The sequence below is a fragment of the Macrotis lagotis genome, chromosome X (assembly GCF_037893015.1).
Source record: "Macrotis lagotis isolate mMagLag1 chromosome X, bilby.v1.9.chrom.fasta, whole genome shotgun sequence".
NCBI classification, from domain to species: domain Eukaryota; kingdom Metazoa; phylum Chordata; class Mammalia; order Peramelemorphia; family Peramelidae; genus Macrotis; species Macrotis lagotis.
The window spans coordinates 176,988,127-177,132,305 of record NC_133666.1 but is presented as its reverse complement, the minus strand read 5'-3'; the positions used below and the strand labels follow the sequence as shown (position 1 = coordinate 177,132,305).

The 144,179-nt window shown below is 33.0% G+C and overlaps 1 pseudogene; it reads right to left on the bottom strand.

Moving 5' to 3' along the window:
- Positions 1-91,530: 91,530 nt before the first annotated feature.
- LOC141497916 (LIM domain kinase 2 pseudogene) lies at positions 91,531-93,336 on the bottom strand (annotated as a pseudogene).
- Positions 93,337-144,179: the final 50,843 nt, after the last annotated feature.

Genomic DNA, 144,179 nt, shown 5'->3' with positions numbered 1-144,179 from the left:
CTTGACTCCTTACTGCTGTGTGACCATGGACAACTCACTTAATCCTGATTGCCTGCATCCAGGGTTATCTACAGTTGTCCTGATTAACATCTGGCCACTGGACCAAGAGGACTCTGGAGAGGAAAATGAGTCTGGTAACTTAGCACAGTGCCCCCTCATTCAAATGCAAGTCATGTATTTGTCACAGCATCACCACTCTGATGTTTTTCAAGAATGAAGGATAAATATCAGTGACAGGATTAGAGTTTACTTACTAGAATTCTCAGAGTCCAACTATGGATTCTTGGATCAAAATGGAAGGCTCTATGCAGTTAGTTTCTAAGGAAAAGAAAATCATTTAAGTTTGACAACAGAAGGTTTCTAAGAGATGAACTAGTCTATCATTGTACAGTTGGGGACTTGCTGAATATACACTTGCTAGCACTCTGCAGTAACAACTATGATGCTATGGTGGTCAATCCAACCTTACCCTGTACATCAGTGGAAATTCTTAGAATTGCTCAATGCTATCTGTACAAGGTAAAAAAAAAAGGGACAGAATGTTATTTTTTTTTATCAAATATCTATACAGAGGGCAATCCTTCCTTTTGTTTTTTACCTCACTCTCTGAGTAAACAAGGGATGATTGAAACAAGGGTCCACTTAGGATTTCCTTCAAGAAATCATCCAGGGGTAGGACATATTTCCCCAGAACTGACAAGATCATACTTCATGAGGTACAACTCCAATAGGATTTGTATTTATGGAGTTATACCTTTACATGAATTTTGTAACATTTGATAAATGAACATTTATTTTGCCCTTCATAACATGTAGCTTCTTTTCTATTAAACCTAAACTGAGACAAGTAGTTGTCATTCTAAATTAATGATTATCTATTCTTATCTATAAATAGAGAAGGGTTTAAACAAAAATTCTATGCACCATTAGAAGAAAAAACCCACACTATTTTACTGAAAAAAACAAAATATTGCCTCAGTCCTTTTAATGATAAGGGATTTACATGATATTAGATAGAACACAGATGTGGAACACTTAAACCTTCACTCTTCAGGGGATAACAACTGACTGTTCCATTTTGCCAAACTATATTGAGCCATTATTAAGTAAGATTTTATGAGCAAAGTGATTGGTTTTTCCCCTCTTGCTCAGAAACCATAGCTGAGTTTTGATTTTTTAAAAATATTCCCTCAATTCCCATGAATATGAATAAGTCACATGTTCCTCCAGGACTCTCACAGGTGGCCTTTCCAAATGAAATAAGGAAAGCACAAATGCCAGCACCTGCCATTTCTTAATAAAGACTGATTGAAATTGCTGTTGCACATGGAAGTCATATTAACAGCTCTGACTGAGGCATCTCATTTCTGCTTATGCTATGCAGGAAGAATATTTCGGACTTGCAAGAAGCCTGCTGATTTCATAAATCATCACATTCTGTCATAATACAAAATTAGAAAACTAACAATATACAGATGACTTTCACCCCTACCAATGTCTCCTCCTTCATTGACAGTTTATCAAGTAATTTTCTAAAATTTAGACATTTAGAGCTGTTTGTGCAAAATTTATATAATAAGAGTATATTAATTTTCTAAGTATATTTTGCATTAGACAAAGTCAAAAGGAATTACTAAGCATGGTTTTATGTGCAAGACACAAGAAAAACAAAAAAGAGGGATTTTTAAAAAGTTTCTTACCTCAAGAAGCTTACATTCCAGTGAAATGATTGAGAAACATATTTCTATGACACATTCCTTCTGCTTTTGAGCTTACTCTTTCTTAATTCTAAAAGAAATGCAAGTCAACTAAATATAAGGAAACTGACAATTAAAACACACCAATGTAGTATATTTAGTCTCTCAATAAGAGTCACTATGTGATAAAGGTAAAGTAGTAATGATATTACTGAGTTGGCCTGGAAATCAGGAAGACATGGATTCAAACTTTGCCTTCAAAACATAATGACTGCATGACTATGAAGAAATTTCTTTCCCTCTATATTGTTTAATAATAATAATAATAATAATAATAATAATAATAATAATCAACAACAGCATTTATATGGAAGTTCTATATTTGCAAAGTAATTTATAGATGTTACTTAATTTGCTTTAGCAATAACAGGATGAATAGTATTATTTCCATTTTATAACTGAGGAAACCAAGATACATAGAGGTTGAATTACTTGCCCAAGGTCATTTAGTTAGTAAATGTTTGAAGAGTAATTTAAATTCAAATATTCCTGACTTGAGGCCCAAGTTTTTACTCATTGTGCCACCTACTCACCTATTAATGAAACTATGGTTAAACAAAGTAAAAAATATTGATGATATGTTAATATTTATATAAATTTAAAATGGACAACTCAAAGTTTAGAAAGTATATAAGAAAGGAATTCATAATAGCAAGTTATACTTAAAAATTATTAATATAATTATACTATAGTATAATAATATATTATATAACAAATATTATATTTATATAAAATAATTAATTGATGAATAATAATAAAACAATTTATTAATATAAATTATATTATATAAAACAGATAAAAGTACAACATTTAAAGTGAGCATTGTAAAAATTTAGATCCTATAAATTGTTTTATTTTGAGAGGGCAATCAGTACTAAGTGACTTGCTCAGAAGCAGCTAGTAAGTTGTCTGAGGTCATATTTGAACTTGGATCCTCCTTACTTAAGTGTCAGTGCTCTCTTCGCTTTACCATGTAAGTATCCCATTATTTATTATTTTCAAGAATAGAGAAATATGGATGCTTATCTCATGGTTTTCATAATGTCTTGATCTAAAACTGATAAGGATAAAAGAAAGAAAGATACATATTTTATCAAAAATATAAATATAAAATTATTAAATGAAGTTTGACAAATAAAGTTTTAAAACATGCAATTGCAATAAAATAGTATGCATACCAAGAATGGAAAAGATGATTATTTCAGTCATATTCTATTCTTACTGACCCCAATTGGGGTTTTCTTGGCAAGATATTGTTGTGTTTTGTCCTTTTCTTTTTCAACCCAAAAATGAGGAAACTAAGGCAAATAAAGTTAAATGACTTGCCCGGGATTATACAGCTAATGTATGAGGCCAGATTTGAACTCAGAAAGATGAGTTTTCCTGATTCTAAGCCAAATTTTCCTGATTGTACCATCTAACTTCCCAAAGATAGTATACTATGAAGAAAAAATAACAAAAATCATATCCATTACATTTTATTATGATATCATTGATGGGATATTAACTGTCAAACTTCATGATTACTCATCTATTGATTCATAGATATAGAAAATTGATAAGTATCATTCTCGTGAAAACACAGAATATGGCATACAATAGCAGGAAAAATAGTTCTCTTAGAGTTGAAGTCTTAGGAAAAATCTCTAAATCCATCTCAGATGCTTACTGTTATTAAAGGAGTATTTCTTAATGATTCTGTCTTATTTTCTTGTTTTTAAAATGTATATAATGTTAATTCAAGAACTCTACAGGGCCCTCTTGAAAATCAGATGAGAATGTCTATACTATCATCATCATCATCACCATCATCATCATCATAATTATTATTATTATTATTATTATTATTATTACTATCAGAAACTTAATATTAAATTGAATTTTTCCTAAATATGATTTTTTTAAGTATCTGAAATCAGAAACTAGTACAATGCAGACTGGAGAAAAATTAGTTTTCCCATGAAATAAAAGAATAAAATAATAAAATCTATTCTTATCTCAATGTCTAACAGCTTTAGAAAAAATAAAATAATAGAGAAAGAATTTTTTTGAAATCATTTTAGCAAAAAAGAGATTGAAACACTTCTTTTGGGGGGCAGCTAGGTGGTACAGTGGTTAGAGCACTGGTCCTGGAGTCAGGAGTACCTGAGTTCAATCCGGCCTCAGACACTTAATATTTACCTAGCTGTGTGGCCTTGGGCAAGCCTATTAAACCCATTGCCTTGAAAAACTAAAAAAAAAAAAAAACACTTCTTTTTGGTATATTTTAACATTTTTAAATAAAAAAAAATATTTAAAAATGCAAAAGGATTAACAATAACTAAAATGGTTAAAATAATATATTAATTTTAATAAAGTGTTAGATTAGAAAACATACTAACAAAAATCAGCAACTTTACATGCAGTAATTTTATAGAAATAAAATGTAAAATAATAAATTGTCAAAATATTATTTTGACTCTATGATGATAATAGAAACAGATTTGATGACAAATTTTGAAGTAAAGAAGAAATATTAAAATAAGTGATGAACTTTTCATTAATCATAACCAGAATTAACCAATCTATTAAATATAATATTATCTAAGTTAATATTATGAAATAAGTAAATATTTAATGGATTCAAATTAAAATAACAATGAAGTACTTTAAAGAATTCCATAAAATAATAGCTAAATTTATATGGGAGAACAAATGTCAAAAATATCAGGGAAATTGTTTTAAAAAGAGAAAGAAAAAGATATGGCATCACAAGATTACAGCATAAAGCTATAATTTTCAGAACTATCTGGAACTATGTGGAAAAATAAAATGGCAGCACCAATGGAAAATACTAGATAATTTAGAATTAAAATGAAAGTCAAACCAGAGACTAATGTTTCATAAATTTAATTATAAAATTCAATAGGAAATAAGAATTTACTAAAATTTCTTTGAAAATAGATAATAATATAACAAAAATTGAAATTAATTTATTTCACACCATTCACAAAGGAAAATTCAAAATTTCTTTATTGTTTTAATAATGTATGTGTGTGTATTCATTTCAATTTTCCCCCATACCTTACAACCTGAATGCTGCTTTTCCAACCTATCTCCATTATTTTGATTGCACTGTCCTGTCTTTTCAATCTCAACCTTTTGGTGATCCAGTTCAACTCTTCATTCTTGTTCACATTCAAACATCTTACCTTCTCTAATCATCAGGTTTGATATTTCTAAACAACATGTCATCATGCTGCATGATATCCATAATTTACTCTCACCAATTCTCTTACTCTTAAAGGAGCTACAATGGGGAAGTCTCTTGATGATTAGGCCTGCTGAAAATTTAAGTTGTATCTCAACTGGACACTCAAATCACTGAGGAAATCCCTCTATATTTCCCTATATTGTTCTCTATCACATTCTTGGCAGTAATTTTTTTCAACTCTCTTCCTACTGAAAGCTTTCCAAATGCACATCCCATCATCCTTTCAATTTATGATGTCACCTCATATTTTTCTGGAAAAAATGAAAACACTAACTGACCTTCTTCCATTCTCCCAGCTCACATTCTTTTAATATTGCCCTCATTATCTCATCTTTCATTCTAATTTCTATAAATATTTGTGTATAAATATGATAAATATGTGACTCTTTTTTGTTGATGCCTCCTTTACATATATTTCTTTTTTATCTCATTTTTTCCTGCAAATTCCCTGATTAACATTCTTTCTCTCTATACCTCCAATGTCTCCTCATGTACTTTTTTCCCTGCTGCCTAAAACTATAGTTTGTTTTCTCCCAGTCATTCCTCACTGACAAAAACAGAAAGTTTACTAAAAATAATTATATTTTCCCTCTCTTTTCATCTAAAATATTGTGAAAAAAACAACCATTTACACTAATTATCTCCACTCTTTTAAACACATTTTTGAGTTGGTGTTCAATCTCATTTTTGATATGAAACCACTCTCTATAAAGTTATCAATGAGCTATTAATTATGAAATATAAAAGGTTTCTTTTATTCCTTATTTTTCTTGAGCTTTCTGCACGATTTATCAACATTTATACCTTTCTCTTCCTAGTATCTTCTTTCATATGATTTTTTAAAAAAATATTTCCTTCTTATGATTCTCCTCTTTACCTTCTGTCTCTCAATATCTTTTACTAGATCTTTCATCTATGGCATGCCCACTATCCGTGAATTTTCCACATGGCTCTTTTCTAGATTTTTTTTCCTTAGCGCAGTATCTCTATGATTTCATCAGTTCCCATATGTTCAATTATAATCTTTATGTTGGTGATGGTCATATGGGTAGAAGTAGTCCTAGTGTCTCTCTGAGATAAAGTCTTGCATCATCCACAACTCATTAGAGGTTTCAAACAAGATACCCTGTAAACATCACAAATCAATGATATTCAAAATATTACTAATTACCTTCTAAAACCAACCCCATTTTAAACTTCACTACTACTGTAAAGGATGTCATCATCCTCCCACTCAACCAAATTCAGATATAAAGTTTATAACTGACTATATGTAAGCCTCTTGTTGCTGCAGATGTTTCTGTACCTGAAAAGACTGAAGCTCTTTCACTTAATTCCAGATGTAGTGGCAAGCAAAAAATTTAGAGGTGAACAATGTCCTTAGATTTGGATGAGACTACTGTGATGTTTAACTGGTACAAATAGGGAGGGAGGAGAGCAGTCAAATCAAACGACTTCTAGTACAACTGGGACATTTGCTATTGCTTGTGAATTGGTTCCCAGGTTGCAGAGAATTGGTGAAAGTTTTATCTCCTATTTCCTACTTCTCATTTATTCATTTACAGAAACTACTTTCCATTTTTATTTCTTTTATAAAATTATCTTCACATTCTAAGCTAATCAAGTGTTCAAAAAATATTTGCAAAGGTTGCATGTGTATGTGTGCTTGGGCATGCATGTGCATGTGTTGAATACATATCTTTGGGAGACTTAAGCAATTAAGAAAGTAATAGAAAGCACTGTAATGAGGGACTATTCACCTTTGTGATACTCCCTGAAAGATGAAAACTCTCTAAATTCTTTTGTAGGGGAGGGTTGATAGATTGGAGTATAACTAAATACTTATTATTGAAAACATATTTTAACTATTAAAAAGATAGGGGGGAAAATTGTAATGTAATTTTGAAACAAAATGGATTTCCTTATTTCCAACTCATAACATATTATTCCACTGGAATAACGAATTATTACAGTTTGAGAAGAACTGATGACCATTGCCTAAGGACATTATTCACCTCTAATTCCAAAAATATGACAATATAGTAAAGCTAACGTCACTTCATTGTCTATTCCAGGGGCTGGGAATCTCTGCCCCTCAAGCTGAATAAGGGCAGTGAAATTGTGATCTGGTGGTCTGGGGGTCTAGTGCTGCCAAGGCAACCATGGGCAGGATTTGAAATTCAATAAATCTAGGAACTTTTAAGGGGAGAATTAATTAAATGCTTGACCAAATATAATGGACTAATTTTTAAGTTTTGGTCCTTGGCTGAAAGAAGCAACCTCTATTCTATTCAGCTTTGATGCCATACTACTCCTGGAAGTCAAAGACTGGTTTTCTGGAAGCTGCCCAGGAGTATATGAGAATAGGCCACCAGATTGCTACTTCACATCATTTACTGTTGAAACTTCAATAGTATCTGATCATCACCAAATGTCTGACTTTCATTTTTGATTAGTGAAAACATTCTTGGCAAATGCTTTACTCTAATCCATCCTGTGCTAGTCCAAGAAATTCACCTCTAGTAGCACAAAGGAATCATTAAGAAGTAGAGGTTAAATTATTGAAACAATGTTTAGTCAAGTTTTTTTAAAGAGGGAAAAAAGTGTTAAAAATGCATAGATAACTTTCCCAATGTATACTATTATATTTAAGTTGTTCATTTTATAATAGTAATACTTTACAATTATTTCTTCTTTGAGAACACAGAAGAAAGGAACCCAGTACAGCATGTTATATTGATATAGGATATTCCCAGATTGGAGATTTCCTCCATTAATACAGATAAAATTCTCTTCTGTAATTTATAGTTTTTGATACTTGTCTGGGGATAAATATGGATAAAACAACTTGCCCATGGTCACTTAATTAATATATTTCAGAAGCAGAATTTAAACCACAGTTTTCATGATGTAAAAGTCACCCACAAGAGCAAACAGCTTCTTATTGCTCTGTTGATTAATTATTCTTAAATCCAGCTGTAAAGAAAGGTGTATTCCATAACATCTCCATATGTGTTCAGGCAGATTACTTTTTGGCTTGAAGCTTTTGTGAGATTATTGCTAATTGAGGTGTGTTGCTTAATAGATAAATTATTTCAAAAGTATAGGTAGCAAGCTGATTTTTATTTAATTTTAGCATGTCATAAAAGGTGATTGTAATGGAAAACTATAGATAATATGAATAATTCACCACAGAACTTGGATCACAGGGATTCATATTAAAAACACATCTTTATAAAACTATATAAGTTTTATTAGGATAACAATTAACATAATTATTCACAATAAAAACAAATAACCCAACATATGACTAGACTAATGAATGGAGAAAATCCTTTGGCAAATATATGTTGTGAACCAGAAAAGTTATAGGAACAAAGGAACATTTTATTTATATATAATCCTAAACTAGAATTATTTGCAGAGATGAACTCCTAGAAGCCTTCCAAAAATAAGGTCAAAGCAAAGATGTACCTTTTCTATATCAAAAATAGTATATGATATAATAGTAGAAATGACATAATGAATAATACAAGAAAAATTAAAGAATAAACAAAATCAAAGAAGGCATAAAATTCTGGAGAAATTAAATACATTTAAAAATTTAGTATGTCTATAAAATAAGAAATAAATAATCAGAAAAATAACATGGAAAAGGATAGCCCATTCAAAATAATTATAAGATTCATAGAATAACTTGAAGTCAATCTACCAAGACATATTCATCATACATAAACATCACACATAAAAATTTAAAATTAACAACTTTAAATAACTAGAGAAATATCATTACTCCTGACTGGACCAAGAAAGAAAAATTGCACCAATGTAAATGAATGACAGTACCTTAATTTACATATTTAATTTTTATACTAAACTAACAAGGAAGCATCTTATAGAGTTAAAGAATTTTAAAAAACATCTTTCTGGATAAAAAAATGAAATGTTTACAGTACCAAGGGAAATAATGGGGGGAGGAGAATGAAGTGGTGGAACCAATAATTCTGCCACAAAAATTTTGTATACTGGTTAAAAAGAAAAAAGAGAATTCAGTGGAACAGATTAAATTAAACAATAATAAAAACCAATGGATATTTTTTAGATTGAAATAATAGCCTTGTGTTCAATAAATGTGAACAAATAGATTTGGAAAAGAATTCCACATTTGGGGAGAATGAAACTAGAATTGTCCCCAATTTATTTTACTATATACCAAAATGAATCTAAAATGTGCAAATTATCTAAATATAAAAGATATGGTCATAAAAATACATGATAATAAGATATATTCCCTTTCCCCACTATGCTGTAAATTGTATAAGGAATTTCATATGAGAGAGAAAATATAAAATTGTAGTAACATGAAATTGAAATAATAATAACCAATTTAGTCTAAGTAGGATGAGAAGTGAAATAATCAATTGAAATATTTGTGAATTTAGAGATATAATTTTTTCCAAAATACTATTAATTCATAAATTTCAGTTTATTGTCTTATTGTTATTATTCTCTTTAATGAAATTAGTGATTGTTCCTAAATTTTGTTTTCTGACCCATTCATTCTTTAAAATTAGATTATTTAGTTTTCAACTTTTTAATTTAAAAAAATTTCCTTGGACATTTATTAAATATTATTTTATTGCATTATACCCTGAAGAGGATGTATTTAATATTTCTGCTTTTCTGTATTTTACTACATGGTTCTTTTGCCCTGATATATGGTTACTATTTGGATTCTTTTTATCCCTATTTAGTTTTCTCCAAAGGTCTAGCACATTTAATTTTTCTAAAAGTCTATTGACCTCTTTTATTTGCTTCTGACTTATTTAATTATTTATTTTTGGCAAAGCAATGGGGTCTCCATGGTTTCAGGGTCGGGACACTATCCACTGTACCACCCAGCTGACCCTTCATCCATTTGTTTGGTTAGATTTATTTACTGCTGAGAAGAGAATGCTGAGTGTTCCTATAGTGTAATTTTACTATTTTGTCCTTTAACTTATTTAAATTCTCCTTTAGAGTCATTTTTATGAGAGAAATGAGTCAAATTTATAAAAAAAAAAGCAATTGCTTTTATTGCTCAGTTGACAAATGCTCAAAGGATATGAAAAGACAATTCTCAGAAAAAGAAATCAAAGTTACTTATAGTCTCATGAAAAACTGCTCTAAATCATTATTCATTCAAGAAATGCAAATTAAAACATCTTTGAGGTACCACCTCACATCTCAGATTGACTAATATGACTGGAAAGGAAAGTGATTGATTTTGGAGGAATTAGTGTGACACTAATGCATTGTTGGTGGAGTTGTGAACTGATCTAATCTTTCTGTAGAGTAATTTGGAATTATGACCAAAGGGCAATTACAATGTGCATACCCTTTGATTCAATAATACCACTACTGGTTCTGATTCCTGAAGAGATCATAAAAATTGTAAAAATTCCACATGGACAATTTTTTTGTAGTTTCAAAGAATTGGAAATTGATGGGATGCCCATCAACTGGGGAATGGCTGCACAAATTGTGGCATATGTATATATGTGATGAAACACTATTGTTCTTTAATAAATAATGGAGGATGAGATTTCAGAAAAGCCTATGTCTCACATGAATTGATGCTGAGTGAAATGAACAGAACCAGAAGAACATTATTATATATACTAGCAACAACATGGGCTTGTTCATTTCATGAACTTTGACTTGTTGGACTTGACCATTTCAACAGTACAATAAGCAAAGACAATTTTAAAAGACTTGCAACGGAAAATATCATTCATATTCAGAGCAGGAACTGGGGAGTCTAAATGAAGACCAAAGCTTATTATTTTCAAATTTTAAAAGTTACTTTATGTATTGTATCATTTTTCTCTCTAATTGTTTTCTGCCTTTTGGATTTGATTCATCTCTCACAACATGACAAATATGGATCTATATTTAGCATAGTTAAAAATGTAGAGCCTCCATCAGATTGTTTTCTAAAAGGGGAAGGGGGAAGAAAGGGAGGAATAAAAATGTAAAACTCAAAACCTTGCAAAAAATCGGTAAAACTACATTGTATGTGGTTGGAAAAATAAAAAAAAAATAAAAAAAATAAAATTAATTCTCCTTTAGAAGTTTGGATGTTTTACCATTTGGTGAATATATATTTAGTATTGATATCACTTTGTTATCTTATAATATCTTTAAGCAAGCATATTGTAGAATTCTGATTTTTAATCCACTTATACTATTATTTTCCATTTTGTGGATTATTTCATCATATTTATAGTCATATATATTACTTACTATGAATTTCCCACAATCCCATATTTTCCCGTTTATTCTTCCATCTACCTGTCTCTCTCTGACTCTATCTCTATATCTGTCTTTCTTTGTCACTGTCTGTCTCTACTTGTCTCTGTTTCTCTCTTTCTCTCTGTATATCTCTCTCTGACTCTTTCTCACACACTGTCTCTTTCTCTCTCTCTTCCTCTCTCTGTCCTGCAACCCTGTCCCTTCTCCACTCTTTGTTACTGTTTTGCTTCTGACCATTGCATTCCCAATTGGTCCTCCTTTCTATTATGCTCCCCCTCCTCTACTTTCCTACAGGCTAAGATAGATTTTGATACCCAGCTGATTGTGGTATTATTCCCTTTTTGAGCCAATTATTATTAAAGTAAGGTTCAAACTATGCTATTTCCTCCCTACCTTTCCCTTCACTGTAATAGGTCTTTTTGTGCTTCTTCATGTGAGAAAACTTACTCCTATCCTACCTCTCCCTTTCTTTCTTCTCCAAGTACAATCCTCTTTAATTATCATCTTATAAACTTATAACCATATACTCTATCAAGGAATTCACCTTATAAATAGCCTTAAAATTATAATGTATTTAAGAGTTAGAAGTATCATTTTCCCAGATAGGGATTTAAACTTTAATATTATAACAAAATGAGATAGTTTCAAATTATTAAGCAGTTAATAATAAAGGTTTCTTTAGCCATAGCAAAGGGAAAATATTCAAGGACAGAAGTGAGGACAAATTGCATTGATCCAAGATGTAAACTTATTCTGTATCAGCCATCATCATTCACCAGTCAAGTTTCAAAATATCCTTGGAGTTCTTGATTACTTTTTACTCAGGTAATGAAGCGATATCAACAGTACATGTCTTTAACCTCCTGAACCACCTTATCAAGAATAATTTCAATAGCTTTTCCGCAACAACTAGACCAACAACATGGGATCAAAAGAAAGACTTAGGGTATTGTTTCTACCATAATCCTAGAGAATACAGTTGAAAATCTGATATATGTTTAAGATGAAAAGACAACTTTCTAGTATCTAGTCTGAAAAAAAGCATAAATAAAAACAAAGAACACTTAAATCTATATTAACTGTCTTTGTGCATGTATTGTGCTTTATAGAGAAATGAAACTACATAGACATGAAATAGAGTACTATCATTCTATAAACAGAGACATTCTAATATAGGAGTATTAAGTGTGGGTATGTTTTCTTGCTGTATTCTATACAAAAGTTTAGTTTAATTTTGAATACCAACCAAAAAAAGGAACAAATAACAATGTTGTTGTCATTGTCATGATGAAGGAATCAAATACTTTTCATTGCATTACAAACCTTTTAGCTTGGACTGCTAAAGACTTTGTTAGTCTCAGCAAAAATTAAATGTAGTGCCTATTCCACAAAGAAAGAAGTCATTAGTTTTGTGTCAAAATGGATTTGAGTTTTCTTAGTTTAGAATATTTCTGGGCAGACATTTATTCATTAGGTTAAACAATTACACAGGAATTCAAGATAAATTAGAGGCAATGTTTTACTAATCTGGGTCTAATCATGTGCCCTATTGACACAGTCTCTTCCCTAAAATGTCTCAGTATTGCCATATATCTGTCATTATTGCTTCAGTACTGTCAGGTCTTTCTCTGTAATCTGAAGTATAGTCTTCCTCTGTCTCATTTCTCTATTTTTATTCTGAACACTTAAGATAATGCCTGGATAATAGCAAATGTTTGATAATAGGGTTTTTATTCATTTGTTATTCATTGATCAATATGACCTGAAATTTTCAAGGTTCATAATAGAAGTGAGATTTGGGCTGGTCCTACAAGCATGGTTGCGTTTTGAAAAGAAAAGAAAAGACAGTTGATATATAGGGAGAAATGTTAGAGAAAGCATCAGAAGTAAAAAAAAAAAACAGTTGTATTCAGGGAATAATGAAGAGTATTATCTGGAACAGAGAGTTCTTGGTATAAAACAGCAGAAAAAGAGATTGGGCCAAACTTTTAATTCCTTAGATGTTTTTGGTTTTGGCACCTCTATGCTTATTTTGTATAGCTATTAATATCCATTTATTCAAATTTTTTTTAAAAAATCTCTTTTTACAAGCTCCTGTAAATTTCTTAACTATGGAACTAACAAACTTACTAGGTTTTAAATTTATTTAAAATAGTTAATTTCACTAGGCTATATTAGTAAATTAGGGAAGCTGGGAAACTTGGAAAATCATACTAAGGGTCACATAATCAGATAATGCTAAAACAGGGAAGGATATCAAAGATCAACTAATATTCAAAGTCTAATATTATATTTTTAATTAATTTTGACTATAAAGTTATCTATCATTAACAAATGAGATTTCAAAATGCAAAAAACAGGATAAGACCATGGCTTAGAAAATATTACATTCATTTGTTTTTTTAAGTATTATTTATAGCTTTATACGAATTTATTCTTTTTCTAAGTATTTTAATGATTCATTGCTATTTTATTTTCATTTTCACCTCTATTTCTTCTTACAATTCCTACCCTCTACTGTCCCTTCACATATACCCTTTAGTATAGTCAAGTGAAAAAAAATCCATACATTATTCTTTTGTGATACTTATCAGATATATCACACATACACTAATTCACAATCTGACTTTCTGAATGTGCAAGCATGATTCATGATCAGTCTTTTAAAATCATGATTGGTCATCAAATTGATTATACTTCTTGGGTTTTAAAGCTATCTTCCTTTATATTTTTAAAAGTCATGTATTTTTCCACATACTTTTTCTCATTTTATCACTTCATGTAAATTTCATATTTTTATTGATTTCATATTTTGATATTGCTTATGATGCAAAAATATTACATTCAAATGCCACAATTTTGCTTCCAATACTTTGCTACAATAATAAATGCATTATTGTTGTGTCAGTACTTAAGAGTTTTCTCAATCTTCTTTTGATCTCTCCAGCATGTCCCTAGCAATGATTAATTATTGTCCTTGTTTTCAAAAAGAACCAAAATGACATCACTATGGTAGAATCACGTTATAGTATGTTTGACTGTAGCTGATCAGATCAATATAAGCTTGAATGCTCTACAACTGGTCAGGTTCAAATAGTACATCTGATCACTACTAGCGGTATCACTGGTTCAAATAGCATCCATTTTTTGGAGACTTCTTGAATATAACTCGAAGTTTGCTTTTTTTAGGAAAAGTTGGATCATAGTTCTTCTAAAAGTATATTAGTATGCCTGGCATTCAATAGCAATTCTAACAATTATTAGGTTACTATTTTAGAAAAAAACATAATTTTACAATTGAAAAGCCCATCAATTTTTCATCCAGTGTTTCCTTGAAGTTTTTTGTGGGGGGAGGGCAGTAACTGAGACATCCAGGTTAACTTTTGTTCAAATAGTTAGCAATTTTTTTCCCTTTATCTGAAATTTAATTGTCTTTTTTTGATAACTTATACACATTATTTCTAGTTTATTTTCTTTCCTTCTCACCCATCCACCCAGAGGACAAACAAATTGATTAGAATTTATCTTCCATATAACATCTCTTCAAATATTTGAAGATAATTATGATTCTGTCAATATTTTTTACCAACACTGGACTAAAACATCCTGGGTCTATTGACCAAACTTATTTGACATGATCTCAAATTTGTTTGTAACTTTCAATTTTAAATACAAATAACCTGCAAAGTGAACTTTGAATTAATCACAATTACAGATCATTCAATATGATTTTTTTTTAATTTAAGAAAAACAAAAATGTTTCAAAGTGTTCAGTTCAGTATTTTGAATGAATTAATATTAGCTTAGTAAATGTTTGCTTTCTTCAATATTAGGTTACGGAAGCTTCAGAAGACACCCTGTGTACTTATAGAGGAACTTCATGTTTGGAGACCTTAGATCAATATTTAATAGGCAGAAATATACCACATTAAACCTTTTTTTTTAAAAAAATAGTTATTTATTTTTCTAATTACATGCAATAGCTGCTTTCAACAGTCAATTTTTTGGACAGATTTTGAGTTTAAATTTTCTCCATCCCTTCCTTCCTTCCCCCCGCAACAGAAAGCAATCTAATATAGGCTGAACACGTATAATCATAGTAAACACAGATCCATATTAATCATGTTGTGAAAGAAGAATAAAATTGAAATGGAAAAATAACTAGGAAAAAAACATAAAACCTAAGACAGCTGTTAAAAATTAAAGAAAGTAAACTTTGGTCTGCATTAAACTCCACAGTACTTTCTCTGGATTTGGATGTTACTTTCAATCACAAGTCTTTTAAAATTGTCTGCTAAAATGAAATGACTATCATAGCTGATGATCAGTGTAGCTGTCAATGTATATAAGGTTCTTCTGGTTCCCCTCACTTCACTCAGCATCAGTTCATGCAAGTCTTTTCTTAAATCCTATTCTTCATGACTTTTTATAGAACAATATTGTTTCAGCACACTCATATACCACAATTTGTTCAGCCATTTCCCAGTTAATGAGTATCAACAATTTCCACTTCCTTGTCACTATGAAATGAGTTACTATAAATACTTCTGTAGTTGTGGGATTTTTATCCTTTCTTATTATATTTTTGAAATACAGATCCAGTAGTAAACCTGCTGGATCAAAGGGTACGCATAATTTCATTGCTCTTTGGGTGTAATTCCAAATTACTCTCCAGAAAATTTGGATCAGTTCACAACTCCACCAACAATGCATTAGTGTCCCAGTTTTCCCACATCCAATATTGATCAATTTCCTTTTTAGCTATATCAGCCAATATGATATACCTAAGCTTTTCAACTAATCCATGAAAACATAATTTTAGGTGAAATGATGTTGAATTAGGTACTTTCATGACAACAATGACTTAAATGGAAAATGCATTTCTCAGTGGACATTAGTCAGCTGTAAAGACTTAAAAAGCAGTTTTTACAGAGACTATACAGTATGTGGGCTATAATACATGGACTTGCTTGTAACTGTTAGCCAATTTCTAAAGATTCATTATATATCATTAGATGACAAGCATCAGATTTGAAGTCAAAATACCTAGAAGAGGAAATGGAATTATGATGATATGATTACTTTAAAGACAAGAAACAAAGAAATAAGAAACATCCTAGATGAAGGATGAATAGAGAATCTCACTCTTCCTTCCCCAGAAGTTCCTTAATATATAGTTTATGATACAACTGAAACTCGAACTCTCAGATGATTTTAGACATTGTTTCCAGAGTTGAATCTAGGTAGGATAAATTAAAGAAATCTCACTGAATGGAGAAATTGAAAAAAATCTCATTAAATTCTCATACAGTCTGTGGAAAGGAAAATTAAGTCGATTAGTGTTGTAGTCTAAAGATGTCTCCCTGACTCCTCAATCAAGTTTTTTTATTCTTTATCTATTTTTCTATTACTTTGTCATTTTTTTTGTTTGAGAAGCAACTAGGAACCACACTTGGACAAACAAAAAAGGGTTGTTTCTTATAAGGGCATGGTACTTCTTTACGAGTTAACTATTTATATAAGATATTTAATATTTTTGGTGAACAAAAGAAAAATTAACTTAGAATGAACACAAAGGTTGAATTAGACTGATCAGAATAAACCTGAGCATCACAAATACAGTAGGAGTAAGAGTAAACAGAGATAGTTGAACCAAGGATTATAATTTTATTTTTACTTGTTTTTATTTACTTCAAAATAATTTCCAAATTTGTTATATCTCATTTCCCAAATTCCATAGAAATAGGTTTTATCAAAATGTTTAGCTAATATAAGTACAATAGAATTGGCAGATGTTACTTCACTATTGCATTCTAAATCTAAAGCAGTATCAATTAATAAGTATCCTTATTTTTCTTTATACCTTCCATAAATCCCTTCCTCACATTGTACCCAGATGAGGATTTCACTTCTTTAATAATAACAACAAATGAGGCTATGAGGTTCTGTACCCCCCCAACCTACATCTCAAAACTCTCAACATCATGTTCTACTCTCTTTATCTTTCCTCTAGTCTTAGATAAAGAATTGGATTTTTTGTGCCATCTTGATCCCCTTGATCCTGTTCTCTCTTGTGCTCTTCAGAAGACTGCCTCCTCAACAATACCCTTTCTCTCTCTTATCTATCTATCTATCTATCTATCTATCTATCTATCTATCTATCCATATATATATATATATATATATATATGTACAGATACATATATATGTATATTATCTTCAAATATTCCCAGATCTCCTCCATGCTTGAACTCTTCATAAATTCTATCAACTCTTCAAACTCTTTTGTGCCTTTCTTAACTAAAGTAAAAGTTTCCAGGACCTATAAGAAGTTATCTATCCTTGCTAAGTCCATTTCATATCAACACACTTATTACTCAGATCTTTGAAATTTGGCAAACTGGCAAATGAAAGTCATCATTCATATGTCTCTGATTCTTTTCACACTGTGAACTACTCTTTTCCATAAATATTCTCTTTTCTTGTTTTTTTTTTTAATAAAATTGTTATGTCCTGGTTTTTCCACTCTGTCTCTGACACTTCTGTTCAATTTTCTTTGTGGGATTTCGTGGAATAAAACCCTTAAGGTTTTCTTCTGGGAAATCTTAACTCTATACACTGACTCTCAAAGATCTGATCAGCTCCCTTAGGTTTAATGATCACTTCTCTAAAGGTAACACTTCTCTCTTTCTCTGAATGCATCCACTTTCAGTCTCTCTCCTAAAATGCAGTCCTACATCATTGACACTAGACATTTCAAAGAAGATTCCCCCTAGACATTTCAAACTCAGAATATTCCAAATAGAAATATTCCCTTTCCTCCTAAAATCCATTCTTAAAAACCTTTATTTTTGTTGAAAGTAATAACATTTTTCTACTTTCCATACCCTTCATAAACTTGACATTGTCTTCTACTTCTCATGCATTCTCATCATATATAGTCAATTAGTTACTCATAGCTCTTTCTTTTTTTCTATTAAGCCACCACTATATTTAGCCCAATATCACCTCTTTCCCAAACTAATCCAGTGGTATATTAACTTGTCTCTCTTCCTCAACTTTCTTCCTATTCGAAACTATATTCTATACAACTATTAAGGTGATTTTACATGGCCTATCCAAGTCACTCCCCTACTCAATGAACACGAGTACTTCCTTGGTGCTTCTAGGATACCATATAAATTGTTTTATTTGGACTTTAGAGCCTTTCACCACATAGAGATGATTTAGTGTTTCAGAGTCATTATATTTACTCTCTTTCCTCTAATATACATTACTGACAGACTGACCTCTCTCTTCCTTATGAAAAGCATCTCCATCCTGATCTTTGTTTTTCCATGAAAGTATTTCAGATTGAAATGTTTTTCCTTCTCATTTCTGTCTCATCAAATTTCTCATTTCCTTACCAACTAAAAAAATTAAATAAAATCGTGCCTATGATATGCCAGGCATTGTGCTAAACAATTGACAAAGAGTAATTCAATTAATTCTCACAAAGGCAGAAAATATTATTATTCCCATTTTACAGTTCAAAGGCAAAGAGAAGTTAGATGATTTACCAAATGCAATAACTGATAAGTTTATGAAGTTGGATTTGACCTAAGATTTTCCCAAGTATAGCCCCACCCTTACATTGGGCTACCTAGCTGCCCTAATTGAAGACATCTTCCCTTATATGAAAATTTTTCTCACTCTCTCAAGTCTCAAAATTTGTCAATGTCTTACCTTTACAACAACTTTGTATCTGACAGCTTTGTATTTATTTTGCATTAATATTGTATGTATTTGCTATTCATATATTTATTCACAAACTTGGAGTGAGATAATAAAAAATAACTTCTTTACGATTTAGTTTTTAATCTACCATATTAGCTGAGTGATTGTTGACTATTGGATTTTAGGCTGAAATAAGTATTTATGTATGTATGTATGCATATGCATATACATACAAGTATATATATATGCTTATTTGTATATATACAAAAGAATATGCAATGTGCATATAGTTGTCATAAAACTACAAATACATGAGTATTCATGTATGTGTATTTATGCATTTATGCATATTTATTAGCATATCAATCTAAAATATATAGACTCATTTCAACAAGTGGGTCAAAAGACTAATATTCAAATATGCAGCTTTTATATTATACAAAAAAGAATATTAGAAGAGAATAATTAAATCAATTTCCTTAAAGTTTCAACTAAAATTCCATTTTGAAGAGACATCATGTCCCAATCCTTCATAATTCTATTATCTTCTCTTTTTTAATTTCCATGTTTTATTAGAATTAGCTTGTTTCAAATATTCAGTTGCATTTTGTCTCTCCTATTAGATTTTGAGATCTTTGTGGGAGGGAATTGTCTTTACCTCTTTTTATTTATCTTGAATACCCACTATCTGGCACATAGTAGATGTTTAATAAATGTTTATTAACTGACTGACAATACCTTCTTTACACAAAAGAGCTCCCAAAGGTAATAGCTACCTTACCAGAACTCTCACCACTCTGACTCATTTTTGAGATATTTATACTTTATTTTATAAAATATATTTGTCATTTCTCTATTGAGTCTTATTCTGTGTTTCTCACAAAGAAAAGCATACAAAAGAAATAAACATTTAATAAGTAGCTATTATCAAGCACCTGTCAAGTACTCTGCTGAGTACTTAGCAAATATTCTTCCACTTCATAGAATGTTTTTGACATATGCTACATTCATTACATATTTGGTTAGTGAATATATGAAATGAAAATATTTGTAGAAATTTAGGGACTAATTAAATATATGTATTCTCTATATATGCATATAAATATGTATTTATATATAAAGCTAAATAATAATTATGTGGAAGAATCATCCAGTGAATTTATCTTTTAAAAATTCTTTTTGGCATGAAATATCAACTCTCAGGTTTTATGTTTGAGCTTTGGTTAGTTAAAATTTCTTTTAAAATATTTCAGAAATACATTTGAAAGGACTAATATGAATATATTAAATGCAATGATACAAGGGAATTTAAAGTACTAAAAACAATGTTCATTCAAGTCTATAGAATGCTAAGTTTCCTTTACATAGAGAATTCCTGTAACTATTCTCAAATGGATGATAAAAAAATATAGGTAGAAAAGCATTTGATTTTTGGTTTTGGTTTTGGTAAAAAAATCTTTTTTTCCAAATCAAATTGTTTCCTTTTCTTATTTTAATTTTTGTTAAAAGAAAAATTTTATTCATTTTGAATTTTACAATTTTTCCCCAATCTTCCTTCCCTTGCCCCACCCCCCCCACCCCTACAGAAAGGCAGTCTGTTTAGTTTTTACATTGTTTCCATGGTATATATTGATCTAAGTTGAATGTGATGATAGAGAAATCATATCCTTAAGGAGGAAAAATAAAGTATAAGAGATAACAAAGTTACATAATGAGATAATGTTTTTATTTTTAAATTAAAGATAATAGTCTTTGATCTCTGCTCGAACTCCACAATTATTTCTCTGGATACAGATAGTGTTCACCATCTCAAATACCTCAGAATTGTGCCTGATTGTTGCACTGATGGAATGAACAAGTCTATTGAGGTTGACTGTCAGTCCCATGTTGCTTTTAGGGTGTACAATATTCTTCTGTTTCTGCTTATCTCACTCAGTATCATCTCATGCAAATCCTTCCAGGCTTCCCTGAATTCCCATCCTTCCTAGCTTCTAATAGAACAATAGTGTTCCATCATATATTTATAGCAAAGTTTGTTAAACCATTCTCCAATTGAAGGACATTCACTTAATTTCCAATTCTTTGACACCACAAACAGGACTGCTATGAATATTTTGTACAAGTGATATTTTAACCCTTTTCCATAATCTGTTCAGGTGTATTGCTGGATCAATTATACCCTTTAGGTGTAATTTCAAGTTGGTCTCCAGAAAGTTTGAATGAGTTCACAGCTCCACCAACAATGTATTAGTGTCCCAAATTTCTCACATCCCTTTCAACATTGATCGTTGTCCTTTCTGGTCATATGGACCAGTCTAAGAGGTGTGAGGTGGTACCTCAGAGATGTTTTAATTTGCATTTCTCTGATAAGTAGTGATTTAGAGCAATTTTTCATATGACTATGGATTGCTTTGTAATTTTGTAAATTGTAATCATCTGTAAATTGCCTTTGCATATCCTTTGACCATTTGTCAATTGAGGAATGGCTTGTGTTTTAAAAAAAAAAAGTTTTATTTATTTCTCTGCACATATAAGAAATGAGTCCTTTGTCAGAAATACTAGTTGTAAAAATTGTTTCTCAATTTACTACATTTCTTTTGATCTTGGTTACAGTGATTTTGCATGTGCAAAAGCTTTTAAATTTAATGTAATCAAAATTGTTGTTTGTTTTTAATTATGTTCACCATCTCTTCATTGGTCCTAAACTGCTTCCCTTTCCATAGATCTGATGGGTAAACTATGCCTTGATCTTCTAGTTTACTTATAATATTATTTTTTATGGCTAAATCCTTTATGCATTTTGATCTTATCTTGATATAGTGCATGAAGTGTTGGTCTAATCCAAGTTTCTTCTGTCCTAACTTCCAATTTTCCCAACAGGTTTTATTGAAGAGTTTTTATTCTGATAGCTGAACTCTTTCAGGTTATCAAATAGCAGATTACTATATTCATTTCCTGCTATTGCACCTAGTCTGTTTCACAGACCCACCAATTTATTTCTTATACAATACCAGACAATTTTGATGACTTGTGCTTTATAATATAATTTTAGATCTGGTCATGCTAAGCTACCATCTTTTGCAGTTTTTTCATTAAATCCCTGGATATTCTTGACTTTTTATTTCCTCCATGTGAATTTACCTATGCTTTTTACTGACTCATTAAAGTAATTTTTGGAATTTTGATTGGTAGGGCACTATTTGCCGAGTTATTTACATCTGATTTTTATTTGTGTGAGAAGTTTTCAAAAGGTTTCTGAATCTGTCTTGGCAGGTAGACTCCCAGGTATTTTATATTGTCTGAAGTTAGTCTGAATGGGATTTCTCTTTCTAACTCTTTCTGCTGCATCTTGCTAGTCAAATTAAGAAATGTTGAAGATTTATGAGGGTTTATTTTATATCCTGCAACTGCTAAAGTTGCTAATTATTTTTAGTAGTCTTTTGGATGATTTTTTGAATTCTCTAGGTTCAAATTGTTTTCTTTGCTGTCCCTTTACTTCTCTTGGCATGGAAGGGGAGGGATTGGATGCAGGAGAAGGCTTAGTTGAAGATCAATTCTGGACAAGCATAGACTGGGAAGGCTGTTCTCAATATGGAGCTATGTGACTGGTTGGCTTCTAAACAAATGGAGAGAGTAAATCATGCCATGGGAATAATCTCGAATATGGTATAAAAAAGAATATGTTTAGATAAATCTGGGGAAATATCTATGTGGGAGATGCTCAATAACCTAACTCACTATCACCTAAAAATAGTAAGAAATGCACTAAGTAGATCAAAATCAGCCCAAAGATGAGGAAAGGACACAAATCCATGGAAATAATCTAAAACAAAGCAGAAATAGAAGGAAGATGAGGAAAATATATTAAAAACAAGACTACTAGTTAAATGAATTAAATTATGTAGTGTAAGGAATATCTTCAAGAAAGTCCAGAAGAAAAGTTAATACTACATCCTTAGAAAAGAGAATGAATTAACACATCTTTCCAGAAAAGAGAATAGAATAGCCAAAACTACTCAAAGAATATTGGGAAATAATAATAAATATTTGAAGTTTTAAAAAATTAAAATTAATATGGGGGGATTTGCAAGACTGTGTGGTTAAGTGACTTGCTCAAGTTCAAAAAACTAGATAATTATTAAACATTTGAGTTGAATTTGAACCCGGGTTCTCCTGACTCCAGGGGCAATTCTCTATCCACTCTGCCCAAATTAGTATTTAAAAAATTAAATCCTAAATGGAAAATCTATAAATGAGAGCAGAAGTTGAAAAACTTTGTAACATGGATTATAAATTGAAAACAATAGTAATTATTGGCTAAAATTTCAATGACAACTAAAAATTTTAGACCAAAATGAAAAAAAGAAATAAAATTGCTAGAACAAATGAAATATTGACAATGAGCAAAAATTTACCTTTAAAACAGTGGTTATATAAATGACCTAAGATCCATTGATCTCCAAGAAAAAGAGGATGCAAAAAATTCTATATACTATATCTCAGAAAATCACAAGAAATTTGACAAGACTTATTTGAAACAGAAGTCAAAGTGCAACTCAATAAAATCTACAGGTCAGTTATGAAAGTAATCTCACACTTAACTCAATAAGACATATGATTGACAAGATCCAGAATATGCAAGTCAAAGATAATATGTAAACAATAACCTAGAGATAAAAAACATAGCAAAGAATTTTATGTTATCATAAAACTTTATCACAAAGAAAATATTTTTTTAAAATATGAAAGTCTAAAAAATTATTTGAATGTAATAATATCTTAAAAATTTAACTGTGTTATGTGAGAAAAGTAAATGGTATTTAATGATTTTGATGTTTTCCAACTATACCTTTTGAGAAAATCTGAATTAAGTAGATATTTTGAAATAAAATGTAATTAATGTGCCTAATAACTTGAAATGGATTGATGATTGTTTGAAAGTGAGAGAAACAATTATTGCTTCTTTATAGTCCTACTTTCTTGTAAGTTTTCCCAGAAAGAAAAACAGAAGAATTGAGTCTTTCTGAGAAAGGAGCAAGGAGAAGGAGGAAGAACTTAATCTTTCTTATAATTAGGAAACTATGTGAATATCATTCATACACAAAGGTAATCCAGTAAGCAGTAAAGTGAAAATAAGAATATTCATCAACTAGAATGATTTGGATAAGACCAAAGAAGAATTTTAAATATTTTACAAATATAATAAAATAATCAGGGGGGCATAGGTGATTCAAAAAAGGGAAGACAATTCCATGAAGATGAGATGTTAAGGGGATTGGTACTAGAAAAAAATGTATAAACAAAGAGAAAATTGCAAGTGATTTTAAAATGGAGAAGCAGGTCAAGACCCAGTGATTTTTGTTTGTGGTAGGACAACAGAGAAAAGGGATGAAACTATGAATGTGTTATTCTTGCTTCACTCCCCCAACCCCCCATAGAAGGAATTCTGTTAGTCTTTACATTTTTTTCATGGTATACATTGATCTCAGTTGAATGTGATGAGAGAGAAATCACATCCTTAAGGAAGAAAAATAAAGTATAAGATACAGCAAAATTACAGATTATGTTTTTCCCCTCTTAAATTGAAGGTAATAGTCTTTGGTCATTGTTCAAAGCCCACAATTCTTTGTCTGGATGCAAATGGTACTCTCCATTGCAGATAGCCCAAAATTGTTCCTGATTGTTACACTGAAGGGCAAGTCCATCAAGATTGATCATCATGAATGGATTATTCGAAGATTCCTTAATAATATAGTGCACATAAATGATGATAACATTTTTAAGGAGGTACATTATCACAAGATTTACTATGAACATGAATCAAGAAATTTTCTCATAAAAATAAAGGAGGCTATCAGTTTAGTTTTTAATTTTCTTTATATAAGGTATAGGTTTAAAATATGCAGATTTTTAAGGAGTTAAAAGGAGAGTTGAAACAGAATTCCTTTGACGTGCCTAAATCCACAAAAGTAAAAGAGAGAACAATAAAATTGATTCAAGATAGAAAAGAATAGAATATATAATTTGTGTAAAGATATTATAGATAAGGATAGAAACTGGATCTGTGATTTATTGATATAAGGAACACCCAGATGAAGAAAGTGAGTCTACAATTCAGCTCATCTTCTCTGTGATATATCATCTTGAGAACTGACAGCAATAAGAGTTTAAGTGATTTGCCACTAGTCACACAGACAATATGTGTCAAGGTGAGGTTTGATCACAGATCTTTTGTATTCTTGGTCAAATCTCTAAACTCTGTTTACTACTCAGTATCTATCTCACATAAATAGCATAGCTATCAGTATTAAATGAATGCATATCAAACAATAGATCAATGAACAAAAAAAATAGCCAAATCAATAAGATGCAAACAGTAAGAAAATAATTATTGCTGATTTCAATATATGTCTTTCAGATTTAGAGAAATACAATAGAAAGATAAATAAGAAAGAAATTCTGGGTATGAACAGTCAGTTTAAAAAAATCACTAGTAGTATAGAATTGATTCATCATTTAATATGAATATTAATGAACATAACTATTTGTTTTATGCTTCATATTGTATCTTTAGAATATTTAGTCATGTGCCAGAGCACAATAAACAAACACAAAAGGTTGAAGAATCAAACACATGCTTTAAAGATCAATAATGTATAGTACAATTTAAACATAATAATTTTAATGTGAAAAAAGATTTGCTATTAATTTAGACTAATTAATATTATGATGATTTGATCAATGAAAAAATAAATAGTAACAATCACTTTGAAGAAAAATACAACTTTGAGGCTCATTGAGATATTGTAAAATTTTGCTTTAATTATTTAAAAATACAAGGGAATTTATGGGATACAACTAATATTACTGTGAATTTTTTTATCTCTGGAAACAAATTAGTTTAAAAAGAGAAAAAAGAAAATTAATTGAATATTCAACTAAAATTACATTAGTGAATTTAATCTATCACAAAGATAGAATTTTTGAAAATCAAGGTAAGATAAATGAATTGAAAGAAAATAAGTTGAATGATTGACATAGTTTTTATTTTAAAAATTTATTAGATTGTTAGTCTTTAAAAAGACAGAAAAATCAACTAACAAAAAACTTTAAAAGGAAGTAAAATTATACCAAATGGCAAGCCAGTAATTACTACTTATTATATGCAATTACATGCCAACAAATCTATACTGTAAATAAATTGTGCACATATGTATGTGTGTATATATATATATGTACACAATATATATATATGTAGTTTTACAAAAATATAATAATATGAACAAGTCTTGTAAACTTTAATCATACCAGGGATAAATTATATCTGAAAGAATTGTAATAATTGCTTGAGAAGAACTTCTTAATGAATTGTCAAAAATTTTAGGAAAGATATGCTGGGGCAGGTAAATAGTTCAATGGATAAAATGCCAGCTCTGGAGTCAGTAGAAACTAAGTTCAAATCTGTCCTCAGACATATAATAATTGCCTAGATATGTGACCTTGGGCAAATCACTTAACCCCATTGATTTCAATAAAAAATTTTAGGAAAAAAAAGGAAAAAAGATATGCTGTATTAAAATGCTTAAATACCTAGGTGGGAAAAATTCTTATGCTTCTATGAGACAAATTATCTACCTTTTAATGGATTATCAGCTCAATATATTTCAAAAAAACAAAAATTCCAATTTAGATTTATATGGCATAAAATTAAATAACATACAAAATGAGGAATTTCATGGTCTTTATTAAATCATGGTACAGCACTATATGTCTAAAGCATTGTGTTATGTTCTGAGGGACACAGTTTAGAAAAGATTTGACTCAGACTGAGAATGCTCAAAGAAAGACAAAAGAGATGAATTAAATTCTTTCTTTATGAAGACTAGTTGAAAAAATACAGTATATTTACTCTAGAGAAGATTTAAGGAGCACATGACTTTCAAGTCATGTTAGGGAGTAAATATTTTCAAATATCTAAAGGGCTTTCATGTGGAAAATCAGATAAACTTGTTCTCTGTCACCTTCAGCAGCTGAGTTAAAAGTGCCAAGAGCTGAATTTAGTTTTGACATAAAGAGGGGGAAAAAACCTTCCTAAAACTTATAACAATTCAAGAGTATATTTAAGTTGATGAATTCCCTTTACCAATAGTATTTAATTAAAGGCTAATGATCACTTTTACAGTCCATGATTTATAGAGGAATTCAACTAGATGTCTACTCTTGTGATTCTGAAATTAGATGAATAAACTATCCATGGTAATAGGTATTACAAATTCAGTTTCATTAATCCATTATCAGTTTTTGAAGATGTGCTATAAAATGCAGCATCAAAATATATATGACTAGGAAATGTCATTAGTTAGGTAAATAGAGATAAAAATTTCAAGTGATACACTGTTAGCTATGTTAGCTTCAGATATATACATACATATTATATATATATATATATATACACACACACACACATACATATAAAATCTATATAAAAATTATGAAATAATATGGACAAGAATCACAAAAAATAAGAAAGAACAGATGACCAATATACACACACATTATTGTACTCACATGATTCAATGTATCAAAATTCCTTTCCTTAAAGAGTTACAAAGCCATGAATGTAAGTGGTTAGCTGTCTACAAATCTCTAAAGTATCCCTTTTTAGACTTTTTGTGTGAATGTCGTGGACCCATTTGACTGTCTGTAAAGTCTGTGGACCCTTTTTCAGAATAATGTTTTAAAATACATAAGTTAAATTACATGCTATAAAAATGGAAACCAATTATCTGGAAATATTAGTACCTTTTAAAAAAAATTCATAACTTTGCCTTCACTGAAATCTTAAGTATCAAGTTAAGAACAACCATACTAAGAGATATTATATTTATTGTTTTGTGTACTATATTGAATCTACCTTTCTGCATTCTGTAAAGAGTAATAAAAATTTTGCCTGTATGCCCTTTCAATTTTCTTCCCATCTTTGGTATATTTTTCAGATTTTCGAACAAAAGGATCTTCCATTCATAAGGCATAAAACTCACCCAAGACCAAAGAGTTTCTTTACATGCCCAAGTTTTATTTACTTTTCTTTTGAGTTGTTGCTCATACTTTTCTTCTGGAAAATGCTTGTGCTTTATTTGTGATTTTTAAATTTTCTCTCATTTCCTCATTTGATATGCTAAATATGAATGGTGAAGTAATCCTTAATGAAAAAGACAAGATCTTCAGTTTATTTTTTGGAATTTTTCTTGGGACATAATTAATCTCTTTGGATAGAACTCAAGTCAGACACATCTTAAATGGAAATCTTTTCTAAAGAAGTTTTTATAATGTTCTTTGATACTATTTGAAAAATATCTGAACAACTTTAGTGCGGGGGTCCAGCCTCTGCAGAGTCCTTGGAACCTGACAGGAGGGATAGAGTTGGCGAAATGAGTTGAGTCAACAAGTGGGTAAAGGCAGGAGCAGGTTGACTGACTGTCAGCTGCTTAGATTTATTTTTATAGTCTCAAAATCATATGAAACAAACAAACTAAAATCATTTCCTTGGTTACAAAAGTATACAATTTTCATCATTATTCATATAGTTCATATGGTTACAAGTTTGATCATCTAGTGGTTACAAGTGTGATTATCAATCATGTAGTTAATTTTCTTGTCCCTGCTCAGACCGTGATGACCTCAACCTGACTGTTGCCTAGTTTGTTGCTGCATAGTAAAGTTATTGATTAAACATAACTTTCCTTATAATAATCTTCTATATAATTTGTTTAATGGAATGCTTCTATGTTTTTGTACCGCATATGTAATGTTTTTCGATATGCTCCCTTGACAACCTATAGTGAGGGTAGTTATGTTTGTCCACCTGTCCATTGACTCCTTTAATAACTAATTTTCCTTTTAGCTCTTGTTGGTAGACTCTACAATTTCTATGACTTTTTGTTCTTTGCCAATAAACTAAGGCTGTTAGAGTTCACATATTGGTTACCTATAACATCTTTATCATATATATTCCTGTGTATGATAAGGGGGGCAAAACTGTTAATTTCCCTGGAATTCTATCTGAGCCATCTTGTATCTGGTTTTCCTGTATATATTCTGACATCTCCCTGGAACTCCCAGTGCTGTATCTTCCAAAGATTTCATAATGTTGAAGCCTTTTGCATGTCTCAGGGAGAGGCAGTCCTGTTAAATTTGGACAGAGTTCACAATCTCTTTTAGTCAAGGAATTTCTCTGAAATCCTTCCTTTATAGTCATTCCACTATTACGATGAGTAAGTTTTGCAATCAATAATAGACCTATAAATATGGGTATACATGGAATCCATATATATATATATATATATATATATATATATATATATATATATATATATATATATATGAAGGAAATGTTGTTCCATCAGGCAGTGCAACTGCCTTGAGTCTTCTTGCTGCGACTGTGTCAAACAGCTTAGAGACCCTGGCTCCCAACACTTTACCTAAGAAAAAAAAAAGATGTAACAATCAAAGAGACATGCTAAATCAGGGTGAAAAGATATTACCTATATGAAAGATGAAATTGATAATGCACAAACATATAAATTTGAAGTCCAAGCTAATTTTATTCTGCTTGGGTAGCTTTCAAATCATGACTGTGATCTGGAAAACAGCAAGCTGACTTTTCTCTACTTTACTGTGCTAAATATCATGCAGAGCAGTAAGCATATCTCGTCACAATTAGCCATGTATGAGGAAGAATTTTCTTTTGAAATTATTTGGTTCAGAAATGTTGTATACTGTCTTTTCTTATTTAAAATGCTAAAGATAATTCTGCTATCATATGAAGCTCTTGACAAAAAAATGACTATTTTGTTTTCCCTCAGAGCACATCATCTCCTTGCTCTTCAAAGTGTTCTATAAATATTCAAATTAACTTCAAAGCATAAGATCTATAAACCTAGAAAGTACTGATAAATAGAAGTCCATATAAAATGCTTTTATATATATATATATATACATATATATATATATATATATATATGTATGAATGTATATCTGTGTATCTATAAGTGTGGCCATCTCTAGAATGGTGGGAGAGAGGAAAAAAAAGAGAAAAAAAGATTATATATCTAAAGGGAATTATATATCTAAAAGGAATAATAAATTGTAAATATAAGATTTGAACTTACATGTGTAATCATCTTTTTTTACCATACTATGTTATAGAAATACTTGTATTAATTACAAATGAAAATGGAAAAGAAAAAGAAATTTAAGACAATGTTTTCAAAATCTATTTGCCTCAAAATTTGCTGGTTCTTTTTCAGTATGATTTTTTTTTCTAATGTGATCTAATTATTGCTGAATGTTAATAAATTTTTTATGCTGCCTAAGAAGATTTAATCAATCTCTTATTTCTATTTTAATTTAAAAAATAATTACAAGAGTAATATAGAAAAAAATGAAGGATATTGAGTTTTTTAATTATATACATAAAACAACAAGATACAGAGATTTAATTTAACTTTTTTATGGTTTGGAAATTTAAAGTTTTCATGATATTTTGTTTTCATGCTGTTTCATAATTTTTAAGAGCCTGATTCTGTCATGCTCAACAACTTGTTCACTGGAGGGAAAAAACATAGAATAATTATAGATAGTACAGAATTCAGAGTTCAAATTCAACCTCTAAATTACCTGCCACATAGCCATGGACAAGTTACAACCTTTTTTTACTTTTAATTATATCTCCCTAAAATTAGGACAATAATAGGTGCACATAATTTTAGAGGATCTCCAATGAGATGAGGAGCTTAAAGCAGATTCTGTAAGCTAATGCCTATCCAAATGTGAGGTATTATTATTGTTCAAGGGTAAAGACACTTTGGGTCAGTAATACTAGTAAGTGTACTATTCATATTGCACACAATGCTCTGGTGTAAAAAAAAAGAGCAAAGAAGAGAAACTAGGGTTCTAGAAGATAACATTGGTTGTTTGGTTGATGAGTTGTATAGATTTGCAGTATTGGTTCCTTTTGATTTTTTTTCCTCAGGTACTAAAATTTTTGTCTGTATATCACTACTAGGTCTATATCCCAAGGAGATCACAAAAGAAGTGTAAAAAACTCACATGTCCAAAAATATTCATAGCTTCTCTTTTTGTGGTATCAAAAATGGAAATTGAGGGTATGTCTATCAATTGGGAAATGACTGAACAAATTGTGATATATGAATGTGAAGAACATTATTTTTTACAAGAAATCATGAAGAATGGGACTTCAGACAAACCTTGAAAGACTTAAATGGACTGATGTTGAGTGAAATGTACAGAACCAGAAGAACATTATACACACTATCAACAACACTAGGTGATGATCAACTATGATAGATTTTTTTCATTTTTACAGTACAATAATCAAATACAATTCTAAAACATGTGTGATGGAAAATATCAACTATATCCAGAGAGGGAATTGCTGAGTTTTAATGCAGACCCAAATTTACGATCTTCAAGTTTTAAAAATTGTCTTGTGTATTATATCATTTTTTTCTTTCTGATTTTTTCTTCCATTTGCATTTGATTCTTCTTTTACTACATGAATAATATGGATTTATGTTAAGCTTATGTAGAGCCTATATTAGATTGGGTTGTTGTCAGGGGGAGGGAGGGAGAGAAGGAAGGGATGGAGAAAAAATGTAAAACTCAAAACCTTGAAAAGAAAGTTGGTAAAAACTGCTTTGCATGAAATTGGAAAAACAAAATATTTTTAAAAAACTTTTTAGAAGATCAATCACAGACATACAAATAAGAAAATTTTTAATAAAATAGGGAAAACAGGGAAGTAAAAATTTAGGCTTTTCATATTGCAAAAGCAATTGTGATCAAAGCGAATCACAGAAGTTACAAGTTTTGATACACAAAAATTTATAAAACACCTTAGATTAAAAGTGCTTATGCATGGAGACAAACATGGAAATATTAACAAACATCCATAAACACGCTTATACATATTTGTATGTTAAATACAAACACACAACATGTATATAAATATATGTAAACACATGTGTGCATGTGCATATGCATGAATATATACTTAAATCAGTGTATGGAAACAAAAACAGGCATCAGAGAATGAATACAAAAGTATATTCCATGACTTTAGGAGTAATGTCTTACGTGCTAAAGCTCAGAAGTAGCTGACACTGGCAAAGGAAGGGAAGATTAAAAAAGAAAGAAAAAATGTTAATTTGTATTGTTTTGTTTTAGCTATAATAGAGGAAAGAAGAGGCTTAAAAGATAGAAACATTTGAAAGGGAATGTGTGCTAATGATAACCGATAACATACAGAAGTGAAATTTGTACTTTGTTTTGTTTCCTCAAACAAAGAGAATGACTTCTAGAGTGGAAAGGACAAAACAGAAATGTCTAATGAGAAGTTGATACCAATATCAATAGAGAGACAGTTAAGAGAGAATGCTTGATGAAGTTTAGTCATCTGGACTGGATAAAGTATATCCTTGGGTACTGAAAGAACTGACAAATGTGATTGCTGAGACACTGCAAACTCAGTAATTTAAAAGTCTGAAGGCATATGCTGTCCTCTTATTCAACAAAAAAGAAAAGAGAATAGATTCTGCAAAGTTTAGGTAACTGAACTTGATTTTAATACGACAAAATTCTAAAAGAATTTTTTTCTTAACATGGGCTCTGTGAGTTTATATTTTTTAAAAAAAGGTTATTGTCTTCAAAACACAATATTATTAAATAATTGATGGCTTTGTTAATTATATGCATTTTATTATGTAAATTAAGAAACAGTTTTTCTGAAAAGAAGAGTAAAACTACAAAAGTTTCCATATCACAAGAAGGGTTGAGTTCTAGAAAATTTAAAAGAATGATATCTAAAAAGAAGTGAAAATGGATCATATCAGACTAATCTTATTTTTTCTTTGGATAATGTTATCTAGATTTTTATAAAATAAGAAAAATATATAAAATCTTTTCACTATGGAGTTATTGAATTTCTATAAATTTGTGAGTCTATATTAGAAAAGAAGGAAATCATAAAGAGTAGATGCTAAAATATTTAGTTGACCTTGAAACTGGCTGAATGTTTGGAGGAAAGGGTTTTTTATAAGATAAATGTTGAGCTACCTTCCGGCTAAAATTCTATGAATATGTGTGTGCGTGTGTGTGTGTGTGTGTGTGTGTGTGTGTGTGTGTGTGTGTGTGTGTGAGAGAGAGAGAGAGAGAGAGAGAGAGAGAGAGAGAGAGAGATTTGAAATTATTCATCCTAAAGTCAAACCAGATTGGTTATAAATATTCAAGTTAGGACTCTAATAATTTATCAGATATAAAATAAGCATAATTACTAGGTGCACTTTTAGGAAGAAACTGAGTCAACTATCATATACATATATATATATATATGAATATATATATATATGAATAATATAAAATGAGTATGAAACTTAAGAATCATATTATTATTAGTCTTAAGGGAAATCAACAATTAGAGAGACTAAATCAAACTGTTAGAGGAACCCCCTTCTCATGACAACATGCCTGAAAAGCCATCTTCAGACTGTTTAAGACCTATATTGAGGGAGCCCCAAAATTACCCAAAACAATTCATTTTACTTTTGGACAGATCTAATTTTAATAATTAAGTGACATAATAGATAGTTGTTGGGTTAGGAGTCTGGAAAAACTGAGTTTAAATGTGACCTCAGATGCTTATTAGCTATGTGGCACTGGACAAGTCTCTTAACCCTATTTGTCTCAGTTTCCTCATTTGTAAAATGAACTGGAAAAGGAAATGACAAACCACTCATGTATCTTTGCCAAGAAAACCCAAAATGGGCTTACAAAGAAAAAGACTGGCCAGCAGCAATTTAAGAAATATTTCCTAACATTTAAGGGTAAATTTATCCCTTATGGATTTCTATTTATTATTTCCAGTTCTGCCATTTGGAATATAGGATCATAAATATAATGTTCTTTCTATTTGGCAAGTGTTCAAATCCATGAAAATAACTATTGTTTTCCACATAGTCTTTCAATCATATTTTTAATTTCTTCATTTTTCCTCTTATATGATGGATTCAAGGCCCTCCATCCTAACTGCTTATTGCTAGACACTTTCAGATTTTTTAATATCCTTCTTAAACAGAGATGTCTGGAACTGAATATGTTATTTGAGAGTCTGATTAAGAAGGAATAGAGTGACTATCACTTGGCTATTTGTTGAAAACATACTTCACAAAATTCAGCCCAAGATGCTGTGACATACATGTGTCTTAATTTCTACATACTGCTGAACAAGTAATTAACTAAAACTCCCAGCAATTTTTTGACCATGAGATAGAATCTGAAAATGTTTGAATTTACATTTAACTTGTCAGTAGTAATTTGGAACATTTTATATGAGCACTGATAGCTTGCAGTTCCTTTGTGAGAATCAGTCATATCCTTTGAGGACATACCATTTGAGAATTAGATTGGGGGTACCTGAACTATATAAGATAAATTTGCTACAAACATTTCTATCCACTCCCAGGTTGACCATTTATCTTCTAATGCTAAATAAATAAATCTTATTTATGATAACTTTTTAAAATTTCAAGTGATCAAAATTATTCATTGTTATCTCCTATAATTCATTTTATCCTGTATTTGGTTCAGACACTAACTTTAGGTATGAATATTTCTCTAATTTCTTTATAAAATAATTTTACATCATATTTTTTTAATTTGAAGCTTTTTGTTGAATTTAAATTGTTTGTTCAAGTTTAGTTTCTCCCAGAATACTTTTGAATTTTCCCCAGCAGTTTGTTCATCAGATTAAAGCCTCACTAGTTAGTTTCCATGAATTTATTAACCACTATGCCATTCTAAGCAATTGTTCCTTAATCTTAGGTAATTGCACTATTCCACTAAGAAAAAGTTCCAATTCAAACCTCTACCAAGTAGGTTAAACAAGCAATCTCTTGAAGAAATCAATACCAAAAATTTTATGAACATTGTTTTATATTTACATTTGTATTATATAACCTAAGTTATGGCACTGCTAGGTTCCTTTAGCATTTTTTCATCATTTCCTCAGACCTTCTTCCTTTTTCTCTTCAAAAAATTTTAATAATTATTCTGTTTTTTTTCTATAATGCATTTCTTTGGTAGGTTGATTGGCATAAGACTAATTTATATAGTATTTGTAATTTATGTAGTCTTTTCATATTAGAATGACTGAAGAATGATGAATTAATTTTTCTCCAGTGATTTATCTTCCTTTATTTGTTTAAAGAGTATGTAAGGGTAAAGTTGCTTGATTAATCTCACACCATTTAAATTAAGTAAGAAGATATCCAATAATAGGGCTTAGATTAATTATAAAAAGTTTTTAAAGGCACTTTGGTGAAATGAAATTTTAAAAGTCTGTGCAATTGCCTGTCATCTTTATCTCCAGTTTCTGTTTAAGAGGATCAAGTTAAGTGAAATCCAGAAACTGGAGTGTGTAACATTCTAGGTAAATTTCTGGAGACAGAAAATGCCTAGGCTTGGGCATAGAGAGGATGTTGTGAAGTTCTTGGCAAAGTTTTTACCCCCTTTTCTGGACAAAATAGAACTTCCTTAGTTTCAAAGGGTTGAGAGAATTTTGGATTTCCATTTCCCAGTGATATCCCAGAGGTATCCCCAGAAAAAGAAATAAAATGAATTTCCAGCAATCAGAAGTTTCCTGTTATCACTATCACATGCTCTCTAAGCCTGAGTCTTCTTTCCCTTGGACTCTCTATGTATTCATTTCGTGGACTTTTAAAGAAAATCTCATGTTTCAATCTTCATGACTCTATTGAGGTTTTCTGGGGAAAGTTACTAGAATGGGTTGCAGTTGCCTTCTAGCTCATTTGACAGATGAGGAAACTGAGACAGGCAATTAAATGACTTGTTCAGGATCATACAGTTAGTAAATATTGAGGAAAGATTTGAATACAAATGATGAATCTTCCAGATTACAGACCTGGCATTTTCTCCCCTGAATCAATTACCAGTACTCTGATTACTAGTGAAAGATGGATAGTGAAAGATGTATAAAGACATTTAAAATTTGTTTCGACTACAAGTGTTGGTAATTGTATTCTAATAATTCCTTTAAGTGATTTGTGAGAACTCTCAAATGTTTTAAACATTTTAAACATTCAATTGATATTTAAATAGAATTTCTTTTCTTTATGCTGTTTTGCATAATATACAGAAAAGATTGTTTATGATAAATTTGCTTTATCTTACTATTTTACTAAAATGATTGTTTCTTTTTTCTCTCAGTTGAATCTATTTAGTTCTCTATATAAACCTTATAGATTGTATGCAAATTATATGCAGATCATATGCAAAAAGTTTTGTTTCTCCTTTGCCTGTCCTTATGACCTTAATTTCTTTTTTATTTTAATCTTTTTTATATAAAACATTTCTAAAATATTTAATTGCAGTGAGGATCAAGAACATTTTGATATGTTATTTTTCTTTGTACAGAATTTTTTCATGTTCAAATAATGAAAGTTACCTTTTTATCTTATGAAATTGCTTCTAATCCTTGTTTAGTTAAGAATATGACTTCTATCCATTAGTTGTGAAAGACACATGATCTATTTTCTTCTCTTTTTTGTAACACAAAGTTAAATATTAAGATTCACATACATTTAGCATGAATTATAGGTGCTTTCCAGTTTTCTGCAAATCAGTAAGAGAGTGTTTTCCTAGGGAATTATGTTTTCCACTTTATCAAACACAGAATTACTCAGTTCCATAATTTTTTTTTATCAATTCTCCCTTTTCCATTCTGTTCCATTGATTTACCTCTCCCTTTTTTGATTAATGGATACACTTATTATAATTGTTGCTTTATAATATAGTTTGAAGTCCAAAAGCTACATTAATTCCCGTTCATTTCTGTGTCTTTTTGCAATTCCCTTTATATACTAGAGCTTTTATTTTTCTAAATGAATTTTGTTATTATTTTATTGAGTTCTATAATATATTCCTTTGACAATTTGATTGGTAGAGTACTAAAATTATAAATTAACTTAGCTATAATTGTCATTTTTCATTACATTGCACTACCAGATATGACAACTGAATATTGCTCCAAGTATTTAAATTGTTCTTTATTTCTTTAAGGAGCACTTTATATTTGCAACAATACAAATCTTATGTGTACTTTGGTAGATTCATCCCCAGATATCCTTTGAATTATGTTACTATTTGGAATGATATTTCTCTTTCTAATAATGCCAGGAGGATTTTCTTATTTTATGTGGTAATGCTGTTGATTTTTAATGGTTTTTTTAGATTGTAACATTATTGAAGTTATTGTACCAGTGGATTTTCTAGATTTATTCATCTTAAAAACATATATAGATATAGATATAAATAACTTTTTCTTATACTGTTGTTGTAAGAGTTTAAAAAAATAAGACTAGATACAGTTAACATCCTTTGGCTAATGACATATTTTTAGAGAAAAAATATATCTATAATGCATATGATGTTTTGATAATTTCTATGACCATAAAAATAGGGATCTGCCTATGCTTCTATGTGATATGGAAGATCTTTTACTTTTTCCTTAAATTAATGAATGTTGTATTTTACTAAAATCTTTTCCCCCATATTTTGAGATGATTTTCTCTTTTGGGGTATTTTGTTTCTTACATGGTTAAATATGTTGACTATTTTCCTGATATTGATCCATTCTGGTAATTGTATCATGAATCTAACTTGTTGATAATTGATGTTTTCTTGGATCAACTCGTATAGTTTGTTTGATGTTATTTTACTTAAATTTTTTGAATAAATAACATTAGACTATAGTTTCATTGTTTTTGTCCTTTGGCATTAGGGTTTATGTATTAGGATTAAGTTTCTATAATAAAAGTAATATAAGCTAAAAAGTATATAGGTAAGGTTATTTACAAATGAATTCATTGGCAACATTGGTTAGTCATTCAGTGAGAGTGTAGTTGTTGTGCCAGTGGCAGAAGAAAAAAGATTATATCTATATACATTCTACCCTTTGAAAGTTAAATACACTGTTAAAATTAATATAGTCAATCACATATTTAATTTAATATAGTTCTCATCATTAACTGGTAGAAAAGTAAATATTTTATAACGCAAATTGATATTCATTTTCATTGATTGAGTATATAGTTATTTTTAATGAATTTGTATTACTTAGAAAGACAGTTTGTAAAATCTCTTCCCATTTTCCACCATTTATTTGTGTTTTCTTATTTTAAATCAAAATATAGGGAAAATATTGACATATAACAAGACTTTAGAAATGTACATTGCTAAAGCAAATATTGACAATCATTGTTCAAATAAAAAAATCAAACCTGTTTATCGATAATTATTATGCTAAATTATTTCATACTCATTTGTAATTTCAAAGTCTAACAGATAATACTCATCATATAAAAAGTTGGAAAGGACTGTATTTTTTATTCTTGTTGATTGTCTTGGAAATATGCAATTGTTTTATAACAAAAACTGCATAATTTATTTGTAATTTTCACAACATAAAAAGAATAAAATTTTATATTTATAATTATTTGATAATGTGAATTTAAATTTGGAATTTTGGGAATTCACAAATAGTACAATTATTATATGAACTAAATGAATATTAAATAATATCATAAATAGTATGTTAATTTACTCTGGGGATTGATAGTATACTCATTGTTGAAAGATTCTGCAGAACAAAATAAAGGTAATAACTACTAATTCTGAGGAAAAGACCATTAATAGCAATCAGGTTTTTTTGTTCTTCAAGCATAAATACATATATTGTCAAAGACTTATCTGCCTCTATTCTTATTTTTTGTTATTTATGTTCCATTTCTATCAAGGTAGTCATTAGTTTTGTAGTTTTCTAATATTGAACAAACCAAATAGTTTTAATATAAGTGCCATCTACTAATAGCATTCAAACTTTATTTGTTTGAAATTATGACTATGTAAATATGTACATAGGTGCATGCTAATATGGATATGCATGTAAACATCTATATATGTATATATTTATATGCATAAACTTATATATGCAAATACATGTGCATATATAAATACATACATAATGCAATTGTAAATCTATTAGAGAGAATATACTTAGGCAAGGGTGACGGACACTCGTGACTTTCCTGTGACTCAGATAGAATGATTTCAAAGAAATACCTCCTTAAAAAGGGGGAGAGGAAGGAGATGTGAGGCTGGAGGAGATTGAATGGGGGTAAAGCTCATTATATTAAGATGTACAAAAGAACTATTGTAATAGAGAGGAAGAAGGTAGGAGGTGAGAACCACCTGAATCTTCCTCTCATCAGAGTTGGCTTAAAGTTGACTTACACATACTCAGTTAAGTTAAGAAACTTATCTAACCTTTCAAGTATTAAGAGGAAAATGTGGAGGGGATGGGGAGGTAGAGAAAAAGGGGGAACTAACTGAAGGGAGGGAAGGAAGAAGGGGGAAAAGAGAAAGGAGAAAGCAAGGGGAGGGAGTGTTGATATAGGAAGGCAAACACACTGAATAGGGGAGTATTCAGAAACAAAATACTGGGGAATATGGATAGAGGTAAAAGAGGGGAAAATACAAATAGAAGGAAGGTAACCTGGAGGGCAATAAAGAACACCCACTTAAAATGTAAGCAAATTAAAACACCTCTGAGGTATCACTCTACTCCTCTCAGGCTGGCCAATATGGCCAGAAAGGAAAATGATCAATGTTGGAAGGGATGTGGGAAATCTTGGTCACTAATATATTGTTGGTGGATCTATGAACTCACCCAACCTTTCTGGAAAGTAATTTGGAATTATACCCAAAAGACAACAAAAATGTGCATATCCTTTGATCCAGCAATACCACTGCTGTGTCTGTACCCTGAAGAGATTAAGAAAAAATCTTAAAACATCACCTGTACAAAAATGTTCACAGTATCTCTCTTTGTGGTGGGAAAGAAAAGGAAACTGAGGGAATGCCCACTAATTGGGGAATGGCTTAACAAACTATGGTATATGTAGGTGATGAAACACTATTGTTCTATTAGAAACCAGGAGGAATGGGAATTCAGGGAATACTGGAAGGATTTGAGTGAACTGATGCTTAGTGAGATGAGCAGAACCAGAAGAACATTGTACATCCTAACAACAACATGGGAGTGATAAACTTAATGGACTTGCTCATACCAACAGGGCATCAATCAGATGCAATTTTGGGATGTCTGCAATGGAGAATGCTATCTTTATTCTGAGAAAGAATTGTGGAGTTTGAACAAAGACCAAAGACTTACTACATACCTTTAATTTAATTTTTTTTAATTGTCTTATTATGTAAGTCTGCTATATTTCATACTATATGTTTTATCTTTAAGGATATGATTTCTCTCTCATCACATTCAACTTAGATCAAGGCATACTATGGAAATGATGTAAAGACTAACAAGCTGCCTTCTGTGGGGGTGGGGGAGGGAAGCAAGATTGGGGCAAAATTGTAAAACTGAAAATAAATTAAATACTATTTTAAATTTTTTTAAAAAATTAAGTTAATAGCAGAGAGGATTAAAAAAACAGAATCCTACAATATGATGCTTACCAGAAACTCATCTGAAGCAGAAATATACATATATAGAAAAGATAAAGAGTTGGAGCAAAATATATTTTGGTTCAGTTGAAGTGAAAAAGGCAGGGGTCACAATCCTTATCTCAGACAAAGCAGCCACAAAAATAGATATCCTTAAAAGAGATTAGGAAAGAAATCATATCCTTCTAAAAGGAACCATAGATGATAATGTAATTTCAATGCTAAATATGTATGTACCCAATGGTATAGCATCCAAATTCTTAGAGGAGAAGTTGAAAGAGCTTTAGGAAGACATAGATAGCAAAAATTCTACTAGTGGGAGACAAACGTCCAGCTTTCAGATTTAGATAATCAAATCATAAAATAATGAATAAGGAAATTGAGGAGGTAAATAGATTATAAGAAAACCTAGATATGATAGACTTATGGGGGAAATTGAAAGGATATAGAAAGGAATATACTTTGTTTTCCTGTAGAACATGGCACTCACCCCAAAACTCACCATGTACTAAGTCATAAAATCTAATGATCAATTACAGAAAGGCAGAAACAGTTAATACATCTTTCTCAGATCATAATGCAATAAAAATTATATGCAATACTGGGCCAGGGATATATAAACCCTCTGGATTATTTGGAAACTAAATAACCTCATTTTAAAGAATGAGTGGGTCAAGCAGCAAATTACAGAAGGAATTATTTCATTCTGGATTATGACAATAATGAAGCAACATACCACAACCTATGGGTTAAACTCAAGGTAACTGTCAGGGGAAACATTTTATCTTTAAATGATTACATGGCTAAATTAGAGATAAAGGAAATCAATAAACTAAATATGAAATTAAAGATTAAAGAAAGAACAAATTAAAAAACCTCAATTAAATACCAAACTAGAAATTCTAAAAATTAAAGGAGAAATAAATAAAACTGAAAGCAAGAAAACTATTGAACTAATAAATCAAACCAAGAGTTGGTTTTATGAAAAAAAAACCAATAAAATTTGATATATCTCTGGTCAATTTGTTTAAAAAAAAGGAAGAAAACCAAATTGCTAGTATCATAAATGGAAAATTGAACTCATTACCAATGTGGAGGAAATTAAAGTAATAATTCAGAATTATTTGGCCCAATTCTAAGTCAATAAATGTGACAATCTAAGTGAAATGGATGTATATTTACAAAAAATATATATAATTTCCTCAGATTAAATGAAGAGGAAATTAAAAACCTAAATTATCCTATTTCAGAAAAAGAAATTTAACAAGTCATTATTGAACTCCCTAAAAAAAAGTCTCCAGGACCAGGTGCATTTACCAGTGAATTCTATCAAACATTTAAAGAACAATTGGTTCCAATTCTACATAAATTGTTTTGAAAAATGGGTGAAGACAGAACTCTGACTAACTGTTTCTATGACACCAATATGGTGCTGATACCTAAACCAGAAAGAATTAAAACAGAGAAAGAAAATTATAGACCTATCTCCCTGATGAATACAGATGCAAAAATCTTTTTTTAGGTTTTTTTTTTGCAAGGCAAATGTGGTTAAGTGGCTTGCCCAAGGCCACACAGCTAGGTAATTATTAAGTGTCTGAGACCGGATTTGAACCCAGGTACTCCTGACCCCAAGGCCAGTGCTTTATCCACTATGCCACCAAGCCACCCTAGATGCAAAAAATCTTAAATAAAATCTTAGGAAAATGATTACAAGTTATCACTAGGATAATACATTATGATCTAGTAGGATTTATCCCAGAAATGCAAGGTTGGTTCAATATTAGTAAAACTGTCAGTATATTTAATTATATCAATAATAAAGCTATCAGAAATCATATGATTATATCAATAGATGCTATAAAAGCTTTTGACAAAATACAGCACCCATTCCAACTGCAAACACTAGAGAGTGTAGGAATCAATGGATTGATCCTTAGAATAATAAGCAGTATCTATCTGAAACCACCAAAAAGCATTACATGCAAGGAAATGGGCTAGAAACTTTCCCAATAAGACCAGGGATGGAACTAGAATGGCCATTATCACCACTGCTATTCAATATTGTATTAGAAATGTTAGCTTAAGCAATAAAAGAAGAAAAAGAAATTGAAGGAATTAGAATGGGGAGGGAAGAAACAAAACTCTCACTCTTTGCAGATAACATGATGGTATACCTAGAGAATCTAAAAAAATCATCCAAAAACCTACTAGAAGTAATTAGCAACTTTAGCAAAGTAGTAGGATATAAAATAAACCCTTATAAATCCTCAACATTTCTATTTATGACTAGCAAGATATAGCAGAGAGAGCTAGAAAGTGAAATCTCATTCAAAGTAACCTCAGACAATATAAAATACCTAGGAGTTTACCTGCCAAGGCAGGCTCAGAAACATTTCTAGAAAACAATTACAAAACACTTCTCACACAAATAAAATCAGATTTAAATAACTGGACAAAACTCCTCATGGTTAGGTCAAGCTAACATAATAAAAATGACAATTCTACCAAAACTAAACTATGTGTTGACTACCCTACCAATCAAAATTTCATAAAGTTACTTTAATGAGTTGGAAAAGAATTATAAGGAAATTCATTTGGGTAATAAAAAGTCAAGAATTTCCAGAGATTCAATTGTTAAAAAGTACCAAAAAAGTACAAAAGCTTTACCAGTTCCAAAATTTTGTTATAAAGTCATCAAAACTGTCTGGTATTGCCTAAAAAATTGAGTGATAGATCTGTGGAATAGATTAGATGCAATGGCAGGAAATGATTACAGTAATCTGCCATTTGATAAACCCAAAGAGTCCAGCTTCTGGGATAAAATCTCTCTCTTTGACAAAAATTGTTGGGAAAATTAAAGGTATGGTAGAAACTTGGATTATACCAACATTTCACCCCCTATCCAAGATAAGATCACAAAGGGTGCAGCATTTAGGCATAAAAAGCAATATTATAAACAGTCTATAAGATCAAGGAGTAGTATACCTGTCAGATCTATGGAAAGGGAATTAGTTTATGATCAAGGAAAAGATGGAGAACATCATTAAAAACAAACTAGATAATTTCGATTACATTAAATTAAAAACTTTTGTACAGTAAAACCACTGTAACTAAGATCAAAAGAAATGTAGTAAATTGGGAAACAATTTTTAGAACTCATACTTCTGACAAAGTTCCCATTTCTAACATATACAGAGAACTGAGTTAAATTTTCAAAACAAAAATGCCATTCCTCAATTGGAAAAATGGTTAAAGAATATACAAAGGCAATTTACAGATTAGGAAAGCAAAGCAGTTCATAGTCATATGAAAAATTGCTCTTAATCTCAACTTATTAGAGAAATGTAAATTAAAGCATCTCAGACTGGCCAATATGACAAGAAAGGACAATGGTCAATGTTGGAAGGGATGCGGGAAATCTGGGATACTTGGTGGAGTTGTGAACCCATCCAAAATTTCTGGAGAGCAATTAGGAATTATTCCCAAAGGGCAACGGCAATGTATATACTCTTTCATGTAGCAATACCACTCCTGGATCTATACCCTGAAGAAATTATGAAAAAGGATAAAAACATCACTTCTACAAAAATATTCAGAGCAGCCCTTGTTTGTGGTGGCAAATAATTGGCAAATAAGTAAATATCCTTCAATTTGGGAATAACTTAACAAACTGTGGTATATGTATGTCATGGAATGTTATTGTTCTCTTAGAAACCAGAAGGGATGGCAATTCAGGGACGCATGGAAGGATTTGCATGAACTGACACAGAGCGAGATGAGCAGAACCAGAAAAACATTGTACACCCTAACAGCAACATGGGGGTGATGATCAACCTTGATGGACTTGCTCATCTCATCAGTGCTACAATCAGGGACAATTTGGGGCTATCTGTGATGGAGAATATCATCTGTATCCAGAGAAAGAATTGTGGAGTTTGAACAAAGTCCAGAGTCTATTACTTCAATTTAGCGGGAAAATCCATTATATTATTACATAATTTTGCTATCTCTTATACTTTATTTTTCTTCCTTAAGTATGTGATTTCTCTCACATTCAACTTTGATCAATGTATACCATGAAAACAATGTAAAGATGAACAGACTGCCTTCTGTGGGGATGGGGTGGGAGGAGGGAAGAAAGAATCTGGGAAAAATTGTAAAACTCAGTATAAATAAAATCTTTCTTTTAAAAAAAAAGTTTGCTGTTGAGTACAGTCCCCCACCTTCCACCCAAGTAAGCAGAGTCAAATTTTAATATTAAGTTCATCAACAAGAAATAGACTGGAAAAAATAGACAAGCAATAAATAGAACAGAATCATAAAAATGTACCATAGTGAAGATGAAGATCTACACACAGAGAAGATCGCTGTGTCAGAAAAGTCATAAAGTATCAAAATAAAAAAATAAATGGATGAAAATATCTATAAAAGCATGGTAAAGGAAAAATTGGAAAAGGAAATTTTAAAAAGCTATTAAATTATTAAAATACTAGTTAATAGTTAAATAATAGTTTAATAAAAGAGGGAAAAGAGCAACCCAGTCACCTAAAAGAGATCCCCACCCCAAAAATTTCCAGTGAACAATTATAGTTAAGCTCCAGAGCAATTAGTTCAAAGAGAGAAAACATTAAAAGCAACCAGAAAGAAATCATTCTGAGCAATAGTCAGGATTAACAAGATTTACCAGCTAGAACATTTAAGCAACAGAGGGTATGAACTATGATATTCCCAAAATCAAAGTAGCTACACTTGTGATCAAGGATAACTTGCCCAGCAAAACTGAATATAATCCTTCATGGAGAAAAATAGATATTTAATGAAATAGAGAATTTTCAAGTATGCCTGATGTAAAGAGAAAAAATGAATAGAATATTTGACATTCAAAGTTAATAGTCAATATTCAAGATGAATGAAAAGGAAACCATGAAAGAAATCAGAGGAGACTCAATGAAAATAAACTGTTTACACATGGGAAGAATTCTTAAGAAGTTTATCAACTACCTAAACTAGGAAGAGTCAAAACAGAAAAAGAAGATTATAGACCTATCTCCCTAATGAATATAGATGCAAAACACTTTTTTTTAATTTTATTTACTTATTTATTTATTTGTTTATTTATTTTATTTTTAGCAAATTCTCCTATTCTTTGGTCTTATAGCAATAACACAGCAGAATCACTTGCTCTCTGGTAGTATTCTTTCACATGTAGACAATAATAAAAGACTAAGAGACATTCTGCATGATAAATATTGCCCTTTTCCCCATAGTGTATACATAGGATTACAAAGAAAATCTGGCATTTTAAAATTAACAAATTGCCCTATAAAACTCTAAAAATATCTAATAATTTATTTCCATCTTGAAATGGTTTAATTAGTAGAAATTTGAATCCATTTGTCCATGTAAACAGAATCCTAGAGGACTTTCTACTTACAAGTAAATAAATCTTTCATGTTTACCACCTTTCTAAAAGTCTAAGTATGTGTAAATTGACTTTATGCCAAGTCGGATGAGAAGAAGATTCAGGTGTTTCTCATTTCCTCCCTTTTTCCCCTCTGTTACCATAGGTATTTTGTACCTCTTAATGTAATGAGATTTACCCCATTCAATCCCCTCACTCCTCCTGTCTCCTTCCTGTCCCCCTTTTTAAGGAGGCAGTGTTTTTAAAAATCATTCTATCTGAGTCATAGAAAATTCTGAGTATCCATCACTTCTAGCTAAGTACATTCTATTTAATAGAGTTAAAATTCTTGAGAGATATTAGGGTCTTTTTCCCAAGTGGGCTTAAAGCCAGTTACATCCCATTAGATAGCAGCCTCATGGATAGGTCATGAATGTCCATCACTTCTGGCTAGGTATATTCTCTCTGTTAGAGTTACAATTTTCAAGATTTATGAGAATCTTTTCCCCCATGCTGGGATATAGCTGATTTCAACTTGTTGGATAGCAGGTTTTTTTCTTTTATTTTACCACCACCCCCCCTTTTTTTTTCACTTTTTTTCATGTGTGTCTCCTGAACCTCCTGTTTGATATTTATTTAGCTCTGCTCTTTTCATCAGGAATTTTTCAAATTCTTCCATTTCATTAAATGTCCATGTTTTTCCCATGGAAGAGAAGGTTCAGCTTTGCAGGAAAGTGGATTCTTGGCTGCATTCCAAGCTCCCTTGCTCTTCTAAATATCTCGTTCCAGGCCCTTCGATCCCTTAATGTTGATGCAGTTAGTCCTGTGTAATATTTATTGTGGCTCCTTGGTATTTAAATTGTTTCTTTCTGGCTGCTTGTAGGGTTTTCTGTTTTATATGATAGTCCTGGAATTTGGCCACAACATTCCTTGGTGTTTTCATTTTAGGACCTTTTTCTGGAGGGGATCGATGTATTCTTTCAATAAATACTTTGCCCTCTGGTTCCATGATATCAGGGCAATTTTCCATCACTAGATCCTGTAATATTAAGTCTAGGCTTTTTTTTCCCTTCAATGTTTTCAGGAAGTCCAGTAATTTTCAGGTTGCCCATTCTTGACCTATTCTCGAGGTCAGTGGTTTTGCTGATGAGGTATTTTACATTTTCTTCTATTTTTTCTAGTTTTTGATTTTGTTTGACAAGCTCTTGCTGTCTCATGAAGTCATTAGTTTCTGCAAACTCCATTCTTTTCTTTTTAGGGAAAAGTTTTCTTCATTAACCTTTTACAATTCCTTTTCCAATTGGTCAATTCTACTTTTGAAAAGCTTTCCATTTGACCAATTGAGGTTTTGAGAGAATTATTTTCTTTTTTGCATTTGCTCAATTGAGGATCTGAGAGATTTATTCTCATTTTGTATTTGTCCAATTGTATTTTCTAAGGATTTGTTCTCTTGTTGCAAGGTATTAATCTTCTCTTGGGTTTCTTTTGCCAAATTTTCCAAATGATTTTTAAATTCTTTCCTTATTTCTTCAAGGAAGTCTTTCTGTGCTGGAGACCAAATCATATTCTCCTCAGAGGCTCTAGGTCTCTCTGAGTTAGGGTCTTTTCCTTCCAAGAATTTTTCTATGGATCCACCTTTCTGCTGACCCTTCTTCATTTTGCTAAGACCTTGAGTTGGGGAGGGACTGGTTCACAGGGGTTTGGTTTTGGGATTGCAAGAGGCTTTACTTACTGAGTGCAATTTCTCTGGCTGGCCAGTAGGAGGTGGTGGTGGCTCTCTTGTGTGTCTGGGACATTGATTGAGGCCTTCTCCCTTAGCTTGAAGGGAGGTGTTGGAGCTATTTAATTCTTTTGCCTTCATTCAATGGTGGGCTTTACCCTGGGGTGAAGTCATACTTCTTCCTATTGTTAACTGGGCTAGTTCTTATGCTCACACACCTGTGCCCGAGGCAGAAGTAGTCTGCAATTGTTTGTTCTGGGAAGGGGCCTCAGCTGCAATAGAGGTGTGGACTCAGTTCCTCATACCTGAGGAGCCCAGGGATGGTGTCCACAGCTCTCCTGCACTGAAACTCTCCCCCCAGCCCTGTCGGCAACCTCCTGAGGTTCAGCATGCATTTGCTCCCTAGTTGACTCAAGCCCTGCCCCCCATCTAGCCCCACTGCTGATCCAGCAGGACCATCTCTTAGGCCCTCAGACATCCTGGCTCCAATTCAGCTGCTAATCTTGCTGATCCAGGGCTGATCTGCCCTCTGTGCTCAGACTTGCCCGCCTGAACTCACCCAAAGCTGCAGAAGACAAATCCTGAGGTAGGTGTTCTTTCTCCTGGCTTTCCTTTCTGGGTTTTGTGGGTCAGATTTCTGTTAAGAGTTTTGTTTCATATCATAGATGGGGAAAGATCAGGAGACTTTATAACTGTGCCTGTCTTCTCTCCGCCATCTTAGCCCCATGCAAAACTCTTAAATAAAATCTTAGCAAACCAACTACAGCAAGTTATCACTAGAGATAAAATACTCTAACCAAGCTGGATTTATCTCCTGAATGCAGGTTGATTCAATATCAGGAAAACTGTTAGTATAGCTAATTATACCAATAACAAACATAATAGAAATCATGTGATTGTTTCAATAGATGCTGAAACAAAATACAGCACCCATTCCTCCTAAAAGTGTTAGAGAATGTAGGAATAAATGGATTTTTCCTTAGAATGATAAGCAGTATCTATCTGAAACTATCAACAAGCATTATATGCAATGTGTATATACTAGAGACACTCCCAATAAGATCAGGGGTGAAACAAGTTTGCCCATTATCATCACTACTATTCACTGTTGTATTAGAAATGTTAGCTTCATCAGTAAGAGAAAAAGAAATTGAAGGAATTAGAATTGGGAAGAAAGAGACAAAACTCTCACTCTTTGCAGATGACATGATGGTATACCTAGAGAATCCTAAAAAAAAAAAACTCTAAAAATTACTGGAAACAATTAACAACTTTAGCAAAGTTGGAAGATACAAAATAAATTCACATAAATGCTCAACAGCTCTATATACTACTAGAAATATACAGCAGCAAGAGCTAGAAAGAGAAATCCCATTTAAAGTAACTTCAGACAATATAAAATTCTTGGGAGTTCACCGGCCAAGGCAGAATCAGAAACTTTATGAAAACAACTATAAAACACTTCTCACACAAACAAAAAAATTAACTGGACAAATATCACTTGCTCATGTGTAGGCCGAGCTAATATAATAAAAATGACAATTCTACCTAAATTAAAATACTTACTTAGTGCCTTACCAATCAAACTTTCAAAAAATTACTTTAAGGAGCTAGAAAAATGTAAGTAAATTCTTATGGAGAAATAAAAGTCAAGAATATCCAGGGATTTAATGAAAACATAGCAAAAGAAACTGCTTGGGCCTTACCAGATCTAAAATTATATTTTAAAGCATCAGTCATCAGAACTGTCTGGTATTGGCTAAGAAACAGAGTGGTGAATCAGCAGAATATATTAGGTGCAAAAGAGACTGAAAGAAATGATTGTAGTGATCTGCCATTTGATAAACCCACAGAGTTCAGCTTCTGGGATAAAAAATTCTCTTTGATAAGAATTGTTGGGAAAATTAAAAGTATGGCAGAAACTTGAATTAGACCAACATCTCACCCCCATGGCAAGATAAGATCAAAAAGAGTGTCGTATTTAGACATAAAAGACAACATTATAAGCAAACTAGGATATCAAGGAATAGTTTACCTGTCAGATATATGGAAATGGAAGCAGTTTATGACAAAGGAAGACATGAAGAACATCTTTAAAAGCAAACTAGATAATTTTGAGTACATTAAATTAAAAAGCTTCTGCACGACAAAACCACTATAACCAAGATCAAAAGAAATGTAGCAAGTTGGGAAACAATTTTTACAACTAATATTTCTGAGAAAGGACTCATTTCTAAAATATATAAAGAACTGAATCAAATTCATTTGAAAAACAAGCAAACCACTCCCCCATTGATGAATGGTCAAAGAATACGTAGAGGCAATTTACAGATGAGGAAATCAAAATGACCCATAGTCATATGAAAAATTGCTCTAAATCATCACTTATTAAAGAAATGTAAATTAAAACATCTCTGAGATACCCAGATTGGCCAATGTGACCAGAAAGGACAATGAACAATGTTGGAAGGGATGTGATACATCTGGGACACTAATACATTGTTGATAGAGCTGTAAACTCATCCAACCTTTCTGGAGAGCAATTTGGAATTACACCATTGATCAGCAATACCAATACTGGATCTATTTTCTGAAGAGATCATGAAAAAGGGTAAAAACATCACTTGTACAAAAGCATTCATAGCGGCTCTATTTTTGGTGGCAAAGAATTGGAAATTGAATGAATGTCCATCAATTGGTAAATGAGAACAAATTGTGGTATATATGTACAATATGGAACATTATTGTTCTCTTAGAAACCAGAAGGGCTAGGAATTCAGAGAAGCCTGAAAAGACTTGCATGATCTGAAGCTGAGTGAGAAGAGCAGAACCAGAAGAACACTGTAAACCATAACAGCAACATGGGGATGATGATCAACCTTAATGGACTTGCTTATTTCATCAGTGCAACAATCAGGGACAATTTTTGGGTATCTGTGATGCAGAATACCATCTGTATCCAAAGAAAGTATTGTGGAGTTTAAAGAAAGATCAAAGACTATTACCTTCAATTAACAATGTCATATGTATTTTGTAATTTTGCTATGTCTTTTATTTTTTCTTTTATGTTATGATTTTTCTTTCAACACATTCAATTTTGATCAATGTATAGCATAGAAACAATGTAAAGACTCTCAGACTGCCTTCTGTGGGGGGAAGCAAGGTTGGGAGAAAAATTATAAAATTCAAAAAAATTTAAAAATCTTTATAAAAATAAGTTTATCATTATTGGAGCAGTTAAAAGGAATCTGCATAAAAAAGGCACAGGTATGAGTCATTGCATTGTAATAATCTCAAAAGCAATTGGAGAGATAAGAAAAAGTGATGCACTCAGAGAAGAGACAAGTGGGGGGTAGAATGGGGAAAATTTTATCAAATAAAAATGCACACATGGAGGAGTTTTAACATGGAGGGTAAAATGATGAGGAACAGGAAATGTTTCAACCACATTCTCATTTGAACTGATTCAAAGAGGGAGGTAGTAGTCAAAAGCAAAAAGAAATAAAGGCTAAATAGAGAGAAAGATAATCAGAAGAAAATGAGACAAAAGGAAATATAAAATTGTTCAATTTAACTATAAATCTGAATGAGAATGTGAATTCATCCACAAAATGGGAATAAATAGTGGAATGTATTAGAAAGCACGCTTGATTTCAAGCATGCTTGAAACAGAAAAAATATATAGTTAATATAAAAGAGTGGAGCAGAATCTATTATGTTTCAGATAAAGTTAAAAAGACAATATTAGTCAAATTTCCAGAGCAGAGTCAAGATGGCAGCAAGAAGCTAGTATTCTCCCTGAGTATTTCCCTATATGCCATTAAATGATAAAGAACAAAAGACAGGATGGAAACAAGTTTTCAACCACAGACATCATGGAGCATCTTTAGTGAAGGTCTCTCTCTTGCAGAGAAGTAAGGGCCAACTAGGCCAGTGAGTGGGAAAGCCAGCAGGTGACTTTTAGCTACAGTGCAGTCCAGGCTTGCAGTTTGATAACAGCACAGATCCCAGCAGCTAGATAACAAGGCAACAGGGAGGTTCCCAATCCCAAACAAAATCTGAACCCTGGGAATACTGGGGAAAAATAAAAGCCTGAGTTGGGAACAAACCATTGCATAACTAGAGCCTGGATACAAAGGAGAAAACAAACTTCTACACAGGCAATGCCAGGGCTGCCTAGACAACATCTGGTCCAGCAATAAGGCAGGCATCAGACCCCAACCTCAGCACCAAAAGCTTGGATCTATAGTCCCTTTAGCCCAGGAGCAGATTTCAAATAATCAAAATGAACAAAAAAAATGAAAAAAGCACTAACCATGGAAAGCAACTATGCAGATGGAGAAAACAATACTGTCACCTCATTAGAAGAAAGCAATGAAACCCCACTGAGACCCCAGGATAAAAACTCTAAGACTATCATATCCAAATTCCAGAATCCCCAAGTAATGGATAAAATACTTCAAGAAACCAAAAAGAAACTATTTAAATACAAAGGAAACACAATCAGAATTGCACAGGACTTTTCAGCTTCAACATTAAATAACCAGAGGATCTGAAATATGATATTTCTAAGGGAAAAGGACCTTAGATTACAACCAAGAATCCACTACTCTGCAAAATTCAGCATTTTCTGTCAGGGGAAAAAGGTGGATCTTCAAAGAAATAGAAGACTTTCAAAATTTCCTGATAAAAAGACCAGAACTGACCCAATAATTCAATCTCCAAATACAAGACTCAAGAGGTAAATAAAAAGGTAAATGGAAGAGGAAAAAAAATAAATGTGCTAGTCAAAAACATTAAATTGTATACAACCCTCCAAGTGACGATAACACTTGTAAATCTTGAGAATTTTATTTCTCTTAGGCTAGTTAAAGGGTTGAATATTGTTGAAGAATTTTTACTTAGGTTCTTTGGTTATAATTGGTTCTTGTCCATCTATTGAAGTGAAGTACAATATTAATATTTGTGTAATCCCTGTATAAAAGGGGTCCTTGACACTTTTTTCTGGGCCCCTGAGAAACTCCATAGAAATATAACTTTGACTAGGCGCTTTTGGGTCTGAGAATATTCTGACCAGACCCTCTGAGGTCATGAGATATACCAAAAATTTGTCTGAGATTCACAAAGCAGTCTTGGTAACCTAATCATTTTTCTGTATCTGTAAAATTCTTGCTTCCTCCCAAGACTGCCTCCCCTCCCCCAGATGCAACAGGTAGGATTTATACCAGGTAGGCAGGGATAGTTCAATATTAGGAAAACACTCAACATATTTGAACATATAAATAACAAAAGAAACAAAAATATTGAAAAAGTCATTTACAAAATTATGACATCCATTCCACTTAAAAATATTAGGGATGGGGAGGCTAGGTGCCACAGTGGATACAGCACTTGCCCTGGAGTCAGGAGTCCCTCAGTTCAAATCAGGCCTCAGACACTTAATGATTATTTAGCTGTGTGGCCTTGGGCAATCCACTTAACTCCATTTGCCTTGCAAAAACCTAAAAAAAAACCACTTGGGAGCATAGGAATAAATGAAGTTTGCCTTAAAATAATAAGATATATCTTTATAAAATTATAAGCAAATACTATATGTAATGGTGATAAACTAGGGGCACTTCCAATAAGATCAAAGGTGAAGCAAAGATGACCATTATCACCATTACTATTCAACATAGTATTAGCTTTAGCAATAAGAGAAGGTTAAAAACTAAAGGAATTAGAATTGGCAATGAAGAAGCAAAGCTTTCACTCTTACCAGATGATATGGTGGTATACTTAAAGTAGCTGAGAAAGTCATCTAAAAATTTACTTGGAATAATTAACAAATTCAGCAATCTTTCAGGATATAAAAATAAACATGCATAAATTGTCAGGATTTCTATACATGAACAACAAAACTAAGAACAACAGATAGAAAGAAAAATGTCATTTAAAGTAACTACAGACACTTGTGAATCTGCCTCCCAAGACAAACCCAGAAACCATAAGAACACAATCACTTTTCACACAGATAAAGTCAGATCAAAACAATTGGGAAAATGTCAATTGCTCGTGCTTAGGTTAAGCTAAGAATTGGAAATTGAGGGGATACCTATCTATAGGGAATGGATAAAAAAGCTATGGTATATGAATGTTATGGGGTACTGTTATTGCATAAGAAACCATGAATGATCAGACTCTAAAGAAGCATAGAATGAATTACAGGAACAGATGCTGAGTGATGGAATCAGAACCAAGAGAATATTGTACACTTTAATAATGTGTTAATGTTGTGAGATGATCAACTATGATGGATGCAGCTCTTCTTAGCAGCTCAGTGATCAAGGACAATCTTGAAAGACCTGCTGTGAAAACAACAAAATAGTGAGTTTATCAGCCTTAATTATTGCATCTCCTCTCAGCAGTTCAGAGAGTTTGCACAAGCCTACAAAACCTGCATTCACAGGATGAAAAACAAAACAAAATGAAACACAGAAAAATCTATGGAATCTGAATGAACTCTAACTTTCTTTTTAAAATTTCTCTTATCATTTTCCCTATCTTATGGTTTTATTTCTTTTCCCTTAGTCCTAATTTCTCATACAGAAAATGGCTAATCTCTAAATATATTAAACATCAATGTATGTGCAATGTTCACCTCACTGCCATTGAGGGGAGGGAAGTGGGAAGGGAGGATGGAAGGAAATTACTTAACTTATACATATACATGTGGATGGATGCTGAAAAAATTTTATAATATGTAATTGGAAAAATGAAATAAAATAAAATATCAGTTATGATGGGTTTTTAAGTGAAGTCTAACAATCATTTGAGGAGGGAAACTTCAGGCCAGGATGGCAGAGAGAAGAAAGGCCCAGTGCTAGTCTCCTGATCTTCCCTCATATATAATATGAAACAAACCTCTTAATAGAAATCCAATTTACAAAACCCAGAAAGAAAAACTGGGAAAAGAAAATCTACCTCATCATACTACTTATCAATCAATCAAGAAATCAATCAATCAGTCTTTGAACTTTGATACTTTGAGCTTATCAAGCAACAATTAACCATCTACCTTTGACTAATTGTACTGATATTTTGATTTATAGTACTATCAAGTCAGATAAAAGGAGTATGATTTGACAAAAGGAATGGATGTATAAGACAGAGTTGAAATAATAAAAACATAAAAATAAGGAGAAGGTTAGGCATTAGTGGATAAATAGCATCAGGAGAAGAGGCACAATGACTTAACTATACTAGACAGAAAAAAGGGACAGTGTGAACAAAGAGTAAATCCTTTCCACAGATTTGTCCTATGGAATCCTGTGTGAGCCAGGCTCAGAGGGAGGTCTCTGAAGGAAGCACAGGACAGGGTCAGAGCCTGAGAGCTTGACTAGCATGATCAGCGGGGTAGACTACAGCCTGGAAGCCTAAAAGTCTGATTGGGCACAGGGGCATAGGCCAGCCAGGGAGTAGAGGCATTGTTTGTGGCACTTATATTCTGGAGCTTGCCTGCATAGCTGGAGGGTGAGTTCCAGTGCTGGAGAGCTATAGCTATACCTTCATTTTAGCCCCCCAATTACAGCCCACCTCTGCCCCAAGCTAAGAGCACAAGACCTCCCTCACCTGTGAATAGGGAGAGCAATTACCTTGCCATAGGGCAAAACCCACCATTAAACAAAGATAAAAGTACTCAGCAGCTTCATCCACACCTTCCAGGCTAAGGGAAAGGGCCTCAAATTAAGGTCACAGATACTCCAGAGAAAGCAACCAACATCGCCTACTGGCCAGCCCACTTGGAGTTACTAAACCCAGTGAGTAAAGCCTCTAGGGATCTCAACACTAAACCTCTATGAACCAGTCCCTCACCAACATAATGTCTTAGGAAAATGAAGAAAGACAGAGAAAATCAGGGTCCATAGAAAAATTCCTAGAAGGAAAAGACCCTAACTCAGAGAGACCTAGAACCTCTGAGGAGAATATGTTCTGGTCTCCAGCACAGAAAGACTTCCTTGAAGAAATGAGGATGGAGTTTAAAAATCAAATGGCACCTGCCCTGGAGTCAGGAGTACCTGTGTTCAAATCCAGCTTCAGAAACTTAATAATTACCGAGCTGTGTGGCCATGGGCAAGTCATTAAACCCCATTACTTTGCAAAAAAAATCAATGAGAAAATTTGGGAGAAAATTAATGCCTACAACGAGAAAACAAATCAATGGATAATAAATTGGTCAAATGAAAAAAGAAAATAATACTCTCAAAACCTCAATTGGTCAAATGGAAAAGTCTTTCAAAAAAGAATTGATCAATTGGAAAAGGAGTTGCAAAAGGTAAATGAAGAAAATTATTCTCAAAAAAAAAAGAATGGAGTCTGTGTAAACTAATGATTTCATGAGACAGCAAGAGTCTGTTAAACAAAACCAAAAAAAAATTGAAAAAAATAGTAGAAAATGTAAAATACCTCATCAGCAAAACCACTGACCTCGAGAACTGATTGAGAAGGGACAGCATGAGAATTAGAGGCCTTCCTGAAAACACTGAAGAGAAAAAAAATGCCTGGACTTAATATGACAGGATTTAGTGATGGAAAATGGCCCTGATCTCATGGAACCTGAGGGTAAAATCATTTTTGAAAGAATACATCAATTCCCTCCAGAAAGAGATCCTAAAATGAAAACATCAAGGAATGTTGTGGCCAAAATCCCAGAACTATGAGATAAAAGAGAAAATCTTGCAAGAAGCCAGAAAGAAAAAAATTAGATACCAAGGAGCCACAGTAAGTATTACACAGGACCTGGCTGCATCAACATTAAGGGAGTGAAGGGTCTGGAATGAGATATTCTGAAGGGGAAGGGAACTTGGAATGCAGCCCAGAAAAATTGAGTCTTCTCTTCCAGGGGAAAAGATGGACATTTAACAAAATGGAAGACTTCCAACATTTCTGGATGAAAAGACCAGAGCTTAAAAGAAAATTTGAACATCAAACAGGAGGCTCAAAAGACACATGACAAGGTAAAAAAAAAGGGTAAAGGGAAAAAACTGCTATCTAAAAACCATTTAAGGAACAATTATTTCTAATTTTATATAAACTCTTTGAAAAATAGATAAAGTGGGTAGCTAGGTGATACTATGATAGAGCTCTGGCCTAGAGCTAGAAGGAAATGAATTCAAATCTGGTTTAATACTCTAATTATCTGCATGAAATGGTTGTCACTTAACTTCTGTTTGCCTCAGTTTCTTCATCTGTGAAATGAGCTGGAGAAGGAAAAGTCATACTACTCTTTGCCAAGAAAAAAACCCCAAAGTGGTCACAAAGAGTCAAACAAAACTGCCAAGGAAAAAATTCACAGATATCACAGAGTCAGACAAAACTTTGAACCAAAAGCATGCTACCAAATTCCTTTTTTGATGAAAAATGTTTTTCATACCTAAGCCTATGATAATAAAAACAAAGAAGAAAAAAATTCCCCCTAATGAATAATGATGAAAAAAAAACGTAATTAAGGGATTGATTACAACAGTATCTCACAACACTATGACCAAGTAGAATTTATATCAGGAATGCAGGAAAGTCCAATATAAAAATAAATAAGCAAAATTGATCATATCAGTAACAAAAACAAGAAAAATCAGATGTCTATCTCATTGGATGCAGAAAAGTCTTTTGACAAAATATGATAACCATTACTGTTAAAAACAGTAAAAACAAGAATACGTTGAATTTTTTCTTACAATAATAGGTAGTACCTATCTAAAGCCATCATCAAGAGTTATCTGTAATGGAGATAACCTAGAAGTCTTCTCCAATGAAAAGAAATGTATATTTTGTAAAGTGCTTTAAGGTTCTCAAGGTCATTTACATATGCTATTTCAGTACATCTTCATCTATGTAATAAGTCCTGTTATTATCGTCATTTTACCAATGAAAAACTGAAACTTAAAGATGTCAAGAGATTTTCCCTTGGATATACAGCAAATAAAATTCTGAAGCAATATTTGAAGTCAGGTTTTCCAGATTCAAAATAAATTATTACAGGTATTGTACCACTTAGATATCAGTTATCATTCTAAGTCTGTAAGTTACAGAATAGTGCTTACATACATTAGTATAGGAATTTTTTACATGGAACTTACTGATACCAATGAAATCACAAGTCCAGTCCTTGAAGGCAATCCAAATTCTTTCCTATAATATCCCACTAAACTTTTGTTAAGGATCAGATCATTATAAAAAATTGCATACACACACACACACACACACACACACACACACAACTACATATATAGCTTCTAAAAGGTCTTTTGTTCCAGTGCCTAAGTGGGCTGATGATTATTAGGAAGTGAAAGAATACTCAAATTTAAGAGAAAATTAAATGCTTTCTTTTGTGTTTAGTAGTTTACAGTTGATTGTTTACTCTTTCGTTTTATTCACTGTTCAAGTGTCACTCCTTTTTTGACTAGGCTTCACCGTAGAGAGTTTAAAGAATGAACTCTTTTTAAGCAACTCCTGAAAAATGAAAAGACCCTGAATGAGTGGAGTTGAGACCACAGTCCATCATGGCTGCAATGCTGCCTTCTTCTCTCCCTATCATCCTTAGTACATCCAGATAGATTAAAAAGAAAGCACTTAAGGAATGCACAATAGAGGCCAAGTTGTTTACAAAATGGAGAGGTACACTGTGTGAGAACCAAACAAGCCTTAATATCCACTAAAAGTAAAGAACAATGAATGCTTTAAAAAAGTATATACATAGTTACACAAACACATACACATAAGATTTCCCTAGTCAATGGAAAATATTAAATACAAGACGATGGAACTTTTGATATCCTTTTAGGATGATAATGAATACTTTTAAGGTATTCTTTAATCACCATAAGAAAAAAATTTCATCAGATCGTCTTATAAGCCCAAAAAGAAAAGAAAAGACTATTATTCAGGCTAGTACCATATAATTGTGAGCCCAGTTCTACCATATAGGATAGGGAAAATGAATCTTCTGGAGCAGCACATATTAGCTGCCAGAGCACCCATTTATGCTTTGTCTCATATCATTTGATCCTACAGACATATGACGGTAACCCTCAATGGGCAATCCATTAAGCATTTATCAAGTTTCTATTATGTACAAGACATTCTGCTAGTTACTGAAGAAACAAAAATGAAAAATTACATCACCTTTGTCTTTAGATAAGAAACATTCTAATGTTGAGTGGGAGGATAAGATTATTATAAAAGTATGTGTGATACAAGTATTGAATTTCACCCATACCACACAAAATCAAAACTTGCTCTTGTATTATTATAGTTTGGAAGAGGCTGATACCTTGTATTCTATTGCAACCTAGAGGTTTGGGCTCCTAATATCATAGTTCATGAACCTTCAGTAGTGGGGTTTCCCATTAACAGAGAGCATGAAGACAGTTAATTCATAGCAAATTCTTTGAATGTGATGGCAAAATAGTTAGAAAATATTGCCTCCATATAACTATGGTATATTTTCCCACAAATACATACAGCATCCATAGAAGAAGTTGAAACAAATTTCAGGTATAATAATAATAATAATGAGTCACATATTTGAGAAACATATGTGAACAAGGCAGCTTACAACTGACTCCCTAAAGACCCAAAGCCCTTTCTCTCCTGTGGAATTCTACTAAAACTCTTTTCTAGGGAATACCATCATGGCCTACTGGGAAGATCACTCAATATAGTCCCCAGAGTATGAGCTTCAAGGTATATCAACTTTTAAGAAGTGATAACTGTTTTTTTTTTACTCCTCCCCTAAGGGCAATACTCTCCCAGACTCAGGTGACTCTCGTTTTGATTCATATATTCTAGAGCATATGGCTGTCCTCTCTTACTTGTTCTCAAGCAAATGACAACTGTTTTTCTTCTCCTTTCCCAAGGGCCATGCTCCCTAGTTTCTCCCAGACTCCAATGACTGTCTCTCTGTATTCATACCTGCTAGAATCTATGTCTGTCCTTTCTTTTTATTATATAAATATTTTATTTGTTTTCCAATTACCTACAATGATAGTTTCTATCAACCCATTTTTTTAAGTTTTTGAGTTTTATAATTTTTTCCTCCCTCCCTACACTCCCCTTCTCCCTGACAGAAAGCAATCTGATATAGGTTTTACATACTTGCATCTATTATAAGCATAAATTGAAATTTAATGTTTTGTGAGAGAAAAATCAGATACAAAAGGAAGAAAGAAAATTTTAGCAACAATAAAATTACACAATACATAAGAAAACTTTTAAAAAATGAAGATAATAAGCTTTTGTCTTCATATGAACTCCACAGTTCTTTCTGTGGATACAGATGGTATTATCCACCACAAACTCCCTAAAATTGTCCCTGTCCATCAAGGTTGATCATTATCCCAAGTTGTTGTTAAGGTGTATTATGTTCTTCTGATTCTGCTCATCTCACTCAGCATCAATTCATGCAAGGCTTTTCAGGTATTTCTGAAATCCCATCCCTCATGATTTCTTATAGAACAACAGTGTTCCATCTCATACATCTACCGCAATTTGTTTGACCATTCCCCAAATGATGGGCATCCCCTCAATTTCCAATTCTTTGCCACTACAAAAAGAGCTGTTATGAATATTTTTGAACACTTGGTATTTTTATCCTTTTTCATAGTCTCTTATAGAGACCTAGTAGAGGTATTACTGGGTCCAAGGTAATGAACAGTTTTATTGCCCTTTAGGCATAATTCCAAATTGTTCTCCAGAAAGGTTGGATCAGTTCACAGCTCCACCAACAATGAATTAGTGTCCCAGATTTCCCACAACCCCTCCAACATTGATCATTGTTCTTTCTGGTTATCATGGACACTTTGAGATGTGCCAGGTGGTACCATAGAGATGCTTTAATTTGCCTTTCTCTAATCAATAATAATTTAGAGCAATGATCAATAGCTTTGGGTTTTTTTTTGTCTGAGAATTACCTTGCATATTGGGGAATGACTTGGTTTTGTTTTCTTTTTATATAAATTTGGTTCAGTTCTCCATATATTTTAGAAATGAAGGGGCAGCTAGGTGGCAAAGTGGATAGAGCACTGGCCCTGGAGTCAGGAGTACCTGAGTTCAAATCTGGCCTCAGACACTTAATAATTACCTAGCTGTGTGGTTTTGGGAAAGCCACTTAACCCCATTTGCCTGGCAAAAAAAACATGCACACACAAAAAGAATTGAGTCCTTTGTCAGAAACACTAGGTATAAAAATTGTTTCCCAATTTACTACATTTCTTTTGATCTTGGCTACAGTGGTTTTATTTGTGCAAAAACCTTTTAATTTAATGTAATCAAAATTATCCGATTTGATTTTTATAATGTTCTCTATCTCTTCCTTGGTAATAAAATGTTCCCCTTTCAACAGATCTGACAGGTTCTCCTAATTTGCTTATAATATTGTCTTTTATGTCAAAATCCTGCACCCATTTTGGCTTTATCTTGTCATAGGGAATAAGATGTTGATCCGATCCTAGTTTCTGCCATACTATCTTCCAGGTTTCCTGGCAGTTTTTATCAGAGTGAGTTCTTCTATGCCCAAAGGGCAGCAAAAATGTGCATACCCTTTGACTCAGCAATACGACTACTGGGTCTATACCCTGAAGAGATGATGAAAAAAGTGTAAAAACATCACTTATACAAAAATATTCATAGCAGCCCTGTTTGTGGTGGAAAAGAATTGGAAATAAAATAAATGATCTTCAATTGAGGAATGGTTTAGCAAATTGTGGTATATGTATGCCATGGAACAGTATTGTTCTATTAGAAACCAGGAGAGATGGGAATTCAGGGAAGCCTGGAGGGATTTGAATGAACTGATGCTGAGTGAGATGAGCAGAATCAGAAAAACACTGTACACCCTAACAGCAACATGGGGGCGATTATCAACCTTGATGAACTTGATCATTCCATCAGTACAACAATCAGAGACAATTTGGGGTTGTCTGCAATGGGAGAATACCATCTGTATCCAAAGGAAGAACTGTGGAGTTTGAGCAAAGACCAAGGACTATTACCTTTAATTTAGAAAAAAAACTGGTATCTTATTGTCTGATATTGCCATCTCTTATACTTTATATTTCTTCCTTAAGGATTTGATTTCTCTCTCATCACATTCCATTTGGATCCATGTATACTAGGGAAACAATGTAAAGACTGACAAATCCCCTTCTGAGGGGTGGAGGGGAAGGAAGTAAGATTAGGGGGAAAATTGTAAAACACAAAATAAATAAAACCTTGAAAAAAAAGAAAAAAAGTTTTTATTTTAATGCTTCCCAAACTGAATATTTTCAAGTGTCAAAATGTAGTTATGACAGTGTGCTTTCACTAATTTTTTTAATTTAATTTTGTTTCCCTTTGGCCAAGTCACTTCTCTCTGGGTCTCATTTCCTTCATCAATAAAAACAAAAGTTTAGATTAAAAAATAAAGAGTGAGTTCTGATCCCAAATGCTGAACTATTTGAGTTTTTCAAACAACAATAATTTCTTGCTGTCTCTTTTGTACCTAATATATTACAATGAGTCACCACTCTTAGCCAATACCAGACCATTTTTTTAACTGACACTTTATAATATAATTTTAAATTTGGAATGGCTAGGCTCCCTTCTTTTGCATTTTTTCATTATTTCCCTTGATATTCTTAACTTTTTGCTTTTTTACATATGAATTTATTATTTTTCTTGCTCACTAAAGTAATTTTTTGGAAGTTTGATTGATATGGCCCTAAATAAGTAGTTTAATTTAGGTAGAATTGCTATTTTTACTATATTAGCTCAGCCTACCCATAAGCAGTTGATATTTGCCCAGTTATTTAGATCTGATTTTATTTGTATAGAAAGTGTTTTATAGCTGTTTTCATAGAGTTTATGTGTCTCCCTTGGTAGGTAGACTCCCAAGTATTTCATGATGTCTGAAGTTATTTTAAATGGATTTCTCTTTCTATCTCTTGCTGCTGTATCATATTAATAATATATAGAAAATGTTGAGGATTTATGTGTGTTTATTTTCTATCCTGTGTATGACTGTCTTTTCTTACTTGTTCTCAAACTCTCTGGAAGTTATACTTCAAATGTTAGATGAACAATCTCCTTATGGGCAAGTAGATATGCTATTAGATGCCATGAATATAGTGGAACAAAGACAAGAGTCATTCCTCCTTCCAAAAGAAACTGCCTTCTTTTGGAGGATAGGTTCTTTCTCCATTACTGCCTCTTGTGTTGGACTGACTTTGGAATTGACCTTTGGGCCATCCTTTAAGAATAACTTGGAAATGTGACCATCTTTCATCAATCAAAGGGATTGCCCTTTCTTATCCAGAGAAAGTTGTTCAGATTTTGCAAAGAGAATATCAGGTGTTAACACTTTGCTAGTACTTTAACACCTTTTTCTGGCATGATTGTAACTGAGCTGGGACTGGCAGAAAGAAATCAAATACTTTCCCCCTTATGCAAGATTTAAAGAAATAAAGAGGTTGAGTGGATGCAGTAAAAACGTTACAAGGGAATTTATGGATGTTAATAGTTTTATTTGGGAGAGATTCAGAAGTAGAGAACAAATGAGTCTGGTCTCAGAGGAAAAAAGGAAAACCAACATGTGGAGATATTGACAGAATGTATATTAGATTGTAAATGTAGATAAGAGTGAAATCAAGGAGTAGTTAGCTCTCCAAAAGAGATAAATTAAAAGGAAAGGTGAAAAAAGATACAGTGAAGGCTTAAGTTTCTAGATTCAGAATTAGAATTAACCTTAGAAGTTATCTAGTGTGATCACTTCATTTTTGCATATAAGGAAACTGAAATTCAGATTGGGAAGTGAAGCTGTCCAAAGTCACATATATTAAAGCTGCTAAAATACCAGACTAAGCAATTTATATTTTTTCCTATCAACCCAGGATATTGTAATAGCCTTTACAGTCTTCCTACCTCTAATTTATCCTTTCTAAAACTGATGATGAAGCATTTAGAAGATTAGTGGGCCAATTAGAGCACTAGAACTGAGTTCAAATGGAAGCACAGTAAGTTCCTACTTCATCAAATCACTTAATCTCTCTGTGACTCCATTTCTTCAAATGCAGAGTGGAGAATAATATTAACACCTACCTCAAAGGGTTATTGGGAAAATCAAATCATATAATTTGTTTAAAAATTACTTTATATAGTACCTAGCATAATAGGGGCTATATAAACGTTTTTCCTCTCCATCTCCATTCTATCCCATTATTCATATAACTATTAAAATATTTATAAAAGATAAGTGTAACTATAATTATATCCCTGATCAGCAAATTCTAGCAGATCACAATTGCCTCTAGCATCAAATGCAAACTCCTCTGTTTGGCATTTTATGTCTTAACAATCTGTATAATCAGAGTCTACAAACTATTCTATGGATTATTATGAATTTGTCTTCTGCAGGCATTTTCAGTCAAATGAAACAAAAATGAAGAAATTTCATTTCTCTTCTCTGTACATTTACACACTATTTATCCCTAGTGAGAACTAAGGAAAAGCAAAAATGGTATTCTAAATTTTTACATGCCTTTTGTAGGAATTATGTCTCAATTTCCCAGCTCCCTTCACTTAGCAGAAGACATTGGACAGAAGAAATGAAAGTATTTTGAGTTCCAGATAGAACCATGGCTAAAATTTTGGCTCTTGGGGCAAGCTTCAAAAACTCTCTTCATCCCAAGCAACAGAAAATATGCCTCCTAATCCCCTGAAAATAAATTCTTGTCAAACATTGGAAAGAGAGCTCTTTTCCTACCTTTCATCCCAAATCAGATCTTCACCCTCAATGTTTCTATCCTTCAGTTCTTGATTAGTATATCACTCCAACACTGGCTACATTACCCTCCCTTCTTAATGCTTACCAGTAAATGATCAGCTTAATTATAAACTCTCTTCTTCTCTAAAGAGTCTTATTCCTGATTGCTGATATAGTCCTGCCAAGTCTCAGTGTTTTGATTACTATCATCATCTATTCCTTTCACTCCTATTTATGTTCTGCTGAATGAAGTAAGAGAAAGTCATGAAATTGTGCTGACTGAGCCTACTACAAATATGTGTTATATAATCTCAACTGGACTCTTAGTGGAACAGAGAAATCCTTTTATAGCTCCCCAAATGATTCATTATCCTACTTACTACAGCAAATTTTCCCAACTATTTAAATCTGTCCTCAAATCTTCAATAGAATCCCCCTGCCCCAACCCTCTCAGCTCATAATCTTGCCCTATATTTAAAATAAAATAATTGAAGCTCTTTACTTATGATTCCTTCCTCCTCATTTTGCATCAGTCAGATGCCTTCTACCACTTTGGGACTTTATATTTATAAGTTTTAGACAGTATATAGTTATGGTTCATATTTATTATAATATATTTACTATATCTCCTAATCTATCCTTTTGGATTTTTATTTTAATTATATTATTTTGTGTCAAATTTATAATATACAATCAAACAAATTTTGTTTCCTATACTATTATTCTGTTTCTGAAATAGTCAAAAAAACCTTATATGTCCTTCATAATTGGCAAATGCACATTACTTCATTTTCTAATGTTGCTGATATTGTTGGTTTTGCAGATGTTACTGTTGTTATCAAACCTATTATCCAAATGGAATTTATTTTAATGTAGTGTAAGTTATGGGTACAATTTTCACTTAATTATTCCTAATTTCCCCCCAATAAATTTATTAAGCAATAATTGCTTTTCCATGTGTTTATTTTTTGTAGTTTTATCAGAGACTCATCTCTGTTTATATATATATTTATATATCTTGTTTAGACATCTGCCATATCAATTACCTTGAATTAATCAATATCTCTTTATTTTTCCCAGTATGATAGTTTTTGTGATGACTGCTTTGAGTTTTACAGTACAAACTATCTTAGTCATTCTTCTGTTTATGCTTGATACTCTTGCCTGTCTTTCTGCCTATATTTCAAGATGGATTTTTGATTTTTTAATTTATATGTTATTATATATTTAACATAACATATTACATGTATTACATAATATACAAAGGTAATTTGGTGACTATTTTACATTTTACTCTATTACTCTGATCCTTCTTTGCTCATTGAATATTACTTTGGCTATTTAAGAAATGTTTTCTTTTCAAATATTGTATTTTTATAGATGTTTACATATATATATATGTATATATATATATATATGCTCATGTTGGCTAATTCCACTCTATTTCATGATTTTTGTTCTTAATGCAAATGATATTCCTTTTTTAAAATTGTTTTATTGATCTTTTTTGCAAGTGAATCTTATATTGTAGGTATATTTTATTGCATGAATTCCCAAATGACCATATGTGTAGCCTACTTGTTGTTGACTGCATACTATGTCTTAAAGATGTATTTACTAAAACTTCATCACTAAGATATGAATTCTGTGTAATGACCAACATTAATCTTAACAATAACAACAGCAATAATAGCTTATATATAACACTTTCAAATTTACAATATATTGTATTAACTCATTTCATCCTCACAAAAGTCCTATGACATAGATATTTATCATTGCTATTTTATAAATGAGGAAACTGAAGAAGAGGTGAAGTGAATTAAATGCCCATTGTCACATAACTAGTAAGTCACTGAGGCCATATTTAATTCAGTTCTTTCATACTCTAGATGTAATGCTCTATGCACTGGGCCACCCTAGTGCCATTAGTGATGAATTTGCATTGATTCTACTACTATTCCATTTTTTAAAAACACTTTTCTGAATAACAACATAAATTTATATATGCCTCTCCACATGAATATTGGACCAAATTAATAGGTCTATGTAGAGAAAAAAATCACACAACTCTAGTCTAATTAGCAGGGTGTTACACACAAAAAAATATTAATTTTTGATAAGTTTTGGTTAGATGGCTTGCTGAGAAATCATGCTGAAGTCAAACTCTCCTAGAAGAGAAATCATCTGATGTCAAGTTTAAGAAAAATAAATAAATAAGATAAGTAGAAAAGACTAAAAAAAAGTAAGATATAGGAACAAACAAACCTTGCCAACTAATGTTTGACAAATTCAAGAACACAAACTAATAGAGAATTTTCAAATTTAATTTTTTTTCTTAAATTAGAAAGAAAAAAAGATTCTGATCATTACCATCTACTATGTACAACAAGAAATCAAGAATCTGAATCTAAAAGGCCTCTAAATTTTTAGCAGATGGCCATAAATAATTTTTGGGGAAATGGAAGGTAAAAATCCTTACCATGAATGAGGAATAATTTGAAATAAGACTTGGGCAGATGTAAGAGATTTAGAAGAAAAGATAAGAATGTGGAAAAATGTTTAATTAAATATACTGGACAAAAATATGAAATAACAAATATATTATAAATAAGTACAAAATCAATGTAACAGGCATCACCAAACAGAAAAATGGTTAAAATATATGAAGTTTACAAAACAAAAACAAACTATCAATGACCACTTGCATAAAAAAAATCACTCACTATTTTGGAAGTAAAATAAAACTAATGCCAAGTTTTTCACCCATCACCTTAGCTAAGAATGGGAAGATCTTTTTTTTTTAATTTTATTTTTAATTTATGCAATAAACTGGAATAAAACAAGAATAACAGTACAATAAAAAGATGATTACATCCAAAGCTAAAATGCATAACTTGTTTTTCCTTTCAAATATTCAATGCAATTATCATATACATTTCTTTTTTCCTTCACTACCTTCTCCCCTCCCCCCACCCATGATCACAATTAGACAGAAATAGGTATACATACATATAAATATATACAATTATTCTATATATATTATTACACACATTTATATATCTGTTCTTTCACTAGGAGGTCATACCACAAAGATGATTATTGGTAACAATAAAATAAGCAATTAAATATACTTATGGTGGTATTATATATAATACTAAAAAAAACTGGAAACAAATGCCTGTTGTATTCCAAAACAATATATTGTTTTTTTTAATTTGCCAAATTTATCGAGATTGGTTCATCCCCTTCTTTTAGAGTTAAAAGCACATTCTATACTTTCCTGAGAAGAGAAGCAAAGAGCTTGACCATTTTCTCCCCTTCACTGAATGAGAGATTTGATTTTCCATTTCTGCTAATCTATCCAGCCAAAGGCTTTGAGGAAAAGTCTAGTTATGCTCACTTTCCAATGATCCAGTGGAACTCCTCAAGAGAAATTCAGCAGTATTGACTTTACATTTAATGCAAGGTAATTCAACTAGTATTAATTATATGCCAATTAAAAATAATGTATTATCCTATTCACTAGTATGCAAAGATTAAAAAAATGTCTCAAGTAGTTAAGGTTATAAGGGAAGTAGAAGAGGAAAAGATAAAATATGTCTGTAGATATTTAAATATAAAATGAAGGGAATTATAAGCATTTTCATTCAAGATTTGTTTTAAACTCCTCAACCATCTTCTGCTTCCTTTCTTTTCAAGTTGCCATCATTTTTGAGGTATATTCTCTATAGATCACATGGAAGTGATAATAGTGTTGAATAATATGTTAGAGCATGAGAATAAGTCACAGAAGGGATTTTTCTTTCATTGTCTTCTCATCTCTTTCTTTTCCTTTCACAATGTAAACATGCTTCAGAATATAGCATTATTCTGGCCTCTGTGACTGAGACAATGCAAGTATTAACTGCTAATAACCACTTTATTCCTTCTGGAATTGATGTTAAAAAAATCATAAATCTTTCTTTTTCTTTTTTGTTAAATATATCAAATTATATGGGGTGGAGGGGTGAGGAAAGGAAAGAACACAAAAGAAGAAAAATGCTTAGAAGTAACATTTGTTTATTTTCAGTTTCACTTTATTTAATATTTTTACCCTCATGTAGGTCTCTGGAAGGCAGCATACAGGTCAGTCAATTAAATCAAGAGAAAACATTTTCCATGCATTTTACAATTTAACAGAAGAAATTCAACTATATTTTATAGCCTCATTACTGAAAGGTGAAGTAGGAAAAGAGGAAAAGAATCTTGTCATGCTATAAAATAGATAGATAGACTTTGACTCTTAGAAAGCAAAAATACATAATTTTGACATTAATGAAGGAAAGTTTGACTTATAGATAATTTACTAGTTCTTTTTTTTCTGTCAGCCAGATTGCCTTTTTCAGAAAAAAACCCTAGGGTAATTACCACTTATCCTATACTTTGCATTAATTCTACTCTCAACTGAGCATTGCCATTCTTTTCATCCCTGTTGTTGTCCTCCATGTGAATCCTTGTCATCTCACTCAGGAGGAGAGATTCCAAATGTGGAATCATATCAAAATTAATGTGACAAAAGAAATTATACAAAATTTACCTTTCATTGTTTTCAAAGAGAAACTGCTGGTTTTGCCTGGTTGTCCATGATTAGATTTGACAGAGAGACAAGGCCTGTCATTAGTGTAAGTGCTTTATGAGAGCGAATGAATCCCATCCTCCTCCACATTTGCCTCCCTTTTCCCCCCTCCCCTCAAAAAAAAACCTTAAAATTGGGCAAAGAACTGAAATTTCAGTGGGTTCTGCTATAAAAGGTTTGTGAGACTCCCTAGAGGTTGATGTAATCTCACTCTGAGGGAAGTGAATCTTCTGGAAGTCTTTCTGATCTTACAAAATCAGAGGTATAAGGGCAATTTATTTACTTCCTGGAGGGACGTTTGTCAATGTATAATGACAAGCTACACAGCAGTTCACCAATTCCATTCAGTATGAATGCTACAAACCCTTCCCTGTGTCCAAAACAGATTAATCTAAATTAAAGGCAGCAGAGACAGTGACAAGCTCAGCTGTCAATTCAAAAGAAGAGAAAGAGGGAACAAGGGAAACTCCTTATCCTCAAAAGACAAGGGATAAAACTTGAACAGGTGGCAGCCCTATAAGGAAGCTCCTAGTAAAGAAGAATACACAAATGAAAGCTGAGGAACAAGTATTTTTCAGTGACTCCATGACTGCAATTACATAATTTACCTGTAGGGTGGCTAGTTCGCATAGTGGTTAGAGCACCAGCCCTGAAGTCAGGATACCTGAGTTCAAATGTGGCCTCAGCCACTTAGTAATTACCTAGCTGTGTGGCCTTGGGTAAGCCACTTAACCCCATTGCCTTACAAAAATCTAAAATCGCAATAATTTGCCTGTGCTTTTCAAAAGTTTTATCATAATTTGGGGGATCAGGGAGTAGGTGGAGATGTTTCTCAATGCTACATTAAATTTTTATTTTGCTGAACTCATGGTATAGAAATGAATATTTTTGAATACAAGTGAATTCTCAAAGGGTTTGCCAACAGTACACATCTGAGAACAACTATGAAACTGAAAAGACTTTCAGTACAGGTTTTGATCAATAGCAGGGCATTGTAATCTACTCAGCACCAGCCCAAGCTCAATTTAGAAGGGTTCATAAGCAAATAAACTGCCACCGGGTGATGATTTGAAGGTTGAGGTTCTTATATGTTTTTTTAATAATTTTAACCACATCAACTCAGGAAGATTATCTAGTAAGTTGTGTGTCTTATATCAGTTTCATTTTTGTCTTTGCATTACTAATAGTTTTGCATATAACAGTCATTTAATAAGCACCTGTCCTCCAGTACTGAGTTTCAAGGAACATCTATATAGATGAAATCATGTATTGATTTTAATTTGAAGTTATTATGTCTGATCTTTTTGTTCCTTTCACTCCTTCATTTGTATAATGTTTCTTCCTAAATATATGTTCCACCTCCCAAGTAGAATGTAAATTTCTCAAGAATAAGAAAAACTGCATTTTTAAAACTTGCATCCCCATCATTCAACCCAAAGCCTTCCATATTATGGGTTTTAATAAATGCTTCTTGTATTGAATTGATTCTGTCCAATTATACAAATTTGACTCAGGGAATTGGAAAGGAAGAAGAAAGTTATTTGTAGAGACCTTTGAAGACCAGCCTGAAAATTTTATAAATTTTTTTCTCAAGACAATAGAGAACCACAAAATATTTTTTGAGTAAAGAAGGGAAAAATTAGAAATTTTTCTTTTTGAAATGGTATAGAGGAGAAACTGGGGTGTGTTGCATATTGACAGAAGGATGACCAATTTTGAAGTTATTATGGTAGATCAAGGAAAAGTGACAAGGGCCCTTTTCCTGATTTGTTTTTATGTGAATGGAAATAAGAAATAGATGATAAAAATATTATAGAAATATAATTAACAATATTCATAATTTGAATGTATTTGATTACTGGAAAATTAGGTTCAATTCCTGCTTTGAATCTGAGTGACCAGAAGTATGGAGATAGCCTCATTCAAAACTGGGAATTTGGGAAGTGTTATATTAAGGGGTTTCTGGAGGGAAATATTAGTTCAATTTAGATATATTAAGTTTGAGGCATTTATAAAATATCTATTTAGAGAATTTCCAGAATGTAGTTGGTAATATAAGACTCACTGGGGCTAGTGAAACATAATGATTAATTTAATGACTGCTACAAAGAAATTATATTTAAGTTATTCTTTTGTTAGATTTCACCAGTCAAAAAGTAATAAGTAATTTTCATTATGAAATATTTATTGCTTCAAAAACCATTCTACAGTATATAGCCATGGGACCCTAAAAGAAACAAGACTTAAGGAGCTTTAAAGGAAAAATCATTACATTGTTCCACAGCATACTCTGACAAATAAATATATTAGTCATAACCCCTGTCTTCCTGATTTGTGTGCATGTCTGTGTGCAGTAAATTTTAAAAGATTCATCAAGAGTTCAGGATAATTAATCACTTTATTAATAATGCTAGCATATTATTACTAAAAAGAGGGTCATTTGACTATCTCTCTTAACCAAAACTCATCATAGAATCAACTTATCAGTTATGTGCTTTTAGAAGAGTAGTTGTTTCTGAGCATGGTAATCAAATCTGATTAGTATAAATACTATAAAGACAGGTAGATCTATTCTAATAAGGATCTGGCAATGTGGCTATGATCATATCTTTTACCTCCAAATCACTCGCAGAATTGGACAATTTCATCAAAGAATTTATCATTATCCATAGTGGGAGCGTAGAACACATTGGGTAGACACTCACTTAGACGAGATGGTCTGGGTGAGGTAAATTTTTGTTCTACAAAGGTTAACATTTGAACAAAGAAATAGGAAGCTCAAAAACCTAAATCTCTCCCCATAACTGTTATTAATAACCATCTCTCTCTCTCTCTCTCTCTCTCTCTCTCTCTCTCTCTCTCTCTCTCTCTCTGCATGTGTATGTGTGTGTGTGTGTGTGTGTGTGTGTGTGTGTGTGTGTGTGTGTGTGAGAAAGAGAGAGAGAGAGATGAGCAATGGGAACTCTGTCACTTGATTATGCCTTTTATTTTTTCTTTTTGAATAGATGAGATAAATGTTCTATTTCAACAAAGAGAGACCCCCTAGGTCATATAGTTTGTGGATGAAATGTTAGAGTTCAAATCCTTCTTCAGATACTTTTAGTTTCATATCCCTGAAGAAATCACAATTTGTCTGTCTCAATTTACTAATCAATAAAATAGAAGTATAAAAATAAGACCACCATCCCAGGGTTATGAGAATAAAATAAAATAACCTTTATTAAACACTGCAAAAACATAGAGTCTATTAAATACTAATCATTATTATCATCAATACCCCCAATTCAAATAGCCAGCATCTTAAAACTATTCATTTCTTGTTCCCAAAATTCCATTTTTAATTAAAAGAAAAAATAATAAATCAAGCTCATATTAAATGCTTGCCATTGCTTCAAGCTAGCATTTCATCATCTGCTTTGTCTACTTCCTTTCACATATAAATTCCTAGAAAAAGTTGTCTGTTCTGTTAAAGTTTAGCAACCTGGTTTGAAATTTGTTTTCTGACCTCAACACTCAATGGAAATTACTATATTTAAAGGAACTGGTGATTTCTCAAGTGACAAATCTTACATCTTTTACTTAATACTCTTTAACTTCTTTATAGCACTTGGTGGAATTGACCACTCTATCCTGGATAGTCTTTCCTTTCTTACTTTTTGTAAAACAGTTTTGTTTTGGTTCCTATTCTATCAAATAACTTCTCAATTTCCTTTATTACTTTATCATCCATATCCTTACTCCTCTATTTATCCTTTCTCTTCTCTTTCTTTTTCTTTTCTAGTCTTTCCCTGCCTTTTCTCCTTCCTGTCTCTATCTTTCTGCCTTTTTTTCTGTCTCTGTCTGTCTCTCTATCTTTCTCTCTGTGTCTCTGTCATCTCTCTTTGCCTCTCTCTCTCTTTTTTTGGCAACTTTCTTCTCTCTCTCTCTCTCTCTCTCTCTCTCTCTCTCTCTCTCTCTCTCTCTCTCTGTATCTCTCTCTCTCTCTCTCTCTCTCTCTCTCTCTCTCTGTTTCAGGATTAACATATCCATGAATAGATTATCACCATATCTATATACTTAGTCACTCTTCTGAACTAGAGATAGATATAACCACTTCTGAACATTTTGAACTGGACGTTCTGTAGCAATTTGAATCTCAACATGTCCAAAATATAACTTATTAAATTATTTTACAAAATCCATTTATGTTCAGATTTTCAGCTTTTTTTGTTCAAAGCACTCCCAATCTTTCCAGTCAACCTTGGAATCATCCTCTCTTCCTCATTATCATCCACTTCCTTTTTCAAACAATTGACAAATTTTTTTTTGATTTTACACAATCAGGAATCCAACAACTAGTTATTAAACACCTCACTGTTCCAGGCACTGGACTTCTAGGTGCTAATGATACCATTTCTTACATCTTTACCTTTCTCTTTACTCACATAGCTACAACTCTACTTTGGAGTCTCATTTCCTAATTTGCTTGGCAGAAAGATATTTAGAAGCCTTTACAAACTTACTTATAGATATTTAACCAAAGTGGCCTTCATGGTCTCCCTCATATTTGATTTTCTGTTTCTATGACCTTGAATATACTATCTGCCCTCCATGGTTAAACACTTCCTCCTTTTAGCATGTCTTGTTGCTAAACTTCCCAGGTAGAGTTAAGATGGCAGAGGAGAGGAAGCAACCAAGTTCTCAACATTCCCATTCAAAGACTTTAAAAAGTAACACTTCAAACTGAATTTTGGAGTGGCAGAGTCAACAAATATCAAGGTGAGAATTTTTTTCCAGTTTAAGGCAGCTTAGAATACAAAAGGAGAGTTCTGTGACAATGGTTATTTACCGAAAGTTCATATGGTAGCCAAACCAGTAACTTGGACATGGCAGCAGGAGCAGCTGCTTCGGGAGCTCCCAAGTTACAGAAAATAAGGGGATTCTTAAAACTGCATGGTGTCTTTCATAAAACTTCATGGTATCCCTAGAACTAGCTCTAAAGCAACAGTCAAATAGTCTGAAGCTTAGGATAGTGCCTTCACTTCTACCCCAGAGCACAAAGACTAACTTTAAATTTAAATTCCGTAAAGAGTTTGGGGAAATGGTCAAAAAAGATCCTAGATATACTATGTCCAGTTTCTATAAACTATTGCTATTAATATACTATTGCTAGTTGTGCGGCCTTGGGCAAGCCACTTAACCCCATTTGCCTTGGGAAAAAACCTAATAAAAAATATGCTATTGCTACTATGTTCAGCAAGCATTATCTGTTCAAGGTCACAATTAATCTGCTATAGAGAAAGAAAATTTCAAGGCAAAGACTGAGGGAAAAAAGTAAAACATGTTCTTTCTTCAAATTAAATGGAGCTAAACTTTAGACTCTACAGCAGGACTTCTTTTTTTGTCTTCTTTGTTATGGGGGAGGTGGGGGTTTGCAATAGAATTATGTGACTTACCCAAAGTTATAAAACTAGTAAAATCAAATAGGTTTGAAACCAGATTTGAAATCATGTCTTCTTGACTCCTGGTCTGGTGCTCTATCCACTGTGCCATCTAAAGGAGGGCTCCTTAGTCCTGGGTCAGTGAAATGTTTATAAATTTTTAGTAATTGTATTTCGATATAATTAGTTTCCTTTGCAATCATATGTATTTTATTTGATGTAATTTAAAACATGATTTTGCGAAACTCCATGATTCATAAAAACCTTTACAACTTCTGCTCTGAACATTTATGACTTTTGTATCAGACTCCCTCATGTCAAGAAGGGTCTGATTATACTCAATTGAATTTTGTCACCCTTATGATCTCTACCAAGGAAATGTGAGATAATGTATGCATCATATCCCCATACCTCTTCCAAGAATACTGAGACTGATATTCCATTTCCAGGCACTCAGCTCATAATAGTTCACAATAAAGTTTTATTAGAAGGGCAGAGAAACCATTAGACTCAAAGATACATAAATCTTCAGGACTATACCATTTAAATCAGAAAGCATGGAGAACTAATGAAGGCCTTGTGGGATCTTGACTTTGTTATTCAAGGAGGAGAGTTTTTGTTATTGACATTTTTCTCTCCCATTTTAAAAATTTGTATTGTTCAGGACAACCTTCTTAAAATTACTTATGTCCATTTTCCGGAACTTTCTTTCTACCCTCATATTTCCTTAGATCTTAATATCATCGAAGCATTTTTAAGAAAGGAAAAGGGCAACATATTTTCCCTGCAGAAAGAAAAAATGGGAAAAAATTTAATTATGATAAACTAGTCTAAGGGACAGAGTGAAAGGATTCGGGTAGCATGAAGCCACACTAGGATCACACAAGATTTACCAAATAAGTTAAAGGAGCAGAATACTTGAAATGTAATATTCTGAAAGACAAAAGAACTAAGAAAACTAATTAAAAAATAATTAACCAGAAAAACAGTGTAATTCTTGTGGAGAGGAAATGTATATTTAATGAACTAGAGAAACTTCAAGCACTTCTGCTGAAAAGACCAGTGATGAATAGAAAATTTTATTTTTAAATATAAGACTCAAGATAGTATAAACAGTTAAACATAAAAGAGAAATCATAAAGGATTCAAAAAACTTAACTTTTTATGTATCTATATTGAAAGATAGTATTTAAAATTTAATCATTATTAAATAAATTATAAGGGTTCTATATAAACAGGAGTTAGATAATTATATTGGGATGATGTCACTCTCTAAAATTTGATAGATGAGAGAGAGAGAGAGATGCCCTGGGAAAAGGATGAAGGGAAAGGAAAGTGGGGGGATCATAAATAAGCAAGATTTTTAAGAAATAACTTTTTAAAATGGAAGGTGAAATGGTGAGAAAGAGCAGGCAATGTTTGAATCTCTCTCTCTCTCTCTCTCTCTCTCTCTCTCTGATCTGAATTGGTTCAAGGGAAGACAAAATATATATGTGTGTGTATATATATATATATATATATATATATACACACATATATATGCACACATATTTGAGTGTGTATGTATGTATGTATGCATGTATAGTATGTATATCTGAATGTATGTATCCACACACAATTGGATATAGAAATCTATCTTACCCAACAGGGAAGTAAGAAGTAGGAGTGGAGAGGGAGAGCAGAAAGGAGGGGAATAATAAAAGCAAAGCCGCTGTAGGAAGCAAAACATATTTTTTAGGAGGGAGCAGTTAAAAGAGAGAAAAATAAAAAGAAGAAAATAGGATAGAGAGAAGTACAAGTTAAAAAAATGTGAGTGTAAATGGGATGAATTCACCTATAAAATGGAAGGAACAATAGAATGGATTAGAAACTTGATTCCAAATATATGTTCTTTGGAAGAACAGAGAGAGAGACATAAAGAAGCAAAATGAGAAAATAGAGCAGGCTCTATTCTGCTTCATTTGAAATGGAAACAAGCATGATTTAAGAATAAGTAAAAATAAACCTGATATAAAAGATAAATAGGGAATGCATATCTTGCTAAGAGAATTCCAAAGAAATTAAATGAGTTATGAGGAAACAATAAAACCATACAAATCAAGAACCTCAGTTTTCTCTGCTCAGAATTAGAGAAACCTAGCCATGAAATAAATCAGAAAGAAATTATTAAAGAGATGAATAGCATTTTTAAAAATCTTAGAAATTTAGACTTGTGAAGAAAATAAAAAAATAACAAAAACTGATAAAGTATTAGGGTATAAAAACCTTGCAAACAAATGTATAAATATCAAAGTTACCATTTTCAGACCACAAAGTAATAAAAACTCTGTTCTATAAAGGGATATGAAAAGAGATTAAAATTAATAGGAAACTAAATAATCAAATCTAAGAATAATTGAAAGAATAAATATTTTTAAAAATCTATAATGTCTTTTAAGATAGTGACAAGGATGAAACAATATACCAAAATTTGTGGAATGAAATTCAAGCAGAATATAGGAAAATTTTTTACATCTTTACATTTACATAAATTACATAAATAAATAAAAGAAAAGAAAAAGGAAGGAAAATAGTAGAACAATGAATTGGGCATAAAACTAAAAAAGCTAAAAATAAGAACAAATAAAAAAATTCCCCCCAAAAGCAACAAAATAGACATCTTGAAAATCAAATGAGAAATTAATGAAAGTGAAAATTTGTAAAAAATTAAAATAAGAAATAAAACAAGAATTTGGTTTTATGAATAAAGTAAAATAGATATATTAGCAAATTTGATTTAAAAAAGAAGAAAACCAAATTATCAGTATCAAAAGTGAATGGGTGGAATTTATGACCAAGCAAGAAATAGAGTACCTTATAAATTGCAGAATGCATGATTTTTGATTCTATTAAATTAAAATTTTTTTACTAATAAAACAAATGCGACCAAAATTAGAATGAAAAACAGAAATTTTCACAGCTAGGGATTCTGAAAATGTCTCATTTCTAAAATATATAGAGAATTACATCAGATTTATAAGGTTACAAGCCATTCTACAAATCAATTCCACATGATCAATGTTAAAGAGGTTTTGAGTGGATTGGAACATTAATGTATTGTTGGTGGTGTTGTGAACTGATCCAACCATTCTGGACAGCAATATGTAACTATGCCCAAAGAGCAATAAAAATATCCTTTGACCCAGTAATACTGATATTAGGTCTATAGCCAGAAGAAAGAAAAACATGTTCTAAAATATTCATAATAGCTCTTTTTGTAGTGGCAAAGAGCTGTAAATTGAGGGCATGTCGATCAATTGGGGAACAACCGAAAAAGTTATGTTATATGAATGTTATGGAGTGCTATTGTTCTATAAGAAACTCTGAAGGGTAGGACTCTAGAGAATCATGGAATAAATTATTGGAGGTGATCCTGAGCAAAAGGAGTAGAACCAAGAGAATATCGTACACATTAACAAAATCTTTGTGAGTTCTTCAACCCTGATGGATGCAGCTCCTCTCAGCAGTCTAAAGAGCTAAGACAACCCTAGGAAACCTGTTATGGACAATTCTTTACCCATCCAGAGAAGGAAAAACAAAACAAAACAAACAATAGCAACAGATAAACTACAGAATCTGAAAGAATACACAGTCACATTTTAAAATTTTTTCTTATGTTTTTCTTTTCTATCTCATGGTTTTCTTTCTTTTCCTTTAATCCTAATTCCTCATACTGAAAATGATTAATCTGTAAATATGCTAAATGCAAATGTGTATGTCCAATATTTACCAGACTGTTTCCTGCTGAGTGAAAAATGATGGGAAGGGAGGGTGAAAGGAAATTATATAATTTAAAAATATGCATATACATGTAGATTAATGTTGAAAAACTTTCATAACATGTAATTGGAAAAGTAAAATATCAATTGGAAATAAAAAAGTGAATTGGTGAATATGTCAACAATGAAAATTAATTCAAGGGAATTGTTAATTATTTTGTCCAATTAATTCTAGAAGAACCGGCAATCTATACTAAAGAAAGGTCAATATGACAACATAATTTAATCATAAAGGTTGATATCAAAAACAAAATGGGGGAAAGGATAATTTTATCTGTCATATCTGTGGATCTGAGAAGATTTTAGTAAAAGGGATAATTTTGGTTACATACAATTATAAAAGGGGTTGCACAAGCAAAGCAAATGCAGTCAAAATTAGAATGCAAATAAGAAACTTTTAGAAATAGTTTCTTTGTGGGGTGGATAGGTGGTGTAGTGGATAAAGCACCAGCCTTGGAGTCAGGAGTACCTGGGTTCAAATCTGGTCTTAGACAGTTAAAAATTACTTAGCTATGTGGCCTTGGGCAAGCCACTTAACCCCATTTGCCTTGCAAAAACCTAAAAACAAAAATAGTTTCTTTGACAAAATGCTAATTTCCCACATATATGGGGAATTGAGCCAAATGTGTACATGTGTATATTTCTAGCTATTTATCCATATATGTGTGTGTATAAATATGTATATATGTATATATAAATATATATATATATATATATATTATATATATATATAATCATTCACCAATTAATAAATGTCATAAGATATGAACAGGAAATTTTCAGAATAATAAATCAAAGCAATTAATGATGACATAAAAATATTCTAAATCTTTATTGATTAGAGAAATGCAAATTTAAAAAGAAAACTATGTGCTACCACCTCACACCTATCCGATTGGATAATACGACACAAAAGAAATGATAAATGTTAGAGGTTCATAGAAAAATTGGCCAACTACTGCAGTTTGTGGAGTTGTAAACTAATCCGAACATACTAGAGAATTTTTTGGAACTGTGATCAAAAGAGTATAATAGTGCATATAACCTTTGATCCAATAATATCAGTACAAGATCTCTAGACCAAAGAGATAAAGAGAAATAGAACTTATATGTAATAAATTATGCCTTATGGCTCTATTTGTGATCATAAATAATAGAAAATTAAGTCATGTCATTATGGTTTGGCTGTAATACTATTGGATTATAAGAGGCTATGAGAACGATGGTTTCAGAAATACTTGGGGATACTTCTATGAATCTACTGCAAAATGAAGTAAGCAAACACAATAGAAATCTACACACATTTACTGCAATATCGCAATGACCATCAGCTGTGAAATATAGCTACCTTGATCGAGATAATAATTCAAGCCTGCATCAGAAATAGGTTATCTTCTGAAGGCCTATATCCAAAGATCTGTTTCAAGGAGCCCAAGTCAGATGAGAAAGTCTATACAATGCAAGAACTAAGGAGAATCAGAGTTCAGAGTCTGATACAGAATCTGATGCAAACTCTCTATAAAGTTTTTTTAAATGTATGATATTTCAAATAAATTTCATTTCTTTCATATTTTTGATATTAATCAACACATATTGAGCATTTCTCTATAACTTAATTGTATCTAGTTGCTTGGTATACTGATATATGCATAAATAAATATTTACTAAACCTATGGAAAATAAATATAAGGTAATATTTTAGAGGACTGAGAGGAAGACAATAATAATCAAGTAGATTGTGAAAAGTCTCATGTAAAATATCACCAGTTCATTAACAGGGCTTGAATTTTAAAAGAATTAATTTTTTAAAATTATTCATTCATTTAATGATTGGGTTTTATTTAAAAATTCATTTAATAAATTTGCATTTTTCTGGTCTGACTTGGATTCAGATTTAGGCTTCAGAAGATACCTTACTACTGATTCAGTCTAGTTTTTTATTTAAATTTATACTCATCAATGCAGATAATTCTTTTCTCTCTCTAGAAGAGAACTGCTTTTTTTCCCAGCATTTTTAATTGCACCCAAATTATGTGTCTTCTTTGTGAAGGACACATCATCCCACACGGTTTATAGCACTGCACAGGACTGTTTAATATTGGGAGTTATGATACTAAATTACTCCAAAATGTCATTATATTTGGTATATTGTAATTTAAAGTAGATTAGACATGTTGGAAAGATTTTAAAAATAGTAGTTATGTTTTTTAATTCTTCTAATATTGAATTATCAGAAAATTTAACCCACCAAAATGCCCCATTCCCCAAGAAAAGTAGTTAACTATTATTTGGTCTCAATAATAATTATTATTTTATTGTTATATCTTTTTATTATTTTTTATTTTTATTTATTATTATTTATATTATTTATATTTATATATATTATTTATATTATTTTTTATTTATTTTATTTATTTTTATTTATTTTATTATTATATCTTTTTATTGTTTATATGACTAAACTATAAGAGTAGATAGTCTGCCACTAGGTGAAGGTTACTTTTATATTTCCAGGCAATTCATTTTTTTCCCTAAACAGGGGAAGGTTAGAGTGAAAATTGGATTAATTATTTTTTTAGCTCCACATGCCCCAATGCAGAAGCAAATTTTTCCCCAGCTTAAGGAATTTCAGTCTAGTGTTGTCCATCTTAATATATGTGAACTTGTGAAAAAAACATCAAATATCTATTGTTGACATATTTTACATCACAGAATCCTGGCTCTGAGACCTTCAAGCTGTATGACCATGATCACTTATATCAAGCACTTTACTTTCCTTAAATTTCAAATGTGTACACATACACACACACACACACACACACCTTATTCAAGTTGCTTCACATAATTTATAAGAAAAGTGTATTAAACTGAGAGGGAAAGAACTTTATTATATTTTATTACCTCTCATTTAGTTTCCCAAAAAGATACTTTGAGAAAAGAATTGTTTACAAAAGTGATGCTTTGTCGTCCTTATTCATTTTCTTCCTATGGATAGGTATGAATGCTGAATTAGCTATCAAATTCAGTTTTAATAATTAAAGTAAAGCAAACTATTTTTCTATTCATGAACAAAATTCAAGATAAATAAATGTATATTTTTTTATTTTTAACTCTGTGAGTCTACATTAATTTATGCTTCTTTGCATCTAGCATAGATTTGATATAGTAGCCTGCTCATTTCATTAAATATTTCCATTATTTCATTATTTTCCAGAAGTTAGGGAGTAATTGAAATGGAGAATTGATGTGAATCACACATACACACACACACACACACACACACACACACACACACATCCACTTTTAATAGCAGTTGCCCTTTTAAATGAGTGAATTTTTGGATAAATTAACTACCACATCCTAAAGGAAAGAAGCAAGTCTCTCATGCAAAACCTACTTAACTTTAAAAGTTTATTGGAGGTTATTCTTTGCACTCAAAAGTCTAGAAATGGATTAGGTCTTCATCAGTTATATGGGTGGTACAAAAGTCTTTAATTTCCTATTATTTGGTATGGCAAAGTGGGTATTAGCCCTCCAAATAACTAGAGGAGCTCTATAACATATGAGATTAAGTAGGCAAAAGTGATTTACTATCAGTTATCTGGGTGGAGCAGATATTTGTTTTGAGGAATGTAGGGTAGGGAATGAGGCAGGCTTAGCACACCCAGAGTCAGGAAAGCCTGAACTCATATTCAGCCTCCTACAATTATTAACTTACTGACCCTGGTTAAGTCCCTTAATATTTTTGCCTAGAAAATCTTTTGGTCAGCTTAGGCATACCATGGTCCATGAGATCACCAAGAGTGGAACACAATGATTGAATGAACCATAAGAGGAGGGTTGGCCAATCCCATTAAATTCTTGGGTATTGGAATTCTCTCTAGGTCCAAGTTCAAGAGTAGGTGGTACAGAGGATAGAGCACTGGTCTTGAAGTCAGAGGAGGAGAATTCAAATCCAGTCTCAGACACTTAACACTTACTACCTGTGTGACCTTGATCAAGTCACTTAACCCTGATTATCTCACATTCAGGACCATCTCCATTCATCCTGCTCCATATCAGGCCACTGACCACAGATGACTCTCCAGGAGAAAGTGAGGCTGTTGACTTAGCACAGCCCCCCCTGCCCGTTCACTCATATCAATTCAAGTGGCATCACCTCTCTGATGTCATGGTCTTCTTTGAAAATGAAGGACACAGCCAAGATGGTGGAAAGAAGACAGGCACAGTTCTAAGTCTCTTCATCTTTCCCCATATATGATATGAAACAAACCTCTTGACAGAAATTTGACCCACAAAAACCCAGAAAGAAAAGCCAGGAGAAAGAACATCTACCTCAGGATTTGTCTTCCACAGCCATAGGTGAGTTCAGGTGGGTGAGTCCCAGCGCAGGGGGTACATCAGCCCCAGATCAGCCAGATTAGCAGCTGAATTGGAGCCCAGGAGCCTGCAGGCCCCAGAGACCTGCTGGATCAGCGGTGGGGCTAGACCACAGGGGCTTCAGTCAACTAAGGAGCAGAGGCACTGGTGTTGGCACTGACCCTCTGGATTTCCGACAGGGCTGGGGGGAGAGTTCTGGTGCAGGAGAACTGCGGACACCATCCCTGGGCTCCTCTGGTCTGAGAAAATCTGAGTACACATCTCCATTGAGGCTGAGGCCTCTTCCCAGAACAAATACAATTACATACTACTTCAGTCTCAGGCACAGGTATGTGAGCAGAAAAACCAGCACAGCTGGCAATAGGGAAAGGGTTAACCTCACCGCAGGGTAGAGCTCACCATAATTGAAAACAAAAGGATTCAATAGCTTCAACTACTCCCTTCAAGCTAAAGGAGAATGCCTCACTCAAGGTCACAGACACACAAGAGAAAGCAACCAGCACCTCCAACTGGCCAGCCAGAGAAATTGCACTCAGTGAGTAAAGCCTAACCCCTGTGAACCAGCCACTCCAACACCCAAGGTCTTAGCAAAATGAAGAAAGGTCAGCAGAAAGGTGGATGCATAGAAAAATTCTTGGAAGTACAAGATCCTAACTCAGAAAGACCTAGAACCTCTGAGGAGAATATTATCTGGTCTCCAGCATAGAAAGAATTACTTGAAGAAATAAGGAAGGAGTTTAAAAATCAACTGGAAAATTTGAGAGAGACAATTACTACCTTGCAACCAGAAAACAAATCATTAGAAAATACAATGGGACAAATATAAAGTGAGAATAAATCTCTCAGATACTCAGTTGGACAAATACAAAATGAGAATAAATCTCTCAGATCATCAATTGGGCAAATGCAAAAAGAAAATAATTCTCTCAAAACCTCAGTTGGTCAAATGGAAAGCTCTTTCAAAATTAGAATTGATCAATTGGAAAAGGAATTGCAAAAGGTTAATGAAGAAAATTATTCCCTAAAAAAAAGAATGGAGTCTGCAGAAACTAATGATTTCATGAGACAGCAAGAACCTGTTTAAAAAAACAACAGAAAAATAGAAGAAAATGTAAAATACCTCATCATCAAAACCACTGACCTTGAGAATAGGACAAGGAGGGGCAACCTGAGAATTATTGGACTCCCTGCAAACATTGAAGAGGAAGAAAAGCCTGGGCTTAATATCAGGGATCTGATATCAGGGAACCCAAGGGCAAAATAGTTATTTAAAGAATACATCAATCCCCTCCAGAAAGAGATCCTAAAATGAAAACACCAAGAAACTGTGTGGCCAAATTCCAGAACTATCAGATAAAAAAGAAAATCCTGCAAGCACCAAGAAAGAAACAATTTAAATATCAAGGAGCCACAGTAAGGATTATGCAGGACCTGGCTACCTCAACATTAAGGGATCAAAGGGCTTGGAACAAGATATATGGAAGTGCAATGGATCTTAGAATGCAGCCAAGAATCTACTATCCTGCAAAGCTGAGCCTTCTCTTCCAGGGAAAAAGATGGAAATGTGATGAAATGGAAGAATTCCAAAATTTTCTGATGAAAAGATCAGAGCTACATAGAAAATTTGGACATCAAACAGGAGGTTCAAGAGACACATAAAAAAGTAAAAAAAAAAATGGGGGGTGGTAAAAGAAAAAAAACTGCCATCCAATAACTTGAAACTGGTTGTATCCCAACATGGGGGAAAAGATTCTCATAATTCTTGAGAATTATATATGTGTGTGTGTGTGTGTGTGTGTGTGTGTGTGTGTAATAACTCTTAAGAATTTTAACTCTATTAGATAGAATGTACTTAGCTAGAAGTGATGGATACTCAGAATTTTCTATGACTCAGATAGAATGATTTAAAAAAACACTACTTCCTTAAAAAGAGGGACAGGAAGGAGACAGGAGGAGTGAGGGGATTGAATGGGGTTAATTGCATTATACTAAGAGGTACAAAATACCTATGATAATAGAGGGGAAGAAGGGAGGAGATGAGAAAGACCTGAATCTTCTTCTCATCAGACTTGACTTAAAGTCAACTTACACACATAGTCAGTCTAAAAAACATCTAACCTTTCATGTATTAAAAAGGGAAAAGGGGAGGGGGTGGAGAAAGGAAGGGGCATGGGGGAAAAGGGGAAGTAACAAAAGGAAGGGAAGGGAAAAAGGGAAAGGGGAAAGAAAGAGGAGGAGGTGAGACAGGAGGGCAAACACACTGAAGGGGGTGGTATTCAGAAACAAAATACTGGGGAATACAGATAAGTGGGGGAAGAGGGAAAATACAAACAGAGGGAAGATAGAATGGAGGGCAATAAAGAATTAGTAATCATAACTTAGAATGTGAATGGGATGAACTCTCTATTAAAACATAAATGAATAGCACAGTGGATTAAAAACCAGAATCCTACAATGTGCTGCTTACAAGAAACTCATTTGAAGCAGAGAGATAGATATAGAGTAAAGGTAAAATGTTGGAGCAAAATATATTTTGCTTCAGCTGAAGTGAAAAAAAGCAGGGGGAACAATCCTTATCTCAGATAAACCAGCTGCAAAAATAGTTAGCATTAAAAGAGATAAGGAAGGAAACTTTATCCTCCTAAAAGGTACCATAGACAATAAAGTTAGTTCAATACTGAATATATATATATATATATATATATATATATATATATATATATATATATATATATTATATATATATATATATATATATATATATATATGTATATATATGCACACAATGGGATAGCATCCAAATTATTACAGGAGAAGCTTAAAGAAATACAGGAAGACATAGACAGTAAACTCTATTAGTGGGAGATGTCAACCTCCTGCTCTCAGATCTAGGTAAATAGAATCATAAAATAAACAAGAAAGAAGTTAATGAGGTAAATAGATTTAGAAAAACTAGATATGGCACACTTATGTAGGAAATTGAATGGGAATAGAAAGGAATTTACCTTTTTCCTAAATGAAAAAGGTGAACTCACCACCCATGAGGAGGAAATTAAAGAAATAATTTGAAATTATTTTTCCCAACTCTATGCCAATAAATTTCATAATCTAAGTGAAATGGATGATTTTTTAAAAAAAATATAAGTTGCCTAGATTAAATGAAGAGGATATTAAATACCTAAACAAAACTATCTCAGAAAAAGAAATTCAACAAGCAATTATTGAATTCCCTAAGAAAAAATCTCCAGGGCCTGATGGATTCACAAGAGAATTCTACCAATCATTTAAGGAACAATTGGTTCCAATTCTATATAATCTCTTCTGAAAAATAGGGAAAGATGGAACTCTGCCTAACTCTTTCTATGAAACCAATACGGTGCTGATACCTAAACCAGGAAGACTTAAAACAGAGAAAGAAAATTATAGACCTATCTCCCTAATGAATATAGATGCTAAAATCTTAAATAAAATCTTAGCAAAACGATTACAAGTTATCACTGGGATAATACATTATGATCAAGTGGGATTTATCTCAGGAATTCAGGGTTGGTTCAATATTAGGAAAACTGTTAGTATACTCAATTATATCAACAACAAACCTATCAGAAATTATATGATCATATCAATAGATGCTTAAAAAGCTTTTGACAAAATGCAACTCCCATTCCTATTTAAAGCACTAGAGAGTGTAGGAATAAATGGATTGTTTCTTACAATAATGAGCAGTATCTATCTGAAACCATCAACAAGCATTATATTCAATGGGGAGCGAGGCTAGAGTCATTCCCAATAAGATCGGGGGTGAAACAAGGCTGCCCATTATCATCACTACTACTCAATATTTTATTAGAAAAGTTAGCTTCAGCAATTAGAGAAGAAAAAGAAACTGAAGGAATTAGAATTGGAAAGGAAGAGACAAAACTCTCACTCTTTGCAGATAACATGGTGATCTACCTAGAGAATCCCAAGAAATCATTCAAAAAACTTTTGGAAACAAATATCAAATTTAGCAAAGTTGCAGGTTATAAAATAAACCCTCAGAAATCCTCAACTTTTCTATGTAGTCTAGCAAGATACAGCAGGAAGAGCTAGAAAGAGAAATCCAATTCAAAGTAACTAGACAATATGAAATATCTGGGAGTCTATTTACCAAGACAGACTCAGAAACTGTTTAAAAGAATTATAAAACACTTCTCACACAAATTAAATAAGATTTAAATAACTGGGCATATATCAACTGTTCATGGATAGGTCAAGCTGATATAATAAAAATCACAATTCTCCTGAAACTAAACTACCTGTTTAGTGCCCTACCAATCAAAATACCAAAAAAATTACTTTAATGAGTTAGAAAAAGTTGTAAGTAAATTCATATGGAGAAATTAAAAAGTCAAGAATTTTCAGGAATTTAATGAAAAAAAGTGCAAAAGAAGTTGGCTTAGCCCTACCTGATCTAAAATTATATTATAAAGCATCATTCATCAAAACTTTTTTGGTACTGGCTAAATAACAGAGTGGTAGACCAGTGGATTAAACTAGGTGCATTAGCAGGAAATGATTATAGTAATCTGCTGTTTGATAAACCCAAAGAGTCCACCTTTTGGGATAAAAACTCTCTCTTTGATAAAAACTGCTGGGAAAATTGGAAGTTAGTATGGAAGAAACTTAGATTAGACTAACACCTCACACTCTACCAAGATAAGATGTAAATGGTTACAGGATTTGGACATAAAAAACAATACTATAAGCAAATTAGAAGATCAAGGAATAGTTTACTTGTCAGATCTATGGAAATGGGAGCAGGTTATGACTAAGGAAGAGATGGAAAACATCACCAAAAACGAACTAGGTGATTTCAATTACATTAAATTAAAAATCTTTTGCACAGATAAAACCACTGTAACCAAGATCAAAAGAAACGTAGCAAATTGGAAAACAATCTTTACAACTAATGATTCTGACAAAGGACTCATTTCTAAAATATACAGAGAACTGAATCATATTTTTTAAAACAAAAAGCCATTCCCCAGTTGATAAATGGTCAAAGGATATGCAAAGGCAATTTACAGATGAGGAGATCAAAGCAATCCACAGCCATATGAAAAATTACTCTAAATCATTAATAATTAGATAAATGCAAATTAAAGCTTCTCTGAGGTATCACCTCACACCTCTCAGACTGGCCAGTATGATCAGAAAGAATAATTATCATTATTGGAAGGGTTGTGGGAAATCTGGGACACTATTGCACTGTTGGTGGAGCTGTGAACTCATCCACCCTTCCTGGAGAGAAATTTGGAACTACACCCAAAGGGCAACAAAAATGAGCATACCCTTTGACCCAGCAAGACCACTACTGGGGCTATACCCTGAAGAGATGATGAAAAAGGGTAAAAACATCACTTGTACAAAAATATTCCTAACAACCCTGTTTGTGGTTGAAAAGAACTGGAAATCAAGTAAATGTCCTTCAGTTGGGGAATGGCTTAGCAAACTGTGGTATATGTATATCATGGAACACTATTGTTCTATTAGAAACCAAAAGGGATGGGAATTTAGATAAACCTGGAGGGATTTGCATGAACTGATGCTGAGTGAGGTGAGCAGACTCAAAAAAACACTGTACACCCTAACAGCAACATGGGGGTGATGTTCAACTTTGATGGACTTGCTCATTCCATCAGTGCAAAATCTGAGACAATTTTAAGAGCTGTGGAGTTTGAACAAAGTTCGAGTACTATTCCCTTTAATTTAGAAAAAAACAGATATCTTATTGTCTGATCTTGTTATCTCTAAGACTTTTTGTTTCTGCCTTAAGGATACAATTTCTCTTTCATCACACTCAATTTAAATCAGTGTACAACACAGAAGCAAAGTAAAGACTGACAGATTGCTTTCCCTGGGGGGGAGGGAAGTAAGATGGGGAGGGATAGTAAAATTGAAATGAAATCTTTAATTAAAAAAAGAAATTGAGGGACAATATTATTAGGTCTAGGTTCAATGCCTAATGCTCACTAAGAGTCTGAAAGTTAAAATAATCAGTACATTTCTTTTTTATTCATTTTATATACTCTCCATAAAAGCAGCAGAAAGAGAGAGAAAAGAAAACAAAAGAAAAAAAAGAAAAGGAAAGGAAAGGAAAGGAAAGGAAAGGAAAGGAAAGGAAAGGAAAGGAAAGGAAAGGAAAGGAAAGGAAAGGAAAGGAAAGGAAAGGAAAGGAAAGGAAAGGAAAGGAAAGGAAAGGAAAGGAAAGGAAAGGAAAGGAAAGGAAAGGAAAGGAAAAAAGAAAAAAAGCAAAGCAAAGCAAAAGGCAAAAGGCAAGGCAAGAGAAGGCAAGGCAAAATAAAAATATAATTTATGAAACTGAACCTCGGCAAGAGACTTCAGCCAGCAAAATTAAAAGTAGTTAGCACAGAGATTTGCAAGGTTCTCAAGAACATAACGACAAAGTCCTAAAATCTACTCTAATATTGTTGTAGACCAAAATGGTCCACAAAATTGTTCTTGATCCATCAATCCTATTGAAGGTAAAATTAAAATGTCCTAAAATTCTCATCAGACTTTCTGTTCTTAATGAGGCAATGTGTTTGTGTGTGTGTGTGTGTGTGTGTGTGTGTGTGTGTGTGTGTGTGTGTGTGGTGATTTTAACTTCTGTATACTATTTCCCATTTAGACCATGAGTTTATTTCATATTTACACAATTGGAATGGGAGAATTTGACTTTGTCTACTAATTTGAAACCACTTCCATTTTTTCTTTTTTACTTAACATTTAAGCAACCCCAACAAGGGACAGTTAATAGTCATTCCAAATTTGTCTTTGATCCTGTGACTAGACTTTTTTTAAAAATCCTGCTTGAATATTTTTATGGGAAACAATTTCTATTAGATTTAATACAACAGGGGTGGCTAGGTGGTGCAGTGGATAAAGCACCAGCCCTGGAATCAGGAGTACCTAGGTTCAAATCTGGTCTCAGACACTTAATAATTCCCTAGTTGTGTGGCCTTGGGCAAGGCACTTAATCCCCATTTGCCTTACAAAAACTTAAAAAAAAGATGTAATACAACACTTTGAAGTAGTCAGATGGGAAGAATCAAACAAATAACTCAGTTACTATCATTTTGATCTATAATAATTTTTGGTAGCATGAGATGAAGAATATGGGAGAAGAAATTGCTTTTACTCTTTTTTTCATATTTTTTGTGTGACTTTGTTTCTCTTTCAGTATCTATGACATGTCTACTTTCTGCCAAACACCTATAAGAAGTATAAAATTGATTACTTATCTAGGAATTATTTTGACACATGGTTGGAATCAAACTAATAGGAATGATTTAAAAAGTTTATATACATCTTCAGTCATCACTTATAGACTTCTCTTAGGTGACAACTTCCATGAGTTTCACCTTAATAAAGAATTCAATTAAACATGGTGCTAATCTCTAGAGTTTATCATAATAAAGGACAAATATTAACCTATAGAGTTTGGTCTCAAGAAAGAACAAACAGGATTAGACTAACATACACTTTTTTTTTGATCCACAGCCCAAATCATTTTAATATTGGTTCCATCAGCTACATTTATTGCTTCATTGATTGCCTGGCTGGGTGCCCCTCTTTCCACATTTGCAGGTTGTTGCCCTCTCAGTTCAGAGCTCCCCGGGGGGCCCACCCCTGCCCGCCATCAAGGAGTCCCTAGAGGTCTATGGTCAATCTACCCAGCTCACTAGGGGGAAAAAAAAGTAAACTGGAGTCCCGAGGTGACACCATTTCCCCAATTCATCATCAGACCAATAATCACTATTTCACATATCTCTGTCAACAGACCCAACAACCCAGGAATATTAACAGCATCCCTTCCCCCCCTCACAACTCAGTGACCCCAGCGCTGGTTCCCTGTCATGTATGGTGGCGGCTGGGGCCACGTTGGAGGAGGCTGGTCCAGCTGTCCAGCTGCATTCCTTAGAGGGAGCCGGCCAGGGAAAGAGCCTGGGAGTCTGAGAGGGTGGGAAGGCTCCTTCTCCGAGATCCCCTCCTCTAGTTCCCTCGGCGCCCACCCATCATGCCCAGTAACAGCAATGTCCACCCCGGTATCGCCTTGGGTTTTCCCATTCTTAAGGCCATATCTGCCAGTAGTTGGCATCAACCTTGCTACCATTATAAAGGACTTTCTAAGTTTCCTACTGCAGACCTGCCTTGAAGAAAGGGGCAGCAAACATGAGAGGTTCCCAGGGGGAGGCCTGACCTTCTCTCCAAAGCCTGAGACCCCCCTCACCCCTGGTCGTTCGAACAAGGCTTAGAAACTCTCGGACCCTGCCAGAAGACTTATGCCCATGGGGCCATAAAGTAACAGAGATGAGTCCTTCTTACAATCAGGGAAAATTCCCTGGAGGGGAGGGGCAGACAAGGCAGCACCACAGGGAGCCACACTTTGCTCCCACAATCTGCCACCTTCCACGAGGAGGCCCCAGGGATCTCTTCCCTGGCTGGGGTTGGGAACCCCTCGAGGAGGCGGCGGTTTCTTGGTTCCTGGAGCACGGTCCCAGCCAGTCCCGAAGTCCCAGCTTCTCCCCAGCCAGGGTCAGAGGCAGCTCTTCACAGCTTGCGGTCGAGGATCGAGTGTGAAGATGGGGCAGGGGCACCCTGTGTGCCCCAGAGATGTATCTCCTGAGCAGTAGTGTTGGTCACACTTTCCTCCTGAGGACGTAGCAGAAAAAGGCTTCTCCCCCACTCCAAGGGAGCCACGGATCCACAGGAGGCTCAGCCTGGCCAAAGTGGGAGGGGTCCCTGCTCCAGAAAGGGGCAGCTGCACCTGGGAATGCCCTGCAGGCGTCTGGGACCTTAGGAAAGGGAGTCTCAGCTCAGCCCGTACTGCACGCTCACATCATGGTCTAGCTCCTCCAGTTCTGAGGGCAGGGGGATCCCCAGCTCTCCCAGGTAGAGGGAAAGTGCTTCAAAGGAATCTTCCAGTTTTGAGAATGGGGGTCTGCTTTCAGTCTCCAGTTTGCAGCAGATGGCGGCTAGGGGAAAGAAAGCTGGGAGACAGTCCGTGGGTACAAACTTCTCCCCAAAAAAGCTTCACGTTGAGGCCAAAGTCCAGTGTGCGAGGGAGACAGTCAGGGTCAGCATACACCTGCCCGATGATCTCACAGAGAACGATTCCAAAGGAGAAGACATCCACAGTCTCATCATAGCTCTTTCCATTGAACATCTCGGGGGCCATCCAGTAGGGGTTCCCCACCACGGTATAGCGTTTTTTGCGGTCACTCTTGTGCAGGGTGCGCTTCTTGGTGGAAGCTTTCTCTGATGAGGGCTTCTTCCTCTCCTCCACAATAAGCCTTGAGAGGCCAAAATCTGCCACTACAACAGTCTTGTTCAGCTTGATGAGACAGTTGTGGGAGTTCAGGTCTCAGTGAATGATGCACATGGAGTGGAGATAGGCCATCCCTGAGGCGATTCCTTTGGCGAAGCTGACCTTCTGTTGCCAGGGAAATGGGTCCTCTGTTAAGAAAGTGTTTTGGGTCTCCTCATCGCACCGAATTAACTCCTTCATGACCATGACCTTGCCAGTAGCCTTGTGAGTCACCTTGAAGGCCTGTCCAAAGACACCCTTGCCCAGGACCTCTCCGTGGGTCAGGTCACAGGGCCGGAAGATCTGCTGAGAATAGCTACTGGAGCTGCGCAGGGACTCGGAGCGGCTGATGTCGCGGCTGAGCAACAAGGGCTCCTTTGGGGAGCAGGGGCCCGGGGACTTGGAAATGCTGTTACTGCGCCTGAGAGATCGCCTCCTCAGTGTCCCATACAGGTTCTCCTTAATATCCAGAGTGTTCCTGGTGTGATGGGGCCTGATGGCTTTCATGTTGGGGGAAAGCCGGGTGTCTAAGCGTAGGTGATCCAGGCGCTGGGAAACAGGGTCATGCTCAATCAAGAGCTGAAGGGTCTGGCTGGTCTTGCCAATCATGTACTCCACCTCTTCTACCCGCAGGGTGCGGACAGGGGCCCCATTGATTTCCAGAATCCGATCCCCAGGGTGGATGGCATTTCAGATGTTGGGACTGATGTACAGTCGGCTGACTTCATTCACATGTACAGTGGTGGCATAGTCGGAGCAGGCACTTTTGATGGACACAGAGAAGCCTCTCTTGCCTTTGGTGGTGGCTGGCATGGAGATGAGCATGATGGAATAAGGCAGCTGATCATGGGCAGACTCCGTGGACAGTCTCTCAAACATGGGCGTAAGCACCACCTCATTGTGGCACTTCCCACAGTAGAGAGTGGCATGCTGGACCAGGGCGTAGGCATCTCCATCCTCAATGATGACCTTGCAGCTCATGCAGGAGAAGCACTCTTTGTGATACTTGTATTCCCCAGCTACCATGACTGGCTCCGTCATGAGCAGCAAGCAGCCATGGCAGAATTCCCCAAACTTCCCCCAGTAATCCTTATGGCAATAAAGCTTCCCATCCTTTTCATAGTACCAGTTGGTAAGAGGATCTTGACACTCGGAACATCGAAAGGGACCCCTGGAAGTGAAGTAGGTCGGGACGGACCAGTATGCGCCCATGGCCAAGCCCTGGCTCGGCAGGCGCGGGGGGCGTCCGGTCCGGAGAAGCTACATGGCAGGGCCCGCCCCTCCCTCACCTCTGCCTCCGGAGCTGGTGGAGGGCAGGGGCTCCAAGCCACCAGGGGAGCACCCTCGTGGGCCGGAGGGCATTCTCTTCTAGGCAGAGGCTGGCTGTCAAATTTCTCCAAGCTTGTAGATTACACATTACCAGGCCCAAAATGGAGTTCAGGGATGCGGGTGGGGGGAGCAGGGATGATATTCAAATAATTGCACTTGTATAATATAAGGATTTGAAAAAGGTGCTTCTGTGTTTCTCCAACAAGGGAGTAACCCTCAACTCAGTATATACTTTATGCTTGGGACAAGGAAGTTTAATATTAAACATTCCATTAGGTTAAGAGTGCCCTGTCCCCAGCTCAGAATCTTTGTGCCTTAGTTATGCTAAAGATCCTGCTTGTATGAGAATCTTCCCATTCCAGAAAGGTTCCATTCAATGACCATTGATACAATGGGGAGATTTACATTTGTTATTAAATAGAGAAAAGCAGATTTCCACATAAGTTACATCTAGTCATTCCTCTCTGTTCTTTAGTCAGATTTGTGGATTTTCTTTGTAACTATTCTGAGTCTTAGAAATTCCAGGTGGAAAGAAATAGATTCCAGAATCTCAGTGATGGAAGAGAACTCAAAGATCAACTAGTCTAATACACATATGAAAAAGAATCCTCTATGCAAGTTAATAGTCATCTAGCTTCTATTTGAAGACTTATAAGGAAATATAGTTCATTCCATTGGGGAGTTAATGACCAAAGAGGATCTGGTAGTGCTCCTGTTGCTAGAGACAGAAATTTTGAAGAAGCTACAATGGATTTCTACTTTATATATTATTTGTAATAAGAATGTGTTATATTTAGTAGATAAAGTCAGCATTGCTGACCTATTCTCAATAGGATGTGAATGTCAAGAAAATTTTTCCCTCGGAGGGATTTCAGAAGAACCAGGAATTATTTATATGAATTAATGCTAAGTGAAGTGGGCAGAACCAGGAGAACATTGAGGATATAACAGTAACACTGAAAGATGATCAGCTACAATAGACTTAGCTCTTCTCAGCAACACAGTGACCAAAGACAGTTCCAAAAGACTTCTGGCAGTAAATGTCATCTACATGCAGATAAAGAACTATGAATTCTGAATGCAGATCAAATCATGCTGTTTTCATTTTTTAAATTTGTTTTTTTTGTGTCTCATTTTGTTCTTATCCTTCTTTGACAACATGATTAATATGGAAATATGTTTAACATTATTGTACATGTATAACTCATATCTGATTATCTTGGCAAGGGGGAAGGGGGTGAGTAAAATGTGGAACTCAAAATTATACAGAAGTTGAATATCAAAAACTTTACATGCATTTGGAAGAAAACAAAATTATATATGTGTGTGTGTGTGTGTGTGTGTGTGTGTGTGTGTGTGTGTGTGTGTGTATATCCCTGTGAGTATTGACTTGGAGTCCATTCACATATATGTTACCAGCCTAATTTCCCTGGAGGTAGAAAAAATGTTTTAAAATTAACTGTGTGAATCCTGGTAGCTTTTCTCTTGGGCAGAGAAAAGACTGAGACTGAGAAAGATTGACAATATTACAAGCTATGAATCGGGGTGGATTTCTATTATAAGGAGAGGTTTGGGAATTTTGTTGGTTTTCTTTGCTATATTTCAGCAACAAATGAGAGTTCAGTTTAGAAAAGTAGCAAGCTGAAAGGCTTGATAGGAACAGATAGAGTGAAAAATAAATAAAGAGTCCAAGATTAAATTAAAGAATACAAACACAGATTCAGATAAAGAAAAATGTAGAAAAAAACAACAATAAAAATAACAACAACAACAACAACAAAAGAAAAATGTAGACCATGACATGGACCATAGACACAGAAGTTTGAAGTAGGAGGTAGAGACATTGGGGGTTGGGGGGGGTAAAGGAGGGAGGAAGAAGGGAGAGGAGAGAGAGAGAGAGAGAGAGAGAGAGAGAGAGAGAGAGAGAGAGAGTACTTAAAACACTTTTGATAAATGCAAAAGTATTCTGAGCAATAATGGACAATCTCTGCTCATGAGCAAATAATTCTGAGTGGAAATAACATGAATATGCCTGCACTATTGGCTGTTGCCACTCTTTTAAATCAGTGAAAGATTGCAAACATTTCAAACCCCTCATTCTTTACTCAGGTTAGTAGTTTATAGGAATTCTTATGCAATTTCTCTCTTTCTTTAAGCTATTTCTAATTCCTAATTCATTTCATGTAAAAATATGATCAATCATAATGACCTTGTGATTTGTGCCTGTATAATAGTTGCATACTAGGAGGATTAAAATGAAGCAAGACAATAAATAACTTGTGATTAAAATACAGAGATTGAATGAACCTCCTTTGTCAGATTGTCTGGGGTAGCAGGGAAAAATATGTTTTCCCCCACCTACTTCTAGCCAGGAGATTAGCTGAATATGAAAATATTATGATGTTAGTCATATTAATAACCCTCATGAACTCCTAAATATAAAAAAAAATGGGTAGATCAGAGATTTCAGGACTGTTTTGATCTTATACAATAATGAATGAGTAATCAAGATTCAGGTAGAAGGACAGGCATTTTGGTAAAATCTGACCTTTGGAAAAAGGGGTAGAGTAGAGACCTGGACAAAGGAAGGACACATCTTTGGGGTTACCAAGTGGAAAGAAGCAATGTAGTCTGGGGAAACAGGTCATACCCTATGTCAAACCCTAGAAATCCCAAAGAGTAAGATGTTGCTCTTTTGTCTTCACAATCAAATCCAGCTCCATAAAACCTGGATGGAGGGAGTAGGGGATGGGGTTGAGGAGGTGATGTGCAACTTGTTTGTATCTGTCTAGACTAATTAGTACATGTGAGTTACAATTGGTCAAATTTTTGAAATCTCGTTTAGATATTTCCACCCCTATTAAAAATTTTTATTGGTTTCAAGACAACTTTGCATTTATTCCTCTTCTGTTTCTATTATCCTTCAATGAAAATTGACCAAGCTGAAGAACTGTGAAGTTCTAGCTAAAAATTATTATTATAAACATCAAACCCTAGGAAAGTTTGCAGATCTCAAATGTTTTGGGATGTGGTAAGTCAAGAATACTTCCATCTCCTCTAATTCTACGTTAATTCCTTGCTTGATATCTTTGACTCATTCTTGATAGGAATTGTATAAAACTGGCAATTAACAATTGAAATCCTTAGGACATTTTCCCACTTTCATCAATCTTTCCTTAGAGGCTTCCCTTAGACTATCAAAGTATGCCAAAAGTTTCAGATAATTTGTGTCTCCAACTACATTTTCCTTATTATTCATTGGAAAGGGGTTAGTGGTCCTAAAATGGCAAGGGACATGTGCTCAAACTGCTAAAACTGAACTGAGAAGGTAAGATCAAAGCAGTCTTGTCCTTGTCTTCCTACATGTTCACAATCACTGCTTAAATTCAGTTACAGAACCACTGGTTACCTAATGAAAATTCTCAAATGTAATAAACATTTTTTTATTTAGTATGATGTCTACTTCATTGTGTTCCCATTTTGTTGTTGTTGGAGGATCTTTCAATTCTTTGGCAGCATATGGTAGAAGGATGTATAAGGCATATGAGCAGTTGGAATCAATGATAATTTCATTAATCAAGAGAATTTGTATATGATCTCTAAATTCATTCATCATAGATGAGAATTTTCATAGTTTTTTTTCTGGAGTGATCAATACTTGCTGAGCTGGGTTTTTGAGTTGCTCCTCAGGTATATTCCACATTCCACTCAGTGAAGAGAACAAGCTGACCTCTTGCTAAAATTTTGCAACAGCATTCTTCTCATTCTTTTGTTACCGAGCAAAATGCAAAATCAGATTATTCTGGGTTCATTTCAAAAATTGAAGAATCAGTGCTCTTGCAATGTTAATTGCAATCACTTGATTCTGTCCTCCTGAATACCTTTTCACAGGTCACATAGATAATCAACAAACCAATTGAAATAGAAGGGATTTCCCCATGCTTGTTTACAGAAGTGAGAGGACAATGGGTACAAAATATTGCATATAATGGCATTTAGATTTTTGTTTAGTTTTGCTAGAAAAAAAATTCTTCTTTCAATTATTATAAGAAATTGGTCTCTGAGAAGAAGATGGTAGAGGGATACACTAGAAAATATAGATAACATAGAAACAAAGGTTGTCATTAAAAATTTTAAAGGGATTCTTTCAATAAGAACTTTAGTGTGGTATTCCAGAAACTATTTATGAAGAAACCATTCAGTTTCCAGATTTAACTAAGTACCTTTGATGTCAAAAATATGTCCATAAACTAATAGAATTTATTGTTATAACATAGTAATGAACATTCCAAAGATAACACAAGGACAATAAATGTCATATTCAATACTTAAAACTGGAGATTTCTACTGGGTTGACATATCATAGAAACTTATAAAATAAGTCAGAGTTGAAGGGAGAAAAATAGGAATGTTTCCCAAACTTTACCATGTAACTTTCCTGGGAAAACAAAAAAATTCAGTCTTTCTACAACGTTCATCAGTTCCTTGGTGAAAACTTGGTGATTAAATATTTATACCTGTTCATCTGACTATTGATTAACTCCTTTTAATGATTAAAAATAAAAGGTATCTTTTGCTCTTCTTCATCACATCAACCCCCATATCTAATTTTTTTCTGAGGGCCTATTAATTACATCTACAACATCTCTCTCATCTGTTTCCTTTTCATTACTGACAGAGTTTCTATTCAAGAACAGGGTCTCATCACCTCTCTTGCCTGGACTATTTCAATAATCTCATTTATTAATATACATATATGTGAATATGGGTACATGTATATATTATATGCCTATTTGTGGTGAATTATCTGGATTGTACTATATTATAATATGAATTTTCTCATATTGTACTATGTCAAACTATGTCATATTTTATTATATAATTACATAGATATATATATGTATATATATATATATATGTATATATACATATATACATATATATATATATATATATACATATATATATATAATATATTCACCCCTGTGGAAATTTCTTGCAGGTAGGAACAACTTATAATGTTTTTCTTCGTATAACTATTATTAACTAATGTTGTTATTATTTGAACTATTGTTTTGTCTCCTACATAGTAAATACTTAATAACTCTTGAATGGATTAGGTTGAATTTTTCTAGGCAGTCATGAAAAACACTCTCTATACTGATATGGTGTTGCATTCCACTCTGGGCAGCGAGGCCTCAGCCTGAATTTACACAGCTCTTCGGGGAGCTAGCAGACATGACCTGCATGTTCAATAATGAGTCAGCCAGTGAGAGATAAGCAAGGAGTTTATTGCAGGTAAATGCTACATCTCTGACTCACATAGTTGAGTAAGGGTATATATAAGCCTAGTCCCCCTGTATCAGGATTCCTCATCTCCGGGCACTGTGAAAGTGTAAGGGGCATTCCACAAAAGGTGAGTATCCTGGAATATGTAGAATCTTCAACAAGATAAGGATGAAATGCAGAGATATAAGAACCAAAACTCCTTCCTGAGACACTTAAACAGGATGAGGATGAAAGGCAGAGGGATAAGGACTAAAGCTCCTTCCTGAGAATATTCAACAAGATAAGGATGAAAGGCAGGAGAACAAAGAGAGAGAAGGGCCAGAGCTCCTTCCTGAGTTCAGAGGACTCTGGTATGGACATTCCTGTTGTCCCAGGTCTCAATGACTCTCAGGATGAACTCCTCATGGCCACATGCTCTGTTTATTAACCCCTTACAATTCCTATTCCTTGTTTAAGTGCAAAGCGTCCTATAGATTCCCAGAAAAGGGTTGTCTTGGAGGATCAACAGAAACATCAGTCAAAACCTATCTTATGCATGAGATAAGGACTTGCATCACAAGGGGCACACACAAGCAAAATAATAAAAGTCCAATACCAAACAATATATAAGGTAACAATACATGCAACAGACTACCAGATTGAATATGAAAGAACTGAATTAGCTTATCTGAAACCTGATTAGGTTTCAGATAAGAATTAGAATCTGCTGCCTGGTCAATATAATCAGCTATTTGGGCTAATTTTGACAATTCTAATGTAATATTTTCCATACTCAATCCATGTAGCTGGGCTCTAATAACATTCCATTCTACTTGAGATTCATTATATTGCACTTTGGTCAAACAATATTGATTATATCTATGATCACATTGTAACCTTTGTTTTTGTAATTCCAAATATTGTACTTCTTCTCTCAAAAACATAGTGGTTTTCTGCAATTGATATAATGCTTTATAAAATTGCTCATCTACCTGAAGTTGGTGTTTAACTCCCACTGAAACATTCTGCATTAATTCTTGTAAGCCCCGTGCTTCAATTATTTGATTTTGAGTATTAGATATTGACATAGCAAGGGCTGTAGAGGCCACAATGGCTTCTACCAGTAATGTAATGCCCAAAATAACACAAGAAATACATCTTTCTGAATGAGTTTGAATTGACCTCATATGATCATCCAAAAGGCTGAATATAAGATCACTCTTAGTCCTAAACCAATCATTTGCTTTAACTATCATGAAGGCATAATGAGGTCTAATCACAATAAATATGCAACTCCCAATAGAGAGATGCGGTCCCAAACACATTATGACTACACAGTTTATACAAGTTATATTATATACATCTGGAGAATAATTGGTCAAGGTCAGTGAGGAATTTTTTATCTGTAGCTACAAAGAAAGCATATCCTTTTCGTATACATACTCGGCCCATTATGGAGATGTTATTAGCAATGTTATTGGCTTTATCTAGACCAGATAATTCTGGAATACCCTGTACTGTTGGCCTTCCTACTGCCACAATTACTTTTTCAATCCTTTTCACTAATTTTCCTGCCTTATGGTAATATTGTTGTCTTGGATATTCTCCAGCTCATCTATCTATTAAATCCCTAGTAGTATTGTGACATGATACAAGGTACTCTGCATCATTATGAAAATTTAATGGTACCTTAACACACTGATGTGTATGACAAGTAGTATAGGGCATGAAACCTGAGTACTTAGCTAGTAGAGTGAGATTGTGTGGTAAGACATTGTTACAAAAGGGATGGGCCTTATTGTGCAAATATTTCTTTGTTTTGTTTATAGGAATATCAATTCCTTCAAAACTCCATGTGTATAAATGATATCTTCTAGTGTTAATCTGTATAGTGTCTTTTTGTTGTTTAACAAACAAATCTCCCAACACCATATATCCATCACCAACTTGGGCGCACCATGGCACCAGTCCATGTATTTCTGTAGTAACATTCCATCATTCACCAGTCCAAATGCCTCCGGACTTCTTTTGTATACATAATGGGAGGCCTTTCATTAGTCCCATGAAAACAAATCCTTTGGTGCTCTTTATTAAAGCCTTCTTGAGAGTTGTCCCTTCAAACCCTCCTTCTTCATACATTCGAAATAGATTACCATACAACTGAAAAGAAAGCATATCATCTGTCCATGATAAAGCTTTCAACCAGGGTAGAGAAGGCATGAACCCCCAATGATGTTCAGCATTAGCTTTCTCAACAGTTATTTGTAAAAGGAGAAACGTTTTCAAGAGTGCCAACATTCTTTTCTTTTTATAGTGATTCTTTCTCCCCCGTTTTCCTCTTCTTCGTGTCCTCTTGTTCTTCTTGTTCCTCCACTGTTCTGATTCTTTTAGTGGGAATCCACTGGTCCCCTGCATCTGTGGAAACACAAACATACCCTGGACCCCATATTGATACAAGAAAAGGGCCTGACCATTTATTGTTCAGATCTTTTATTGATTCAGACCTTTTTTTGATTGTTTATTGAATTGTCTCTTATGTATCTAGATCATAGCGTCCTTTTTATGGTCACATGTCTCATAGCTATTGTCAAATTTCAAAAATTGAAGGTAATTGTATGTATACACAGCGTTATCCAGGTAACCCTGGCATAGAGGACCTCTTCCCCTTTCATGTTTAGCAAGGATTGCTTTCAGTGTACGATTAGTCCTCTCCACTATGGCCTGTCCAGTGGGGTTGTATGGAATATCCATGATATGTATCACACCCAACTCCCTTAGCCATTCATGAAAAGATCGGGAAGTATAAGCCAGTCTGTTATCAGTTTTTATCTCACAAGGGAGGCCCGATATGGCAAAACAATGAAACAGATGGTTTTTCACATGTCACAATTGTTCACCATGTTGAACTGTGGCCATTAAGAACCTAGAAAACATATCAATGGTCATATGGATATTGACACCAGACATATGAGTGATAACCATTTGCCATATTTCATTAGGGGCTAAACCTCTTGGATTAACACCAGTCAAGGCAGAAGGTGTAAAGAGAATACATAGAGTACATCTTTTTACTATACGACGAGCTTGTTCCCTAGTAATGCCATATAAACGGACTAAAGAATGGGAAGACATATGAAATTTAGAGTGTGCTTGTTCAGCTACTTGAACCAAACAAATGAGTGAAGGAGACAATGCAATATCCACTAATTTATTCCCTTCAAATAATGGACCAATTCCATCTGTATGAGATCTAACATGCATAATGTACAATGGATTGGACTGAGTCCTAACTATATTTTGCAACTGGTTTAACAGACTTCCTATGGAAGATTTGTGATCTATCAAAATGGACTGTTCTATTTTTTTGTACTATATTCACAGTATAAGCACTATCAGATATAACATTGATGGGTTCTGTGTACCTTCTTATAGGCTCAATTATAGCAAATAATTCATTCTTTTGTGTACTATTATAGAGAATTGTTAATACAATCATATCATTGTCTTTTTCATGATAAATAGCAGCCCTGTGATCTTTCATGGCATCAGTGAAAACATTGTTCCCTCTGACTGGGTGTATTCTAACAACTCTTCTTGGAGTCGTGCCCCATTCTTCATATAACTTCTGTACAAGAAGGGGTGATTGGGTATTTTTAAATTCTCCCCATTGAGACAATATTGCCCAATAAAAATCATTTTGACACAATTCTTCTATTTGAATCATAGTGTATGGGATGAAGAACAAAGGCTTGATCCCAAATATCATAGCTGTCCTTTTTGCTGCTTCTAATAGTGCTCTTCCTACCTTTTCCCATATGTTTTTTAGTGTTCGATCTTCCCTGGGGCCATATACCCATTCCAATATTTTTATATCCTGATGTATAGCTGTATAGGGAAATTTGCATTGGATTAGAGTAATAGCAATTGACTGCTTATCATTTACCCTGTATGTTTTTTTCTGAGGCACATAAAATTATTATATCTTCACAGGCTCTTCTAGCTTCTTCCATCCATTCCCTAAAAGAAATTAAATTAGAATCCCCTCTCAATATGTCACATAAGGGTCTCATTAAAGATGAAGTAATAGGAGTCTGTGCCCTTATCTATTGTATGGACCCCACCAGTTTCTGAAAATCATTCAATGTTTTTGTTTTACTATAGTCAATTTGTACAGTTTTTTGTGATATATAATGATCAGAAACTGTAAATCCTAAATACGAATACGGAATCTGAGTCTGTACCTTATTCTTTGCTATAGTTAATCCAAATTTTTCCAATTCATGAACAATACAGTCACTTAACATTTTTAATTTTTCTTGACTTTTGTGCGCAACTAAAATACCATCCATATAATGGCATATTAAGCCTCAGGCCATTTTTGCCTAGGCTTTTTCAAAGCTTGATCCACATACCATTGACATAAAGTAGGACTAATAGCCATGCCCTGAGGAAGAAATTTCCATTGATATCTCTGCATTGGTGCTTTGAAATTAATTTGTGGTACAGAAAATGCAAATCTTTCTTTGTCTTGTTCATGTAATGGAATGCTATAAAAACAGTCTTGTATATCAATAATACAAATCAGGTAACTTTCTGGAATAGCATTAGGTGATGGTAAACCTGGCTGTAAGGCTCCTAAAGGATGCATAACAGCATTAACTCCTCTTAAGTCTGTCAACATTCTCCATTTCTCTGACTTTTTCTTTATTACAAAAACCAGAGAGTTCCATGGGGAAAAAGTAGGCTCAATGTGTCCCAATGCCAATTGCTCTTTTACCAGGTTTTGTAATGCAAGAAGCTTTTCATGAGTCAGGGGCCATTGTTCCTTCCATATAGGTTTGTCATTAATCCATCTCAAAAGTGGACAGGTTAAGTTACAGCTTCTTGCAACAACAATGGCCCCTGATAAAAACACTCATTGGTTAATCTTAAATGCCAATGTTTCAAAATGTCTCTGCCCCATAAATTCATTGTCAATCCTGGTACTATCAATGGTTGAAATGTTCCCTTCTTATTTTCCATATTCCATTCTATCCATTCAGCAGTTTGTAAAGCTGATTGCATACCTCCTATACCCACCACTTGTGCACCAGCAGATTCTGTGGGCCACCCTTTTGGCCATAGATCTAAAGCTATTACCGTCTGGTCAGCTCCCATGTCTAACAAACCTCGACAAGGTTTCCCATTCAATTTGATCATTAACATTGGATATCCCAATGTAATGTCCTGCACTAAGCCTACCCTTGTTTGTTCTGTTTATTCACAGATAGGTACTGCAATAGCTAAAGGTAATGTATTAGTAATAAAGGCAGGAACATCATGAGGATTAGTAAGGACAAGATAAGTAGCTCCTTTTGGTAAAATAATTGGATGAATAATACAAGTGACATATTCTATGGAAGATAAAATCAAAGCAGTGAAGGGGAGGGGAGCTATTGGTATATTAGCTGTGATAAACAGAGTAATTTGTACCTTGTCTATGCTGTATAAGGGTTGAATGTCTCTTTCTGTGCCGTGAGATGTCTGTATTTGCTCTCCAGTGTCTGTACTAGATAGGTCTGAGATACATATTGGGTAGGGGCCTGGGAGGGGCCCCTCACCCTGTTTCCCTGCTTCTTATTGGAACGACACTGTTTGGCATAATGTCCATGTTTTCCACATTTAAAACAAGTAATCATGGGTTTGTTTCCTTTCTTGCAATCCTTTTTTTAGGTGCCCTAATCCTCCACACCCATGACATCTCTTAACTTCTTGTTGTTTGGAAGTCATAGCTCCTGCGAACAATTCAGCCCTATATGCCTCTGAACACACCCTTTCACATCTATTCAACATTTCTTCTATCCCTGCCAATGATGACGATCTAAGCATAGCCTTTTTGCAATCATGATTAGCATTTTCCCTCAGCATAAGTTTTAAAATAGTTTCGGCTCCTCCAACAGCCCCCATACACCTGGCCACTGCTTCATGCATTCGAGCAACAAAAACAGGGAATAACTCTTTTGGACCTTGCTTAATTTGTGCCAATGTTTTTTTTTTTTGTCTCCTTGTTCCGAAATTAATTTGCCCCATGCCCTTTTTGCACAATCAGAAATTAGCACATATTCAGCAGGACCATAATTTAACTGTGCCTCTGTTGTTTTATACTGTCCTGGTCCAGCCAAAGAAGCAAAAGCTTGTGCTATACCTTCCGGACTGTTTCCAAATCTTACAGCTTCTTGTGTAGCATTTTCCTCAAATTCTGCCTTCCATACAACTGCTTGTCCCACTGTTAAGCAAGCTCTAGCTATAGGTTTACAATCATTAGGGCATAATATGAAGGTTTGAGCTAATTGATCCAACTGAGCCAATACGAAAGGAGCCATAGGACCATATTGGGCCACTGCAGCCTTTAAATCCTTAATATGCTTCCATAGTATGGGTGTATGAGATCTCCTAACTTGCCCCTGGACATTAGGATCAGGGGGCTTCAGTGACTGGATACACATTCCATCCTGTCACATCTTCTCCTTTTTCCAAACCTAAACTTAAAGCTTTTTCTAATGCTGATTCAGGTTTATCTTTGTCTTTTGTTGTGTTTTGTAAGTGCCCTGTATTTCCAGTTTCCTTAGTGGTCCTAGGGACTCACAGATAATAATCTGGACAGGATAGATAACAGGGTGTTAAAGGGGGAGGAGGAGGTGGAAGCCAACAATCCTCCCCCTTTTCCAATGCCACAGCTTTATTTTCGATTCGACTTTCTACAGCAAACTGCCATTTCAGCTGCTCAGACACACTGAAGGCATTCTTTACTATGGAAAAGATACTAAAATCTAATTCTTTTAAGTATGAAGGACATTCTTGTTCATATGCTGTCATCTGCTCCCCTATTACCTGCCATTTTTCTTTTGTTATTTCTATATTCTGGACCCATGGTGATATAGTCTGTATTTTTTCAATGAATGTTCATAAATCTTTTAGTTGTATAGTAATCCCTCGTTTCTTAATGACGTTGTATAACTGTCTGGCCCAAATTTCACTTTCCTCTGGCTTAACCATGGGAACCATATTCCCTATCTTCCCCACCTACTCAAGTAGCAAAGGTACTTTCACTATCTTCTTGTCTTACCAACAAGGTGCAGTTCTCTTTCCTGCCCTTACCTTTAGTCCCTGTTCTGAGGCCACTTCTGTTGCATTCCACTCTGGGCAGCCAGGCCTCAGCCTGAATTTACACAGCTCTTCAGGGTGTAGTGGGACATGACCCACATGTTCAATAATGAAAGTCATCCAGTGAGAGCTAAGCAAGGGGTTTATTGCAGGTAAATGCTGCATCTCTCACTCATATAGTTGAGTAAGGGTATATATAAGCCTAGTCCCCCTGTATCAGCATTCCTCATCTCCAGGCACTGTGAAAGTGTAAAGGGCATGCCATTAAAGGTGTGTATCCTGGAATATGTAGAATCTTCAACAAGATAAGGATGAAAGGCAGAGAGATAAGGATTAAAGCTCCTTCCTGAGAATATTCAACAAGATAAGGATGAAAGGCAGGAGAAAAAAGAGAGAGAAGGGCCAGAGCTCCTTCCTGAGTTCAGAGGACTCTGGTATGGACATTCCTGTTGTCCCAGGTCTCAATGACTCTCAGGATGAACTACTCATGGCCACATGCTCTGTCTAAGGGGTTACCCTTACAATATGGAAAATCAGCTAGAAATCATCAGGAAAATCCCTGAGGAATGTTGTACAGAGTTACATTAGAAAGAACCCTACATTAGGAGGAAACAGGAGATGTAATTTCATCTCTAACTGTAAGTTTTTAACTCATTGGGTCCCAGCTTTCTAATCTAGAAAAATGAAAGACTTGGATCAAATTTAGGATTCCTAGAGATATTCAAAACTTTAATATTCTAAAATTTTATATGATTTGAGGGGAAAGGGAGGTTGGTTTTTTTGCTTATTGTTCGTTTGGTTTTGAGGATGGTGAGGATTATGTACTTTTCTCCATAGTGCAGAATGATTAAGCAGTGCCCAGGAATATATCTTTGCTAAAATTAGAAATGAAAAATATAATTCAGATTTTTTTTTCCTCTTCCCCCTTACTTACATTCAGGTGTTTGTAAATAGATTAGTTTGGAGCAAGGGAAAGGATTTAATTTAATCAAAATAGGGGTGGCTAGGTGGCACAGTGGATAAAGGCCCAGCCCTGGAGTCAGGAGTACCTGGGTTCAAATCCGGTCTCAAACACTTAATAATTACCTAGCCGTGTAGCCTTGGGCAAGCCATTTTAAATCCATTTGCCTTGCAAAAAAAAAAAACTAAAAAAATTTAATCAAAATGGATATTTGGAAAAGGAATAGTTAGTAAAAAGTTATTGTGTTTAACTGACCAAAATAACTATACATTTGACATAAATCAAAAGTAGAAGGAATGTCAGTACCTTTAAGTTCATCAAGTACTTGAACAAAATATCATCTATATCATTGGCAGATGATCATCTGCCTTTTTATTGAAAAAGATTCACTGAAAAATGCTAATTCCAAAGGCAGGTAATTTCACTTTGAGATTAGTCTAATTGTTAGGAAATATTCCTTTCCAATGAAATTTAAGTTTACTTCTTTGCAACTTCTATCCATTTTTTAGATTGAATCCTCCTGCTTTGCCAATACTGATAGTACAGTACCAAATCATAAACCTTATCTGACTACTGACTATCATGTTCTATTTCTGTCAAAGGTTAGGCTGTCTTTAGGCAAGTCTGATGAACCCCTATTCACAGGAGTTCATCATATTGGTGCCAGACTTATGGCAATAGTCAATCAGTTTTAGCTCTATTGCAGTTCAGAACTCTGTGGCTCAAACTATTTTACAATCTCAGTCATCCCAGGAGCAGAAATTATAGGCATATGCTACTGTACCCATGACAATATGACAGTCTTCCAAACATGAGGACAGCTGACATCCTAATTCTTCTCTTCTCCAAGATAACCATCCTCATTTTCTTCAACAAATTCTCAGATGGAATGATCTCAAAGTTCTTCACCATTCTGCTTATCTTTTTCTGATATTTTTCCACTGTTTCAATGTCCTTCATAACAAGTACTGTCCTTAACTAAATATATGCGGCAGATATGGTCTTTCCAGGGCAGATTTGGGCCATCAGTTCCCAAGTTCTTGACATCATAGCTCATTTAATGTAGTCTAAGATCACATTAGCTTTGGGGGTACTATTGATTCCAATTGAGCCTGTATTTGCTAAAATTTGTATATATTTTCTTTAATCTATATTTTGATTTTTATTTAGAAAACTGACTTGAGTCTATTTTTTAACATGTAAATCTATTGAAATTTTGTTTCGTTGTTTATTTCAATTTTGTGACTTGTCATTTTTTCCTTTATTCTTTCAAAGTATTAAATTGTCAATCCTAGTTTTCTGTATTTTATCTATTTGATAATCACTGAAACATTAAAAACTGGAAAATTTTGATGTTAGGATGATGTATTCACAGAAAAGGACATTAAAGGGCAGTCCTCATTTTACAGAAAAGAAAACAGAAAGGTTAAGTTACTTGTCCATAACTATCAAACAACCAATAAGAATTTGCAAGGCATTTACTATAATGTAAGCAATGTATTTAGGGGACATGAAGATTAAATTGAAACAAGAAGATTAAATTGAAGCAATCTTAAAAAAAAAGCAAGTGATTTGGGTGTTCAGCAAAGGCTATAGTCACACAGTCCTTATTAAGTGATTTATTTAAACATTTCAATGCTATTCAATAAATAATTTTAGCACCTTCTATGTTTCATGCACTATGCTATACTGAACTATGAGAATAAAAAAGAGAGAAAAGAATTCTTTTCTATTTACATTAAATAATTCAATTTTAAAAAATTTGCCCTTGAGTTATGCCATTGCTTAGAAGAATGATAGAAATGGAAAGAAATTAGGAAATCTAGACTCTGGTTATGATTCTACTATTAACAATTTGAGAAATATTGAGCAAAACATTTATTCTGTCCTGGGTCTCAGTGTCTTTTTCCCAAAAGGGAAAAGGTGGAAAATTTTCCAGATGTGCTAACTAATTCCTTCAATTATCTGAAAAAGATACAGAGTTTTAGCAGGCAACTAATTCAGGACAGTTAATTTAAAAAATGATGAAATCTTGTAATTAATTAATAATTCAATCCAGTTCAAAAGGTACCTTCTATGAATCTATGGTCCAATTAGTTCTGGAGTGTTATGTCCATTTTTAGGCAATACATTTTATAAAATCATATTGGTAATTGGAAAACCAAGAACTTTCAAGATGGCCCAAGTTGGTGAAAGGCCTAAAAATCATGTCACTTTCTGAAGAAGTGAAGATGTAGGGATGACATCAGAGCTGCCTTCAGATCTTTGAATTGCTCTTCTGTGGAAGAAGGATTAGACATGAGAGAAAATATGGCATAATGGAAGAAACACAATGGATTTGCAGTTAATTAGATTCAGATGCTGGTTTTCCCCGACTACTACCGAAGTGACCTTGGACAAATTATTTTGCACTTCAATTCTTGTACTAGAAAAGCTCTAAGTTAAATTTTGGTTCTAAATCTCTGATAATTTGTATGTAACAATATTGAATAGACCTATAAAGCACCATCCCAAGAATCATGCTCAGAATTTCCTTTCCTAATTCTAGTGAACATTTGTGGATATTTTTGTGCCTACATCTAGCTATGTGGTTACCCAAGTCTAAATGTATTCTTTTAGAAAGATGAGCTGAGTAGTCTCATGGCTTATCCCTCAACCTATTACAGCATCGGGAGATTGGGGTACTGAGACAATAAGAAGAAACATCTTCCAGTTCAGTCTATTGACTTTGACTTTCTTTTGGGGTAACATAGTGCTCTCTTCTTGGGCACAAGAAAGGGTAAAGAATGAACAATATTCTTTTACCTATTGATATTCACATGAAAAGAATCGATTCCATTAATTAAACTTGTTCCTCCAAGGTTTTTCCTTTTTATGTTTCATTTTCTGTGTAATAAATCACACATTATTCCCAGGCTATAAATATTAAGACTTGGAGGGAGTCTTATAAATTTGAACTTTTTTTTTGGAAACTATACATCTTATTCATTTGAAGCTGGCTCATGAAAGGGGAAGCTTTTGTACTTAAGAGAATGGATATGAGGTTTGGTCTACTATTTGTTTCTTGAGATATTTACTGGGAGTTGATTGAAATATTCAGAACTAAGATAAAATATAAAATGCTTGATTAGCAATGTTACCATTTGCGTTACAATGTAATGAATTTTAAGCATCAACCTTCTAGCAGATTACAACAGTAGTTAAAAGTAAAATTGCTGAATATGATGAGGACATTAATATTTCCTTTGTTTATAGGAATCAATTACCCATCTAATGTCTATTCATATTGTGCAGAGTACCTTTATATTCTCTCTGTTTTAGAGAGATCCTACATGTGAGTCCTAAACAAAATGATGCCTGAGGCACTCAATGAACAAAAAAACTATGAGAAAAAGAGCTCATTAGAGTTTAGAATCTCCAGAGATGAACCCAGAACAACCATATGCCTAGATGTAGAATAGGGAAGACAATGAAATAAATAATACACACAGACACGGGGCTGACCCAGCAACAGTTCATTAATCTTAGATATGTTATGTTGTTCTGTGTTATGGTTTGCTATGCTATATTACTGAATCTGATTTTCTTAAAGGGCAAATCAGGAGCAATAGTACATTGAAAGTAGTTCTAGAGTTGATTTCAAAGTTCAATTTTAGTTTTATCAGTTATTACCTGTGTGATCTTCAGGAAGTCACTTAATGTTTCTGAATCTCAGTTTCCTTTTTATAGGAGACATAAAAATAACTTGGAATTGATTATCTCCAAGGTCTCTTTCATCTTCACAGATATAGTTCTATTATTATTTGTATATATATATATATTAGATTTAATTATCATATACATATAAATTTTCTGTTAAAATATTTATTTTGCTAAACATTTTCCAATTACAAGTTAAAAAAAATTACATCCTTTTTAAAAAATTAAGTTTCCCTCTCTTTCTCTACCTTCCCTTACCCCTTAAAGAAGACAAAGATGTCAATTATACATGAAAAGTCATACAACACATATTTCCATATTAGCCTTGTAGCAAAATAAAAACATAAACAAAAGAAAAGAAAAAAATGTATGCTGCATTCTGTACCAAGAGTTCATCAGCACTTTCTCAAATGGTGAATAGTATTTTTCTTGGATCATTGTCTTCATCAGATGAGTTAAGTCTTTACAACTCATCATTTGTACAATATTGCTGCTACTATGATCATTGTTCTGCTGATTCTACTCTCCTTGTTTTGCATCAATTTATATTTCTTCCCTATTGTTTCTGAAATTATCCCCTTTGTAATGGCTTATAGCACAAAAATATTCTAACATAATCATAGACCACAACTTGTTCAACCATTCCCCAAATGATGACTATCTCCTTGCTTTCCAATTATTTGCCAGAATAAGAAGAATTCGTTAAAAATGTAAATTTTTTAGATATAAAAGGGACAAACTTTATAAGATTAATAGCAGAATGGGTTGGCTGAGAAGATAATATTTTCTCTCCTTCTTGAGGGATTCAATTCAGCTGAATTAAAAAATTAAGATATCTTTATGTGCAAATATTTGAAGACCTTGAAGTGAAAGAAATATGGCACTAGTTGAAAATATTTTTAAAAGAATTTCTATATATGAAAAGATAGGACTATGTCCTTCCAACTCTGGTATGCTGCTAGTTTAAGTCCTCTAAAATTATAAGATTCTAATCAACAGAGTTGACCGCCTATTTCATGGTTCTATAGAAACAGCATAGGCAGCCTATTAAAATTATAATTTTCTTTCCATTTTCACTTTTCCATCATTTCCAAAGGAAGATATTACAGGTCTGAAATAAATGACAAAGGAGCAAGGCATATGAATGACTATGAATAGTATCATCATTCCATAGTGTCAATGAATAGATGTATGCTCTAGTCTGGTTTATTTAAATATTCTTGTTAAGATCATGTTGCCATAGTCTTCTAAAACTCTTCATCACATCAAATAAAAATCCTATCATTAGCAATTTTATAAAGGAACAATTTTTTTGTAGTAATAGATTATTCCAAATTGTTGTATTTCTCCTTCCCCATATTTCATCCTTCTCTGGGTGTAAATTCCAGTCACTAGTTATTACTCTGGCAATTTTGGAACAGGTTGTTTTGCATCTGTACAAGAGGTGATGATGAGTTTTCTTGAGTTTGTTTATATCATTTATATTCAGAATATCAATCACCTGCTGTTATTCTATGTTATGGTTCTCTATAATCCAAATGGCAAGTAATATTTTAGTGGAAGTTATAAATATATTTTGTAACAGTAATATTTAAAAAGTAGAAGGCACTTAAAGCTTGTTTTAATTGTTTGTGAGCAAAGAAGATACAGACAGAAAATGTTTTATTGTCTATGGGTATAATTTTATTCTTTCTCAAAAGGATTGAAATGAGAAAACCTTAAAATGTTTCAAATCTAATACTATATCTGAAGATTGAACTGTGAAAAAATAATAAATAAATTATGTTTGTTACAAAGGGAATAGCTTTACCTCTTCATCTTCAGAATAATTACTTTGTGTTTTGCATTGTGATGATGTGAAGTAGACCATAAAATATTCTCATTGGGTGTTACTTTCAAAATTGGTTCGTAAAATGTACTTGACACCCTGCTTTGCACATTGAAGTATTTCAGAACTACTGAAAACATCTACTGAATATATTCAAGGTATAATTGACATTTTTGGAAGCTCCTTAAAATGGAATTAGATATGAAAAAGAAGAGGTGGGGGAGAGCTGCTTATAAGAAAATAAACCCCTTTTCTCATACTCTTAAAGGGATTGTAGGTTTTTCCTGTGTACAAATTGGGTGCACTATTTATCTTTTTGACAGTTACCTCAAATGAAACTGGTAAATATATATATATATATATATATATATATATATATATATATATATATATATATATATATATATATATATGAAGATATGAAGATAGAGTTCATTTTATTTATGAGAGAAAGGAAATGCTTTTTCTTCAGGACTGATATTTCTAGCACATGTAGATCCTATATCCACTGGTTCTGAATCAGTCAGGAGGGGGCTGCTAACTTTGTCTGTTATCTTGAAACTTCAACCTAGATTCAAAAGGGCTTGAAGGAAAAAGGAAGGAAATTGTGTGAGCATGTCCAATTGGACCCTATCTCAATGATTGACCAACAATTCAGTCACATTCATGTGTCAGTGAAATGTAATGATTATACTTGGGAAATATATCTGAGCATTTTTTTCCTTTCCATTGTCTATAAGCACATCTCCACCTACCTTTCAGATTTGCTTCAGTAATGCCTTCATTCAAATATAGCTTACCATAAGTTTAACTAGATAAAAGTACAGATGAATAGATATATTAATTTAGGTATATATAATAAAATATATTTGTATATGTGTTTTTCAGTCATTTGAAACTTTCTGTTTGTTGAACTGAAATCAACTTGCATTTTTAAGCTATTTAATTTAAGAAATATTTCTTGAATTTTTTAAATTTAACACCTGATTTCCTCAAAAATGCTAGAATTTGGGGGTGGCTAGGTGGCACAGTGAATAGAGCACCGGTCTTGGAGTCAGGAGTACCTGGGTTCAAATCCGACCTCAGACACTTAATAATTACCTAGCTGTGTGGCCTTGGGCAAGTCACTTAACCCCATTGCCTTGAAAAAAATTTAAAAAAATGCTAGAAGTTTACTGTCTAATTTTGAAAATCCTGTTTCTTTATGTTTTCTTTTTCCTATATTTGTTTTTTAGTCTTCAGTGAACAATTCTCTTAGTCACTTTCAATCCAATGCATTCATAATGATGATAAATATGAAAGTTTATTAATTAATGTTGCTAACAGTATCATATACCTGCTAAACCTATGTGCCTCTGCTTATTGGATTCTTACTTTAATTATATAGCTGCCTTATATTCCATTTGTTGGAGTATATTGACCTTACATCTGGAACAAGGAAGTAGTGCTTGCTATACAGAACTTATTTTATGGGATTGACAGTTTTACATGATATCTTTGTAAATATTGATCTGGTCATGGACCTAATAGGAAACAGATTTTACTGGTCCTACATGACTGCATATTTCACTAGAAATGTGACTGAAAAGCACCAAAGTTTGATGCTAACTTAAAAAATATATAAGCATTAACAAATCTCAAGGACTTAGTTACTTTGACTTTCAATGAAGACAAAGGTCATGACTTCCATTTCAAAAGATAGGCACAAGTCTATCAAACCAGAAACCAGAAATATTTTACAAATGCTAAAGCACACAGAACAGTATGCATTCCCTGTCAGGATTCATTCTGATTAAGGCAGGCACTTTGAAAGCACAATACTTCATGAAATGATAGCTTGATGGTGTGTGAAAAGAAGGTAAGGATTAGAAGATAAATATTCCAAAATAGATTCTAGAGAAGCATGGAATGACTTATATGAACTGTTGTTGAGCAAAGGGAGCAGAACCAGGAGAACATTGTACACATTAACAATAGCATTGTGATTGATCAACCTTGATGGAGAAACTCTCAGAAGTTCAAAGAGCTAGCACAACCTAGGAGACTGTCTATGGACAATGCTATCCACATTCAAAGGAAGTAAAACAAATCAAAACAAAAGAAATCAAACCCCTAAAACACCTTCAGAATCTAAATGAACACTTAATTCACTTTTTAAAATTTTTTCTTAGGGTTTACTTTCCTATCTCATGGTTTTCTCTCTTTTTCCTAATTCCTCATACTGAAAATGACTAATCTGTAAACATGTTAAGCACAAATGTGTATGAACAGTATTCACCTGATTGTTTGCTGTTGAGGGGAGGGGGTCGGAAGGGAGGGTAGAAGGAAATTATGCAACTTTAAAATATACAATGTTTGTGGATGATTATTGAAAAAATTTTATTAACATGTAATTGGAAAGATAAAATATCAATAAAAAAGAAAACCATTCCATACCTACTGTGAAGAAATTAGACAAGTTTCATATTTACAAATTAATTCCAATCCAATGGAGCCTCTCCAAAGAAAATTCATTGAAACAATGTATTGAAGTTAGTTGGATAGTTAATTGAACACCCTGAAGAGCAGGTAAACATTTATGGACACCTACCTCTATAGACTTTAAAGCATTGATTCCTAATTTAATTCCATGGACAAAGACAGAGGAGAAGGAAAGAAGGAAGGAAAGAGTGAAGGGAGAAATAAATTGTATCCCAATATATTTGGTTTCTTTTTTTAATCTTATGTATTTTATTTTATAATTTAAAAACACTTTTTTGAAAAGGGATTCCTAGGATTAGCCAAAGATCTCTAAGACACACACAAAAGGTTTTTAAAGACTACCTTAGGTGTATAATGGTGTCTAGACCAAACACTTGCTCAAAAAAAGAAACTTTAAGTGAAAAAAAATTCCCAAACCTAGTTCTGAGAAGGAAACTAAAACTGAGAAGCAACATCTCTCCTAATCAAAATTTCAGTTATAAAGACTCTAAAGATTAGAGGGTATAGAAAGAACACACAGAGTACATAATATTGATAGCCAACCTAAATCTGCTACAAATTCAGACTAAGAACTGACCATAAAACTGCTGTTCTGATGAGAACTATGAGCCTAAACCACCAACTACCCTAAGCTATAGGGACAAACAAGGTAATAGGTCAAAAGGTAGAGAGGTTTATTTGAACTGGTACCAGACAAATTTATATTATGAAACTGGAGAAATGATTACACATACAACCTGATGATAATGCTATTGTTTAATCATGTAACATACAGTATATGCCTTTTATGTTACTATATTAAGTGATATATATATTTATTAAATAATATTAATTAATATCACACACACACATATATATATATATCTAATGTATGCATACATGTGTATGTGTTTTATTTTTTTGAGACATATCAATTATTGAATTACTGAGTCATGTTGCTGTCTTACCTTGGAGTTAATGTCTATTTGATAATGTGCCTATGCTTCATTGTTCAATATGCATGCTGTCATTTTCTAAGTTCAGTCTTCAAATTTCTAGCTTATTTTCTGTAATGCATGTTTACTTAAGTCCTATGGATATGCATGTATTGTTGTAAGATGTATTACTTGTTGTTTTTTCACTTGAGCAGTTAGGTAGTACAATGGATAAAGTGTTGAGTCTGGAGTCAGGAATATTTGAGTTCAAACCATTCTCAGACACTTATAGTGCTATAACCCTGGGAAATTCACTGAATTTCTGTTTGCCTCAGCGTCTTCATCTGTAAAATGGGAATAGCAATAGTATTTATCCCCCATGGTTGTTACAAGATTCAAATGGAATAATAAATGTGAAGTGCTTAGCACAAGACATGAATGTTGCAATGTTAGTTTTTATCATCATCATCATGACCATCATCAATCATTCTTCTCTTCCTCCTCAGTTTCTGTGGATAAACAAATATTTCTATCATAGTTTCATATAATTTATCCTGCATGTAGTTTAAAAAAGTCATTATGGAAGCAAATGTGAAATGATGCTGTGCACTATACTCTGCCTATTAGATGCTCTGTTGAGGTGTATATGCTAAGAATGGCATCTAGAGATGATTACCAAGGGATATATATATATATAGATTAATTTTTTAGTTGCAGATATTTACTTTGCTACTTGTTCAGTGTACTAGATGTGAAATCTAATATACCTGATTTTTCTGAGAACTACAAAATATTCTAGTCCTGGGCAAAACTGCAACCAAACCATTTTGAGTTCCTTTATTTTGTTTTGGTTTTTGTTTTTAGATTTTTGCAAGGCAAATGGGGTTAAGAGGCTTGCCCAAGGCCATACAGCTAGGTATTTATTAAGTGTCTGAGGCCAGATTTGAACTCAGGTATTCCTGACTCCAGGGCCTGTGCTCCATCCACGGTGCCACCTAGCTGCCCCTTGAGTTCCTTTGAATAGAGAAAGGGAAGACTAGGACAGAGATACTTTTGGCAACTATATTTCTCTCTAATCTTTAATAGGCTCTATTTTTTCTTAAAGATATATGATTTAGACAAGGGTATACTACTAGTTTGAACCAGCTTACAAGAGTCAATTATTGAGTTTTCAGTGTGAGCATTTATAAGTAGGTCAGAGTGAAAGCTATAAACCAGAGCTTGATTTATAGATTTATTGATTTCTAAATTTAAGAAAATTATAGATAAAATGTTAATAATGCAAATTAATGAAGCAATGAGATTGTTCAGTGAATAGATCTCTGAGTCTGAGGTCAGGAACATCTGAGTTCAAATGTTTCCCCAAGTACTCACTAACCATGTGACCTTGGGCAAGTCACTGGACCCATTTGTCATAATCCACTGTAGAAGTAAACACCAAGGGGTGGATAGGTGGTGCAGTAGATGGAGCACTGGTCCTGGAGTCAGGAGTACCTGAGTTCAAATCTGGCCTCAGACATTTAATAATTACCTAGTTGTGTGGTCTTGGACAAGCCACTTAATTCCATTTGCCTTGCAAAAAAAAAGAAAGAAATGTCAAATCATTCCATTATTCTTTGCCAACAATATAGTATATGGGATCACAAAAAGCCAGATACAGCTAAATGACTCAACAACAAAAATAATACTGATTATTCTTAAAATTGCATTTTCTGTACATTTTTTATCAAAATGTTAGTTGTGAAACATAACCAGCACACTTCTAAATCCAGAGTTCTTTTTGTACTACCTTGTCTCTTAAGGTGACTGATTGACGGAGGGAAAAAGTAGGCAAGAGATGAAAAAACAAAGAAGGAAGAAAAAGACTGATTTAACAGATGAGCAGAGAATGATGTAGGTTGGGAGCCAATGCCATATAACATGGGGATTCTATACAGTAAAATTCTGTCATTACAGGTTGAACTTAATATCATCAAAACTGGCCATAGTTCTACAGCTTTGGATGACAGTTATCAAAAACAATGCAATCCACTTCCCATTATCCAATTCTTCATTTGAGGCCAATACAATTTGAGCACAAAGGGCTGTGAAATTTAGAATGCATGAATTGTGGGGTTTATAATGCAGCAAAACACACTGTATCATCACTAATTTTTCAGATGTTTATCCAGTGTTCCCCAGTGACAGAGACAGACATTGGGAATCCAGAGAAAGAATTCCAGAACCTACCACTAATCATCTGAATTTCAGGAATGAGAGTGATGAGCCTGCCTTGATTTTTTTTCTCCTCTTTTTTTCCTTAGTGTTTTTTTTTCTTGAGAGGAGAATATGCAATAATTCCTGATTACTCTCTTGTTCATAAAGGGAGAATTGGATAAAAGGAAAGTGGATCACATTGCTTTTAACTAATCTCATAGGAAACTGTGGTCAATTTTTAAACTTGCATTCATAAAACCAAAATGTTTGCAGTATTTCCTTAAGACATGTGTCAATTTATTAAAATTTATATGATACTTTTATTTGAAAACTATCAATAAAATTAAGGTCTGAGAAAGGATAAAATCCTGTTGATGAAATCAATAAATTATTGGCATTTATTTCTAAATAATCCTAATTAACAGAATTAAATTTCTTGTAGGGATTAAAGAAGTCAAACATTAAGAAAAAATAACAATTTATTTATCAGAACTCTATAATGCTAGCACATATGAATCAAAATGAATTCAGTTTATTAAACTAATCACATGGGCTTTCACTTTGGCCATGAAGATACCTGATATGTTCAAAGCGATCATATCATAGGCCTCTAACTGGGTTATAAATACCAAAAACTTCAATGCTTTTTTATGTTGCCCTCTAAGTGATCATGATGATGTTTCTTCACCTGGAAAATTAGGCATGGTACAGTGTTGCTTTGTGGGATTCTAAACCTCACATTTCATGCATTCTAAATTTCACAGCCCTTTGAGCTCAAATTAAAGGAGAAAAATCTTGTTTTGTGTATAGATTTTTGCCATAAATTCTAGGCTATCAAATACTCCTATAAGGAAACCAGAATTATCTTAAAAATCAAAGCATAAGCTATAAACAGAAAACAAAAAAGGGAGAAAATTTTATGGTTTAGCAAATAAAAATGCAGTCATAGTTTCATACACATTAAATTGGGTGCAATCATCTGGGGGACTTGTAAAAACTAGCTAGCGTCCAAGCCATAATTCATTCATGAATTCAGAAAAACACAATAGGAAATAAAAGTGTCTACTTTAAACTATCCCTGTCACTCCCTGCAGAATTCTCCTAATATAGATGCAAGTGCCTTTAATTCAGCTTTATGAATACAATGGGGAAGAATTTTTAATCACTTGTCTAGGAGTTGAAAATAAGCACCTTTTCTGAATAGTCATTTTGAAGCCTTTGACTATATTACACTAGGAATACAGATTGACTGAAACATGTTTTAAAAGTCCAATATTTGAGATTTATCTGATTATATTAAGTAAGCCTGCTTCCTTTTCAAAAGCTGAATGATTTTGCAGCTTGAAATCTACTCTTCACCTGTTTAGACCAATAATTGATATTCCATTTATTGTATCCTATAGGGGGCAGGAAGGAGGTTTTTGGTCTATTAGAATTTTCTTAATAAGGGATTATTTTCTTGGCTATTATTAGTGGATTTGAAGACATACTGGTGCAATTTCAGAAAGTGACAATTAGCAATTTCTACTATTGTATCCTTATTTCAATCGACATTTGTTTTTATAAATTTTATTTTAATTTATAAATGTGATTCAATAATAGAAGTGCTTCAGTTGTCATTGCTGTCCATAAAGTGACTATTCCAGAAAAGACAATAAAACTCTATATGTTAGTAAGAATATTGGGATACTCAGAAATGTCAGAGATGCTGAGGAGCCAGTTATTTCCAATTCATTTTAAATCTCTTTCTAACAAAATTTAGACTTTTCCTCTCTGTTTTTAATCACCAAAGACTTCTATTTGAATTGTTGACATCTGAAAGCTTGGCTGCAGGGCATTTATGAACTCTTTAATGACATTTCTTTTGGCATAAAAAATAAAAGTGTTTAAACAAAAAACAGCATTCTCCCCCCCCTCCATTAATTGTATTAAATTGGGATTCATGTGGTATGAGTCAGACAAGAATTGTGTTATGAGTTTGTGCAAACAGTGTTCCCTCTGAAAAATAAGAGAGATGATCAGAATTTATTCAGCATCATTAACTAAAATTCTGACCTATTTTTAATGTTAATCAGATGCATAAACTTAATATGTTAATCAAATATCACATAGAAAAATTTATCATAGAAGACAGAATATAAAAAATTGAGTAGTAATCACACTTCATTATTTTTAGTGTAATACAAACTTAATACAAATGAAGGCTATGAAAGGAGCTTCATTCCAATCTAAACTATAAAACTATTAAAGAACATTTGAAATATAAAAATGTAAGGGATCAAAACTTTGAAAGATTTTGTTTTAGAGGTAAATTAAGTCTTTTACTGAAAAAAATACTTCATTGAAAAATTTTATAGGACTTTCCAAAAGACAATCAATCACTTCTAAGCATAACTTAATGCCTCATAGTTTGAATTTTGTGGGTTTTTTTAAATTGCAGTAATACCTATAGTTTCAAGTTTTTAATTTATTCTCTAATATATATATATATATATATATATATACATATATATATATATGTATGTATGTATGTAGGAGAACATACTTGTTATTAACCAAAATTTGGTTTCCCCCCACCTCTTTCAAGAACTGAGTAAAGCTAATCAAAGATTTGATGGAACTAGAAAGACTAATTAAATGGTATCATATTATAGATCCTGAGGGAATTAAAGTGGTATTCTGTTAAACAGTCATTTTATAAAAATATTTGTTGAAATATAAAGGTAAAAAAAAAGATCCCCTCAGGATCTATAATCTCCTTCTCAGTAGAAAGGTTTAGTGTCTGGACCTGTTTTTTAACTGGTAAAGTGAACTAATTGAGAAGCAAGGTCAGCACCTAGTGGTCCCAGTGAGTTGCCTAGTTTAACATTGAAAAGCAAAGTGACCATGGTTGACTAAGATTCATTGTCAGTATGTCTCCCAGGCATAACTTCAGTCTGGGTTTTCCTGGCTGCAAAGTTAACTCTCCACTTAGTATAAGGAAAAAGGAAAGATAACTTTAGAGTCAGACATAATCCCTGAACCCATACAATTTAAAATCTAAGAAAGAGTAGATGAAATATAAATATTTCTGTATATATGTAATATATATGTGTGTAAAATAGAAATCATTATGATTGAAGTATATAGAATTTTATAATTGTTTAGATAAAGTTTGAGGTCTATGTGAAGGAAAGTTAATTTTTGATCGATGATATCTAGTTCATTACTCTTAGATACTTTCCCTTAGGCATTTTCTCTTAATTCCTCTAATCCTCAAAAATTATTGCCATTATCACCAATATGTTAATCTATCACTATTTTCACAGAAGTAGATATATCCATATTCCTCATCAAAGTTAATATTGAGCTTGAGGGTTTGATTATATTACTTATTTTTCTACAAAGACTTTCTTTTAAAAATAATTCATTCTCATGAATCTTCAGTTGAGATCTTCCTCATAAATGACCTCTTTCCTCTATCTACGTTCAAATTCCCTTTACCTTCCATTAAAAATATTTTAATATGTTTTTGTCAGTTAATATTAGCCTTCACTACCCACTCCACTGAGAACATAAGATAAATAAAGCCTATCACAAACATGTATAGTCAGTCAATAAAAGCAAATTTTCACTTAGGAGACATATTAAAAAAATGCATTCTGAGTTCTTCACCTGCCTATCAGGAGGAGGGCATTATGCTCCCTCATTAATCTTTGAGAATCCTTATTAGTCATCACACTAAAAGGAGCAAAATAGTATTTCATTATGTTTATATATTATCATTTGTTGATCTAATTCTCAATTTATGAGCAGTCCCTCAGATTTACATTGTCACCTCAACATTATGATTTGTTATACTTAGGACTAATCTCTTCTCTTAACCTATCCTTCTTCTAATTCCTTCTTCCCTTTCCTTCCAGTTAAATGAAATATGTCTATACTCAATTCTTTGCCTGTATTTGTGTTCTTCCTCTAATTTGTCCAGTTGAATGTGGGGTTCAAGTGTCAGGCACCCCCCTTCCTTATTTGTATAGATATCTCCTTTTATATACTAAATATTTGAGATTATTTCCCCCTAATTTTCCTTTCCCTTCTCTCTGTTATCCCCATAATGTACTTCTTTCCCCCTCTTTTCCTACTATTTTCTTGAAATAATTTAAACAGAACACAATCACTCCCAGACCTTGTCTAATTAAACTACCTCAGGGAGTCCTTTTGATGTCAAAGTTCAAAGTGCGCACATGCATCATCTCCTCTTATTTGAATGTAAATAGTTTATTCTTGTTTAGTCCCTTATCATTGTTCATTCATGTTTACCTTTTTATGCTTCTGTGTTTGAACTTCAAAGTTTCTCTGCAGCGCTGGTCTTTTCATCAGGAATGCTTGGAAGTCCTCTATTTCATTAAAGATTCATTTTTCCACTAGTACAATACTCAATTTTGATGGCTATGTTTTCCTTGGCTATGAGCCCATATTCTTTACCTTCTGGAATATTTTTTTAGTTCTTCATTACTATATTGTATTGACTTCTAAATTATATGTTATTCTGAATGAGCTAGTAGTACTTTGCATCTGCTTGCAATACTTTTAATTTTGTCTGTTTATGGCAACAAAATAGCTCATTTTAGCATAAATATTATTTTTATTTGTTTGTCTATTATTTCAGACTATTTCCTGACTTTAGTCTTGGTATTAGGGCTTGGCTCTGCAGTACTTCTGTAGGAAAGGTCCAGATTAATTCTGTTGTGATTTCTTGAGGTATTAAATATTCAAGGACAGGTTGAAGATTTGCAAGTTTTCAATGTTCCCAAAGGGGTTGAGGTAGGACAAAGGAGGATCTCTAAGTTCCTGACCTGAGTTTGGGTCTGGGATAGGTTTGATTACTTCTGGATTCTGACCATCTACCAGCTAGAAAGCAGATTTATTTCAGATTGGCATAACTGTAGGCTCCCTATTGGTCTGGGTTTGCTGCTGTGATTATTCCTCTAAAGGTTAGGCTAGGTAGAGGAACCCAGTAGATGGTTTTGTGCGTGAGGTCTGACTCGCACTGTTATTGCTGATACTGTTGACTTCTAATTTCCTCCATTCTCAGTCCCCTACACAAACCTTCCCCACTCTCTGAACAGGTATTCTTTTCATGCCCCAAGAACTGGTCAATGGGTGACAAAGTTATCGGTCCATAACCGGCATTCCAATGAAAGAGTGAAGGTGTTCTAGTATAGTCTGGGACTGACTTGTGTGCTAGTGCTTAGTCTCTCCCTGAACACTTGACTCCAATGTTGTCAGAACTCTGTTTTTCGGTGCCAAACTGGACCTGACAAAGGAATCAATGTAACTTTTTCTGGAGTTTTCCATTAAGATTTGTAGAACTATTAGGAGAAGTTTGGACTGCCCCTTTCTTTTACCTTTCTTCCCCATTCAACTACCATTTTATCTTTCTATTTCCCATCATTGTGAACTTTCTGAAAACTTATACATTAATACTCTGAGAAGTATATAAGGGGTATGCAGGTGTTCTTAAACAAATCTAATGTAGATGTTCTTAATATTCAATATGTATACTTGTATTTTTTTTTTAAATTGAAAACAGAATTTCAATATAATTGGTTTTGTTATTCTAATTATTTTATTTTATGTATTTTAAAAACATAATTTTGAGAATAAGTCTCAGAATTCACAGACGTCACAAGAAATCTAAGGCATGAGAAAAAGTTAAAAGCACCCTGTTCTAAAGCATCAAAAAACATTCTTTGGTTTTGTCACAATGTTTTTAAGTAAAGTTTAGTTTTTATTTTAAAAATAAAAATATAGTTCTTTTAGTATATAAAATATAAAATAAAAATATAGTTATTTTTAGATTTATAAATAAAGCTAATATCTTTCAAACTAAAAGAGTAGTTTACTGTGGGATCATAGAATACAGGGTTAAGTCTCTTTTCCGATGCTTTCACTTTTGTGAACTTGTTAAAACAACCTCCCTGGACCTTGATAAAGTTTTACTAGATCACAGGTATCACATATACAACCTAACTCCTACATGCAGCCCAAGCTAGAATAAAATGTAATTGAAACCATCTAATAAAATGAATAAAAATATAAAATAAAACACAGATAATTCATTTTAAGGAAATATGCAGTACACATGGATCACTCTATATGGCCATTTCAATTTGAGTTTAATAGTACTAGACTGGATGTTGTCAGTATTTGAAAACATCATCTTAGAAAATTCATTAAACAAAACACCTCAAGGAAATGCTTTACATATACATACACATACACTTGCTTTCTCACTATCCACTATCTCCTAAACCCTTTGCAATCTGAATTTTGTTCATACCAATGGTCTTGGAAAGTGCTCTCCTCCTATTTGTCAAATCAAAAATTTTATTTCAGTTATTAATCTTCTCAATATACATACTTACAGATTTTGATATCATCTGTCCATCTTACTAAATATTTGTTGTTCTTGAATTTCCAAAACATCATCCTCTCCTAATTTTACTCCACCTTACTAAATGCAGTAGCATTTCTTTCATGCTTTCTTTATTTTCTTCCAAATTCCATAAAGATGCTTGCTAATGTTTGGCACATTTAAATAATATACACATATGTAGATGTGTGCCTGTATGCACATATAATCATGTGAATGAAACATATATAAACATGTTTGTATATACTGTATATATGTACACATATGAATCCATATGCTTGCCTATATATAGGAGTGTATATATAAACTATGTTTATATACATGTATATATTAAATTATAAATGATTATAAATGCTTGATTAATCTGAATAATTATCTGCATTTTAGGTAAAAATATTAAAATTTTTTAACTTCACAACATTTTGATCTAAGTATTTATAAATTAATGACTAAAATATTCAAACTGCATAATAAATTTAAGCCCTAAGACATCTACCTCTTTACCCTCAGAATGATGCAAACCAAAGATTAAAAGTTTCTTGAACAAGAAAAGTTTATAATAGGTAAAAGTATAATTTGGAGTTAACATACCAAAATCGACCTTTCTCAATTACTTCTATTGATAATACACACACACACACACACACACACACACACACACACACACACACACATATATATGAGAGAGAGAGAGATTAAGAGATGAGACAGAGACATAGTAACAAAAGCAGAGAGAGAGAGACAGAGAGAGAGGCAGAGAGAAGAGGACAGTGACTTTAGCTATTTAACCTCAATGTACTTTATTTTATTTATTTATTTTCATCCATATGTACATGTATATTTTTAAGTTAGAAAATTTCTTTCCACCCTCCTTTCTCACCCCCCTCCCCTCAGCAGTGAATAGTCATGTTAGCATTGTACATACATATTTTTGATAAACATGGTTAACATGGTTACAGATTACTTTCAATATGAGGAATGAGAATTAAGGGAAAGAGATACATAAGAGACAATTTTTATAAAGTGTTCAGCAGATTCTGAAAGGTTGGATAATTTGTGTGTGTGTGTGTGTGTGTGTGTGTGTGTGTGTGTGTGTGTGTGTTTTGTTTTGATTTTTTTTCCTCTGGATGGCAATGATATTGATCATAGCCGGTCTAATACAGTTGTCCAAATTCTCTGAAGTGCTGAAAGGAGTTACTTTAATCAAGGTTGCTCATCTCACAATGTAGTTGTTAATGTGTATATTGTTCTCTTGGTTCTTCTCCCTTTGCTCAACATCAGATCAAGTAAATCATTCCATGATTCTCTACAGTCAGACCATTTATGGTTTCTCATAGAACAATAATATTCCATAGTATTCATGAGTATTCATGTACCATAATTTGTTTAACCATTTCTCAATTGATGTGCATCCCCTCAATTTCCAGTTCTTTGCCAATAAAAGAAGAACTGCAATGAATATTTTGGAATATGTAGGACTTTTCCCTTTTCTTTAAAATTTTTTCTGGATATAGGCCTAGAATTTGAATTGAAGGAGAAAAGAGTAAGAACAGTTTTATTGCTCTTTGAGTATAGTTCCATATTGCTCTTCAGAAAGGTTGGATCCATTCACAATTTCACCAGCAATGTATCACTATCCAAATCCTCCCACAACTTCTCCAACATTGATCATTTTCTGACCTGATAGGTATGAGGTAATACCTCATTATTATTTTAATTTGCATTTTTCTAATCAATAATGATTTGGGGCATTTTATATGATTATATAAAGCTTTAATTTCTTCATCTGAAAACTGTCTGTTCCTGTCCTTTGATCATTTATCAATTGGAGAATGACTTGTAACTTTATAAATTTGATGTAAGCCTCTACATATTTTAGAAATTACATTTTTATCAGAACTCCAGTTGTGAAGACCATTTCCCAACTTTCTGCTTTCCTTTTAATCTTGGAAGTATTCAAAAACTTATAATTTTAATGTAGTCAGAAATCATTCATTCTGCAGTTTATAATGTACTCTAATTCTTCTGTAGTCATAAATTTATCCCCTTTCTATAGATCTGATAGATGGAGTATTTTCTGGTCTATTAATTTATCTATGGTGTCACGCTTTGTGTCTAAATCCTATACCCATTTTGACCTTATTTTGCAATAGAGCCTAGTTTTTGTTATTTTCCAGTTTTCCCAACAATTTTAGTCAAATAAGTCAAATAGTCCCAGAAGTTAATCTCCTTGGGTTTGTCAAATAGTAGATTGCTGTAGTCACTTGCTGGGGTTTCTTGTGAACCTCTTCTAATCCACTGATCTATTTACTCTATTTCTTAACCAATAAAAGGCAGTTTTGATAACCGTTGCTTTATAGTATAGTTTTAGAACTGGTAGAGCTAGGCCACCTTCCTTTACAATTTTTTCACCAATTCCCTTGCTATTCTTGACCTTTTGTTGCTCCAGATGAATTTTGTTACTATTATTTTCTAACTCAGTAAAGCAATTATTTAGTAGTTTGATTGGTTTGGCACTGAATAAGTAATTTAATTAGAATAGAATTGTCATTTGATTTTATTAACTCGACTTAACCATGAGAACTTCACATTTTCCCAAATATTTAGAACTGACTTTATTTGAGTGAGAAGTACTTTATAATTGTGTTCATACAGTTTCTGGGTTTCTCTTGGGAGTTAGATTCCCAAGTATTTAATGTTGTCTACAGTTATTTTAAATGGAATTTCTCTTTCTATGTCTTGCTTGCTCTTCAGCTATGCTGTTTATATGGGGAAAATGCTGATTATTTATACGAATTTATTTTATATCTCCTACTTTGCTGAATTTTTTAATTCTTTCAAAGAGATTTTTGGGTGATTTTTCTCAGGTTCTCTAAGTATAGCATCATATCAATTGCAAAGAGTGAAAACTTTGCTTCCTCATTGCCAATTCTGTTTCTATCAATTTCTTTTTATTTTCTTATTGCTATTGCTAGCATTCTAATACAATATTGAATAGTAATAGTGATAATGAACAACCTTGTTTCACCCCTGAATTTATTGGAAAAGCTCTGAATTTATTCCCATTAAATATAATATTTGCTGATGGTTTTAGAAAGAAAACTCCATTTGTTCCTAAACTTTCTAATATTTTAATAGAAATGGATGTTGGATTTTATCAAAAGCTTTTTCTACATCTATTGAGATAATCATATGATTTCTGTTGGTTTTACTATTGATACGTTTAATTGTGTTGAATGTTTTCCTAGTGTTGAACCATTCCTGCCTGACTAGTATAAATCCAACTTGATCATGATGTGTTATCCAGCTAATAACAGGCTATAGTCTCATTACTAAAATTTTATTTAAGATTGCTGCATCAATATTGATTCAGGAGATTGATCTATAATTTTCTTTGTTTTGGTTATTCCTGGTTTAGGTATCAGCATTATGTTGGTGTCATAAAAGGAGTGTGGCAGAACTGCTTCATCTCCTATTTTGTAAAATAGTTTATGCAGTATAGCAATTAGTTGTTCCTTAAATGTTTGGTAGAATTCATTTGTAAATCCATCTGGATCTGGAAACTTTTTCTTAGGGAGTTTATTGATGGTTTCTTCAATTTCTTTTTCTTAAAGGTGGTTATTTAAGTAATTTACTTCCTCTTTTGGCAGTCTGGGCAATTTGTATTTTTGGAAAAATTCATCCATTTCACTCAAATTGTCCAATTTATTGTCATACTGTTCAGCAAAGTAGCTCCAAATAATCTCTTTTGATTTTCTCCTTATTGGTGGTTAGTTCACACTTTTCATTTTTGATACTGATAATCTGGTTATCTTCTTTCTTTTTCTTAATCAGATTAACCGGAAGTTGTCTATTTTATTGGCTTTTATGTAAAACCAACTCTTAGTTTTGTTTATGAAATCAATGGTTTTCTTGCTTTCCATTTATTAATCTCTTCCTAGATTTTCAGAATTTCTATTTGATATTTAATTGAAGATATTTAATTTGTTCTTTTTCTTCAGTAGAGAGATAAGACCCAGGTATACCGATATTCCTTAAGTACATTCACTTTAAGTATATTTGACTATTTAATTATCCTAAGAGATGTAAAGTTCTAAAGAATTAAGTGTTATATCTTTCCTGTTAGGGTTCTATATAATTTGTTTTGTTTTGTTTTATTCTTCCCTTTTCATTTACCTTTTTATGCAACTCTTAAGCCATGTATTTGGTCATTGTATTCTCTGTTCAGTTCTGGTCTTTGTGTCAGGAAATTCTGGAAGTCCTCTATTTTATTGTATATACATATTTTTCCCTGACAATATATCCTGCTTGTAATCCCAGGTCCTTTGATCTCCAATATATGTTGTTCCAAGTCTTCCTATCCTTTCACATGGAGGCTGATAGGTCCTATGCGAGTATGTTTGTGTTTCCTTTGTATTTGAATTGTTTTCTTTTTTCTGCCTGTAATATTCTCTCCTTTATGTGAGAGTTCTAGAATTTGACCATAACAGTCTTTGGAGTTTTCATCCTGGGGTCTCTTTCTGGGGGGGTTCTTTCAATGGTTATATTGTTTTATTGTTCCAGTAGATTTAGACAGTTTTCCCTTATAATTTCCTGCATGATGTTTTCCAGGTTCTTTTTTTGTTGTTGTTCTAGGCTTTCTGGGAGTCTCATGATTAGTAGATTGTCTTTCTGGATCTATTTTCCAGGTCATTCATTTTCCCTAAAAGGTACTTTACATTTTCTTCAATTTTTTTCAGCTGTTTTATTTTGTTTGATGGAATCTTACAGTCTTTTTGTTTCATTGGTATCTATTTCTTCAATTCTAATTTTTAGTGTTTTATTTTCTGCAGTTTGCGTCTGTGTTTCCTTTTCCAGTTGGATGTTTTTGCTTTGAATGGAGTTGACATCTTTGAGAAATTTTTCATAATTTTCCTGCATGACTTTCATTTTATTTTTCTATTTTTCTTCTTCCTTTCTTCTTTGGTTTTTAAATATTTTTTTAAGCTCTTCAATGTTCTTTTGTATTTGAGTCCAATTTATAGGCTGTTTTGCTGCTTCCCCATGAGGGATTTTTCACTAGTTTCTTCTTCAGACATGGCAATGTTTTCATCTTTTTCTATAAAGTAGCTTTCTTTAATGAGCACTCTTTTAGCCTTTTTGCTCATATTTGTTATTTTAGCTCTGCTCCTGGAGTATAGGGAGTATACATCCAAGTTGGGATTTTTTTTAGGGTTAGAGTCTGATCCCTGACTTGTGTTGGCCAAGATGCTGCCTAGACATTTCAGACCTTGTCTTTGCAGAGTTTTGTTTCCTCCTTTATGTCCAGGTTCTGATTTAGCAGTTGTTTGTTCATGACCCAGTCCTATCTTTTACCCTGGTGTTACCAGGGTTCAGACTTTGTTTCGGGTTGGGATCCTCCCTGATAGCTTGCTATCAAGCTGCCAGATCCTCTGCTGTTCTTTAGCTATTGAGACCTGAATTGCATTGTGGCTAAAAGCCTCCAGCTGGCTTTCCTTGCTCTCCCCCACACACACACTTTACTTCCCTTTTTCTCCTAAAGAGACAGACCTTCACTGAAAATCCTCCAGTTGAAAATCCTCCAGTTGAAAACATCTTTGAATCTTTTCTTTTTCTTGGTGGGATCTGTAGTTTGAATATAAGGGTAGAGTCTTCATTTATCTCTGTTAAGAAAAAGCTCTGGAAGCATGTTAGTTTCATACTGCCATCTTGGCTCTTCCCCAGAAGAATCCCTCAATGCACTTTAAAGGAAGGTATTAGCATTTTTCTCTCCCTACTTCCCAAAGGGAAAAATCTGGAAAAGATTTTAAGCTAGAGAAAATATAGCTACTCAAATATTTGTAGCAACTCTTTTTAAGGGGATACTAAACAACTAGGAAAAGACTGAAAAGTTATGGTATATGAATGTAATGGAATACTATTGTGCCATAAGAAATGATAACAGAGAGATTTCAGAAAAATCTAGAAAGAATTATATGAACTGATGCTGAGTGAAGTGAGCAAAAGCACAGGAAAATTGCACACATTAACAACATTGCATGATGTTCAGTTAGCAATAGAGTGAATAAAAACAATTCTAAAAGACTTGTGATGAAGAATGCCATCCACATCTAGAAAAAAAAAAACTGAGGTTGAATGAAGATCAAAGCATGCTATTTTCATTTTGAATTTTTTTCTTTTTTCTTACTCATGATTTTTCCTTTTGTTCTGATTCTTTCACAACATGACTAATACAGCAATACATTTAACATGATTGTAAATGTATAAATTATCACAAATTGCTAGCTGTTTTGGTAGGGATGAGGGAAGGGAAGGAGGGAGAAACATTCAGAACTCAAAATTTCACAAAAATGAATGTTAAAAACCATATTAACATAAAATTGGAAAAATAAAATACTATTCATTAAAAAAGAAAATGTAACTTCTTTGCATTTTATTTAAATTAAAAATAAAGTTTTAATGCAAACAGATTGCCTTCTCTGGGGGATGGGAGAGGGAAGCAAGATTAGGGGGAAAATTTTTAAATTCAAAAATAAATAAAATCTTTCTTTTATAAAAAAAACAAAAAATAAAGTTTTAATGTGCTTCCACCACCATTAGCCTCTTCTCTTCCAGTGTTCTTACCATTCTTATTTTCTTTATAGTTTCAAATGCAATTTGATACTATCCATTCTAGATCTATTTCATTCATTCTTTCTCTCTTTTTTTTTGCTTTTGCCAGGCAATAGTGTTAAGTGATTTATCCAAGGTCATGCAACTAGGTAATTATTAAATGTCTGAGGACGAACTTGAACTCAGGTCCTCCTGACTCTAGGACCCGTGCTCTCTCCACTGTGCCACCTAGCTGCCCTACATCTATTTCTCCATACCAAACTTCTTTTCTGGGGCCTACAGGTGCATGAAGAACATCTTTATCTTGATGCCCCATTTAATAAAATACTTGAGATCTTTCACATCCTAACTATCAAAATTCTCTTCAGGCTCTTAATCATTCAATTTTTAATATTTATCTTAACCATCATGTTTGAATTTCAAGATTTCTACTCAACCTTGATCATATCATCTATTTCACTGAAGTTTCTCTCTCACTCATCCCACTCTTCCTGCCAGCTTCAGTTGAGTTGTCTTCAGTTTTGCTGAGCAAATTATTCTTTGATGAAGTCCTAAAACTTTTACATATGGAAATATCATACTCCATGTTCTACTCTCCTTTAAAATAGTACCTACTAAAAACATATGTAAGTCTTCATATGTTTACTAGGTACTTGAAATCTTTTTCCCCCTTCAATGGGGGCAGCTATATATATTTTTAAATTTTTTAGTAATATTATGAGTTTTAGCTTCAATTTTTCCTGATTTCTCATGAATTCAAAATTGATTCACTCTAATTTTTAGTGAGACTTTTATGCCTTTTGCATATCTTTCCATATATAACATTTATTTTTTGAATTCTTTCCTCTAATAGTCTCATTATATTTTAAATATCTTTTAGTCTCTCTAAATCATTATTTCACTTCTGATAGGAATTCTAATTGATCTTACATCCACACAGTGTTTTTATTTAAGAATTTTCTCATAAGTATTTGAGAATTATTCTCTTCTTCTGGACATCCCTAACATCACACTCTTTTAAATATTAAATAAAAACTCATTCACTGTGAACAGAATGAGATTTTGTGTTAGGCTTAATGTCTGCACACTCCTAGAAGCATTGTCTTTACCTTTTATGATCCTGGTCCATCTTTTTGGTATTCTACTATTGAGGTCAAAGGAGCAAAGTTACCTATCTATTCTTGACCCTGGGTTTATCTCAGAGATTTATTCTCCTGAATTAGAAAGAGAGCATACACAGCATTATGTTCCCTTTGCCCAGAAACTAAATCTTAAACCATCCTAGCAACCTTCAGTTCAGAGTAACAATACTGGAGCTTGTATTTCACCAGAAGCTAAGTTCAAGATAAATTTATCAAATTAAGACTGACAGAACTATCAATCCAGGCATTTGGAGACTTGGTAAAAGATTCTAATCTCTCCTTTCTGCTCCCAGGATCTAACTCCATAATACCAGTCTCCCTCTGTTTCATAGCTTGTGTCTGTTCAATTTCCTCTGTTTTGATTTTGCTATTTTTTTTTTGCATGCTATTTTTTTCATTTAAATGCAAAGATGGTTCTCTGGCATCACATTCAACTGAGATAGATGTATAACATGTAAGCAATGCAAAGACTAACAGAATGCATTCTGTGTGGGGTGAGGGGAGGAAAGCAAGAATGGGGGAAAATTTGTAAAACTCAAAATAAATAAATTCTTTCTTTAAAAAAAAGAAAGAAAGAAAAATAAATGCAAAAATGGTTTTCAACTTGCAACTTTTTGTAAGCTTTTGAGTTTGACATTTTTCTACCTCCTCTCTTGCCTCCCATCTCTCCATGTCAATGAGCATAAAACAAGTTTTAAAAAAGTGAAAATAGCAGACTTTGTTCTGTCTTCAAACTCCAAAGCTGTTTGAGTTTTTTTCCCCTTCTTAATATGGATAATATTTTCCATCCCAAGTCTTTTAGAATTGCCCTTGATATTGAACCTCTGAAAGGAGCTGCATCCTTCATAGCTGATCATCACATAATGTTGTTACTAATGTATACAATGTTCTTCTGGTTCTGCTCACTTTACTCACCATTTCGACTTCCTTATCTTATGAATGGTAGAAGATCTACCGCTGTTTCTCCTTTAATTTCTGATCATCATTCAGTGTGATGGTGCTCTCATATCTTTGTTTATGTCCATACTAGTAGAGTTCAACTTCACTACTTCCTACAGCTCTGCTATCTTGACTAATCTCAGTATAATAAAAATGTTTTAGTGAATTTTTTCTTCTTCAAAGGATTACTTTAGCTTAAAACATCAAATTTTGAAATTTTCTCTGTTACAAATTTTCCCATAATTGTTAATTGCTTGCATGACTTCATCATATAACTATGAAAATAGGCAAATAGAGTTAATCCAATCAACCACATTCTAAAGAATTAATCCACAGGGTTGTCTTAAAAGAAGTTTCTAGTCAATTGTTTATTATCAACTTTAGATTATTTAAAAAGACTTATTACATAGACTTGCTCCATTATTCTGCAGTTTCCCTATTAAAAACCTCCACTTAAATCTGTATCTGTATTTTCTACATTAAATACTAATTTTCTGAATTAAATTATGTTTAATAAAGTGTTTAATAAAGAATAAAAATGTTCCTATTAATATTAATTAATAATATTAATAATGATAAAAAAGTGTTTAATATTTCTGCATGTTTATTCTTTAAAAACTTTGCACCCTAATATATAGTAATTTGTTTAAAATGGTACTACATGATTTGGAAAATAAAAATTCTGTCTAAATTTTTCCACTTGGAAAAATGCTCAGTTTTGCAAATAGAAATTTTTCCGAAATCTATTCAATTATTTTTGTCTTTATTTTTTGCTTATTTTTTGTTTTGTTTTGAATTATTTCTATTTTGTTTATTTTTCTTTTACATTTATCAACTCAGAGAGGGAATTGAAATTTACAATAATAATTGTACTAAGCCATTTTTGGTATTCTACTAGCTTTTCATTTATGAAATTAAGTGCCGATATTTAATGAATATACAATTTCTAATAATAACATTTCATTTTATGTTGTCCTTTTAGTATGTAGTAGTTTGTCTATTTTTCTTGATTTATTCAATTTACTTTTGTTTTAACTGAATGGCTTCAATTCCTGCTTTTTTAGTTACCTGATCCATAGCAAATCTTACTTAATTCTCTCTTTTCATTTTTCATTTTCTATTTTTTACTTCTGTTGCTTATTATCAGATTATTGTTTAAGTTTGTTTTCTTTTCCATTCACATAATCTCTTATTTCAACATATTTCTTAATTTTTTCATATTTAAGTGTAGGGTGGTTAGACTTGTGTATTTTTTTTCATTTTTTTCCCTTTGCAATGATTTTTGTCCACATTTTTTAAAATCAATGTTTTATCCTTGTACCTTGTATCCTTGTATCCTTTAAATTTATTTAAAATAATTAAATGCTAATTGTTCCATTCACTCCCCTTTGCCATTATTTATCTAACCTAAGTTCTTTGAATTCACTTAATTTATCTATCTTATTCGTTATTTTCAATATGTTCCCCCTCCGTATCCAATTCATTGACTTACCTGACATTTTTCCTAGCACATTTTTTATCAAATATCAATTTATTTTTTCACTTCATAGAATCAAAGAATTTCAAAGGATCACAGAAATTCAAGTTTGGAAAGGACCTCAACCTCTAACCCTCTTATAACTCATATTCTACCTCTCAAGGCAGTTCATTCTAGTTTGTGTAGTTCTCATTATTAGAAAGTTGGTTCCCTTGTGCTCAAAGGACAATAAAATGGCCTATGCCCTTTAATCAGTAATACCATAACTAGGTCTATAACCCAAAGAGATCATAAAAAACTGGAATAGTCCCACATATTAAAAAAATATTTATAGCAGTTGTTTTTGTGGTTGCAAGAATTGGATATTGAGGGGATGCCCAACCATTGGGGAATGACTAAACAACTTATGGTATATAAATGTTGTGGAGTACTATTTTTCTGTAAGAAATCATGAGAGACCAGACTATAAAGAAGCATGAAAAGACTTGCATGAGCTGATGCTGACTTAAGTGAGCAGAACCAAGAAAACATTGTACACATTAGCAATATTGTGAGATCATCACCTAGGATGGATGAAGCTCCTCTTAGTAGTTCAGTGATCAAGGACAATCTTGAAAGTCCTGTTATGAAAAATTCCATTCAATCCATAGGAAAAGCTATGGAGTCCCAATGCAAAACAAAGTAAACTATGTTTACTTTTTAAAACTTTTATATTTTCTTCTTTTATGTCTATGTATTATATATTTATATTTTCTTTCTTACTCATGATTTTTCCCCTTATTCTAATTCCTCTTTCATGACATAACTAATTCAGAAATATGTTAAACATAAAGAGGAAAGGAAGGGAGGGTGGTAGGATAAGGTGGAACTCAAAAACTTGCTAATGGGTAAACACTGAAAACTCCCTTTGCATGTAATTGGAAAATTAAAAACAAAAGAATGTTGGTTCCCTCCACCCTCCAAAAGCATCAATTCTAAATTGATCTAATTGCAAATTCTACTACCATTTGCTTCTTTTTTTTTCACAGTAACAAATCAAATAAGTTTAAGCTTTTTTTCCACAATATAGTCTTTAAATATTTGAACACCATTATCTTCTTGAATTAGTTTTTAGGTTTTGGTTTGGTGGAAGAGATTAGAACATTATTTGATTCTACATCATACAAACAGAACAATCATTACATTTGAAACCATATTTTAAAATTTCACTTAAATTATACATTTCCCCATATATATGCATATAGATAGTACCTCATGAGGCCAATTATAAGGTTCTAATATTTAAAATGTTTCTTTTTTCTTTCCAATAAAATATATAGATTCATTTGTAGTTTAGTATTCTAGTGAATTATTCATAGGAGAAGAATTAATCATTTCTATCGAATGAAATATATTTAAACTTATCTGATAATCAAATCTTCAACTTTAGATTTGTGCATTTTAATACCATTGTTAAATTTTCCAAACCTATTATTGTACATTAAATTAATTTTTGATCTGCCTGAATTTTACTTGCTCTTGACTACAATACAGTTGAAAAATAATGAAAATTCTTCAAGAATGCCAAACATCAAAGCAAGGCCATGTAATAAATTGGTTTTAGCTAATGTCTTTGCCAAACTAGAATAAGAGCAAGGAAGATAAATATATAATGGAGGTGATGCATACTGTAGAGCAATAACAATCCATAAACTACCCAATGCCTATCTTGATACCAGTGCTTGACTAATCTTAATAATTCAAATTTCTAGTTATTTACCAATGGCTTGTAACTTGGTTTTATTTTTTATTAGGCCTGTGATACAAAGAATAAATTTTATCTAGCAATATTTTTAATAATTTTCTTATTTTCTTTCACATACTAAATCACCATGTGATAATTGCAGTTTATACTCTTCCTAGCACTGACACCAGAACAAAATGAAATTAAGTGCATTTTCAAATAATCAGCATTAGAATCAAAATCATTTAAAGTGGAAAATGCGTTGAGAAAATATTCAGCTGGGTTATATGCCAATTCTTTTGTTTGATTCAATTTTATTTTGCTCCAAATTCTTTCATACTCTCCCTCTCCCATTTATTGAGAAGACATAAAAACAAAATTCATCACAATATACATGCATATACATATATAAATAATATATATACATAGTCATAGAAAATAAATTGGCAACCTCTCCCAAGCAAAAAAAAGATATAGAGCAATAAGAAAATATGTTTTATTCTGCATCTGAGTCCATTGACTTATTGGAAGATTGATAATATTATTTCTCATTAATCTTTTGAAATTGTGGCTAATCATTTTGTTGATCAGTTTCTAGGTCTTTCAAAGTTGAGCAGCTTTGTTTTTTAGGTTTTTACAAGGCAATGGGGTTAAGTGGCTTGCCCAAGGCCACACAGCTATGTAATTTTAAGTGGCTGAGGTCAGATTTGAACTCAGGTACTCCTGACTCCTGGGCCGGTGCTTTATCCACTGCGCCACCTATCTGCCACCAAAGTTGAGCAGCTTTACAACAATATTGCTATTGCATAAACTGGTGTCCTAGTTCCGCTCAAATCACATTTCATCTGGTCATACAAGTCTTCTTCCAAGGGTTTTCTGAAACTCTTCCCTTGATCATGTCTTAAAAACACAACAGAATTCCATCATATTTATATACCATAACTTCTTATATACCATAACTTTATATACCATAACTTACCCCTACTAATAGTCCTCTCCTCAGCTTCTAATCTGGTACAGGACTACCCAGCATGTCATATCTTCATCAGAGAGAGAGTTCTGTACTCTATGAGCAAGCCATAATTGAAGTAGCTCAAAGGAAGCATTAGATAGATAAGTTTAGAGGAACCATCTCAAGTGTTCACATGGGCTACTCATGTCCAACTTGTGGTAAAACATTCCAAGTTCATGTTGGTCTAATCTGTAACTCATCTCTAACATGATGATATCTTTTTGGTCTTCCTTGATAATGAAGAACAAGGACTAACCAACCAACCAACCAATCAATCCTTTATTACAACAACAACAAAGAATTACTGCAGATATTTGTGTCATTCTCCTTTTCCTTGGATCCCTTTTCAGGTATAGACTTAGTAGTAGATAAAAATTATTTAAAACAATAAATAGCATCATTGTTTTAGGAGCAAATTGAATTGTAGATTTGCTATTTTGCATATCATGGTTTGCTATCTAAGCATTAGAAATTACTTGACGGGCAGCTAGATGGATCAATGGATAGAGCACCGACCCTGGTGTCAGGAGGACCTGAGTTCAAATATGACCTTGGACACTTAATTAATAATTATCTAGATGTGTGACCTTGGGCAAGTCATTTAACTCCATTGCCTTAAAGAAAGAAAGAAAGAAAGAAATTACTTGAAGCTCCTTGTGGCTGTTTCATGCTCAAGCAACCAGAAAACAGATAACAATGATCTGAGCCTTTAGCCTTTTGAAATATTCAAGTCTCAAATGAACCTTTCATTATCTATAGGTTTGAGGAAGAGAAAAACCAGCCTGTCTTGCATGCTCTCACAATATGTACTTCCTAAAAATGAGATATGTACATAAAACCAAGAAAAAAAAATTCAATAGGTAGTACATGCTGTATAAAGAGAGTAATTGGATGCAAAGATATTAGAATAGGCATCTGTGTAGATAAGTGGATAAGAGTTAAGGAAATTGTCAAAAAATCTCATGAAGAGATAACAAATAACATCAGGAATCCTGGAGACCACTACTTTGAGGGAACAAGAAATGGATAATATTCCATTAAAGATGACTAAAGAAGGGGGAAATTGTTCTGATTGGTAGGAAAAGAACAAGGAAAAAGGCTAGAGAATTCTAGGGAGGTGATTGGCCATGCACAAAAAGGGTACAAGAAGAATGACTAAAAAAACGGTCATTATATTTAACAGTTGTGAATATTGATAACATTGGAGGCAACATTTTCAGTCAAGTAACTAAATCAAAAACCAGATTATAAGTACCAGAAAAATGACTGATAAAGAAGAATAAGCAGTAAGAATAGCACTGCAAAATTCAATTTGCTTGTTTGTAGGATAAGACAGAACTAAGTTTGAAAATGTATATAAGATAGTGAAAGTACAAAGGAAAAAATATGAGATGTATACATGAAAAAGTAGAGAGAGAGAGAAAGAGGAGAGAGAGAGAAGGAAGGAATAATATCAATGAGTTAGGAAATTTAATCAGCAATGGATGAAATCGAGAACATAAGGAGAATGATTGACAAAGTAAAGGTGTTCCTTTGAGTCAGAAGTAAAGTAGGAAAGAATTAGTGAAAAGGAAGACAGTTTTGAGATGTAAATCATGGAAAAAAGGATAATCATTGTAATGTTCCCTGTTTTCTCATGAAAAAAGAGACAGACATCTACTAGAGGTAAGAGAGGTAGGGGAGGTTTACAGTGAGAAATGAAACAGCAGGTAAGGGCAGTATGGTGGAGAAATCCTAGTGAGATTAGATATATAACAAAGTATTCATAATTGAGCACTGGCCCTGGAGTCAGGAGAATGGGACTTCAAATCCAGCCTCAGACATTTACTATTTTTTTGACCTTGGGCAAGTCACTCAACCCTGATTGCCTCACATCCAGGGTCATCTTCAGTTGTCTTGATTAATATCTGGCCACTGGATCTAGTTGACTCTGGAAAAGAAAGTGAGGCTGGTGATTCAGTACAGCACCCCTATCACTCAAATACAATTTATGTGCTTGTCATGGTATCACCCCTGATGTTGTGGTCTTCTTCGAGAATGAAGGACAAACATTAATCAACAACAGGGAGAAAGTAGACTACAACATTTAGCCAATTAAATCTAAAATGAATGACTGAAAAAGGTAAATGGTGGCTATCCACTGAGAATAAAGGATTACAAATTTATTTGTCTATTATTGCATTGGTATTCTTGAAATATTAAAGGAATCAGATAACCTCCACAAAAAAGGAATAGATTATCTATAGATAATTTTTGGAAAAGTATAAATGATAATCAACAGATGAAAAGAGGTTATGAATTATAAAATGCCCCCAGCAGATTATCCATTTTAATGAGATTATCAATTAAACAAAGTATCTAGTTAATAATTATTCTATATTCTACAATATAGTTTTGATGAAGGTTGTTGATGATCAGTCATAGAGACATGCATGACACTGTGATTCCTGAGAACCATAGTATACCAGGACTTTCTATCCTCCACTAAATTTCAAAGACTGTCCAAGTTCATGTTTGTTGTTTCCATGCCACCATCTATCCATTTCACCCTCTGCTGTCCCCTTTAATTTTTGCCTTCAATCTTTCCCAACATCAGAGGTTTTTCCAATGAGTACCAGCTTACATTGTGTGATCAAAATATTAAAGCTACAACTTCAATATTTACCTTCTAGTGAAAAGTCTGAATTAATTCCATTAAGTATTAACTGATTTAATTTCCTTGCTGTCCAAGATTCAGAAGTCTTCTTTAATACCACAATCTGAAAGTGTTGATTCTGTGACACTCAGTTTTCCTTATAGTCCAATTCTTACAGTCAAACATTACAACTGGGGGGGGGCAGTTTTGAGTATAATTTTTGCTGACAAGATCAGCTTTATTGGCAAGATGATGTCTCTGCTTTTCAGTATGCTGTCCAGATATGCATAACTTTCCTTCCAAGGAGCAAGCATCATTTAGTTTCATGAATGAAGTCTCCATCTGGCACTACTTTTATTTCTTCTTCTTCTATTTGCTAGGGCATAATAGAACCAGTTGAGAAGATCTTAAATTTTGTTTTTTTTATTCTTTCTTTTTCTTATGTTATGTTTCAAACCAGATTTTACACTTTACTTTTTCATCTACATTTAGAGGATGGTCTAGATATTTGACAATGTCTGACATTTTCCAGACTTGTTATTTGATAATAAAATGATAGTTCTCTTCATATTTCTAGGGTTTGAAGTCACAATTTTTAGGTCAAGAATTTTAAACAGTAGCCTCACCTACAAAGAACTCAACTGCTTTTAAGGAGAATGAGAAATAGAAATAGATTGATCTTATCAAAATAAATTGACATAATGGTTCAAACACAAATAGTCCCTTGCTTAAGAAATGTCAACTCTTTTGCACAGAGGGTTTTTTTTTCTTCAGTTGCTTCAGTCTTAGATTTGATTTAAGAAGGAATACTCTGCTGTCTCAGCTCAGGAAAATGAATTCTATAGAAGCATTGTCAGCATTTTGGTTTAACTTCTTCCTACTTAAATTAGTTTTCAGTCTTGTAGTTGTGAAAAATCAGAATTTTCCATTATATTTGAACATACACTGTGTTATGCAGAATGTATAAATCTCAAGCCCTGTACTTCAAAGGAACTCAACTGAATAACACTTATAATGTCTCCAACTTTTGGGGCAAAGAGCATCATTCATTGGTAAGCAATTACATAGGATGAAATTACAGATGATACATTATTGTGTTAACAATAGAATATTATTCATTTACAAATTTGAATGACATTCTCCAATTGAGTTGGAAAAGTTCAATGTCATTGAATAAGCAAAAAAAAATGTTTTTCAATATTTTCCTAAACTTTAGATACCAAAAGCCCTGGAAGTGATGGATTATAAAGTAACTGCAAAGTCTGACATCTTCAAAGTAATTTTTCTCTAATAGTCTCTTTCTGTCATCATTATTGCTGTCTAACCATTGAGATCCTCACCAAGGAAATTCTTCCTCTAACATTTAGAAAATGAGTTGGAATGCAAACTATTTAGGAAGAAGAAATAAACACACATAAATCCAGCAAGACAGAATGTTGAGGCTTGAAGAAGCTTCAGGAGGTATAATATCTGGCAACAATGAGATCTGTATTTAGGCTCAAGAAAGGACTAGCTCTGAAAATTTAGAATTGAGATTTGTGATCCCTCTATTAGTAATGAAAGGGTATCAATACCCTGCAAGACCAAAATTGTTAGTTACCTCAACTACATTTGTTTCCTACAAGTATATATCACTACCATTGTACTCTGAGTCTATTTTATATTGGTGTTATGTGTCTTACGAAAGAGTGCCTCTCAAGTTTCTAAGGAAATATTTTATAACAACTTCTTAATATGCTAACCAGGTAAACATTTTTGTTAAGAACGAATTGTATTTACTAGGTGATTATTAAGGGAAAGGATATCAGTAGGGACTCCTAATTTATAATGGTAGGAGTGGGTACTTACCAAGCACATCAGAACCTTGAAGTAGAAACCATGCCTTGAGGCATTTCCAGTGAATACAAGTGCAATGAATTGATGCTGAGTGAGATGAGCAGAACAAGAAGAATACTGTACACCCTAACAGCAACATGGGGGTGATGATCAACTTTAATGGACTTGATCATTCCATCAGTGCAATAGTCAGGGACAATTTTGGGAGATCTGTGAGGGAGAATACAACCAGTATCCAGAGAAAAATTTATGGAGTTTGAATGAAAGTTGTCTTATGTACTACATAATTTTGCTATCGCTAATATTTTATTCTTTCCTCAAGGATATGGTTTTTTCTCACAACACTTTCAATTTTGATCAATATATAGCATGAAAACAAAGTAAAGATTATCAGATTGCCTTCTGTAGGGGGAGGAGGAGGGAAGGAAGGGTGAGAGAAAAAAACGTCAAATTCAAAACCTTACCACAAAATGATAGGTAGAAACTATAATTGCATATAATTGGAAAACAAATAAAATAGTTATATCATAAAAAATACAAGCGCAAGTGCCAGAATAAATAAGAGGGAATGTTATACTAATTAATTTTTTCATTATCAAAAATATCCCTTTGATGTTGATCTTTAATCTGGAAGAAAAGGTGCTGATATGAGCTCCAATCATAAGCTCTTGTTCACAATTCACTTCTTTTATTAAAATTATGAACATCTCTCTCTGATTAAACTAGAAGGGATCAATGAATTTGGACAAATAATGATATGTCATGGTACTGCAGCGCTTTAAATAGCTAATCCCTAGACATGTTTAACATAGTTGGAGAGTTTAAAGTACTCCAAGGGAAAGTCAACAATTAGGGAATGATCCTTTTCTTCACCTTTTCATAGAGATGGTGGTGAGGGTATTCTTCTCACTTCCCCATAGTTAAAAAATATGTAAATGGAACTGTTTGCTTAGGAAAATCCAGTAGTCAGAAGGTTGATTAAAAAGAGTTTAAAGATCATTTGAGGGAGCAGAGACATTCAATCCTGACAGCTAGAGATACAGAGAGGAAGATACTGAAAACCAGAAACATCATTTAGGAGCAGGACTTCTAATAGCAGGGAAGGATAATGTCTGTATACTCCAGAAGAACTAGCCTTGGCAATCAGGTGTCACTATTGAGGAAAGGGACAAAATCTGGCAGACTAGGTGAGCAACATACCCAACAAAGATTCTTCACTTATGTGAGAGCTGTATGTGGACTAAAGCAGCAGAAGTAAAGACTAACAAATGTGTGCTAGAACCTACAAGTCACTCTTTTGTGATCAAAACTATGAATGTGAATGCTGAATTGGAGAATTTGCCCAGAGGATGTGCTACATTTGGGTTCAAAGGAAAATGAAAAACTATTTGCATAAAAGTTAAGACTTTTCAGTTAGAACAAAACATATTTCAATATTTTAATAATATGTGACTTTTTAGGGAAGGTACCTTCTATAAGGGATAGAAAATGAAACCAGTTAGAATATAAATCCCTTGATGATAGTTCTTTAAACTCGGTACAATGTACAAGAATTTCTAACCCACTAGTATAATCCTCAAGAACCTAGAGTCAACACTTCCATGAAATTATAATAAAGAAATTATGAAATTGTCAGTGAGAAAATAATTGGAATATATGCATATATTATTATTGTTCAGTCACATTCAACTATTCATTACCCCATGAACCATACCATGTCAATATTTGTCCTTGGGTTTTGTTGGCAAAGATACTGGATTGTATCTGGAATGTATATCTGGAATGTGTCTCTGCTCCCTCAAATGCTCTTTAAACTCTCTTTTTAATCAACTTTCTGACTACAGGATTTTCCTAATCAAACAGTTCAATTTACAGATTTTTTAACTATGGAGAAATGAGAATAATACCCTCACCACCAGCCCCATGAAAAGGTGAATAGAAGGATCATTCCCTAATACTGGATATTAGAGCATTTATAGCACTTCAATGTTTATGAAATGTTTTGTATATGTTACCTCATTTGTTACTTTCCCTAAATCTGTGAGATTGGTTATATTATTGCCCCCATTTTACAGCTGGGAAAATTGAAGTTGAGAGAAGTTAAATGATATATCCTGGGTCACATAGATAGGAAATGCCTGAGGTTGGATTGGAACCAAGTTCTTTCTTATTCCTAGTTAATCACTGAATCCAATATACTACCAAGATGCTACCAATCTAAGGAAGATAAAGACAAAGAAGCCCCAAGAAGCCCCAAGAAGCCCCTGCTTTTCTGCCAACAAAGAGATTAATTTATATAAGAGAAGATAATATATAAATAAATATGTATATAAAATATAAACAAAATAAAATAACCTCGTGGAAAAGAAAACCAGCAATAGCAGACACTAAATGTAAGAAGGCAGACAGCTCCTAGTAAACCATTTTGTTTTTCCTGAGTTTTTT